The sequence below is a fragment of the Salmo salar genome, chromosome ssa13 (assembly GCF_905237065.1).
Source record: "Salmo salar chromosome ssa13, Ssal_v3.1, whole genome shotgun sequence".
In the NCBI taxonomy this organism is placed as follows: Eukaryota; Metazoa; Chordata; class Actinopteri; order Salmoniformes; family Salmonidae; genus Salmo; species Salmo salar.
This window is the reverse complement of record NC_059454.1, coordinates 54,673,415-54,817,593: the sequence shown is the minus strand read 5'-3', so window position 1 is coordinate 54,817,593 and position 144,179 is coordinate 54,673,415. Positions and strand designations below refer to the sequence as shown.

The window sequence follows — 144,179 nt, the reverse complement described above, 5'->3', positions numbered from 1 at the left end:
TAGTTTAAGAAACATTTAAAGCTAAATGTTCTCATCTGTTGCGTCAGCCACATTGCATTAAAAGAAAATATGCTAGTGGTTGTATTAAATTGGGATCTATTTCATCCCACAACTGTCCCAGAGCATGTTTGGAATATTTATTTATTGCACAGAATAGAATAGGTCGTATTTTGTATTACAGTGTGGAGAATAGTAGATTGACATAGGCTAGTGCTTTTGCTGTTCGTTAGGCCTACTCATCTTGTTTGCTGACGAAAAGTAAATGTGGACAGTTCTTCCAATATATTCAATATGCACCTCAGAATTGGTTAAGGACTGATCACATGAAGGAGAGCCATGTGAGTGAGAGGTGCTTAGGAGCGCGCACGGCCACTAGCCGCAAAAGGCATGGATTTATTTTTTGGGTGCATTACGGCCACACTATTTTAGGTATTTTCAAGTGATTGTCAAATTGTGAATGAGAGCCTGATGAAGTTTTACAACCTCCGCAATACACAAAGCAGAGCTCATGCCTTTTCAAGCGACTGTTTTCTAATCATCATTAGTCGCATCATGCAGCCTTACAATGTGTTAAACGTCAAAACATATAGCCCAACGTTTGTAGAACAACTAAAGTTACATTAATAACTAAGGCAAGCATATAGGAGTACCTGTTTCTTTGTTAGCCGCTCAACACAGAATAGCCGCATGTGCGCACACCCTCAAATCGTTTGGAGAAAATATAATTTCTATTTCATTCAGCTTTGTTCAATTGTATTCTTCATACTTAAAAATAATGCCACGTAAATCTAAGCTAATCGTGTCTGCTAAATGAACTAGTGTAGCCCACAGCCATTTGGCATAACCAGATCAGGACCTAACATAAGTTTACAATTCTTTTCTTCTGAAATAGACTACATTTTATTAATATCACGCTTCTTTAGACCGAAGGTGTAGGCTATATTACATGGATTTATTCTACTTTTTAAATTGTAGATGTTCCAAAGGTCTGCATCTGTGGCTTGTAGGCTGTATGTGGAGCCAGGAGATGCTAAGTGAGACCGACAGTTATTTGCTTGACAATCACTGGCTGACTAAATTTCGTGACCACCACAGCGCTACACCTGAGTGCAACGAAAAGTTCCACTCTTGACTTGCGATCTGATCAAAGCAACAGATATGACCATAGAAAGCTGGCTACAGATAAAATGACTGCCAGGGCTTGTTTCTGTCGCTGTCTGATGTGAGCAAAAGGCTATCAGACAGTCTAATGACAGTTTGCCAGAAAAGTGTAACAGGTGAAAGGTCAATGGGAAATGTGATTATTATCTACACTGAGCCTTTCCAATCCATCTACTGTACCTGGACAGCTCAGTATGTATAAGAGCACAGTAGTGGTTGTGGAGGTTAAACTTGTGTGTGTGGTACCTGGCGATATGGCCTAGAGGCAGGGGGTATGGGGTTTACCCCTGCAGTTTGTCTCTGTTCCCTCTTCCTGGCTCTGTTCCAACAATGGTGAGGTGCTGAGATAAGTGTCTGAGTGTTGGAAGACCCAGACTCACTTGATTCCCAGCTAGCACATTTGGTTCCTTGGAAGTTGTGGGAACGTATGTTTTTGGTTTCACATTGGCTGTGGGAACGATCTGAGAACGGAAGTGAACATTTAGCCTTTTCTGGCAACGTTCATTTTTAGGTTGCAGGGAGGTTCTGAGAATGTTTTACTCTTGTTACCTGAAAGTTTTCCTGGGAAGCTTCATTAACGCTCCGAGAACAGAAATTATAGGTTATTTGAAGGTAATGAAATAACATTCTCTAAATGTTGTGACCTTTTCATTTGATTTTTCCATTGTGTTAATGATGGCGAATTGATTGATGAGAAGAGAATCATCTAGCCCCTCTGGGTATCTCACTACACCCTCATATGCCATGTCTTGAAAAATGCAGATGGATTAAAAGTATGTTTACGTTATAATACTTCTGAAAGCCAACTTTATAGCTCAGTCCATAACTTTTTGACTTGATAGCATTCCTATAAAGCATGGATTATTGAGTCATTATTAGTTTTACACTTAAGACATGACTCTGCTGTAGAATCTGTGTGACGATCGTCGTAAGGAGGAGACCAAGATGGAGCGTGGTAAGTGCTCATGATAAATATTTATTATAACTCAAAACACTAAATCAAAACAACAACCAACGGAAACCGAACGTCACATTCTGCAGGCTTTACTGAGCTGTACAAAAACAAGATCCCACACTGAAGGAGGGAAAAAGGGCTGCCTAAGTATGATTCCCAATCAGAGACAACGATAGACAGCTGCCTCTGATTGGAAACCATACTCAGCCAAAAGAAAGAAATACAATGACATAGAATGCCCACCCCATATCACACCCTGACCTAACCAAACAGAGAAAAACGGCTCTCTCAGGTCAGGGCGTGACAATCTGTAGAGTTTGTGAATTTTGTATCTTGTATAATAAATTCGAAACATTAGTCTATACTGGATTAAGCATACATTTTTCTTAACTGTAATTTTGTTAGTTATGCTCCAACTTTCCCTCCATCTTCAGTTATTTTTAAGTCTTGGGACCAATAGTTTAGTTTATTTACTTTAGGACATTTAAACAATATTTTTAATATACAGTAACTGTTGTTGTTAATGTTCATAGTTTTACCCTTTGAAAAGAGACATGACGTTTTGCAACAGAAACAATTTACTTCAAACGGAAAACGCAAATGAGAGTTTCTATTGGACAAATTCAGATAGAGATACGGGGAGTGACCTGTTTTCTTGCGCTTGGTTCTTATATGGTAAACGGTTTCTGTAATGAATACACACCCCTGGTGTGGCCAATTAGTGGTCCCGGCCAACACACCTGAAGACACTTAACAATTCACAGAATATTGCCAAGAACTGACATAAAAGAGAACCATAAATTCTCTGAATGTTCTGAGAACATTGCTTAAGTCACAACATTTTTCTAACATTCCCAGAATGTAGCAAAAATATGACTTTAAATAGAACCACATCGAAACTTGTTCTGCAATGGTCTGTGGAAGTACTAAAATTCCCAAAGAAGAATGTTGTTTCTTAACATTCTTGAAACATTTTGAGAACATTACTTTAAATAAAACCATGAGCAAACCTGTAGGAAACGTTATGCTGAAGTACTGAAATTCCCACAGAAGAACATTCCCAATGTCAAACCAGTTGGAGGACGTTAAAACGTAACCATTTTTGAACTTTTAGGAAACATTCTGTAACAACCACACTCTGACCAAGCTCTAAGAAACATATGGTTCTCAAAGCATTATGTGCTAGCTGGGTTGTTACCAAAGAAATAGAATAACTAGAATCTGCGGAGCCCCTCAGACCGCAGCAATTTGGTTCTGGAGATCATTTTTCTATGGCTGTAACTCTATGACCTTACATTATGAGATGTATCTGTCAGGGGATAAATGCCTCTGTGGTTTGATATGATGGATGACTGTGTTGATGTGTTTGGGTGTAATGGAAGATGTGAGAGACAGGGAGTATCAGTGGATCTGAGCGTCGTCACACAGTCTGTCACCAGAGACTCTCATCAGACAACAAACACGTAATCCTCTCCTCAGACAGGGACACTGTGGTGCGGGGGTTAGCTGGCGACAGTCACCAACATCTCTGCTTCTCTCTGTGTTTGTGTTTGTTTACTCCTGTGTGCGCCCGTCCCATTGAATGAAACCCGTGGGACGAGTGGATGGGTATAGGGGCGAGGCGGTTCGTATAGGGGCTCACAGTGCGGCCCGCCAGGGTGACAAGTGAGGCAAGCTGGGACAAGACCACAAGCAGGCGACCTGGGAGTGGGACACACACTGAACACATAGGGAGTGCTTCCCCTATATTTTTCTATGTCTACCACCTCCTTAACGGTGCACTTCCACCCCACACCACACCATTGTGTCGCCAGTGTTATGTTAATGTAAGCTCTAGTGTAATTGTGATTGCATTGGTAGTGTGACACTAAAGACTTGGGTATAGCAGAATCAACAACCTCTGCATCATCAAGACAGTTTCCTTTTGAAAAGGTGTTAGCCATTGAAATGTAAATGCCAGCTGGCCTGGCATTGGCCCTAAGTCAGAGCAGGTCCGCCGGATCCATGGCCCAGTGAGACACGGACGCTGGCCTGTGTAGATGGAAACAGAAACGAGCACTAGCTATGGAAACACAATTACACTGGAGTTTACATTAACACAGTTCATGTTCATGGACGCCAAGGGAAGACAGGCTGCCCAAATATTTAATCAACAAAAAAATACAAATGATAAAATAATTTATCTTTCGTCTCTCTGTGTGTTTTTATAATTTTCCGTCAATTCGCAAGTGGCTGAATCTTACCGGAGAAATCATCCGAGCGAGGGAAACAGCACCAATCTGTCTCAGTATGTTTAGCACATGTATCTGATGCTGTCTGGACCAAAAGAGTATAACATGTTGCTGGCATAGAATTTGATTGATTGATGCCAGCAAGCATTTGGCCTCTATTGATAAAACATTTTATAAAATAATTTGGCAATCAGCGTTGAGCTGAGCTGAGACTGTGGGTTGTCCTGGTGTAGCAAAACGCCCCCCAAGGGTGGCCAGTTTGGATTTGGCTTCACACCAATGAAATCAATTTCTAAGCAAAACTTAATTGTCTGTTTCTGGTCTGCTTGTGTTGATGTCCTGCAGTAGCATTTTTCTTTCTAATCCCAGCCCCTATCTCCGCAGGAGGCCTTTTGCCTCTTGGTAGGCCGTCATTGTAAATAAGAATTTGTTCTTAATTGTCACACTTATCTTCGTCTTCTGACGATATTGCGAAATCGTCGTCGGAAAAGGTAGACCAAAACGCAGCAGGTATGTGATTGTTCATTTTGAACATTTATTCACTCCAAAACGAATACAAAACAACAAACAAGAAAACGAACGATTTACTGACAGTCTGCAAGGCACAAGGCTAACACAGAACAATCACCCACAAATAACAAACAAACACACCCTAATATATGGGACTCTCAATCAAAGGCAGATAGACAACACCTGCCTTCAACTGAGAGTCCCAACCCCAATTAACCAAACATAGAAACAGACATACTAGACTAAACATAGAATACCTGAAAACTAAACAGTGCCCAAAAACCCCGGAATACTTAAACCAAATGCCCCTTCAACAAAACACACCACCCCAAACCTATATAAAACGAATACCCTCTGCCACGTCCTGACCAGACTACAATACCAATTAACCTTATACTGGCCAGGACGTGACAGTACCCCCCCCCTTAAAGGTGCTAACCCCGGAAGCACCTTAACAAAAATAACCCCAAGCAACACCAAAAATAAAAATTCCCCCTTACTAAAGGGAGGGAAGGGAGGGTGGCTGCCGTCAACGACGGCACTGTGCTACACCCCCCCTCCCCAACCCACCTATCTCTGGAGGTGGCTCCGGCTCAGGCCGTTCCGGACAGTCTGGGCAGTCTGGCAGCTCGGGACAGTCTGGGCAGTCTGGCCGCTCGGGGCAGTCTGGCCACTCCGGCAGTTCAGGGCAGTCTGGCCACTCCGGCAGTTCAGGGCAGTCTGGCCACTCCGGCAGTTCAGGGCAGTCTGGCCACTCCGGCAGTTCAGGGCAGTCTGGCCACTCCGGCAGTTCAGGGCAGTCTGGCCACTCCGGCAGCTCCGACGACTGTTGACTGGCGGGCAGCTCCGACGACTGTTGACTGGCGGGCAGCTCCGACGACTGTTGACTGGCGGGCAGCTCCGACAACTGTTGACTGGCGTGACTGGGTTTACGCACTTGAAGGCTAGTGCGGGGAGCGGGAACAGGACGAGTCGGACTGGGTTGACGCACTTCCGGGTCCACACGAGAGACAGGAGCTGGAAACCCAGGGCTATGGAGGCGCACAGTCGGTCTTGATCTTACCTCCTGCACAACCCGTCTTGGCTGGATGGAACTAGTAGCCCTGTACAAGCGGGGTGCTGGTACAGGGCAGACTGGGCTGTGCAGGGGCCTGATGGTAGCCGTGCGTAGAGCGGGAGTTGGGTAGCCTGGTTCTCGGAGGCGTACCGGCGACCAGATGCGCTGCGCAGGCATCCTCCTACCAGGCTGGATGCCCGCTCTAGCACGGCACCTGCGAGGGGCTGGAACAACGCACACCGGACTGTGCGTGCGTATGGGTGAGATAGTGCGCTCCTCAGCGAAACATGGCGCTCTCCACCCCATACGCTCCTCCATATAACCACGGGTAGCTGGCTTCCGGCTCTTCCTAGGCCTAGCCAAACTACCCGTGTGCCCCCCCCAAAAAAAATTATTGGGGGTGCCTCTCGTGCTTCTCCCTCAGCGCGTCCATGGCCTCGTACCTCCGCCTCTCTGCCTTGGCTGCCTCAATTTCCCACTGCGGGCAGCGATAATCCCCAGCCTGGTGCCAAGGTCCGGCCCCGTCCAGCACTTCCTCCCAGGTCCACTTCTCCCGCCAGTCCAACTCGAAGTCCCTCTGTTCCTTCCTTGCTGCTCGTCCTGGAAGCGTGTGTTTCAGACATATTACGAAGTTGATGAGCTGCAAACTTTCTACTTGAAAAGCTCGGACAAAAGCAGAGGATTGATTGTTCTCAGGTCCCAACGAAACAAAACAGATCTTCAGTTGAATCTGACAATTTAACTCTGGAAGGTTAGCACAGACGTCACCCACAAATAAAACTGTAAAGGACCTCAAGGCGTTACTCTGGACACCTGTCTTCTTTTGAAGAACATATCAAGACTGTTTCAAGGACAGCTTTTTTCCATCTACGTAACATTGCAAAAATCAGAAATTTTGCCCCTTCAACAAAACACACCACCCCGAACCACATAAAACGAATACCCTCTGCCACGTCCTGACCAGACTACAATACCAATTAACCTTATACTGGCCAGGACGTGACATTAATTCACTTGCCTAGTTAAAAAAAGGTTAAATAAATAAATACAAGTAATAAGTAGCTAGCTTGCTAGGACAGCCACCTGATATTTAATAACATTGATTGGACTAAATCGTTTTTGGTATCTTTAACTATATATATTTTATCTTTAAGCATATATAGCATTGTTGATTTGATGAACGTTTAAATAGCCTTGTTGATTTGATAAATGTTTAAATGGAAATGATGCTGGAATAGCGGAAAGGGTGCTCCTGTTGTTTTTGTGCTGACTTGCGGTTGTTCTAAATCAGTAGTTGTTTGGTAAACTGTAAAAACATTAACTTTCTTGACCATGCTGCAGGAGATATAACTGTTTGTTACATGCAATATTTGCTTTGTGGACTTCAGCGGACAGATGTTGCTCTGCAGTTTTGTGATGAAACAAAAGTATGGGTAGTTGAATTTATCCTGTCACTGTGTGACTGTTGTTTTTGTTGTCACGGCCTTATTGTATATCATGGTGGCATATGAACGAATGGGTTATAGAGCAAACAATGCAATTATCACAACAAAGATTGTATTGCTTTTTTACTGGCTTAGCTTGGCTTCCACAGTGATTTTACCCACACACTGCTACTGCATTAACATAAAACACTGGCAACTCACTGGTGTGTGGGTAAATCTCAATGGAAATGCTAAGTGAAAGCGTTCTGTCACGTCCTGACCAGTATAGAGGATATTTTGTTATTGTAGTTTGGTCAGGACGTGGCAGAGGGTAGTTTATTTATGTATTACAGGGTTTTTTGGTCACTGGTCTATGTTTGTATTTCTATGTGTATATTCTAGGGTAGTTTTTCTATGTGTAGGTTGGGTGCTGGACTCTCAATTGGAGGCAGGTGTTTCTAGTTGCCTCTGATTGGGAGTCCTATAAATAGGTGTGTGTTTTGTTTGTCACTTGTGGGTAGTTGTTTGAGAGCACTGCTTTTGTTGAGCATGCGTCTCTGGTCCTGTCGTTAGTGTGTTTATTGTTTTTCCGTGGTGTTTGCATTTTATTTAATAAATATGTTGAGCACACAATCCGCTGCGCCTTGGTCCCATTCTCTCTTCCACGACAGCTGTGACACGATCTTATCTGTTCTTTCAAATTTTACATCAGTGCCTCTGGCGATATCTTGAGGTGGCCTGCCAAATACAATAGAATCTAGCTTGTGTGCTTTAGCTGACAAGCATGGTTGTGTGACAGTATTGTGTCTGTCCCTCTATTCGGCCCAACCTGGGCTTAAACCAGGGACTTTCTGCACACATCAAAGGTCAACCTCAAAGCATCATTACCTATCGCTCCACAAAAGCCACGGTCCTTGCAGAACAAGGGAAACAACTACTTCAAGGTCTCAGAGCAAGTGGCGTTACCGATTGAAAAACTACTAGTGCACACAACTAATTAGCTAGCCATTTCACACTGGTTACAGTTGTCCAGGGATGTCCTCAAGTTTGCACCATCCAAAGGTCATCTGTGTTGTGATCATAGATGTATATGTAACAGGGTTCTATTGGTGATTCCCCTTGCCACTTTGTTAAGCCAATGGGTTTTTGGTTTTGTCTTGCCTTCACCTACTCAATATGGCATCTTATTGGCTGGTTTGCGTGGCTTGCTTACGAGGGAGGATGTTTCAGTTAGAATCGTCCCAGTGAACAAGCACCAAACCAGAGGTAAGTTGTTGGTTGCAAAGCTCTGTACGTCAAAAGGGATTTTTATACTCCCAAGTGATGATTTGAATGTACAATTTAGATACATTTTTGTAAATGTTATTAGAACATCACACATAAGATGTAGAATTTTTTTGTGCATATTTGTTTTGCATTTTGTTGTAGAGAATTCCAGCTAATACTAGCTAGCAACTTACTGTGTCTGGTGGGGAGGTTCGTATATTTTGTACAGTACGTGAGTGCAGAGTTGGATGGTCAGCCGTGCAATTTTGTGCTGTTTCTATCAGGTACATTGTTGAAAATATTATATATTGTTGTATCTACGTTGCCCAGTAAACAAGCACAAAACCAGCGTGCGTGAGTGCAGAGTTGGATGGTGAGCCATGCATTGCATGACGTGCAATTTTGTACTGTTTCTATCAGAGTAAATCGCAATGACTGGTGCTATCATGACACAAGGCGAGACCCAGATGCAGACACAGGAGGCAGATGGTTGGAGTCTTACAATGTTTATTAATCCAAAAGGAGTAGGCAAGAGAATGGTCGTGGACAGGCAAAAGGTCAAAACCAGATCAGAGTCCAGGAGGTACAGAGTGGCAGACAGGCTCATGGTCAAGGCAGGCAGAATGGTCAGGCAGGCGGGTACAAAGTCCAGAAACAGGCAAGGGTAAAGACCGGGAGGACTAGAAAAAAGAGAATGCAAAAAGCACGAGAACGGGAAAACCGCTGGTTGACTTGGAAACATACAAGACGAACTGGCACAGAGAGACAGGAAACACAGGGATAAATACACTGGGGAAAATAAGCGACACCTGGAGGGGGTGGAGACAATCACAGGGACAGGTGAAACAGATGCAAAATGAGTACTGTTACATAAATAAACCCTGGATTGCGGATGCTATGTATTGGCCGTTGAGAGGCTTTGAAGCCAACGGTCGGCCAGAAGGAGCAGTCCTCCATAAGAATGAATGGAATTCTACACTATTTCAATGAAATGTATATAAGTATTTTTGTTGTTGTAGTAGGCACAGTAACATTAGTTATCTTTAAAAATTATACTTTAAGAAAAATGTTTTATATACAGTATAATAATATAATTAAAAAGTATGCATTAAGGTGTCTGTGATAGAATAAATGTGTATTTTTTTGTTGTTGCCATTAATAATGCATTTCTAGAGCTTGCAAAATAGTTTTTATAACGGTGGGGGAGTGCCAAGATGGTAATCTAGTGTATATATAAATCCTTGCTTGTGATCCATTTCCTTCCTCTAATCTTATCAGACAGTATTTGAACTAATTCCACTTTTCAGTTTCATAAATTGACCCATAACCTTCAATATGAATGGGGAAATAATGGATATACTGCACATAATAGAATATTGGAAATAAAATGGTTGTCAACAATCCCAAAGTGTTGTCATTCCATGTCTTATGTTTGGAATGGGACAGCAAGGACCATGTACAAGCGCCTTGAGAGCACAAGAGAGTGTACATGACAGTGTACATGAGCCTTTTGTTATGTGATCAGGACATCTAAAGTGGGCCATAGAAACCCGCTCAGCCCTCTGGTTTCATCAGAGGATACACAGTAGAATTAGCCTTAGTCTAAAAAAAGTGAAGTGGAGAGTAACCGTTGTAAACCCCACATAAACACACTGAAAATACAACAAAAGTAAAGTGGAAAAGTTCATTAAGTTCAGTGAAATTGGTAAGACACAACATAGTAGTTAATATAACATCTGCAACGCTAGACAGGCAATTGAGGTCATGTTTTCTCAATCCAAATACCGCTTTGGCAATGTTCTGTACCGTCCATATTCCTATGCAAATAGTCTGGAGCTATAATTGTGGGAATAGCAAGAATGGGCACTGGGACAAATTTATCAAGGATTATGTCTGTGGTAAGAGGAATATTGTACCAACAATCCCACCATTTAAGATCATGTTTCCCAGGGTAAAGCACTGCAGGCCAAAACTGGATTATGTTCTGACGTACAGTACCAGTCAAAAGTTTGGACACACCTACTCATTCTTTATTTTTACTATTTTCTACATTGTATAATAATAGTGAAGACATCAACACTATGAAATAACAGATATGGAATCATGTAGTAACCAAAAAGGTGTTAAACAAATCATAATATATTTTATATTTGAGATTTTTCAAAGTAGCCATCCTTTGCCTTGATGACAGCTTTGCACACTCTTGGCATTCTCTCAACCAATGTAGAAAATAGTACAACTTTTGACAGGTACTGGTACTGTATACTGTACACGTGTAATTAATTTAGCAATATTTTTGAGACATAAATTCCAACTGAAGACAATGTAAATATGGGTTTAATGTCAGTCTACTGAACAATCCCCCAATGAGGCCTTTGTTCTTGTAAAATACCTGTAATAAGATAATACTATCTGGGGAAAAGTCATAACAATCAACTTTCTCAAATGTCTTAAAATGTAATTCATATCTTTGATGCTCTTACTCAACTCTGATCATATTTTTGAACTGTACCAAACAAATAAAAACACAATGTCTTCTACATACTCTGTATCCCTCTTCTTCTTTCTTTGGGTGGATCCAACAGTTTGTTCCGGAACTGTATGATTGCGCTCGAGGGCATAGTGAGGTGTTCATCTCTACCCCCCATCAGCATCAGTGTTTACCAACAATACAGTCCTATTGTTGTGGAATGTGTCAGTAAACACAAGGCACACTTACTGTGTCGTTGGACGTGAGGCATCTCGTCAGATTTACTCATCTGAATGGGTGCCCCATCTTACCAAGGGCAGATAGAGATAGCATTATGCCTGCCCTGTTGTATCACTAAAGATGAACGCTTGTGTCATTTGATGAACTGTGTATGTGGTGTATTACAGTAATATAATTAAATGATTACTCAGGAATTACCTACCTACATTAAGATCATATGTAACTTCCTAAAACAACGCAATACATGTGCAGGTGGACGTTGATGCAATGGGAGATGAGAGTAGAACAACAACAACAAAAATTCAGCATAGGACACAATATGGGTAAATCACGGTCATACTGTTCAACCCTGTCTTTTGGGATACAATATTGCTCCAAAGCAACTGGAGAGAAAAAAAGTATTCATTAAATATAATGTCTGATAGAGCCTTTTCCATGTCAATGAATGTCAGCAGGTCTTTTCAAATGAAAGTAAAGAACCTGGCTGAATTGACGAGGTAGTGATGAAAATGCCTTTTCGATCAAGCCACTAGAAATGTTGGGATATGACAGTGAATCAGGAGAGAAGCGTTTGAACAGGTAGAAGTGATCCACTGTGGTCCTAGACTGAGCGTGTGGATGAGCAGAGAGACGGATGCCGTTTGCACCCCCTTTGGCCTCAGACGTGCTCCTGCTGTGAGCTAGAGACAGACCACCGGCACATACCACATGTCACACAGGACACATTAAGCCCCTCATTTACAACTATCTGGCAGCTGTTGATCTATTTGACTTGTCAGAGACATTCATTTACATATTGGGTTTTTATCTGATTATTATATTCTTTCTAATCGCTTATGTATAGCAATTGTATTTACCTGAATTAAATCGGCCTGGCAAACTTTTTTATTTTTAAATACTTAGGGAGCCTGAGCTGGTTACCGCATGCTGTATTGAGATGAAGGTGATTTTTCCACTACCGTCATGCAGAAAGCTAAAGGCAAAAGAAATCTATCTCTCCTCATAAGCAACACTGACAGAAACAGTTGAAGAGGCACAAGACCGTAAACACACGGCACACTTACTGTGATCGCTGGTCGCGTATTAATCCCCTCTTTATGACACGTCTGAAAGGAGAGGGCTGTTTCATCCAGTCAAGATAGTATTGTGTCAATAAAAACACATGAGGATGGGGTCACTGGAGCATGCCACTCGTATCAGATTTGACTGGGTAATGATGAGGCGGCTGTTGTCATGCGCCGACAGAGTGATTGGACGCCTGAGGGTTCATTAGGCTAATTAGACAAGGTGGGGTGATTACTGTATATCACAACTCCTCACAAGGAGTCTCTCTAGACAGACAGGCCGCCTCCCACAATGTACCAATGTCTGCTGTTGCTCCTAGGTCTGGGTTTCTGAGACTATGTCACAAGGCCTCTTTCATCTGAGGTGATCTCAGGCTGTTGAATGTAAATCTTTGACTCACTCTTATATCTTACATTTTGGATACTGCAGAAGTGTGGAGTTTACGTAGCACAAGTAAGAGTAAGGACACATACTGTATTGATATTTGAAACAGTTTAGTGTCAAAACCAACCATTCACACTTCTTCTCTAACAGAAGAAAGGAATGTTTTATTGTTTTATTTAACTAGGCAAGTCAGTTAAGAACAAAACCCAGACAACGCTTGTCCAATTGTGCGCCGCCCTATGAGACTCCCAATCACAGCTAGATGTGATACAGCCTGGATTAGAACCAGGGACTATAGTGACACCTCCTACACTGAGATGCAGTGCCTTAGACCGCTGCGCCACTCAGGAGCCCAAGAGGGAAGGAAGCATCAATGTAGAGAACAGAGGCAAATGATTATACCTGTGAATATCACACAGCCAAGACCACTAAGACAAGTGATCACGCTTCCATGTTAAGGGAACCCTCTTTCCCCTTCACTCACCTTCCAGACTGAGTAGTAACAGGGGAGGTGTGGAATGAGGGGGGTGAGGAGAGGAGAGATGGATTGGAGGGCGCTGAGGCCTGTAGAGAGGATCATTATCCACTACCCCCTTCTCCTCATTCCTCACATTCCTCCCTTCAATTTCTCACTCAATGTTTATCTCGTGCCTCTCCACAGATTCTTCCTTGCAAGAGATATACATGGGAATGGTTCCTCAAGCATGTTCTCTTGTCCACCTTTGCTGCCTGCTACTCAGAAGGAGAAATGGGGTGCTGGTTCCCATGGCTCTAAGCGTTGGGCTACAGATGTTGACCTCAGCATCTTACAGACCTCCTCAATGGAATCTGTTGAGGTGACATGGTGTGAGATATTGGAGGTGTGAGATTTTAATGTCACAGTCAGCAGTTTATACATTGTGACGAGATGAAAGCAAAATAGTTCAAGCAAATAAATACATGCCGTATACTGTATGTAGTCTACTTTCACATTGATTCCCAGGTTGTAGAGTTGTGGATACTCTACATTATGGCATAGAGAAGCTAAAAGAAGCTTCAAGTCGATGGTGTACTAGAAAGATTTTGAAGTCTACATTTAATAATGTGACTTGAACAGAACTCAATTTGAATTGTAAAAAGGGTGGGACAGAAACGGGACAGGTGGTAGTCTATATTTTACATGTCCAAAGGAGAAAAAAGGCCATCCGAAGTTGAAATGCCACACCCACCTCCAAACCCTTGCAGAAGAGTTCATGGTTTGAAGGTGGGTGTGGCATTTCAACTTCGGATGGCCTCTTTTCTCCTTTGGACATGTAAAATATAGACTACCACCTGTCCCGTTTCTGTCCCACCCTTTTAGATTAAAGGTTGTATTTACCAATATGAGAAATAGCACACCATTGCAAATAGCCTATTAAAGTTTTTAGGTGTGCTGTTCATATAGTTCAAAATGAAATGTATCTGTTGAATAGGTTATTATGTCTCCAAAAGCATGGCTGACTAATGGTGAGAGGCATTAGCTTATACCCTGAACCCAAGAGGGGCAAATAAAGGGAGATAGAGGTGATGAGAGGGGGCTGTAACTGTAAATGGGAGCAGAGGGCAACCTTGAGGAACAAGTTCTGTTGCATATATCTTTTTTTACCCTGGCTCTCACCTGTCTTCTCCCCCATCCTGTTCAGTGTTTAACGGTTTCTTGGCCTCGCTCATTTCACACCCTGTCTCTCAGATCATTGACTGTAATGGGAGCTTGACTTGTCTTATCTCAATCAAAGGCGCTGGCAATCAGATCTTGATCAAACTGCATGATATCATGTTTAAGTACGATCCTAAATTGTTATTTCAGAATTAATCATGTTTTGAAGTGTGACCATATACTGCATTTGCCTCTTTAAATGTGTTTTCATACAATAAATACTCCCAGAAATATAGCAGAGAATTTATTATTTTTGTTGTTCTTTATTTAAAAAAAACTGAAAAAATCTTGATGACAGGACATTTACGTACATCACATACAAAACCCACATTTGTTTTATTAAAGCCAAGAATCCCTCAAATATTTTACAGATAGTTGAGTTCATATTATAAAGACAGTATATGGAACAGCAAACAATATACATACAATCAATTAAGAGGGGAAAAAAACATTGTAAATCATCCTCTTTAGTATGAGTTCAGTGCAGTTTCATTCTCTGCTGAGGAAGACATTGTAGTGAGAGTTTGCCCAAAGGCAGAATGCCCTATGGAGTACAGTGGCTCTATCAGTTGTGCTTTACACCTCTGTGCCTTCCTGTTGGTAAAGCATTGAGTCCAAGGCTGGGTATAGCTGGCTGCTGAGCCGGGAGAGGACAGAGTCCCTGTAGCCCCCAGGGTAGAGGGGAGGGGAGGAAGGGATGGTAGGTTGCTGCGGATGAGACATATGGACCTCCCAGTGAGGCACTGTTGCGTTGGGAGAGTAGGAGCCGTATCCCTGGGACGGAGAGGCCCTTTGGGGTACCTCTATAGGCAGCCTGGGTGTGTGGAGGGTATCTGCCACTACTGTGTTTGATTCCGTCCCCACTTCAGCCATCTGAGACAGGAAGCTGTTCAGGCAGAGGGAGGGGGCTGAAGAGATGGGGGAGGGGCCGCGGTCAGAGGAGCTGGACACGTCACTCATGTTGTTGGGGTGTTTGGGGCTGGACTCTAATGACTCAGAACCTGAGGAGCCCCCGTCGCCAGGCAGGGATTCTGACTTCCTCTTCCTCTTGCGACGGAAGTTGCCATTGTCGAACCTCTTCTCACAGTTGGGGTCCAAGGTCCAATAGTTACCCTTGCCTATAAGGAGACACATAAGACATGTTTGTTGAGGATTTGCTCTCACATAGTTGGGCAAGAGTTAATATCTGTTAATATCATTTTTTAAAAGGTTATAAATGTATACGTTTCTCTTTTGTAAATCGAAAATTGTGTCGACATGGAACACCTTGAAATTAAAAGACCAATTTTTAAAACAGAGGAAATGTTCTTACCTGGATCATCCTCATCTCGGGGCACCTTCTTGAAGCAGTCATTGAGGGAGAGGTTGTGGCGAATAGAGTTCTGCCACCCGGCCTTGCTTTTGTTGTAGAAGGGGAAGTTGTCTGCTACATATTGGTAGATCTGGCTCAGGGTGAGCCGTCTGTCTTGGGCCCCATGGATCGCCATGGCAATAAGGGCAGAGTACGAGTAGGGTGGCCTGACTAGCTTCATCAGCTCTTCCTGAGAGGGCATGGAAAACCAGCTCAGGTCCCCTACACCAACCCCCGGCCCATCAGCACCCAGATAAGGCCTCTGCATGTTGTAGTGTTGGGGCACATAGGGCCCACAGGCTGGCCCCGTGGGTCCCCCTATGTAGGGAACACTGTTGAGCTCTGGGCTATTGAACCACAGGTAAGGGTTGGTAGGAGGGTTGGTGTAGTCTCCCAGGTCGTAGGCAGGAGGGGTGGCCTGCTGCAGGCTAGGCACGGCTGGAGGGCTGCAGAAGCTGTCGCTGTACAGGCTGAACTCTGGAGACTCCTGTCTCAGACTGGGGTACTGGGTCCCACATGGAGGTGGAGAGAGGCTCTGTGGCACAAACAACGTCATGCTCTCCCACAGACTGTTCCTTCGATTGGCAGCTGGTCTCTTCAGTCTGATAAATGGCTCTCGCTTTTCTTCAGTATTATCTGTTCCTCTGCTTCTAGCTGAGAGGTGAATTTGCCTTTCACTCTGTTCAAGACTATTTTGTGTCCAGTACAGGTGCATCACAACCTGCCACCTGTCTCACCTGGTCAATTTATAGTACTACAGCGACACCCACGTCTGCTCTGATTGGTTGTTTCTGAGACAGTGTCACACTTTGCATTTGAGTGAGTTTAGGCCGGTTTAGGCGTGGAGGATTCCCTTTGAATTGGAGGTGGAATTCCACCAGTACTCCACCAGCAGTTAGTCTAAGCTCTGTGAAATGTTTTGCAATTTTAATTTGACACCCACCCAGAACATGGGAAAAATGATTGTTTTACTGAGTAATGGGAAATTGGTGCTACATTTACAAATATTACAGTAATTTAAAAGCATGTATAACAATTTAGACTCTAATATAATAATAGGCAACTTATTCTTTGGGGAAATCCTATACATGGGTTAGCTAACAACGTCACAAAAAACGATGTGCACACATCAATGGGCAGAAGTCCGGGAGTTGTTGTGAGTCTGGGTGGCCAGATAGCTACCAACAATGAAAAGAAACTGCCATGTGGGGAATAGTAAGTGACTCGTTTCAGCTAGTTTCATCTTGTTCTTGATACCCAACCAGGTCTCAGAGCATTTCGTATTAGTCTGTACGTAAAGCTACGACACTAGTTTTTGTATATGTTATGTTTCGTATGGTGTGTATTAATTTGTGGATGTCCATCATCCATTTCAATTACAAATCGTATAATATGTTTTACAAATTGCAATTTGTACAATATGTTACGAATTTGCAAAATGTACAATATGTTACATGTTCTACCGGCCACTGTGGCAAGTAGATAAAAAAATCTACCAGCCACTAAGATTTTTTACCAGTCAAAATATTTTTGGAAACATGAGGATAAGGTCTCACTTTAGTAGTTAGACCAACTGTTATGCCTGTGTGCATTGTTTCTAAAAACAAATCTTTCAGCACTTCACTCACAGCGTACACAGCCCCCCAGCAGGGATTCCTATTTATTTGTGTATTACCAGATATGAAACAAAATGTAATTAAATTCTTGCATTGTAGAGCCCTGTGTGTGACCATCCGCCAACGTGGCTGGTGAATTAGACATTCTTACCCGCCAATGCCAAAATCTACCCGCATTTGGCGGGTGGCGGGTGTTAATTTTAGGCCCTGGTAACGAATGTCCAAAACGTACAATATGATACGAATTTGAAAAATGTATGATATGTTACGAATTCCAATTTGTTGTGACTAAAAGGTTAAGGTTAGGGTTAGGGGAAGGGTTAGCTAACATGCTAAGTAGTTGCAAAGTAGCTATAAAGTAGTAAGTAGTTGAAAAGTTGCTAATTAGTTAAAATGCTAAAGTTGTCCGTGATGAGATTCAAACACGCAACCTTAGGGTTATATGCCCACCCACTCACTCACTCACCCTGACCAACCACCCTCCTTTCATTTTTGCTTAAAGTAACCTTCTGTCTTATGTAACCATACCAAAAAGTAACATATCTTGCTAATTTAGGTGGCCCGGATTTAAGTTACTATGTTATGTCTAGTATATGAGACCAGGCTGTGATACCATGTCTTGTTTTGAGGTGTTTTGACTCATTTCATGTCATTGCTAATATGGCTAAAATTCACAAGCTAGCTAACCATCAAATGTAACAATGTATTTGAGAGACAAACAAGTGATCATTGTGCAAATGTATTCATGTTTTCAAGAAACATTGGAGACGAAATATAGTTTACATGTTTTCAACAATCTAAGCCAACCCTGTCTGTTTTACCACATAATTGCACATGCATCTGGTTTTGTTGCTAAACAACCAGCCTGTCTATGTTGAAATAACTGCCGTTTTTGTAGGGTTTTTAAATAATCACCGAAAATATGGTCATTGGTAAACACAGACTTAGGAGATCTTATACGTTTTGTTCTATGATATTATCTTCATCAGCTAATGTCCCTTTTTGTGAATTTTGAAGCATTTATGTATTTTTAAAAAGTACATAAAGGCTTCATAATTCAGAAAGGTCATGACTGATATTATCTCATAGAACAAAATCTCCTAAACCTGTGTTAACCTCAGACCTTATTTTCGGCGTTTATTCATTCCCCATTAATTTTCCCCATAGGGACGGCTGAACGAACCAGAGGTAACTCATTTCCAGGTTTTATGATACAAGCTGGCGATCTCTGTTGTCATGAATCTTGCCCTGGAGGCAGGACCTAGGGGTGTACAACAAATTACAGACACGTATTGACATACACCTACCTATTGACTGTTTTTACAGCCTTCTTATTCAAATAATGTAGAATTATTTTAATGTACTGCTCGAACTCCTTTTAGAAAACAAGAACGTTTTTTTATTTGTGAATTTATATGAATGAATATGACATTTCGCCATTAGCACAATTAAATGTGAAATTGTCTTTCTTTATCCTTACTATAGTTAAGGAAACCGAGCAGCACATTTTCCCATAATAAACAAAAGTCATCAAGAATATTATCAATTATAAATTCGCAGATATCTTGCCATAATCTCTTTACATGTAGACAATGCCAAAATACATTCAAAAATGTTTCTGGATGCTCATCACAAAAAGTACAGTTAATGCTAATGTATGTTCTTATGTTAGCCATGGTATATTGGCCATATACCACAAATCCCCAAGGTGCCTTATTGCTATTACAAACTGGTTACCAAAGTAATGTAGTTTTTTTTTGTCATACCCATTGTATACGGTCTGATATACCACAGCTTTCAGCCGATCAGCATTCAGAACGGAAACCACCCAGGTTATATTAACAAATTAATTCCAGTAAGTTGTAACATAAGGAATAAATACAACATCCCTTTGAAATAAAGCACATATATATCTATCATTCAACTGAGGGAGCAAGGAGAAATACATTTTTCCTGGATAGTCAACAGGAGTGTATTTCAAAAAGGTCAGGTCTGGTTACACCTCTAAACGGCATGAGAGTTCCAGATGGAATAGTATCTGTCACAGGTGTCGATGAAGGGGGACCAAAACGCAGCGGGTATAGTGCTCATCTTCTTTTATTACTTAATAAAGTGAACACTTAAACGAAAACAATAAACCGACAAACAACAGTTCTGCAAGGTACACAGACTATGCCAAAACCAACCACCCACAAAAACACAGGAAAAACAGGCTGCCTAAGTATGGCTTCCAATCAGAGACAACGAAAGACACCTGCCTCTGATTGGAAGCCATACCTGGCCACACATAGAAAAAGAAACATAGAAATGGAAAACTAGAACCAAAATCCCCTAGAACCAAAACCCCAAAACACACAAAGCAAACACCCCCTGCCACGCCCTGACCATACTACAATTACAAATGACCCCTTTACTGGTCAGGGCGTGACAGCACCCCCCCCAGTACCCCCCCCCCAAAAAACCCCCCCACAAAACCAACCCCAAACCTAAAGGGAGGGAAGGGAGGGTGGCCACCGTCAACGACGGTTCCTGTGCTACACCCCCCCTTCGCCACTCCTCCCACTACGGAGGTGGCTCTGGCTCTGGGCGTAGCTCCCGTTCCGAAGACTCTGGGCTGAGAGGTGTCGCTGGAGGCCCCGGGCTGAGAGGCGTCGCTGGAGGCTCCTGACTGGGGAGCGTCGCTGGAGGCTCTGGGCTGGGGAGCGTCGCTGGAGGCTCCGGGCTGGGGAGCGTCGCTGGAGGCTCCGGGCTGGGGAGCGTCGCTGGAGGCTCCGGGCTGGGGAGCGTCGCTGGAGGCTCCGGGCTGGGGAGCGTCGCTGGAGGCTCCTGACTGGGGAGCGTCGCTGGAGGCTCCTGACTGGGGAGCGTCGCTGGAGGCTCCGGGCTGAGGAGCATCACTGGAGGCTCCGGGCTGAGGAGCGTCACTGGATCCCTCCTGCGTGGAGCTGGGACCGGTCACCCCGGACTGGGAAGACTTACAGGAGACTGGGTGCGCAGAGCAGGCATGAGGCACACTGGGCCGTGGAGGTGCACTGGAGGTCTGGAGCTCAGGGCTGGCACACTCCGTCCTGGCTGGATGGTCCCTGTAGCCCGGCTAGGGCGGAGCGCTGGCACAGGGCGAGCTGGGCTGTGCTGGGGGATGAGGGTTGCCGTGCATAGAGCAGGCGCAGGGTAAGCTGGGCCGAGGAGACGCACTGGCGGCCAGATGCGCTGAGCAGGCACACTCCTTCCTGGCTGAGTGCCAACTCTAGCACGGCAACGCTGCGGAGCCCGTACCGACCGCACCGGACTGTGCGTGCGGATGGGCGAGATAGTGCGCATCACCCCATAATGCATCACCCCATAATTCATCGCTCGCCCCTCTGCACGCCTGCTCAGTCGTGCCCTCTCTGCCAGTACCTCCTTCCGGAATCTCGCGTCATGGTCGGCGCTCGACTCCTTTCTCGGCTCCGGTTTGCTCCACGGCTCCCTCCGAATAGCCCGGGAAGTTAGGTCAGGGTTTCCCCGTGACCTAGAAACACTAGGTCACGGGGAATGTTTTTGGGGCTGTTTTTGGGGCTGCCTCTCCACCTCCTGAATAGGAGGATACAACGCCTCGTACCCTCGTCGTTCCCTCTTCGACTCCTCCAGCTCCGCCTTCGGGCGCTGGTACCCCCCAGCCTGGCTCCATGGACCCTTGCCACTGAGGATCTCCTCCCACGTCCATGACTCCAAATACCTCTCCTGCTGCTCCTTTGTATCCTGGGTTTTCATTTACTATGTTACTTCTTTTCTATGAGACCAGGCTGCGTGGCTCCAGAGAGCTTGATGTCTATGGCTTCTTCATGCAGAATAATAAACTTTTACTTAGACAGGGACGTATGTACCGCCATGGACTTTTTTGGGGTGAGCGAGGGCTTTGATTTCAGTGATCCATGCAGGCTTTACTGCAAACATTTCTGCACAGTCATAGATAATTCAAGCCTGAATTTGGGCAAACAGAGGCATATGGCAGTTGGGTAGTTTTTGCTCTTCATTATTTGTTCCTCCCAAAGATATATCCCACCTTATCAGCTCAGAGTTGTCTCTCTCAAGTTGCCTGCAAGGACAGGTTAAGTGTTCTATGATTCATTTCCAGGAGAAAAAAATCTTGTAGGCTGCCAAGGATGGCAGTTAGTGTGATTGATGTAATCCTCTCCTCCTGTGCTGACACAGACACAACAGCATGTCTGTCTCTCCAGGAGGGTTATATTGTCTGCTATTGTATTTTACATACTGTACGCTTTAAATCTTCTTTCTAGGCAGAGGAGTCAGGTTTAACATGCATTACACTAATGTAAGGCTTGTATAAATTATAACAAACAAATCTGAGATTAGGGACATAAAGCTTTTATACACAGATTATGATACCGGTGGTGAGGCATTATGTTTTACAACAGGTTAGTGGTGCAGATGCAACATGTTTACATTTTTTTGGAACTTGTATTAATATTACACTACCAGATCAGCAGTGAGACAACCCTTTTGTCATCGTCTATGTTTCAGGCAAACAAAAGTCAATGAAAAAGATGGGCAGAATTTGGCACAGAGGTCAGTGAAGTTTTTCTAGTGTGCCGCCATCAATGACCAATGATTTGTAGAATTTCTGCCACAAGTTTCCAATAAGAAAATTCAAAGATTGTTTAAACAGTAAATACAGCTACATAAAGGAACATACAGTGTCAGAAATTAAATAATATTGCTTTCATTTAACCATGCAGGAAAGAAATACTGTTTTATTTGGAAGCCAATCAATTCCATATTATGAAAGCTCAGCAGTAGTGATTGACTGTTTACCCCACTATTTCCTTACTTGGATAATGTATGCTGGTTCTGATTCACAGCAGATCTTGCTGCTATCTAGGCTTGTAACAGGAAAATAACAGAGAGCAACGCACATGGACATTTTCAGCTTCTGTGGTCTCCGTACTCAAATAAATACATAAGTAGAGAAAAAAAACGACAAATATTGTTGAACCGGTATTGACTTTTCTTTTTGAAGTCCATCGCGTAAACAGTTGACAGTGGCGTACTCTTCATCCAAGAGTCACTTAGTGGTATTCTTTTATTAAAACCAATGCCAATCTTGACTATTGCTCCATGTTATTGTTCTCCCTCCCCCAGGTTTCTATTAAAAGGATGGATGGAGACCTGCTGGGTAGATCAGGGGACACTGGTTCTGCTGACCTGATTCACGGTTCTTAGCATCAATCAGCAGAAGTGGTTGCTGTTTGTAATGGTTGATGATGTGTGCCACCATCGGAAAGGTCTGAAACATAAAACAGGAACCCATCCATTAGCAGGGGTTCATTCAGCCGTATCATAACAGAAGCTGAAACAGACATGTCAGAAGGCTGTACATCTAATCAAATCTTCTAGTTGATTTTGGGGAAAAAAGCACTACATAACAAACTTTCAGATTACAGATGCATGGATTCAGTTCACAAAGCTCACTACGTCATCCTCAGAGTGCTTGCTAATATGATATAGAATTACACATGTTACTCTGACTGGTCATAATTAGGGCTATGAATTTATTTTTGACCATTTGACCTGATCAGGAACAACTCCTAGCCTTAGGATGAATGAGGTAGATATTGTGTACCTCTGAGGCCTTAAGACCAGTTCCCAGCAGAAACTCATTCTGTTCGCAGCGAATCTGGATATTGTAGACTTTGTCCTGGTAAAGCACCATGAGCGTATAGGGCTGGATGGACGAGCGCTTAGAACTGTCTCGTACCAGGAATGCACCATCCTAATCAGCAAATGAAACAGAAAAACACTGCTCATCATAGTGGTGTTTGTGTTGTATTCTATCACCACAGAGCACTGGTGAACTATACATTTTTATTTAAATAATATTGTCATTTTGAACATTGGACTATATATGATATTTCATTGTCCCCTTCAAAAACCATTGTCACGATGAATCTGTAAGTACAGTGCATGAACGAGAGTTATTACAGTCAACCAGGTGTGTGAGTAATATTGGCAGCAGAAGACGCCTCACCTTATTGACCCGTCTGAGACAGCCCTCCGCTTGGCCCCGTGTCACCTGGCCAACGTACCACTGAGGGTTCATGTCCTACACATTCACACAGGAACACAATCACACATCAATAATATGGGATTTGTGACCTGTTACTAATTTCTGTAATAGGATTCAGACAAAAACCATGTCACAACAACAATTGCTACGTTTGCAATGTTTCCAAATGTTTCAATAGAAGTGAGTTGTCGTCTTTTACGAACCTATCAAGAATATTTTTTCCATCTTCGTAACATTGCCTAAATCAGAAACTTTTTGTCCAAAAATGTGCAGAAAAGCTAATCCATGCTTTTGTCACTTCTAGGTTAGACTACTGCAATTCTCCACTCTCCGGCTGCCCGGATAAAGCACTAAATCAACTTCAGTTAGTACTAGACTCGGCAGCTAGAATCCTGACTAGAACCCAAAAATGTGATCACATATTACTCCAGTGCTAGCGTCTCTACACCGGCTTCCTGTTAAGGCTAGGGCTGATTTCAAGGTTTTACTGCTAACCTACAAAGCATGATCTATCTCTCCGATTTGGTCCTGCCGTACATACCTATACGTATGCTACGGTCACAAGACCCAGGCCTCCTTATTGTCTCTAGCATTTCTAAGCAAACAGCTGGAGGCAGGGTTTTCTCCTACAGAGCTACATTTTTATGGAATGGTCTGCATATCCATGTGAGAGACGCAGACTCAGTCTCGACCTTAAAGTCTTTACTGAAGACTCATTTCTTCAATAGGTCAGTAGGTCCTATGATTGAGTGTAGTCTGGCGAAGTTGAACGGCAAGGTACTGGAGCGACAAACTGCCCTTGCTGTCTCTGCCTGCCCAGGTTCCCTCTCTCAACTGGGATTCTCTGCCTCTGACCCTATTACGAGGGCTGAGTCACTGGCTTACTAGTGCTCTTCCATGCTGTCCCTAGGAGGGGTGCGTTACTTGAGTGGGTTGAGTCAGACATTATCTTCCTGTCTGGTTTTGCTCCCCGTCGGGCTTGTGCGTCGGAGGAGATCTTCGTGGGCTATACTCAGCCTTGTCTCAGGGTAGTAAGTTGGTAGTCTGTTGATATCCCTCTAGTGGTGTAGGGGTTATGCTGTTGCAAAGTGGGTGGGGTTATATCCTGCCTGGTTGGCCCTGTGCGACGGAATTGTCGGGCGGAGCCACAGTGTCCCACTTGACATTTCCCACATGTTATGTTACAGCCTTATTCTAAAATGGATTAAATAAATAAAAATCCTCATCAATCTACACACAAAATCCCATAATGACAAAGCGAAAAGAAAAAACATAAGTATTCAGACCCTTTAATATGACACTAGAAATTGAGCTCAGGTGCATTCTGTTTGCATTGATCATCCTTCAGATGATTCTACAACTTGACTGGAGTCCACCTGTGGTAAATTAAATTGATTGGACATGATTTGGAAAGGCACACACTTGTCTATATAAGGTCCCACAGTTGACAGTGCATGTCAGAGCAAAAACCAAGCCATGAGGTAGAAGGAATTGTCTGTAGAGCTCCGAGATAGGATTGTGTCGAGGCACAGATCTGGGGAAAGGTACCAAAACATGTCTTGCAGCATTGAAGGTCCCCAAAAACACAGTGGCCTCCATCATTCTTAAATGGAAGAAGTTTGGAACCACCAAGACTCTTCCTAGAGCTGGCCGCCAGGCCAAAAACTGAGCAATCGGGGGAGAAGGGCTTTGGTCAGGGAAGTGACCAAGAATCCAATGGTCCCTCTGACAGAGCTCCAGAGTAGAAGGACAATCATCTCTGCAGCACTCCACCAATCAGGCCTTTATGGTAGAGTGGCCAGACGGAAGCCACTCCTCAGTAAAAGGCACAAGACAGCCCACTTTGAGTTTGCCAAAAGGCATCTAAATGACTCTCAGACCATGAGAAACAAGATTCTCTGGTCTAATGAAAACAGGGATGAACTCTTTGGCCTGAATGCCAAACGTCACGTCTGGAGGAAACCTGGCACCATCCCTACAGTGAAGCATAGTGGTGGCAGCATCATACTGTGGGGATGTTTTTCAGCCGCAGGGACTGGGAGACTAGTCCGGATCGAGGGAAAGATGAAGGGAGCAGAGTACAGAGAGATCCTCCTGCTCCAGAGCGCTCAGGATCTCAGACTGGGTTGAAGGTTCACCTTCCAACAGGACAACGACCCTAAGCACACAGCCAAGACAACGCAGGAGTGGCTTCGGGACAAGTCTCTGAATGTCCTTGAGTGTCCCAGCCAGAGCCCAGACTTGAACCTAATTGAACATCTCTGGAGAGACCTGAAAATAGCTGTGCAGCGATGCTCCCCATCCAACTTTCCAGAGCTTGAGAAGATCTGCAGTGAAGAATGGGAGAAACTCCCCAAATACAGGTGTGCCAAGCTTGTAGCATCATACCCAAGAAGACACAAGGCTGTAATCACTGCCAAAGGTGCTTCCACAAAGTAACGAGTAAAGGGTCTAAATACTTATGTGTTATTTCTTTCTTATTTTTCTTCTAAATTTGCAAACATTTCAAAAAATATGTTTTGCTTTGTCATTATGGGGTATTCTGTATAGATTGATGAGGGGAAAAAACGATTTAATCCATTTTAGAATAAGCCTGTCACGTAATAAATGAATGCACTGTATCCGGTGTAATTCTCCTGTCTTACCTGTTGTCCTGTGTGAATTTAAGTAATCTCCCTCTAATTCTCTCGCTGTCCCTCCCCTCCCGGAGGACCTGAGCTCTAGGACCATGCCTCAGGACTACCTGGCCTGATGACTCCTGGCTGTCCCCAGTCCACCTGGTCGTGCTACTGCTCCAGTTTCAACAGTTCTGCCTGCGGCTATGTTCACCGGACGTGCTACCTTGTCCCAGACCTGCTGTTTTCAAAATCTCTCTCTCTCTCTACCGCACCTGCTGTCTCAACCTCTGAATGCTCGGCTATGAAAAGCTGACTAACATTTAGTCCTGAGGTACTGACCTGTTGCACCCTCTACAACCCTGCTGGTCATCTATGAACATTTGAACATCTTGAAGAACAATCTGGCCTTAATGGCCACGTACTCTTATAATCTCCACCCGACACAGCCAGAAGAGGACTGGCCACCCCTCAGAGCCTGGTTCCTCTCTAGGTTTCTTCCTAGGTTCCTGCCTTTCTAGGGAGTTTTTCCTTGCCACCGTGCTTCTACATCTGCATTGCTTGCTGTTTGGGGTTTTAGGCTGGGTTTCTGTACAGCGTTTTGTGACATCTGCTGATGTAAGAAGGGCTTTATAAATACATTTGATTGAATGATTGATTAAATGCTCAAAATTACCATTATTTGCACATACAGTACTGTATGAGGGCCTACTGAAATATTTGATTGATTCATTAGGAGCTGACTGTCTCACATAGAGTCAAAGGGCTCTGCTCGTAGACACTGCAGCAATTGAGACTAGGGGCTGCAGCCAGAATCTACAGTACTCCCTTAGAAGTTATTCCATGTGTAACTCTGTGTTGTTGTTTGTGTCACACTGCTTTGCTTTATCTTGGCCAGGACGCAGTTGTAAATGAGAACTTGTTCTCAACTAGCCTACCTGGTTAAATAAAGGTGAAATAAAATAAATTAAAAAATAAATAAAGAAGAACAATACAATGTCGCCACCTACTGAGCTATGCAAGTCATTGCATCACTAGAGCAGGTCCAACGTAAGTACGTTCATATTCGAGAATCTGTCTGTCTGTCGGGCTGTCTGTATGGTAGGTCACCTGTTCATCCTCTAGGTCTGCCGGTGGAGGCATGGAAGCTTGCACAGGTGACGGCACGGGCATAATCTTGCTCCTGTGTGAGAAAGCTTAGAAAGGAAAAAGGAGAATCCAATCAGATATCAATCGAGAAGTTGTGAGTCATAGTTGTAAGTTGTGAGTCACACAGTTCCATTTACCAGAGTAGAGTGGGGACTGAAGTGAAAATACAGAACTCACATGCCTGCAGTCTTGAAGCAGTTGTAGCGATATTAGGTGGCAAGCTGGAGAGAGATGGAACAAGAGTTTACAGATTACCATTCAAATGTTAACCTTTGAATTCCATCACCTCTGCAAAGTTATGTCCTCCATATAAGCCATTTTCATTCCTAACTTTGACATGACAAAACAACTGATCTTACCAGTCTGAATGTAAGGGTGGTGTAGGGAGCCCTGGTCTAGGAAATGTGTTGGAGTTGAAGGATTTGGCCATAGACACTAGAAGAGATACATATAATCATTATGAGAATGAAAGACATACTGCATAGTCCTTCAGGGTAAAACAGGATGAAGATGAAGTATAATGTAAAGTTCCCTTATACAAGAAGAAAAAGCTTTTAGAAAATGGCTTACCTTCCTTTCGTACCTGTTGATGACATAAGAGAGAAACATGGTATGAGGTGGAACTACAGCCTTTTCTCAAGCCCCGTTTATATCTGGTGCTAACATGAGTTCTTTGTTTTGACCTTGTCCACATTCTGATTGTGCCCACTTTTTCCAGATACGTGTCTACACATGGTATTAAATATGTAATTTATCCGTTCACTATGTCCGCATTGTGACCAGATTTCCTGGTTATTATTTGAAGGGATATATAATATTTTTTTATTTAAAGACACATGCCACCTGTCAATGATTTTAGAGGGCGGGATAATGATGATTTAAATGTTTTCACTATCCAGATCCATCTACACTTGCAAGATATCCAGACACAATGAGTGGTCAGGAAGATCTGATCACAATCAGATCACAATGCGTCTTTTATTTTCTCACTACACCTGGCAAAAAATGTGGGCACAATCATAATGTGGACAAGATCAGGACAAAGGACGCATGTTAGAACCAGGAATAAGTAGAGGTTTAGTGAAGCTAAATACACAGTTTCAAAATCCTTATTAGCACCCTGCATCCCACTGCTGGATTGCTTCTGAAGCTAAGCAGGGTTGGTCCAGGTTGGTCCCTGGATGAACCAGATGCTGCACCCTTTCCTCTGGTCTTAAAAAAAAACCAAAAACAATGCCCCAGGGAAGTGATTGGGGACATTGCCCTGTGTAGAGTGCCGTCTTTCAGATGGGACTTTTAACGGGTGTCCTGACACTCTGTGGTCCCTAAAGATCCCATGGCATTTATCGTAAGAGTAGGGGTGTTAACCCTGGTGTCCTGGCTAAATTCCCAATCTGGCCCTCGTACCATCACGGTCACCTAATCATCACCAGCTTACAATTGGCTCATTCATCCCCTCTCCTCTCCCCTGTAACTATTCCCCAGGTCGTTGCTGTAAATGACAATGTGTTCTCAGTCAACTTACCTGGTAAAATAAAGGTAAAATAAAAATAAAAAACTTCCACCGTTGTGGTGATCCAGTGAAATAGCCTTACCTCATTTCTTGCACCAGGCACATATCTGCAACAGAAATGGAAATTACAGATGAATGAGTTGTTATATTCACTTGCATATTTCTAATTAGGGTTAAACTGAGTAAGCGAGCACAAAGATTTAGCCAAATATGTGCAACAGCCAACAAATCAAATGAAACACAGATGGAAAACTGGAAGGGTAATACTAAAATGATACACATATCGTGATGCAGAGAGCTTCTCCTTTGCACCACAAGCAAAGGTCCTACAAAGGAGTGATCTGTGGCAGTGATTCACCCCAGCTCAAATAGCTCCCGCTAACTAAACAACCACAGTTCCACTCCTCCACCCCATGTATTCCTGATGGAGTGTGCTGTACTTCCCTAACCACTGAACCACAGTGTGTTTATTTAAGGATCAGCTGATATGTAGTGTATATAACATAATGTGTCTGGAGCTGTGCTGTATGGAGCATGAAGGGAAGCTCGATGCAGTGCAGACCTGCTGTTGCCCACCGACGAGCTGCTCCTGATGACTCTAGCTGACAGAGGGAGGGGAGGTTTGGGCATCCTGGGAGGGTCCGGACTCCTCTCTTCTGTCTGAGGCCTGGAAATAGATGGGACGTGAAGTCAGAGGTTCCCATACTGGTCAGAGTAGTGAACATTTCAGTTGTAGCTTGTTTCGTTTCTTGAGAAAGGTACAGTTATAGAACTGACTGTATGTACAACAAATGTGGCACAAATGCACATGTGCAGTCACAATTCAAACATGGAAGGCGGTGCATTGTCAATGACATGAAATAGAATTGAGAGAAGTCATATGAAGGAAAGCAATACACAAAAAAAAGAGACTTCTTTACCTCCATAAATGTGGAGCAGGCTGTGTGTGTGAGGAAAAACAAACATGTCATATACTTCATTGTGAAATCTACCTATATCAAACTATTATTAAAGATTCTGGGATGGCCTTTAAACACTCACATGTAGACATGCTTCTAGCTAAAATGTATACAGTTATAAAAAAAGCTAAATATAACAGTTATAAAAAAAGCTAAATATAACTACAGCAAGCACATAAAAGATATATGTGTATATTTGTCTTCACTTGACATTGAGCGATGATGTAGGGATGAGAAGAAAGTTGTTTGGACACAATATAGGACAAATTAGAACATAATCAAATGTAATTCTCACCCTATCTGTTGTGTTCAACTTCCTTGCTGTGTGGACAAACAGAGCAGGTGTAAGAACAGACAACTGCTGTAGTAAACTTTTGCTTGCTAGGTTAAGATTGGTGTGAGAGTACCTGGTATTGGAGATTCATTAAGGTTTGTTCGATCCAGTTTGGTGGGCTTTATTCTGCGGTCAACCAGTGGAGCAGGGGGAGCACTTGAGAAAGGAGCGGGCACTTTAAAAGACAATATGAAAAGACAAGGTAAAAATCAATACAAGTGACTAAAAAGTGTTAAATGCTATATTTATAGTGAGATACTAACATTCCAGAGTGTACACTTACTCTTACCAGGGAGTCTGCCAGGGCGCTGGGGAGATTGCTCCCTTCTGGGTGGGGGAGGCTCCTCTAGCTGCAGAAACAAGGAGTTTAACGTGATGATGAAGGACTGAGTGAAAGGAGAGAGAGTGGAGGAGTGAAAGAGGGGTGCAGTCAGAGGGGACATACTCACACTAGGGCGACTGGCGGAGGGGAGTGGAGGACCAGGCCCAGGGCGTTGAGGTGGTGGAGGTGGTTGCCTTATAGTACCCCGCACCGCAGTACAGCTATCTAAACACAGAGACAGATACAGACAGATACACAGACAGACAGATACACAGACAGACAGACAGACAGACAGACGGACGGATGGACGGACGGACGGAAACATTCACACACAAATTGTAATCAATGTGGGACAATACAAAGTGGCAACATATGTCCTTTGTGAGAGCAGTTTTGCATGGCAGTCTTATACTGATGTCTCCATACCAATGTAGTCATCTTCAGCCATGCGCTTGGCAGCACAGAGTTTATGGGGAATCTCATCAGGCGGCTCAGACGGAGGTGGCTCATAGTCGTTGTCACTATCCTGTGTCGGTGACTCATAATCGCCCACACTGCCGTCATCATCATCAGCATCTGGGCTTTCATAGTCATCATCACTCACCTCATCCTGGGAGTGACAGACAACCAAGTTAAATACTGATGAAAAGATAAATAATCCAGAGAGGAACAAGACTTGAGATTAATTCAACAGGGAGGAATGGAATGCAGTAAAGTAACATAGCCAAATACAGACTTACAAATTCATCAGGTCCCCAGGGCTGAACCTCTTGTGATGTATCTGCAGTAGGTAGCAGAAGAATGGTAAAATTTTCCATTTATCATGGTCCAATTGCTTCTATGTCAATCATAATAACTTGATCTAGGGTAAGGTCTATGCTTTCAAATTCTAAATAATACATACCTGGTTCATGATATTTTGGTGCTGCAGATCTGGAGAAAATACAGAGGAGAGCAAGATTGTGCTTGGATATTGCTTTGAATTAAACTACTAAAGTTTAATAGCTAAGAATTGCAAGAAGTGCACACCTTTTAGTAAAGAATGGCCTTTTTTCTTCTTTCCTGTTGATTTCACAGCATATTTTGGAGATAAGTCTGTAAAAAGAGCAGACAACATTGTGGCAGTCAATACTTTGCCTTACCCAAAAGTGGAGTACTTTTTCAGGGTGCTTAGTCTACCTAGGTGCCTATGCTGGTTTTCCGTGTGAGCATGTAAAAATGGTTTGATGTAATTGTTGAAATGTTCAGTTTAACAAAATTCAAGAGAAATTTATGAAATACTCACGGTGAATGGACTTTGGGGAATTTCTGAATGTCATTTTCACTCATGTTCTACAAAATGATAGATTAAGTATTTCCATCAAGTGATATATTACATGACAGTCCAAAGATTAATTATTTTGTCTTCCAGTCCAACTAGGAACACGTGGGAAAAGGGACACACATTTGCTTCATATCTCTTACCAAGAACCTTTGCCCATTTATGTTACATTTCACGATGACTTTGTCACATCCACTTAACTCCAACTGTAAAAAAAAAAGAAAAAAAGGAATTAATATGGACACTGTGAAACAGCTTTGAATATGATGTTGTATGACAGAGAATTAAGGAAAGCTTTTACAGGTTGTGAACTGTCAACAAAAGGTGCAAAATTAACCTGAAAATGACTTACCCTCCTCATGTAGTCTGACAATTGGTGTGGATTCCAGCCCATGACCTCTGACTTGGATGGCACTCTGTCAAAACTCATTCTTTCCCCTCTGTCTTCTGAATATAAATGAAGTATTTACCAACTCCTTTGAAAGACAGCTGGCTGGGAAACCTCCTCTGTTACGGGGCAGTCATATCCATAGCCATGTTTGACTTTGAGGCCTGTCAGAAAATGGCTCCTTGTATCTTGCTGCGACACCCTTGGCAATGCTCTGTCTGGCGCTGTGCGGAGGAAGTGTGCAGCCTGAACAGTGTTCAGAGAAATAAAATGGGAAGATATCACTCTTTCATAACACAGAAAAGAGGCAGAACAACACCCACCACAAGTGCTATCTGAGGGCAAAAGTAGAAAAAAATCTATTCTGTGAAATCGTGTCAGGTGTGATGTCAAGTGGCTGGTAGGTGATGAAATCCATTCACCAAGAGTTATGTATGATCTGAAGTCCAGACAACAGCAACATATACATTTAAATGTCAATATCTTAAAAGCTAGTCTGTTCTCTGAGAGCTCTGAGAAAAGAAAGAAAGCAAACTTCCTCTTGCGTTTCCTGTTGATGATGACAGTAGTGGTGGCAACAGCAAGGGGAAGTACAGCCCCTTGTAAGAAAAATACCAGATAACATAGCTAGGAGCATAACCTACACACTATGCCTAATGACACTCACTAAACCCCCTCCATCCCCCTTCGACCCCCCCCACACACACAATTCACATAAATGGCTGCTATTACTACAATGATTTGAGACTTCAGCAAGGTCATTAACTTGTAAACAAAGTTGAAAAATATATGGCAAATAGAAATCCAATATGGATGGTGTTAAGAGGTAGATGGGAAGGGTTTGAATGGAGCTGAAGGGTGTGACTAATAACAACAAGATAACAAATGTAAAATGTATATAGATTCAGAGTTTTGTGAAATAGCACAGATAAAAATATGTGGCAAGTGGAAATCAAACTGAATGGACATCAGAAATAGATGGGAAAGGTGGAGGTTAGAGGAAGGCAAGGACTAAAGACAAACAAAATAAAACTATTGAAAAATAGATTGTGTCCGTAAAATGTATATACTATGTGTAAGCCTTTATTAGTTTACTCCAACTAGGGGAGGGGTGGTAGGGTTTGCGGGAAATAATAAAGGAAAATAAAAAAAAAAAATACGTTCATATATATATATATACATGTATGTGTATTTGTATGTATGTATATGTACATACAAATACATGTATGTGTATGTATATGGAAACCCATGCTTTCCACCTGGCTACCCCTACCCCCACGCAGCAACTTGCCAAAGGCCCCCCCCCGCTTCTCCTTCACCCAAATCCAGATAGCTGATGTTCTGAAAGAGCTGTAAAATCTGGACCCCTACAAATTAGCTGGGCTAGACAATCTGGACCCTCTCTTTCTAAAATTATCCACTGCAATTGTTGCAACCCCTATTACTAGCCTGTTCAACCTCTCTTTCGTATCGTCTGAGATTCCTAAAGATTGGAAAGCTGCTGCGGTCATCCCCCTCTTCAAAGGTGGAGACACTCTAAACCCAAACTGTTACAGATATATATCCATCCTGCCCTGCCTGTCTAAAGTCTTCGAAAGCCAAGTAACTGTTGGGGCTAGGGGGCAGTATTTTCACAGCCGGATAAAAAACGTACCCAATTTAAACTGGTTACTACTCTTGCCCAGAAAGGAAAATATGCATATAATTAGTAGATTTGGATAGAAAACACTCTAAAGTTTCTAAAACAGTTTGAATGGTGTCTGTGAGTATAACAGAACTCATATGGCAGGCAAAAACCTGAGAAGATTCCAGGCAGGAAGTGGCCTGTCTGACAATTTCTTGTCCTTCTGTTGCATCTCTATCGAAATTACAGCATCTGTGCTGTTATGTGACACTTTCTAAGGCTTCCATTGGCTCTCTAAAGCCCTCAGAAAATGGAATGACGCGTCTCCTGTCTCTGGGCAAAGTACAGCAGCAGGGTTTGTAAGTGGCCTGCCTGGGGACAGTGACACTGGAGATGCGCGTTCACGAGACTTTGCCATTTCTTTCTTTCTCTCTTTGAATGAATACAACGTTGTCCGGTTGGAATATTATCGCTATTTTACGAGAAGAATAGCATAAAAATTGATTTTAAACAGCGTTTGAAATGCTTCTAAGTACGGTAATGGAATATTTTGTAATTTTTTGTCACAAAATGCGCTCGTGCGTTACCCTTCGGATAGTGACCTGAACGCACGAACAAAACGGAGGTATTTGGATATAACTATGGATTATTTGGAACCAAAACAACATTTGTTGTTGAAGTAGAAGTCCTGGGATTGCATTCTGACGAAGAACAGCAAAGGTAATCCAATTTTTCTAATAGTAATTCTGAGTTTAGGTTGTCCCAAACTTGGTGGGTGTCAAATTAGCTAGCCGTGATGGCTGAGCTATGTACTCAGAATATTGCAAAATGTGCTTTCGCCGAAAAGCTATTTTAAAATCTGACATATCGTTTGCATAAAGGAGTGCTGTATCTATAATTCTTAAAATAATTGCTATGTATTTTGTCAACGTTTATCATGAGTAATTTAGTAGATTCACCGGAAGTTTTCGGTGGGTATGCTAGTTCTGAACATCACATGCTAATGTAAAAAGCTGGTTTTTGATATAAATATGAACTTGATTGAACAAAACATGCATGTATTGTATAACATAATGTCCTAGGAGTGTCATCTGATGAAGATCATCAAAGGTTAGTGCTGCATTTAGCTGTGTTTTTGGTTTTTGTGACATATATACTTGCTTTGAAAATGGCTGTGTGATTATTTTTGCCTGGGTACTCTCCTGACATAATCTAATGTTTTGCTTTCGCTGTAAAGCCTTTTTGAAATCGGACAACGTGGTTGGATTAACGAGAGTCTTATCTTTCAAATGGTGTAAAATAGTCATATGTTTGAGAAATTGAAGTTATAGCATTTTTTAGGTATTTGTATTTCGCGCCACGTGATTCCACTGGCTGTTGAATAGGGTGGGACGCTAACGTCCCACTGGCCCAGAGAGGTTAACAAACAGATCACCAACCATTTAGAATCCCATCGTACCTTCTCCGCTATACAATCTGGTTTCCGAGCTGGTCATGGGTGCACCTCAGCCACGCTCAAGGTTCTAAACAATATCATAACCACCATCGATAAAAGACAGTACTGTGCAGCCGTCTTCATCACCTGGCCAAAGCTTTCGACTCTGTCAATCACCGCATTCTTATCGGCAGACTCAATAGCCTTGGTTTCTCAAATGACTGCCTCGCCTGGTTCACCAACTACTTCTCAGATAGAGTTCAGTGTGTCAAATCGGAGGGCCTGTTGTCCTAGAATCGGCTTCCTATTTCACAACAAAGCCTCCTTCACTCATGCTGCCAAACAACTCTGTGTTGTTGTTTTTGTTGCACTGCTTTGCTTTATCTTGGCCAGGTAGCAGTTGTAAATGACAACTTGTTCACAACTGGCCTACCTGCTTAAATAAAGGTGAAAAAAATGAAAAAATAAAAGATGAAGCCCCTAAATAACGTCTGGTGGAACCAATTACCTTCAGAAGTCACATAATTAGTTAAATACAGTCCACCTGTGAGCGATCTAAGTGTCACATGATCTGTCACATGATTTCATTATATATACACCTGTTCTGAAAGGCCCCAGTCTGCAACACCACTAAGCAAGGGGCACCACCAAGCAAGCGCCACCATGAAGACCAAGAAGCTCTCCAAGCAGGTCAGGGATAAAGTTGTGGAGAAGTACAGATCAGGGTTGGGTTATAAAAAAATATTAGAAACTTTTGAACATCCCACAGAGCACCATTAAATCCATTATTAAAAAATTGAAAGAATATAGCACCACAACAAACCTGCCATGAAAGGGCCACCCACCAAAACTCACATACCAGGCAAGGAGGGCATTAATCAGAGAGGCACAAAGAGACCAAAGATAACCCTGAAGGAGTTGCAAAGCTCCACAGTGGAGATTGGACTATCTGTCCATAGGACCACTTTAAGCCGTACACTCCACAGAGCTGGGCCAGAAAGAGTAGCCAGAAAAAAGCCATTGCTTAAAAACAAAATAAGCAAACACATTTGGTGTTCGCCAAAAGGCATGTGGGAGACTCCCCAAACATATGGAAGAAGGTACTCTGGTCAGATGAGACAAAAACTTTGCTTTTTGTCCATCAAGGAAAACGCTATGTCTGGTGCAAACCCAACACCTCTCCTCACCCCGAGAATACCATCCCCACAGTGAAGCATTGTGGTGTCAGCATCATGCTGTGGGGATGTTTTTCATCGGCAGGGACTGGGAATTTGGTCAGAATTGAAGGAATGATATATGGTGCTAAATACATGGAAATTCTTGAGGGAAACCTGTTTCAGTCTTCCAGAGATTTGAGACTGGGACCGAGGTTCACCTCCCAGCAGGACAATGACCATAAGCATACTGCTAAAGCAACACTCGAGTGGTTTAAGGGAAAACATTTAAATGTCTTGGAATGGCCTAGTCAAAGCCCAGAACTCAATCCAATTGAGAATCTGTGGTATGACTTAAAGATTGCTGTACACCAGCGGAACCCATCCAACTTGAAGGAGCTGGAGCAGTTTTGCCTTGACGAATGGGCAAAAATCCCAGTGGCTAGATGTGCCAAGCTTATAGAGACATACCCCAAGAGACTTGCAGCTGTAATTGCTGCAAAAGGTGGCTCTACAAAGTATTGACTTTGGGGGGGTGAATAGTTATGCACGCTCAAGTTTTCAGTTTTTTTGTCTTATTTCTTGTTTGTTTCACAATAAAAAAAAAAATTGCATATTCAAAGTGGTAGGCATGTTGTGTAAATGAAATGATACAAACCCCCCCAAAATATATTTCAATTCCAGGTTGTAAGGCAACAAAATAGGAAAAATGCCAAGGTGAATGAATACTTTTGCAAGCCACTGTATATATTTACCCAATAATATATGGGGGATTGGAAATGATGCAAAAAAATTACATTGATGGAGGCTACAATCTATCCACAATATTAAAGCTGATCTACCTCCTAAAAAAAAGAAGAAAAAAAGGTGTAAACAAGGTTCAAGACCAAGGCCAGTCACACAGGCCTTTCGCACGCTCCTCGGCGGAGGCCATTATTACGTAGCTAGCTAATCACACAGGTAAGGTTCTTTGATGTAATAGAAGCACCAGAATCTATGTATCGTGTCTGCCGCCATCACAAGCAGTCACTCACGAGCCTGATAACGAGAAAACACATAGCTAATGTGCTTATACTTGTAGCTATTTGTTTAGCTAGCTACTTGCTTGTTTGTCATTGCATAGTTAGCTAATGGTTGCGCTATCGAACCTGCTAGCAAGCTAGTAGCTATTTGTGCTATCATTCTTTTTTCAGAGGGGTGGGGGGGGAGGTTAGAGGTACAAAAACAATCAAAGAAATACATACAAAGATAACCCCAACCCATTCCCCACCTCAGTCACCATCCACCCGACCACATCCTCCCTCCCCACCTGGAAACCACGTTTTCCAACCCGTCTTCCACCATTCGACTAGCACCATTAATTCTCGCTGTCGATAATTCTAAAGTTATAACTTGTAATTGTAACTGTATCCACTGGTTAAATGGGAGAGAGTGGGTTGGTTGCCATCTTAAGAGACAAAAACATTTTCCCCAGAAGTGCTGCCTACCAGCCGTAATCTTCTCTGATTGATTGAGAGATTGAAGGGGCTATCAACGTTAAGTAACATAATAGATGCAAAGCATTGAATATTTACATTCATGCAAATCAAAAGTAATTTTGTAACTTTGCCGCAGAAGCATTTAACTGCAGTGCACTCCCACATCCTATGAAGGAATATGCCTACCTGATTTAGGGGACACCGTAAAACTTTTCCTTGGTGTTAAATACAGTCTGGGAACAAACTTGAAATGTTGATGGTTTGGATTACGGGATGCCAAGTTCATATTTTTCCATATTCGGTTCCAGTTAAAGGGTTGTTCGGATTCAATTAGGACTATGGACAATACTTTTTTAATATAAGCTTTCCAAAATGTGTTTATTCATATTATAGAGATCAGTCCTTTCGGGAGTCCGGATAATTTATTTTTAAATCCCATCATTGGATGATTGGGTAGTTGGGTTTCCCAAGGGACTCCATAGCCAGCATAGCTGTCCAAAATTGTAAATATAGAAAAAAAGAGTTGCCTGGTAATGTGTATGTATCTTTCAAATCTTGGAATGTTATAAAAGCGTTACTGTCCATGATATCGGTAAGGGTATGGACGATTGGGGTGATGCAAAAGGCCGGCCTCCAGATCGCAAGGCATTATTGTGAAATATTGGAGTAGGGGCATGCAATTTTGATTCCCAGTTACATTGTTTTTCAATGTTTCTCCAAATAGAGATTGTGTGAGCAATAATAGGACCAAAGCATAGTTTACATTGTTTAAGGGATATATCAGTGAAGACCACCTCCTCCAGGGCAATTGGAGACACCATATTTCTCTCTGTACTCAGCCAGGGGCAGAATAATCATGTCTAAACCAATTTAGGATGGGGCGAAATGCCAGTGCCTGGAGATGCAACTTAAAGTTTTGTACGGATAGCCTTCCTACGTCTTTCCCTCTTTGTAAATTTGATAATTTTATCCTGGATCGTTTACCTTGCCATATACAGTAAAAGCTCTTATTTGTGGATTAAAAAAATATTATAACTATAGCTACAACTAGGATTGCACGTCATGTGCAATCCTAGTTGTAGCTATAGTTATAATATTTGGGCTTGCGTTTGTGGACGCCGGCAAGACAGTTCCAAAGAACATCTCCAATGTCATATAAAAAATTTAGCAGACAGTTGAAAACAAATTGAACGTTTTCACAATTTGTTTCCAATGGTGGGTGGTGGGGGGGCACTTATCTTGAGCTGCACACCCACCTTTGAATTTTTTAGGGGGGCATCTTCAATAACACCTTTTGCAATATGTAAATGTTAACTTTGAAGAAGATCATTGTGTGAGTGTTTAATCTATGAAGAATCAAGAATCACATCCAAAAAATGAGACTGATATTTCAGGCTACTGTAGCTGTCAAATGCTCACATGCCTCCACTGACACCAACCCATAAACAGGTTGTAAGCAATATGCTTGCATGTTAGTGCAGTAGCAATAGCATGCATGCTGCTTGCTGTCTTGACAGCAGTTGTTTCAATACCACAGTTTCCACTTCCTGGTGACTGATGTGGCAAAGTAGGAGTTTGTGAACTATATTTACAGGTCAAAGGAGAAAATGAGTAGGTGACTGTTTAGATCATGAAGATCTTTAAATCTCCTGGAAAAAAGTAGTCATGCTTTTATGCAATACAACTAACAAAACAATAGGCCTAACGGGTAAAGCAAAGTTCACTATTTCTTTTAACCCCTTTTCCATCCATTTTTTGCTTTCACAGTTGTCATCTTGCTGGCCCTGCATTTGCACAACACTTTTATCAGAACCCAATTCTTCCACACAGTGGATAACACATGGTGCACTTCTTCAACTATGTTCGCTGTGCTGTGGCCACTACTCTGGCACTAGGGGCTGCCAACGAGAGAACAGAACCCACCTCATATCTGCAGGGTTGGGATGTAACTGATAGGGTTGGGGTGCAGGGTTGGGGTGTTACGTTAAAGGCAAAAATATTGTAATCAAATTACAGATACTTAAAAAAATATATATGATAACTTGTTGATTACTTTAAAATTCAGATGTTTGCAAAAAAAAATACATTATGGTACCTTACTGTTTTCACAATGACATTCAATTCAGCACTGAAGAAAGGCGCAAGTTTAAGTTTGTTCCACCTGAGCGAATCTGACCACAAGTGAGAGACCACTATGATGACACCCTAAATGTGTTTGATGGATCATTTTTGTCTTCTCCTAACGCAGAAGGGGAAAGTAATCAAAAAACAACTGAAAGTAATCCAGAAATTACATTATTGATTACAAGGTAACTAGTAACTGTAACCAATTACATTTCGAAAGTATCCTACTCAAACCTGCATATGTTTTCTCAGGTATTCTCACTCACTGATTCTAAAACCATGTTTTTTGGGCCACTTTCTCTCCACTCAATACTTTTGAGGTGAGGTTTGTTATATGGCTTGTGTTGAGAGTGTTCTTGTTTTCTCAGAACTAATCTACCCTCTGGCTTGTCACTGGGTCTGGGACCAGCAAGGCATCGTCAGTCAAACCTCTGCCTCCTACCCATCACAGGTGTGAACCAGTCACATACCATACTCAAATTCAGGATTTAGGTATGTATTATAAGCAGAGAGAGTAACTCTTATTGACCTATATTTCTGTCCAGGACTATGCAGACTATATCAGTGTGATCTTACTGGGTTATGCAGCTGCAGCCATCTCACTGCGGGCTATAGGATCACGGACTTGATGCTGGAGTCCCAATTTCAAAGGCCATCGGAAAGTATTCAGACCCCCTTGACAGCCTTATCCTAAAGTGTTTTAAATAGTTTTCCTCTCATCAATCTACAAATCAATCAACACACAATACCACATAATGACAAAGCAAAAACAGGTTTCGATTATTTTCTCACATTTATTAAAAATAAAATACAGAAAAATTCCATTTACATAAGTATTCAGACCCTTTACGCAGTACTTTGTTGAAGCCCCTTTGGCAGCAATTACAGAAATACCGTCGCCCACGGGAGGAGATCGAGGAAGCGAAGGCTGAGAGGCGGCGTTATGAAGCCATGAACGCGCTGGCGAGGAAGCCGGAGAGGCACCCCCAATAAAAATTTTTGGGGGGGCATAGGGGTAGTTTGGCTTGGCCTAGGAAGAGCCATAAGCCAGCTACCCGTGAGAGTATGGAGGAGCGTATGAGGGGGAGAGCGCCGTGTTTCGCTGAGGTGTGCACTATCTCGCCCATATGCACGCACAGTCCGGTGCGCGCCATTCCAGCCCCTCGCAGATGCCGTGCTAGAGTGGGCATCCAGCCTGGTAGGAGGGTGCCTGCGCAGCGCGTCTGGTCGCCGGTACACCTCCTAGGACCAGGCTACCCTACGCCTGCTCTACGTACGGCAACCATCAGGCCCCTGCATAGCCCAGTTCGCCCTATACCAGCACCCCGCTTGTACAGGGCTGCTAGTTCCATCCAGCTAGGACGGGTTGTGCAGGCGGTGAGGTCTAGGCCACCTGTGCGCCTCCATGGCCCAGTCTTTCCGGTTCCTGCCTCTCGTGCTATCCCGGAAGTGAATACCTCCAGTCTGGCACGACCAGTACCAGCAACCTGGACCAAGCTTCTCAGTAGTCAGCCTAGTCCTGTTCAGCCTGTTCCCACTCCTCGCACTAGCCCTGGGGTGCGTGTCTCCAGGCTGGCACGTCCAGTACCAGTACCACGCATCAGGCTTCCAGTGCGTCAGCCCAGCCTCAAGAGCCCGGCACCAGCGTGCAGTCCAGAGTATCCGGCACCAGTGTGCAGTCCAGAGTATCCGGCACCCGTGTGCAGTCCAGAGTATCTGGCACCAGTGTGCAGTCCAGAGTTCCCGGCACCAGTGTGCAGTCTAGAGTATCTGGCAACAGTGTCTAGTCCGGAACCAAGAGAGACTGCCTGCGACCCGGAACCGAGGGAGACTGCCTGCGACCCCGAACCGAGGGAGTCTGCCTGTGACCCGGAACCGAGGGTGTCTGCCTGCGACCCGGAACCGAGGGAGTCTGCTTGTGACCCGGAACCGAGAGAGCCTACCTGTGACCCAGAACCGAGGGGGTCTGCCTGCGACCCGGAACCGAGGGGGTCGGCCTGCGACCCGGGACTAAGGGAATCTGCCTGTGACCCAGAACCGGGTGAGTCTACCTACGATCCGAAAATAAAAAGGATTAACTGTGTATGGAATGAGTCTGCCTTCAGTGTGGAACGGAAGAGGTCTGCCTACGATCCGGAACAAGGGGAGTCTGCCTACGGCCCGAAACGGAGCAAGTCTGTCTGCAGTCTGGAGGGCAGTAGGCCTGAGCCGGAGCTCCAAAGGTGGGTTGGGGAGGGGGGGGGTGTAGCACAGGTGCCGTCGTTGACGGCAGCCACCCTCCCTTCTCTCCCTTTAGTTAAGGGGGATTTTTCTGTTTGTTTTGGGGTATTTACTGGGTTATGTGTAAGGTGCATCCGGGGTTTGCACCTTTGGGGGGGGGGTACTGTCACGTCCTGTCCAGTATAGAGGATTATTTGTATTATTTGGTCAGGGCGTGGCAGAGGTATGTTTGTTTTGTATGGTGGGTAGTTGTATGTTAGCACTGCTTTTGTTTAGCCTGCTACACTGTTCCTGTCGTGAGTTTTGTTTATTGTTTTTCCTCTTGTTCACATTTAAATTAAATGATGATGAGCACGCAATCCGCTGCATATTGGTCCACTTTTTCCGACAGCGATTTCAACATATCTTCTGACGAAGAGGTTTGTGACACTGGGTGTGTTGATACACCATCCGAAGTGTAATAACTTCACCATGCTTAAAGGGATATTCAATGTCTGCTTTTTTTTTTACTTCAACCCATGTACCAATAGGTTCCCTTCTTTGTGAGGCATTTTAAAATCTCGATGATCTTTGTGGTTGAATATGTATTTGAAATTCACTGCTCGAGTGAGGAACCTTACAGATAATTGTATGTCTGGGGTACAGAGATGAGGTAGTCATTCAAAAATCATGTTAAACACTATTATTGCACACAGAGTGAGTCCATGCAACTTATTATATGACTTGTTAAGTGTTTACTCCAGAACTTATTTAGGCTTGTCATAACTAAGGCGTGGAATACTTATTGACTAAAGACATTTCAGCTTTTTTAAATGTATTAATTTGTAAAACTTTCTAAAAACATCATTCCACTTTGACATTATGGGGTATTTTGTGTAGGTCAGTGACCAAACAAATCTATATTTAATCCATTTAAAATTCTGGCTGTAACACAACAAAATGTGGAAAAAGTCAAGGGATGTGAATACTTACAGTATACTACAATCAACAAAAACACTACATTAATTACTATGTTATATACTACTACTACAGTATTTATATTTTTACATGTAAATAGTTCACAAAATAACTACATTGAAAACTATAGTATTTATACCATGGTATACTATATTATTTTTTCATGTGGGCACTTTACACATTTATTTGGACAAGGGCCGTCTCATTTCAAGCAAGCGCATTTCCATCCACGGTCACTTTCCTCGCCGACTCTCCTCAGTTAACTTTTACCTTTTTCAATAGGAGGAAAGAGAGGACGGTGGAGAGAGGATGCAGGAGGTGAGCAAATCTATTTGATAAAAGGCCCTTATGTCTCCCTTGGGTATGACTGTTCATAGATGGTGCTGGGAGGATGCCTTCAAATACTGGGCTTCTTGGGCGTGGTGATGGGCACCCCTGTGTGTTGGATACAGATGAGAGCCAGCTGCTGGGGCTGGGCACTATAAACCTGCTGCATGCTGCTTCAAGCGGAGGACTCTACAGACTATTGATCCAACGCATTGACAAATACTACTATGATCTCATCAGCATGTTCTCTTGGGCCCTTGCTGCCATGGTAACACACTTTGGGGCTTGAAGTTGTCTGTCTGTCTGTTGTGATAGCACATTATCAACGGGTCTTACAATGACCAGTGCATTATCAATAACTAAGCATTTATTTTTACGCTGACTTCAGAGTCCTGTCCTTCCGTGGTGTTTACAGGTGGCAGTGTGTGCAGAAATCTCCAGTACATGCCTGGTGTGGCAGTCATGTGTGGGGCCACTGGTTCACTCCTCTTTCTCGGCTTTTGCCGTTCCTCTGTGCTGTGAAGGTGGATGACCTCCTAGTAGAAAAACTATCTCCCGTCCCCAAAACCGACATGAATCACGTGTCTCACTTCCTTTTTATATAAGGATACTTCATTTAAGGGGCCTGGGGCTTTTTGCTTGCTGGTTTATTCTCTGATCATGGGTGCTCATTGAGTAAATAGCCAGGTGAGGAATAAAATAGAACACCCTCAGTCTAATTATAACAAGTGCGCTGAGAGTCGGGAAGCAAGTTCAAGGAGTGAGTGTTTTAATCAATAAAGGAACACAAAACACAAACAATGCACCGACATGAAAACAGAGTCAATAACACCTGAGGAAATAACCAAGGGGAGTGACACATATAGGGAAGTTAATCAAGGAGGTGATGGAGTCCAGGTGAGTGTCATTTACATTTACATTTTAGTCATTTAGCAGACGCTCTTATCCAGAGCGACTTACAGTAGTGATTGCATACATTTCATTTAATTACATGCATTTTTTTATTTTTTATTTTTTTTTATTTTTTTGTCATGCGGCCCAGGTGCGCGATACGATGGTGACAGGTGTGCAGGATAATCAGCAGCCTGATGACCTAGAGGCCGGAGAGGGAGTATAGTGACACTAATAGAATACTACAGACAGCAAAGTTTTCTTTGTGGTCAAATACATTTCTTTAGGTAATTTTGTCTTTGTTTGAGGAACCAAACCCTGAGAATCCTATCATGTCAGCGATTTCATCATTCTCCTCGAAGAGATCCTCCTCTGCTTTAAGAATCTTTTCTTTCTGCTTCTCCTTTTTGTAAGCTTTTGCTTTCTCCTCCTGGGAAAAGAAGTAGCAGGGATACATCAAATCAAATTGTATTTGTCACATGCGCCGAATACAACAGGTGTAGACCTTAGCAAAATGCTTGCTTACAAGCCCTTAACCAACAATGCAGATTTAAGAAAAATAAGTGTTAAAGTATTTACTCAAATAAACGGAAGTAAAAAATAAATAAAATCTGAAAATAAAAAGAAGAAAATTTAAAAATAACAAATAATTAAAGAGCAACAATAAAATAACAGTAACGAGACGATATACAGGCGGTACCGGTACAGAGTCACTGTGTGGGGGCACAGGTTAGTTGAGGTAATTGAGGTAATATGTACATGTAGGTAGAGGTAAAGTGATAATGAACAGAGAGTAGCAGCAGCGTAAAAATGGGAGGGGGGGGGGTCAATGGAAATAGTCCGGGTAGACATTTGATTAGCTGTTCAGGAGTCCTATGGCTTGCGGGTAGAAGGTGTTAAGAAGCCATTTGGACCTAGACTTGGCGCTCCGGTACCATGCGGTAGCAGAGAGAACAGTCTATGACAAGGCAGGTGGAGTCTTTGACAATTCTTAGGGCCTTCCTCTGACACCGCCTGGTATAAAGGTCCTGGATGGCAGGAAGCTTGGCCCCAGTGATGTACTGGGCCGTACGCACTATCCTCTGTGGTGCCTTGCAGGCGGAGGCCGAGCAGTTGCCATACCAGGCGGTGATGCAACCAGTCAGGATTCTCTCGATGGTGCAGCTGTATAACTTTTTGAGGATCTGAGGACCCATGCCAAATGTTTTCAGTCTCCTGATGGGGAATAGACATTGTCGTTCCCTCTTCATGAATGTCTTGGTGTGTTTGGACCATGAACTTGAAGCTCTCAACCTGCTCCACTACAGCCCCGTTGATGAGAATGGGGGCGAGCTCCTTTTCCTGTAGTCCATGATCATCTCCTTTGTCTTGATCACATTGAGGGAGAGGTTGTTGTCCTGGCACCACACTGCCAGGTCTCTGACCTCCTCCACTGCCAGGTCTCATCATTGTCAGTGATCAGGCCTACCACTGTTGTGTCATTGGCAAACTTAATGATGGTGTTGGAGTCGTGCCTGGCCATGCAGTCATGGGTGAACAGGGAGTACAGGAGGGGACTGTACACACGCCCCTGAGGGCCCTCCTTGTTGAAGATCAGCATTTCACCTGAAATGCATATGGTAATTTTTTTTGCTGGATCTTTGTAGAATTTTGACCCATTTTGAGTCATACAAAATCATGTGTTATCTACTCCGACAATTAATCCACAGATAAAAGGGGAAACCTAGTTCGTTTTTCGTTTTCTTTGATTAATCTCTCCTCGTTCCTCGTCCTTCTTCTTCTTCTGTGGATTTTATATGGCGGTTGGCAACCAACTTTAAGGTGCATTATCGCCACAATCTCACAGGTTTAAAATAACATTTCAAGAAGAGAAATTGCAGAAATAAATGGGGTTTATGACTGTGTGGATGTCGTAAATAGTGACGACCCAAATAGAACAATGAGCCGGAAGCATCCGGTTGGCATTCCTACACACAACCAAATATGGTCGATGAAAGGAAGCCCAGTGGCCGGAGGTAGGAGAAGATGGAGCGAGATGGATTTTGGCCGATGTTCTGATAATTTTCTCATCGATTCAACATTTTCATCTCAATACAGTTGTCTGTTTCCAAAACTAGAATCTGTTACAAACAGTGGACTAAGTTTTGTGGAATTTCCCCTTTACCAAAGTTTTAATAATGGTGTTGTTTAGAAGGAGTGCCAGGGCAAATTAAGTTAATGCACATGAGCACTTCACAGAAAAGGCGTTCCCTAATGGGAATATGCAAATACATGCTAGAATGCACCAACAGGATCTCGCTAGCTCTAGCTTGGCTCTGCCCATCTCCTTGCTTGTTCTGCCACTATGATTCATTTACTCCCATTAGAAACGACAGGTTGTGCTCTATCTTTGGTTAGTTATAGAAATCTTTGACCAATTGGACTGGAGTGTGCACCTCGTTCATCTTTCAATCACCTATGTAGGATCTTACAAACCAAGGAGCAGATGGGAGAGGCGGGACTTGCAGCACTTTAGGCATCTAAAATACATAGAACCAAGTTCTATTTTAGGGCCTGTCAATGCAGACGCCCTTTGTCGCATGCAAGCAGTTTGGATTAAATGATTGAATAACATGTATGCACATTTCATTTGCAATGCTGGCACATGCAACCCAGCAGGTTAAGTCAGCATGTTAGACATACCAGCAATTACATTTATTCCCTGACCTGAACTAATAGACATTACATCCATTTGGACTGACACAGAGTAAGCTTATTCTAGCCCCATCACTGACCTCTTCTCAAAGCTCTTTCATGCACTCTTCAAAATCATTCTCCTTCTGCTTCTCCTCAATCTTCTTATTGTTAGCTTCAAATAGTTTCTTCACCCGGTCCAATGAGGAGCGCTCTATGCGCATGGACATTCCCAGATTCCTCCAGTCTGTGAGGAGTAAGAAGATGAGAGGAGAGAATACAAATTATTACCAAATTAGCCATCTACTCAGCCCTTCTAATGTGCACTAAATAAAAATATAAACCCAACATGTAAAGTGTTGGTCCCATGTTTCATGAGCTGAAATAAAATACCCCGTGAAATGTTCCATACGCACAAAAAGCTTATTTCTCTCAAATGTTGAGCACAAATTTGTTTACATTGCATTTATTTCACCCTAAAACCTTATATATAAGCAGAAAAGCCTTATTCTGTGGGGTTTATCAGCGGTTGGCATCCAATGTTAAGGTGCATTACCGCCACCTAAATCATACCTGCCAGCCCCATTCGTCTTAAAAAATAAAAACGGTTGGAAACTACTGTATAACTAATGATGTTCTTCTTAATAAACTTTTATACTCAATTCCTCTATCCCCTTCTCTCATACCACCTCTCTCTCTCTCTCTCTCTCTCCCTCCCTCTCATATTGTCCACGCTGTATTAACACAAAAGTTTGAAATTCCTGGCAATAACCACACTTTGAGGTGTTCAGCCGGCTGTGTCCTAGAGAAAATGGGCTCCACTTTCCTGTCCCTTCCTGCCATCCTCCCCTCTCCAACTTTCCTTTGTATTTGGTAGAGATGCCTACCCTTATTATGCCTGCATCACCACTGTCCATATGAGGCTCTTAGCCTTTGCCTTACTCATGGGCACCTCAATGTCCACCTCCCCACCGTTAAGGGACTGCATTGCCAGAACAGCTGCCTCATTTCCCTCCACCCCCACATGAGCTTGGACTCAAGAAAATCTAGCCTGTATACCCATCTGTCATAGCCAGCCATGGGTGAGGAGTATCTCATATAACAGGTCTGATATATAACAGGTTTAAAAAAAAATGTATTTAACCTTTATTTAGCTAGGCAAGTCAGTTAAGAACAAATTCTTATTTACAATGACAGCCTACTGGGGAACAGTGGGTTAATTGCCTTGTTCAGGGGCAGAACGACAGATTTTTACCTTGTCAGCTCAGGGATTCGATGCAGCAACCTTTCAGTTACTGGCCCAACGCTCAAACCACTAGGCCACCTGCATCCCCTATACCTACACTGCTTGGCTTGACTTCCTCCACCCACTGCAATGCCAACAGTACAGCTATCGACTCTGCTGTGTAAACAGCGAAGTGATCTGTAATGCCACCCCACTTTCCTGTACAACAAAGGCTAACCCAGTCCAACGTGCCCTTGGTTCTTTCGATTAATCTGTATATATCGGCATAAAATCCTGATATACAGTATACAGCCATCTTTTAAATAACTTGAATAGATCAACCCTCACCTCGTCTTTCCTTAATCTCTCCAACATTTGTAGATCAACTACTGGAGTAGGGAGTAGCCATGGTGGACTCACAGGGATAGGTAACGTGGGGTTACACTCCCTGTCATACAGTCCCATCTGCCTCACCTCGGTATTACGCACCCATCCAAAGCTTGTATTCTGACCACGTTCATGTTCCCAACATGCCTGTAACAAACACCCCTTTCATGGGGTGAGACATGCCATGCCCCTGTAAGTTAACCCAATAGTTAACTGCCAGCAGTTGTCAGCTGTTGTCTTGTAATATGTACTGGCATCTTCCCCCATCTCCAGCTGTAGAGCTAACACGGGATAGGTCAGAAAGGCCCCACTACAGTTCTTGCTCCTGTCTGACATTTTTACATTTACATTTTAGTCATTTAGCAGACGCTCTTATCCAGAGCGACTTACAGTAGTGAATGCATACATTTCAGTTCATTTCATACTTTTTTTCCCCCCCGTACTGGCCCCCCGTGGGAATAACCCACAACCCTGGCGTTGCAAACACCATGCGTTGCAAACACCATGCTCTACCGACTGAGCTACAGGGAAGGCATCATGACATCAACCCTTTCCAGTGATGTCCTGGCTGCCAAACCATACGCTATAGTTCCATAGTCTATTACAGATAGGATCAAAGCAACATACAGTTGAAGTCGGAAGTTTACATACACTTAGGTTGGAGTCATTAAAACTCGTTTTTCAACCACTCCACAAATTTCTTGTAAACAAACTATAGTTTTGGCAAGTCGGTTAAGACATCTACTTTGTGCATGACACAAGTCATTTTTCCAACAATTGTTTACAGACAGATTATTTCATTTATAATTCACTGTATCACAATTCCAGTGGGTCAGAAGTTTACATACACTAAGTTGACTGTGCCTTCAAACAGCTTGGAACATTCCAGAGAATGATGTTATGGCTTTAGAAGCTTCAGATAGGCTAATTTACATAATTGGAGGTGTACCTGTGGATGCATTTTTAGGCCTACCTTCAAACTCAGTGCCTCTTTGCTTGACATCATTGGCAAATCAAAAGAAATCAGCCAAGACCTCAGAAGAAAAAAAATCTGGTTCGTCCTTGGGAGCAATTTCCAAACGCCTTAAGGTACCACGTTCATCTGTACAAACAATAGTACGCAAGTATAAACACCATGGGACCATGCAGACGTCAAACCGTCTCCTAGAGATGAACGTACTTTGGTGCGAAAAGTGCAAATCAATCCCAGAACAACAGCAAAGGACCTTGTGAAGATGCTGGAGGAAACAGGTACAAAAGTATCTATATCCACAGTAAAACGAGTCTAATATCGACATAACCTGAAAGGCCGCTCGGCAAGGAAGAAGCCACTTCTCCAAAACCGCCATAAAAAAACAGACTACGGTTTGCAACTGCACGTGGGGACAAAGATCATACTTTTTGGAGAAATGTCCTCTGGTCTGGTGAAACAAAAATAGAACTGTTTGGCCATAATGACCATTGTTATGTTTGGAGGAAAAAGGGGAGGCATGCAAGCCGAAGAACACCATCCCAATCATGAAGCACGGGGGTAGCAGCATCATGTTGTGGGGTTGCTTTGCTGCAGGAGGGACTGGTAAACGTCACAAAATAGATGGCATCATGAGGCAGGAAAATTATGCGGATATATTGAAGCAACATCTCAAGATATCAGTCAGGAAGTTAAAGCTTGGTCGCAAATGGGTCTTCCAAATGAACAATGACCTCAAGCATACTTCCAAAGTTGTGGCAAAATGGCTTAAGGACAACAAAGTCAAGGTACTGGAGTGGCCATGACCTCAAGCCATGACCTCAATCCTATACAGAATTTGTGGGCAGAACTGAAAAAGGATGTGCGAGCAAGGAGGCCTACAACCTGACTCCGTTACATCAGCTCTGTCAGGAGGAATGGGCCAAAATTCACCCAACTTATTGTGGGAAGCTTATGGAAGGCTACCCGAAACATTTGACCTAACGTAAACAATTTAAAGGCAATGCTACCAAATACTAATTGAGTGTATGTAAACTTCTGATCCACTGGGAATGTGATGAAATAAATAAAAGCTGAAATAAATCATTCTCTCTACTATTATTCTGACATTTCACATTCTTAAAATAAAGTGGTGATCCTAACTGACCTAAAACAGGGAGTTTTTTTACTAGGATTAAATGTCAGGAATTGTGAAAAACTGAGTTTAAATGTATTTGGCTAAGGTATATGTAAACTTCCGACTTCAACTGTACATGGTCCTCAGTGAGGAACGCACAGCCCCGTACTCCCTGTCAAACAGCGCATCACATTTATAACTTTTTCCCATTTTCCCATCAGTCACTCCATGTTTTCTGCCGAGGCCAGCTTAGTATCAATGTACACCCCAAGGAACTTGAAGAACCCCACCACCCCAATGTCTCCCATACTCAGGATGGCGTCGACAGAGAGGGCTGCCACGCTTCTAGTCCTTAGGAAACTTTGCATTATGTATTATTTCTTACATTGTTAGCACAGATCTTAAGTGTTATTACATACAGCCTGGAATAACTATTAGATATCAGAGCGACGTCAACTTACCAGCATTAGGACTCGGAATACGACATTCCCGAAGCTGATCCTTTGTCCGAACTTCACAGGGCATTTGAGCTGATTCCAGAGGCTGAGCCAAAACAACGCTGCCAAAGAAGAGGTAGACGGAGCGGTCTTCTGGTCAGACTTCGGAGGCGCGCACACCACCCACCGCTTCCGAGTATATTACTCACTAATGTCCAGTCTCTAGATAACAAGGTAGATGAAATTAGTGCAAGTGTTGCTTTCCAGAGAGACATCAGGGATTGTAACATACTCTGTTTCACGGAAACATGGCTCTCTCGGGATATGCTGTCGGAGTCGATACAGCCATCTGGATTCTTTGTACGTCGCGCCGACAGGAATAAACATCTCTTCGGGAAGAGGGGGGGGGTGTATGTTTCATGATTAATGACTCGTGGTGTAATTGTAACAACATACAGGAACTCAAGTCCTTTTGTTCACCTGACCTAGAATTTCTCACAATCAAATGCTGACCGTATATTCTCCCAAGATAATTCCCCTGGGTTATTGTCACAGCCGTGTATATGCCCCCTGAAGCTGATACCACGATGGCACTCAAGCAACTTCACTGGACTTTATGAAAACTGGAAACCATATATCCTGAGGCTGCATTTATTGTAGCTGGGGATTTTAGCAAAGCAAATTTGAGAACAAGGCTACCTGAATTCTATCAGCATATTGACTGTAGTACTCGTGCTGGAAAATCTCTGGATCACTGCTACTCTAACTTCCGCGATGCATACAAGGCCCCTTTTGGCAAATCTGACCATGACTCAATTTTGCTCCTCCCTTCCTATAGGCAGAAACTCAAACTGGATGTACCCGTGTTAATAACTATTCAACACTGGTCTGACCAATCTGAATGCATGATTCAAGATTGTTTTGATCACGCGGACTGGGACATGTTCTGGGTAGCCTCAGAGAATAATATCGACGTATTCGCTGATTCGGTGAGTGAGTTTATAAGGAAGTGGATAGGAGATGTTGTACCCACTGTGACTATTAAAACCTACCCTAACAAGAAACTATGGATAGATGGCGGCATTCGCGCAAAACTGAAAGCGCGAACCACCGCATTTAACCATGGAAAAGTGACTGAGATTATGGCCGAATACAAACAGTGTAGTTATTCCCTCCACAAGGCAATCAAACAAGCAAAATGTCAGTATAGAGACAAAGTGGAGTCGCAATTCAACGGCTCAGACACGAGATGTATGTGGCAGAGTCTACAGACAATCACGGACTACAAAAAGAAAACCAGCCACGTTATGGACACCGACGTCTTGCTTCCAGACAAACTAAACACCTTCTTCACCCGCTTTGAGGATAATACAGTGCCACCGATGTGGCCGCTACCAAGGACTGTAGGCTCTCCTTCTCTGTAGCTGACGTGAGTAAGACATTTAAACGTGTTAACCCTCGCAAGGTTGCCGGCCCAGACGGCATCCCTAGCCACGTCCTCAGAGCATACGCAGATCAGCTGGCTGGGGTGTTTACGGACATATTCAAACTCTCCCTATTCCAGTCTACTGTCCCCACATGCTTCAAGATGGCCACCATTGTTTCTGTACCCAAGAAGGCAATGGTAGCTGAACTAAACGACTATCGCCCCGTAGCACTTACTTCTGTCATCATGAAGTGCTTTGAGAGGCTAGTCAAGGATCATATCACCTCCACCTTACCTGTCACACTAGACCCACTTCAATTTGCTTACCGCCCCAATAGGTCCACAGATGATGCAATCGTCATAAGACTGCACACTGCCCTATCCCATCTAGACAAGAGGAATACCTATGTTAGAATGCTGTTCATTGACTATAGCTCAGCATTCAATACCATAGTACCCTCCAAGCTCATCATTAAGCTAGAGGCCCTGGCTCTCAACCCCGCCCTGTGCAATTGGGTCCTGGACTTCCTGACGGGCCACCCCCAGGTGGTGAAGGTAGGAAACAACATCTCCACTTCACTGATCCTCAACACTGGGATCCCACAAGGGTGCGTGCTCAGCCTCCTCCTGTACTCCCTGTTCACCCATGACTGTGTGGCCATGCACGCCTCCAACTCAATCATCAAATTTGCAGATGACACAACAGTAGTAGGCTTGAATACCAACAACGACGAGACAGCCTACAGGGAGGAGGTGAGGGCACTCGGAGTTTGGTGTCAGCAAAACAACCTCTCACTCAATGTCAACAAAGGAAAGGAGATGATCGTGGACTTCAGGAAACAGCAGAGGGTGCACTCCCCTATCCACATCGACGGGACAGCAGTGGAGAATGTGGAAAGTTAAGATCCTCTGGGTACACATCACAAACAAACTGAAATGGTCCACCCACACAGATAGTGTGATGAAGAAGGTGCAACAGAGCCTCTTCAACTTCAGGAGGCTGAAGAAATTTGGCTTGTCACCTAAAATCCTCACAAACTTTTACAAATGCACAATTGAGAGCATCTTGTCGGGCTTTATCACCGCCTGGTATGGCAACTGCACCGCCTACAAACGCAAGGCTCTCCAGAGGGTAGTGCGGTCTGCATAGCTCATCACTGGGGGAAAACTACCCAAATTCCAGGACACCTACAGCACCCGATGTCACAAGAAGGCCAAAAATATAATCAAGGACAACAACCACCCGAGCCACTGCCTATTCACCCAGCTACCATCCAGAAGGTGAGGTCAGTACAGGTGCATCAAAGCTGGGACCGAGAGACTGAAAAACAGCCATCACTAACACAGAGAGGCTGCTGCCTACATAAAGACTTGAAATCATTGGCCACTTTAATAAATGGATCACTAGTCACTTTAATAATGCCACTTAATAATGTTTACATATCTTGCATTACTCATCTCATATGTATATACTGTATTTTATACAATCTACTGCATCTTGCCTATGCTGCTCTGTCATTGCTCATCCATATATTTAAATGTATATATTCTTATTCCATTCCTTTACTTAGATTTGTGTGTATTAGGTAGTTGTTGTGGAATTGTTAGATTACATGTTAGATATTGCTGCATTGTCGGAACTATAAGCATAAGCATTCCGCTACACTCGCAATAACATCTGCTAACCATGTGTATGTGACCAATAACATTTGATTTAAATTGATACAACCGCAGGCTTATCGCATCTCCTACCTTCCAATCCTCCTGTTAAAGAACACAGAGTTTTCGCTACAGAGAACCTGACTTCCCACTTTAATGACAACCACTCCACCTCATCAATTGCTTCCTGTACCTTCCTGACTATGTATGGTACATTTCTTTCCCTATTCCACAAGGCCCCATCATCTGCAAATAAACACCGCCCAATGTCCAGCTGAGAGAACACATCATTGATCATGATTAAGAACAAAAGAGGACTAATCACACGCCCCTGCGTTGTACCGTTATCCACCAATTAGCTGTCTGATAGAGATTTCCCCACCCTCATCCTTCCCAGGTGAGGTTAAACCAACCTTGCCTATTGCCCTCTTCACCTCCAGTTCACCTAGTAAAAGGTGCACTCAACGCATTATTTCCTGTCCAGCACATCAGGTTGCTCCCCTTTCATTCTCTCTCTCCCCCTCTGCCAATCCTCTAGCAGATTAGCCAAGCTACGCACTTGGACAAATGCTTTTGCCATTATCTCTGCCTCCTCTTCTTGTTACTGCCATATCCTCCACACTCATCAACACTGGATAATCCCACATTCAAAAGAGTATCTCATGATAAACTGTAGACCACACTATCTACCTAGAGAGTTTATCTGTATTTTTTGAAACTGTTTAAATACCACCACAGACTGAGGCTGGCACTAAGATAGCATTGAAGGAGCTGTATTCAGCCATAAGCAAACAAGAAAACGCTCACCCAGAGGTGGTGCTCCTAGTGGCCGGGGACTTTAATGCAGGGAAACTTAAATCAGTTTTATCAAATTTCTATCAGCATGTTAAATGTGCAACCAGAAGGAAAAAAACTCACAGAGACGCATACAAAGCTCTCCCTCGCCCTCCATTTGGCAAATCTGACCATAATTATATCCTCCTGATTCCTGCTTACAAGCAAAAATGAAAGAAGGAAGCACCAGTGAATAGATCAATAAAAAAGTGGTCAGATGAAGCAGATGCTAAACTACAGGACTGTTTTGCTAGCACAGACTGGAATATGTTCCGAGATTCCTCCGATGGCATTGAGGACTACACCAAATCAGGCATTGGCTTCATCAATAAGTGCATCGATGACGTTGTATTCCACAGTGACTGTTCGTACATACCAACCAGAAGCCATGGATTACAGGCAACATCCGCACTGAGCTAAAGGCTAGAGCTGCCGTTTTCAAGGATTGGGACTCTAACCCGGAAGCTTATAAGAAATTCCGCTATGCCCTCCTATGAACCATCAAACAGGCAAAGCGTCAATACAGGACTAGGATCGAATCGTACTACACCGGCTCTGACGCTCGTCGGATGTGGCAGGGCTTGCAAACCATTACAGACTACAAAGGGAAGCACAGCCGAGAGCTGCCCAGTGACACGAGCCTACCAGACGAGCTAAACTACTTCTATGCTCGCTTCAAGACAAATAAAACTGAAACATGCATGAGAACACCAGCTGTTCCGGAAGACTGTGTTATCACACTCTCCGCAGCCGATGTGAGTAAGACCTTTCAAAAGGTCAACATTCACAAGGCCGAAGGGCCAGACAGATTACCAGGACGTGTATTGAGAGCATGCGCTGACCAACTGGAAGTCTCTTCACTGACATTTTCAACCTCTCCCTGTCTGAGTCTGTAATAGCAACACATTTTAAGCAGACCACCATTCTTGTGGCCAAGAATACTAAGGTAACCTGCCTAAATGACTACCAACCCGTAGCACTCATGTCTGTAGCCATGAAGTGCTTTGAAAGGCTGGTCATGGCTCACATCAACACCATTATCCCAGAAACTCTAGACCCACTCCAATTTGCATACCGCACCAACAGATCCACAGATGATGCAGTCCCTATTGCACTCCACACTAGCCTTTCCCACCTGGACAAAAGGAACACCTATGTGAGAATGCTATTCATTGACTACAGCTCAGCGTTCAACACCATAGTGCCCTCAAATCTCATCAATTAGCTAAGGACCCTGGGACTAAACACCTCCCTCTGCAACTGGATCCTGGACTTTCTGATGGTCCGCCCCCAGGTGGTAAGGGTAGGTAACAACACATCCGCCACGCTGATCCTCAACACAGGGCCCCTCACGGGTGCATGCTCAGTCCCCTCCTGTACTCCCTGTTCACTCATGACTGCACGGCCAGGCACGACTCCAACACCATCATTAAGTTTGCCAATGACACAACAGTGGTAGGCCTGATCACCGACAACGACGAGACAGCCTATAGGGAGGAGGTCAGAGTCCTGGCCGTGTGGTGCCAGGATAACAACCTCTCCCTCAACGTGATGAAGACAAAGGAGATGGTTGTGGACTACATGAAAAAGAGGACCGAGCACGCCCCCATTCTCATCGACGGGACTGCAGTGGAGCAGATTGAGAGCTTTACATTTCTTGGTGTCCACATCACCAACAAACTAACATGGTCCAAGCACACCAAGCCAGTCGTGAGGAGGGCATGACAAGACCTATTTCCTCTCAGGAGACTGAAAAGATTTGGCATGCTTTTCCAGTCCTTGGAACGTCCCACGCTAAACCCTATACCCCTACCTTAACCATTTCACATTTAAACTTCAATGGGGTAGGGACGTAAATTGTAGTTTTAATGGCGAGTTCCCTGTTGTTATTGGGAAAATAAATAGCCTATTCCCCCTGTTCATACCAAGTAGTAGATTTATCATATAATACATTTTCAAAACCAAATCTGACTGCTTAATTTAAATTTTCGCCTTGAGTCATTTAATTTGATGGAACAACTGATTGTATTGCATTAAGATAAACAATCACATTGTTATCTGTTGTACATCAGGTAAGACTAAAGAAATTACTTTAACCATACTGAGATGCTGAACCAAAGAGCCATTGACCAACCCTTAAAATAGCACCGAACAGGGACAAGCATGTTACTCAGTCAATATACAGTAAACTACACATGATAGAATGACCAAAAAAACATACAGAGCTTGGCTCCATAATTGCACCTTGATTTGTGTGTAATCTAGTCCAAACCATAGGCAATTTAGCAAACATTCGAACTGAACGCACCCAAGATGGGGCTGGTGCACACCCCTGCGGCCCCGCCCTGATGGCGCTTGGCGTTAATTTAAAACCTGTCCTTTCAGCAATGACGAATTTACTGCGTGGCTGCAGACAAACTCAACATGTCATCACCGTCGAAATTGCATTTCAAGGTCCATTTATGGAGCCGAGGTCTGTATGTTTTTTTTGTCATTCTATCATGTCGTTTAAAACTGACTCGACATTTAAGATGATTAGCCCATTTTCATTATGTGCATGACCAAAAGTCCCCTCTCGATGAAGTGGCCTACCACTATTAAATTGTTTTTGTTTAATCTGCCACTAATTACCACCAAAATGATCACATAATTGATTATGACAAATTGCATAGGTCTACCATGGTCTATGGTTTAGAACGCAATTAGTTGAATCAAGTGTTTTAGCTATAGGGCTGAGGGAAAAGTGACACCGATCAGGCCCATAAGGGCTGGAGTTGCCCATTCCTGCTGTATATTGACATAGTAACATTTTGCTCCCTGTGTGCTGCTGTTTTAGGGGTTGGTCAATGCCTCTTTGGTCTGGCATCCCAGAGCTGCCCCCTGGCTTCAGGTCCAGAGCAACAACTCATTCATGCAGCCCTGAACCTTGGCTTCTTCCAGGCTGTAGCGCTGTGTATGACAGTCTGGTCAGGTAAGGAGGAGGAAGAGCCCTCTAATTGAGATACCAGAGTTTCTTTGTTGATTCAGCACAACAGCCAAAAATCAAAACATATCCAGAGAAGCAGGTTTAGGTCAAAAAAGATGTCCATATGTCTGGATTACTTTTAGACTAGCCAGCAGATCTGACTCGCTTGCTTACAGCTGCACTAGGGTCTGACAGCATTCCTGTGTAGTTTAGGAATGTAAAGGTGTTATACTCTGAATCGTCCTATTAGCCTAACTGTTACACAGAGAAGATTGAAAGAATGCTAACATTAGCAGTCATACAATCTTCTATGTGTTTTCAATTTGATAATGGGACAACGCCACAGATAAACAAAGAGGCAGATATTTCACTGGATGTATATTATGTGAAGCATCTGGTTGGCATTTCAACTCACTGATGAGAGGAAGCCCGGTGGGAGAAGATGGAGTGAGATGGATTTTGGCCAAACATTCTGCAAATGTTCATATCAATGAAACAAAGATGTAACAAAGCCTTTAAAAAAAAAAATGTTTTACGTTTGCCGAAGTTGATAAAAAATGGTTGTTTAGGAGTGCAAGGGCGAATTGAGTTATTGCACACATGCACTTCGGAGCAGGAGTTCCCTAATGGCAATATGCAAATAAATGCTAGAACACGCCAATAGGATCTACCTAGTTTGGCTCTGCCCACCTCTTTGCTTGTTCTGCCCACTGATTAATTTGCTCCCATTGGAAACGACAGGCTCTGGTCAATCTTAGGTAAGTTATACAAATCTTTGACAAAGCATTTCTCATCCCTGGATTGAGGTACATTTTCTGAGGCATATCTCACATTGGCTCTGCAGTGTCTTAATCTACATAGGAATGCTGTCTGACCCACGTGCAGCTGGCTACTTTTACTGCTGTCTACTTTTACACAGGCAGAAAATGAATAGCGGTGCATTAACCAATGTTAACTTTTATGCCTTTCCCTAAACCTTACCTTCACCTTACTGAAACTATACCTAACCCTTTGTTTTCCTTAACCTAATGTTAAAGGTTGACTCAGCTAAATGAAGTTGCCATGAGCAGCACCGGAGATATTGAGATGCAAGACACACAGTATCTGTGCATGGGTTTGCTTCACTCTGAGTGTGGTAGTTACAAAACACTGGGGGAGTTTAGCCTCACGCTTCAACGCTCTTAGTTGTTTTGGAAATTGACCCACTATGCTGTTTACTTTTTGCACCTACGTCATATTGCTGAGTCTACCTTTAACCATAACCTTAATTAATTTCGACCCCTATGCCGAATATTAAATATTTGTTCAGCCGGTCAAATATCCATTTCTCTACTTTTATCTTTATCACATTTTTTTAATCACCATTTACTGTCCATTTTTTAGCAATTCAGCCCCAGCCATGCCTACCTCACCCATGAATGGTGAAAGGAGACCTGCCCCTGCTATGCAAAAGCCTTGCAGGTACTGTTCATGACTAGCACCTGCCTTGGACTTAGTGCACACGTAGCAAAATGTTTTGCAAATGAAAATATCAGGTTCTTATTGGATAAGTTCACGGAGTCTCTGGTTGCTTTTCCCATCAGGTCATCCATCCTTGAGCGATGTATCCTAAGCATGTCTACTGCCAGTGTTGCTGTTGGAACAGAGGACATGGATGGTATCAGGTCAGCATGAAAAATGTATGTGCTCACTACTGCAAGTCGCTCTGGAAAAGCGCGTCTGCTTAATGACTAAAATGTAGATAATAAAACATTGTTAACTTAAAAAGCACAATTAAGCACACTCATCTGAAGGGCCTCAGTACCTCAATTGGTGGAATTGAACCATTTACCATTCTACATTACCCTTCCTCTTTTGAAATGTAGTGCATGTTCTCTATTTCCATGCACAATATTATAAGGGGGAAATCATGAAGGCTTGTTTTTCCTAGGTCCCAGGCAGGGATGCAGTGGGCCCTACGAAACCTGGATCCAGCTCACACAGAAGGCATGAATCGGTCCTGAAATGACGGCAGAAACAGATTCAGTACGGCAAGAACACGTCTGGCTACCAGAATTACCTGGAGCAGGTTCCCAAGTATGAGAACTGATGATTCTACAATACATTTTTATTGTAACTAGGTTCTGAAAGGTAACTGATGGCCTGTGAAGAGCCCACAAAAATACATTTATTGAACTGTTTATTGGATGAGACCTACAGTGTATTCAGACTCCTTGGGTTTCTTTTTTTTAATTTATTTTTTTACATTTTGTTACCTTACAGCCTTATTCTAAAGTCTATTCAATTATTTTTTCCCCCCTCATCTACACACAATACCCAATAATGACAAAGCAAAAACAGGTTTTTAGACATTTTTACAAATGTGTTAAACATAAGTATTCAGACCCTTTGTTATGAGACTCGAATTTGAGCTCAGGTGCATCCTGTTTCCATTGATCATCATTGAGATATTTCTACAACTTGATTGGAGTTGACCTGTGGTAAATGTAATTGATTGGACATGATTTGGAAAAGCACACCCCTGCCTATATAAGGTCCCACAGTTGACCGTGCATGTCAGAGCAAACCATGAGGTAGAAGGAATTGTCTGTAGAGCGCTGAGATAGGATTGTGTCGAGGCACAGATCTGGGGAAGGGTACTAACAAATTTCTGTTGCATTGACGGTCCCCAAGAACAGTGGCCTTCATCATTCTTAAATAGAAGTTTGGAACTTTTCCTAGTGCTGGCTGCCAGGCCAAACTAAGCAATCGGGGGAGAAGGGCCTTGGTCAGGGAGGTGACCAAGAATCCGATGGTCACTCTGACAGAGAGCCAGAGTTCCTCTGGGGAGATGGGATAACCTTCCTGCAGCACTCCACCAATCAGGCCTTTATTTTACAGTGGCCAGATGGAAGGCACATGATGGCCCGCTTGGAGTTTTCTAAAAAGCACCTAAAGACTCTCAGACCATGAGAAACAAGGTTCTCTGGTCTGATGATACCAAGATTAAACTATTTGGCCTGAATGCCAAATGTCACGTCTGGAGGAAACCTGGCACCATCCCTATGGGGGTTGCAGCATCATGCTGTGGGGATGTTTTTTAGCAGCAGGGACTGGGAGACTAGTCAGGATCGAGTCAAAGACGAATGGCACAAATTACAGAGATCCTTGACTATATCCTGCTCAGGACCTCAGACTGGGGCAAAGTTGACATTCCAACAGGACAACAACTCTAAGCATACAGTCAAGACAATGCAGGAATGGCTTCAGGACAAGTCTCATTGTCCTTGAGTGGCCTAGCCAGAGCCCGGACTTGAACCCGATCGATCATTTCTTGAGAGACCTGAAAATAGCTGTGCAGCGATGCTCCCCATCCAACCTGACAGAGATTGAGAGGATCTGCAGAGGAAAATGGGAGAAACTCCCCAAATACAGATGTGCCAAGCTTGTAGCATCATACCCAAGAGTACTCTAGGATGTAGTCACTGCATAGGTGCTTCAACAAAATACTGAGTAAAGGGTCTGAATACTTATGTAAATGTAATATTTCAAGTTATATTTTGCTCAGATTTCTAAACCTGTTTTTGCTTTGTCATTATGGGGTATTGTGTGTAGATTGAGGGGGGGGAAACTCTTTAATCCATTTTAGAATAAGGCTGTAACAAAATGTTGAAAGTCGAGGGGTCTGAGTACTTTCCGAATGCACTGCTACTTCCAAACACAAATGATGGCTTTACCTTTAAGTCTCCGTGATGAATGGGTGGAATATTTATTTTTGCTTGTCTTCCCTCTTTCTGATACAAGGCGTCTGAGAATCCCTGGGCTGCACCCATCCACTCCAAACAAATATAGAAAATACAGCCGCCGATCCTGGGACATGCAGGTTCGTGTTTGGCGGAGAGCTCTGTATGGGTGGGACCCTCCATCTGAATCGCAGAGAGAAGCCGAAGGACAGGACCCTGTTGACCAACTGTAGGTATTGGTGATTTTACATTTGTAATGGTATTTCCTTGTCTTAAGTTGACCTCATTGTTGCTTGACGATATGCAGGCAGGGGTTGCTTGAGCAGATGAATTGCAAGCTATATGAAGACAGTGGAGTTAAAAAGGGGGCCAAAGGGAGAGGGCTACCTTCAGATTCAAAAGCCCCCTTCTCCCCTAACCTGCTGGAATGTCATTCAACAGTCCCTGGATGCTTCCCCATGGATCCCAGGTCTGAGTGTTACTGTTCCTATATTAGCAGACATTGTCTTGTTTGGAGACATCCATTCACTGTGGTTTGCCTCTTTAGGTGGATGTGTCTGGTCCTCAGGTCTCATCCTCCAAGCCAGGCTTGGTGTACTCCTTTAGCAGTTGCCTAACAGCTGAAGAGAATGTGTTGGGGTGGCTGAGATTTCTCCTGGAAACTGATCACGATCAACAAGTGCCCATGCAGAGAGACTGGCTACCGTGGAAACCATACTGATCATGGCTGTCAGTCACAGCGGTATAGACTTGCAGGGGTGCACTGGGTGCTGACTGAAAGATATGATTGCTGTAAAATACTGACCACACACTTGTCAGTTTTGGGACACATTTTACACATTATTGTTTTGTATCAAACACACGTTTAAGCAGTATCTGCTTCACTAATGGTGTACCTAGATGTTTATTTGGATCCAGTATTATTCTTCACTTTTTTTACTTTATTTTCTTGTCCCAATTACATTCATTTGTTTTAGGTTTTCTTCATGGCCCGAAATTAATAAAGATTGGACTTTTTCAGCACACAATTCTCAGGAGATTTATCCAATGTTAATTTGAAATGTGGGCAATGTCCGTGAAGTTGGCTTTCCTGGCATAATGGGTCTCCGGGATTGGTGGGATAGCGCTGAGGTCTTAACGTTTTGCGCTTTCATTTGGCCCGTCCAACATGCAACGCTAACTGCAGTATTCAAAGCATCCACAAGATAACGGTATACGCTATTTCTTGTACTTGCCTCACAAATAAGTCGTACGGTAGGATGACATATAGGTAATATGAAAAGTGACATATTCCAGTGTTAAGGCGTGACTTTAAAATGGTCCCCGAGCCTAGCAATTTGTCAAGTAAACAACTGATCCGAATATGAGTAGCGAACTACAAGTACCACACTTTATAGCCATCTAATAACCTTACGTCGGTTCAGTCAAAGTTGTGCCATTTTCAACAATGAACGAAATCTTGCGATTTGACATCCTTAAAAAAATAAAATAAATTGTCGGCACTTTTAAAAGTCTAAGCTATTGCACGTCAGCTACTTCAATCTTTTGTTTGAATGATCATCGAATGCGCCCACTGCTTGGGCGCCCCCTATTTATACATTCAAATCGCTCACAGGTTTGATCGTTTTAATTGATTTGAAAAGGACAACTGAATTGTACGCTGTGCTATTTTGCCTAAGACTGATATGTCTCGTATATTTCAATGGCACGTTGATTATGACGTTAATTTTATGTTCCAGATATTGTAATCAACGACGGTTCTGGTACATGTTATGCTTTTTAATAGGTCAATAATATCGGAGACACAGACACTAACCTGGCTGCAAGTCGCGTGCTGCACAGGCTCCAAATTGGTTTATCCTTCACGAGCAGCATTTAACCCTTGTAAGGCCTGATGTCCGGTGGTGTTGGTCGAGGTAAGAACGACATTTTAATCAAGTAGCCGTTACAAAGAAAAGTTATTGATTAGCCGTTTTATTTATCTGAAATGTCTCACTGCATTATAAAATGTATGGCCGTGTTTTGCAAGCACGCGTCCTAGACACGGCACAGCGGTCCAAGGCTGTAGCAATAATAGCTAGCGAGCCTCGACAGCTAGTGATCTAATCGAGTAGGGGGTAATAAGTCATTTGTTTATTACAGACTAACAAGCTATGTTTTTGTGTGGATGTGTCCGCAAGTCTGCATAATCGGTTAAATGGACGTACGCTAAGCTAGCTAGCTTGCTAACCATACAAATTACGATTTGCGTTAGCTAACCGAGCTAGTTAGCATCATATTGTCAGTGCGGCTTGCTATTGCTAACGTTAGTCATCTTGACTGAGCTAGCTAAGTGAAGGCTTCATATTCTGTGACGGGGTTTAGACCGACCTTCAAAAATATGATATACTAATTGTGAATGAATAGCTCGCTACCACACATTGCTCATTTGAAAGGTTTGTAATGGACAGCAAGGATACCATCATTTGATATAAACGAGTTATGTAGACAGCATTCAGGCTTTCCAAATGTCCTTATCAAAATGGTAGCTACCAAACGTTAGCTAGCGAAGAAGCTTTTTCTCAATCTGTTCCGTTGCAAATATTGTTATTGAGTGAAGAGCATGCCAGTTCTTGATAGATCATGACATGCTTGGTACTTTGCCAGATTGGACCTCAGTATGCACCCTTTTCAAATTCACATATCAATAATTAAGGTTACTTGTTGAGGTGTTCGTTTTTCGTTACATTTTCTGGTTGTCAGACATGTGCCTCGTGATCTTGAGTAGGTATTCAATAAACCCCCGAGTGGCATCAGGAAGGCCATCTCTGTAAAACAGGCCCCTTGACCCTTGAGTCGTCGTACTTGCTTTCCCCAGGCACCTGTCACCATTAGTTCTGCACTCAGTGATGGAGTGTCTGAACACCTCAGTGAGCACGTTTGGCCAGTGGTTGAGCATCTAAAGACGTTAAAGTTATGTCAGGTCTGGAAAAGACCCCATTTTGACATTAGGCTTAAGTTGTCTACTCTGTAAGATACAGAGAAAGTGATGGGTTACCAAAAGTCAATATGGCAAACTGTATAGAGCATGAAAATGTGATTACAAAGGTCCTAAAACATGAACAGCTTTCCCATTTGAGCAGTATCACCTCTATTTGAAAACCCCTGCACTGTCATTTCCTTTTGGTAACACTGGTCTGTCCTGCTGTCGGACTTTACTTCAGGTGAGCTGACTACAGTGATGACCATGTCCCAGTGAGACTGGGCAGGGCAACCTGGCCCAGAGGAGGAGTGGAGGTGCCAGAGAAGCTCTGCCAGTCACAATTAGACGGAAGAACAGATAGAGGGACACGCCCCTTCCCCTTAACACTGCCCACCACCTCGCAACCATGCATGGTTTCACTGATCGAGCATCTGCAGAAACTTAGTCTGGACGGCAACGCTCACCAAAGGGCCCTCAACGTGGTACGTTTTTTTTTATTTAACCTTTATTTAACTAGGCAAGTCTGAAACATAAATAAGAGCACCAGCTGTTCCGGAAGACTGTGTGATCACTCTCTCTGCAGCCGATGTGAGTAAGACCTTTAAACAGGTCAAAATTCACAAGGCCGCGGGGCCAGATGGATTACCAGGACATATACTGAGAGCATGCGCTGTCCACCTGGCAAGTGGCAACAGATCCACAGATGATGCAATCTCTATTGCACTCCACACTGCCCTTTCCCACCTGGACAAAAGGAACACCTATGTGAGAATGCTATTCATTGCCTACAGCTCAGTGTTCAACACCATAGTGCCCTCAAATCTCATCAATAAGCTAAGGACCCTGGGACTAAACACCTCCCTCTGCAACTGGATCCTGGACTTTCTTACGGTCCGTCCCCAGGTGGTAAGGGTAGGTAACAACACATCCGCCACGCTGATCCTCAACACAGGGGCCCTTCAGTGGTGCGTGCTCAGTCCCTTCCTGTACTCCCTGTCCATTCATGACTGCATGGCCGGGCACGACTCCAACACCATCATTAAGTTTGCCAATGACACAAGTGGTAGGCCTGATCAGACAACGACGAGACAGCCTATAGGGAGGAGGTCAGAGACCTGGTCGTGTGGTGCCAGGACGACAACCTCTCCCTCAACGTGATCAAGACAAAGGAGATAATTGTGGACTACATGAAAAAGAGGACCGAGCACGACCCCTTTCTCATCGACGGGGCTGTAGTGGAGCAGGTTGAGAGCTTTCAAGTTCGTTGGTGTCCACATTACCAACAAACTAACATGGTTGAAGCACACCAATACAGTCGTGAAGAAGGCACAACAAAACCTATTCCCCCTCAGGAGACTGAAAAGGTTTGGCATGGGTCCTCAGATCCTCAAAAGGTTCTTCAGCTGCACCATCGAGAGCATCCTGACTGGTTGTGTCATTGCCTGGTATGGCAACTGCTCGGCCTCCGACCACAAGGCACTACAGTGTGTACTGTGTACGGCCCAATATATCACTGCGGCCAAGCTTCTTGCCATCCAGGACCTCTATGCCAGGTGGTGTCAGAGGAAGGCCCTAAAAATTGTCAGACTCCAGCCACCCTAGTCATAGACTGTTCTCTCTGCTACTGCACGGCAAGCGGTACCTGTACGCCAAGTCTAGGTCCAAGAAGTTTCTAAACAGCTCTTACCCCCAAGCAATAAGACTCCTGAACATCTAATCAAATGGCTACCCAGACTATTTTTATTCCCCCCCCTTACACCGCTCCTACTTTCTTATCATGTATGCATAGTCACTTTAATAGCTCTACCTACATGTTACCGCGACTAACTGGTGCCCCCGCAAATTGACTCTGTACCAGTACCCCCCAGTATATGGTCTTGCATTGTTATTTTACTGCTGCTCTTTAATTACTTGTTATGTTTTTTTCGTTTATGTATGTATTTTTAAACTGCATTGTTGGTTAGGGGCTCCAAAGTATGCATTTCACTGCTAGGTCTACACTTGTTGTATTCGGCGCATATGACTAATAAAAAGTCAAGAACAAATTCTTATTTTACAATAATGGCCACACCCTCCCCTAACCTGCACGACGCTAGGCAAATTGTGCGGCGCCCTATGGGACTCCCGATCACAGCCGGTTGTGATACAGCCCTGGATTGAAACCAGGGTCTGTAGTAATGCCTCTAGCACTGAGTGCCTTAGGCAACCTAAGGCCTTAGACCGTTGCACCACTCGGGAGCCCACTTATGTGTCAGCCTATGACTCTGCTTGCATGTCCTTGTCTTGATTGTAACAGTGGTCAGCTTCATGACCATTTATGTCTCTTGCTGTCAATTGAGCCGTTCTGAATTTTTTTTCCCTGTCCTTTTGCTCCTCAATGAACATGTCTGTATTCCAGTTTCTGCTGGACCCCAACAACCTAGGAATTTGCTGGCCTACAGATGGATTGATGCCTGGTGAGTATGTTCAAGTGAAACCACATAGCCTGTTATTCAGCAAAGACTTGCATTAGGCATTGTAACTTTGGCTTTGCACTGTTGCAAAGTTGATAAGAGCACAGACTAATGGAGGTGAATTCCAAATGACAGAAAGGAAATGTTTGTATAGGTTGTTAACATCTCTTGGGGAGGTGGGACGCTAGCGTCATAGTTCATAATTCAAAGTTCTCAAACATACGACTATTTTACACCATTTTAAAGATGCACGTCTCCTTAATGTAACCACATTGTCCGATTTCAAAAAGGCTTTACGGCGAAAGCATAAAGTTAGATTATGTTAGGACAGTTCCAACACAAGAAAAACCACACATCCATTTTCCTAGCAAGGACAGGCGTCACGAAAACCAGCTAAAATTATGCACTAACCTTTGACGTTCTTCATCAGATGACACTCCTAGGACATCATGTTACACAATACATGCATTTTTTGTTCGATCAAGTTGATATTTACATCCAAAAACAGCATTTTACATTGGCGCGTGATGTTCAGAAAATATTTTGCCTCCAATACTACCAGTGAATCAGCACAACAATTTACAAAAATACATCATAAACGTTGATAAAATATTAAACTGTTATTCAAAGAATTATAGATGAACATCTCCTTTATGCAACCGCTGTGACAGATTTAAAAAAAGCTTCACGGGGAAGTACTGCGCTCAGAAAAAGACATCAAGCAATACAGATACCCGCCATTTTGGAGTCATCTAAAATCATAAATAGCATTAGAAATACTAACTTACCTTTGATCTTCATCAGAAGGCACTTCCAGAAATCCCAGGTCCACAATAAATGTTGTTTTGTTTGATAAAGTTCATCATTTATATCCAAATACCTCCTTGTTGTTTGCACGTTCAGTAAGCTACTCCAAGTGTAGGAAGCGCGGCCAAAATGTCACGACGAAAAGTCTAAAAAAGTTATATTTACGTTCGTTCAAACATGTCAAACGTTGTATAGCATCAATCTTTAGGGCCTTTTTAACTTAGAACTTCAATAATATTCCAACTGGACGATTTCAATGTCTTGAAAAACGTTTTGGAACACAGCTACCACTCATGTGAACACGCGCCAATGAACTCATGTGCTTTCCTGAGTCAACAACTTCCAACTTCCTATGTTGGCTCTCTGTTCACCATAGACGCCTCAAACAACTTTCTAAAGACTGTTGACATCTAGTGGAAGCCTTAGGAAGTGCAAAATGAACCGTAAGTCACTGTGTGTTGGATAGGCAATCACTTGAAAAAACTACAGCCTCAGATCCTCCACTTCCTGGTTGTATTTCTTCTCAGGTTTTTGCCTGCCATATGAGTTCTGTTATACTCAGACATCATTCAAGCAGTTTTAGAAACTTCAGAGTGTTTTCTATCCAAATCTACTAATAATATGCATATTCTAGTTCCTGGGATAGAGTAGTAGGCTGTTTAATTTGGATACGTTTTTCGTCCGGCCGTGAAAATACTGCCCCTTACCCAAGCGAGGTTAAACAGGAAACCACATTACGTGATCTATTGTGCGCATGTATCTTCTCAGGCTGATCATGCAAAGGGAGTCTTAAGGTAGACTCAGCAATACAGTGCGTTCTGAAAGTATTCCGACCCCTTCACTTTTTCCACATTTTATGTTACAGCCTTATTCTTAAATTGTTCTTTTACCCTCATCAATATACATACAATACCCCATAATGACAAAGCAAAACTGTTTTTACATTAATTTTTTTCCCCCCAAATGTATTTAAACTGAAATCAGATTTTCTTAAGTATTCAGACACTTTACTCTGTACTTCGTTGAAGAACCTTTGGCAGCGATTACATCCTCGAGTCTTCTTGGGTATGACGCTACAAGCTTGGCACACCTATATTTGGGAAGTTTCTCCCATTCTTCTCTGCAGCTCCTCAAGCTTTGTCAGGTTGGATGGGGAGCGTCGCTGCACAGCTATTTTCAGATCTCTCCAGAGATGGTGGATTGTGTCCAAGTCTGGGCTCTGGCTGGGCCACTCAAGGATATTCAGAGACTTGTCCCGAAGACACTCCTGCATTGTCTTGGCTGTGTGCTTAGCGTCGTTGTCCTGTTGGAAGGTGAACCTTCGCTGCAGTCTGAGGTCCTGAGTGTTGTGGAGCAGGTTTAGATCAAGGATCTCTCAGTACTTTGCTCCGTTCATCTTTGCGTAGTCCCTGAGTAGTCTCAAGTCCCTAACGCTGAAAAACATCCCCACAGCATGATGCTGCCACCCATGATTCACTGGGTGGCAGGTTTCCTCCAGATGTGACGCTTGGTATTCAGGCCAAAGAGTTTCATCAGATCAGAGAATCTTGTTTCTTATAGGCTGAGAGTCCTTTAGGTGCCTTTGGCAAACTCCATGTGGGCTGTCGTGCTTTTTACTGAGGAGTGGCTTCTGTCTGGCCACCCTAACATAAAGGCCTGATTGGTGGAGTGCTGTAGAGATGGTTGTCCTTCTAGAAGGTTCTCCCATCTCCAGAGGAACTCTGAAGCTCCGTCAGAGTGACCATTGGGTTCTTGGTCACCTTCCTGACCAAGGCCCTTCTCGATTGCTCAGTTTGGCCGGTCGACCAGCTCTAGGAAGAGTCTTGGTGGTTACGGACATCTTCCATTTAATAATGATGGAGGCCACTGTTTTCTTGGGGACCTTCAATGCTGCAGAAATGTTTTTGTACCCATCCCCAGATCTGTGCCTTGACACAATCCTGTCTCGGAGCACTACAGACAATTCCTTCGACCTCATGGCTTGGTTTTTACTCTGACATGCTGTTAGACCTTATATAGACTGGTGTTTGTCTTTCCAAATCCTGTCCAATCAATGTAATTTACCACAGGTTGTAGAAAGATGTCAATGATGATGATCAATGGAAACAGGATGCACCTGAGCTCAATTTCGAGTCTCACAGCAAAGGGTCTTAATACTTGTGTAAATGAGGTATTTCTGTTATTAAAAAAACATTTAAGAATTTTAAAAAACCTGTTTTTGCTTTGTAGTTATGTGGTGTTTGAGGAAAAAAATGTATTTCATTTTAGAGTTAGGCTATAAGGTTACAATGTGGAAAAGGGAAAGGGGTCTGAATACTTTCAGAATGCACTGTGTACAGCAGTACATATAAACTCAGCAAAAAAGAAACATCCACTCACTGTGAACTGCGTTTTATTTTCAGCAAACTTAACAAGTGTAAATATTTCTATGAACATAAGATTCAACAACTGAGACAAACTGAACAAGTTCCACAGACATGTGACTAACAGAAATGGAATAATGTGTCCCTGAACAAAGTGGGGGTCAAAATCAAAAGTCACAGTCAGTATCTGGTGTGGCCACCAGCTGCATTAAGTATTGCAGTGCATCTCCTCCTCATGGACTGCACCAGATTTGCCAGTTCTTGCTGTGAGATGTTACCCCACTCTTCCACCAAGGCACCTGCAAGTTCCCGGACATTTCTGGGGGGAATGGCCCTAGCCCTCACCCTCTGATCCAACAGGTCCCAGACGTGCTCAATGGGTTTGAGATCCGGGCTCTTCGCTGGCCATGGCAGAACACTGACATTCCTGTCTTGCAGTAAATCACGCACAGAAAGAGCAGTATGGCTGGGGACATTGTCATGCTAGAGGGTCATGTCAGGATGAGCCTGCAGGAAGGGTACCACATGAGGGAGGAGGATGTCTTCCCTGTAACGCACAGCGTTGAGATTGCCTGCAATGACAACAAGCTCAGTCCGATGATGCTGTGACACACCGCCCCAGACCATGACAGACCCTTCACCTCCAAATTGATCCCGCTCCAGAGTACAGGCCTCGGTGTAATGCTCATTCCTTTGACTATAAATGTGAATCCGACCATCACCCCCCTGGTGAGACAAAACTGCGACTCGTCACTTGAAGAGCACTTTTTGCCAGTCCTGTCTGGTCCAGCGACGGTGGGTTTGCGCCCATAGGCGACGTTGTTGTTGGTGATGTCTAGTGAGGACCTGCCTTACAACAGGCCTACAAGCCCTCAGTCCAGCCTCTCAGCCTATTGCGGACAGTCTAAGCACTGATGGAGGGATTGTGCGTTCCCAGTGTAACTCGGGCAGTTGTTGCCATCCTGTACCTGTCCCACAGGTTTGATGTTCGGATGTACCGATCTTGTGCAGGTTTTGTTACACGTGGTCTGCCACTGCGAGGACGATCGGCTGTCCGTCCGGTCTCCCTGTAGCACAGTCTTAGGCGTCTCACAGTACGGACATTGCAATGTATTTCCCTGGCCACATCTGCAGTCCTCATGCCTCCTTGCAGCATGCTTAAGGCACGTTCACGCAGATGAGCAGGGACCCTGGGCATCTTTCTTTTGGTGTTTTTCAGAGTCAGTAGAAAGGCCTCTTTAGTGACCTCAGTTTTCATAACTGTGACCGTAATTTGCTACGCCTGTAAGCTGTTAGTGTCTTAACGACCGTTCCACAGGTGCATGTTCATTAATTATGGTTCAAGCATGGGAAACAGTGTTTTAAACCCTTTACAATGAAGATCTGTGAAGTTATTTGGATTTTTACGAATTCTTTCAAAGACAGGGTCCTGAAAAAGGGACGTTTCTTTTTTTGCTGAGTTCATTAGAGTAAGCTTAGGGTTGGGCGGTATACCGTTTTTTGCTATATACAGATATTGATGCACGGACTGGTTTGGGTTTTTACTTTAACTTCTGTACCGGTATTTGAATGTTTGGTTTGTTAAATGTGATACGCAATGTGTAGCGTCCATTTTTATAGTTTACTTTGCTACTTGAGTCATCTCTGTCGCTTTCCACACAGACCTAGCCACACCCCTTGTCACTCAAGGACCGCATTTGATGTTCCTCAATCAAGAGACACTTGCCTTCAGTCTGCATGGTCAATGCAGCATATGCAACACAGTTGATAACAACGATGCAGTTGTCACTTTGCTTCTTAATGTAAATCTACTAGCATTTTTTTTATTACACTATTAGCTTGTGTTTCTTACATCTGCAAACAGCTGGTTTGTCTTTTTCTTAGCAATTTGTTCCTAAATCTTGTTAGCCGCTAATGCTAATTGCTAGCTAGCTAATAAATGTACTGAGTAAGAGCAAGCGTAATTAGCTATGCAGCCTGATAATACCAGTGATTGTGTAGACGTAATAGCATGTTTGTGCAAGTGTCTTCTAAAATTAGAGGTAAACGCAAAGCAAGAATATGTTATCTACATGAAGTAGTTAAGAGAGAACATTCAATGTAGCCAAAGATTATAGGGTCGCCTAGGAAACACCTATCAACACTTTTGGTTCCTACCCTGTCACAATAACTCCTCTCTGGCATTTTCATTCGTTGTCATGTCAAACACTGTATTTAAAAGTGCCCACTATTATATTCTAACTATATAATTAGAATAGACATTCTATTTCCCATGATTCCAACAGTTAACTGAAGTGTTTTGCTCTAAATCGCAAGTCAAATTGCAACATTTGGTTAAAATAAGGCCCAGATTACTTGCCCATATCGTGCAGCCCTACGTGGCATTGTGGAAATTCTCAAATGCAGAAATTGAAAATGATGACTTTTGGTGTTGAATTGTTTTATACTGAACAATCAGAATGGAGAAAGACCCATTGAAATCACTTAGAATGTGTATGTTGCCACCCTAGGGTCACGCACTACTCATAAAGAAAATGTAGAACTTTTATTATTCAAAAACATAAAATGCTGTCGTACCGTAATTTACAAAAAAAATACTGTGATATAATATTTTGGCCATATCGCCCAGCCCTAAGTAAGCTATGTCAAGAATCCCATATATAAATAAATATGGGGTGTGTTTTTTTTTTTTCTTTTTTAAATTTGATTTGTTTCACCTTTTATTTAACCAGGTAGGCCAGTTAAGAACAAGTTCTCATTTATAGTCACTCCGTAGAAATATTACAATGAGCAACAACGTTTATATGTCGAATACATTATTTAAATACACAGTTCAAAACCCCGTGGTAAAATGGATAGAATTGCAGGAAATTAGCTTCAGGACCGCTGTCGTGGTCAAGAGCAAGCTGCAACTACATTGTATCAGGAATTAATTGCTTTTCTTCGATTTCTCACATTATTGAATTAAATAAACCTCAACAGTAGTTTCTAATGTTAGAGCTGGGTGACATGGACAATTCAGTACATTTATTATGATATGGATTTATCACAATAAATAGAATAAGTCTAATGTGCACCATAGTTACGTTTGTATACTTGCATCTACTACTACTACTTTGAATGTAGTAGTTATCAAATGTCCCATTAGGAATTGCCCAAATTAGCAGACTCTTTTCAAACTTCACATTTTCTCTAGTATTGTAAAATGTATTTGATGTGGTTGGTCGGTTTGGTTGATGTTGACATTTTTGGTTAATTATTCCAGCTCTAATTTATGGTGTCTTTCTTTCTCCTTCTCCCTAATAGAGAGTGGTTATTGGCAGCTCTGCCCTCCCTCCAAGCCTGGCCTGCAGGGTGTGCTGAGCTCCAGCTTCCCCCCCCTGCCCTGTCCCTCTGGTTCCCCCCAAAACTCATCTGGCAGAGGGGGAAGCCCTGCACCGGCCCCTGGTCCCAAGCACCTCAGTGACAGACCTGTCTTTTCCAGGTGCACCCCCTCCCCCCCCCGCCACCCCCCAAACGCCACTGTCGTTCACTGTCCGTGCCAGAGGACCTTTCACGCTGCCGTTACACCTGGCGGCCCAGTGCTTCGAGGGTCTGGACACCTGTGAATCGTCAATGCCACAGTGGAGGGGTAGCCGGGGGGCCTTGTCCGCTTCGTGCTCCTAGCTCATCTCTAAACTCTTCACTACACTCTTCTTCAAGCCCCACATTCTTTAGCATTGCTCTCTCCCCTGACTCCCCACTGCCCTGGAATTTCCCATGGGACCCCAGTGACACTGCTGGAGGAGGCGCCTGCTGCTGTTTCTTCCACTCCCCATCATCATGCTCCTCTCCGTCCCCGCTCCACCCTCCCCTTCCTCCACAGCGACGCTTCTCTCTGTCACCTGTCCTTATCAGAGAGGCTGCCGTCCAGTTCCTGCCCCCGCCTCCAGTTCCACCCCATTGTGCAGCACCCCCTCCGGCTGTGCCTGCTTTGCCCTCCTCTGCCTGCAGCACCCCGTCCTCTCTTCGCCGGGCCATCCCCCCTCAGCTCCCTCGCTGCCACTCACAGCCCTGTGACCTGCTCCTTCTCAAACCGGGACTGAAGCGACGCCGTGACCCAGACAGACCATTTGCCCGGCCAGTACTGGATTTCACCAAGATGACTCAGGTAAACAAAAAATCATTAAGGGTCAGGAAATGAATAGAAATGGTTGCTGTATGTAGGTTGGTAGTGGAACATGCCATCTGCTAGCCAGAGGAAAGTTGTTAATTTGAAGGTTAAAGTGATAGTTCACCCAAATTACAAAATGGAATACTGGTTTCCTTACCCTGTAAGCAGTCTATGGACACGGTATGACAGCAATGCATGGGATTTGTGCCACAAGGCCTAGAACGTTAGCATTCGGTAAAACAAAACCAAAGCATGGATTCCTGTCATACATTGTCCGTAGACTGCATACCGGGTAAGGAAACCAATATGTCATTTGGGTGAACTATCCCTTTAAAGGTAGACTCAGCAAAATGATGTTGCCACGAGCAGCACCGCAGATATTGAGATAAGCAAGATGCATGACTTTGCTCTCATACAGTCACACACAGTATGTGCGCATGGGTAGCCAGGGCACCAAAACAGCAGAGAAGTTGAGCGTTGCACTAAAACCCCCTCAGTTGTTGTGGAAATTGACCCACTATGCTGTTTACTTTACACCTATGTCATATTGCTGAGTTGACCTTTAACCTTCATTAAATTAGACCCTTATGCCTATTCTTAAATGTTTGTTCAGCCGGTCAAATATCCACTTCCCTACTGTTGCGGAAATTGACCCACTGCTGTTTACTTTCTGCATCTACTAGATGTGTGCCAACATGAACGTTCTCCTAGTCGTATCCGTAAATTGACAGTTGATAGTCGGATCGGATGATGGCATATTAAAACAAGTGTTTTAATATGCTAAGTATATGTTGGCAAAATACTTCCTGCATGTTCTCACTGCAAAAGTGTGTGTGTGTGTGTCTGTGTGTCCTCTATTTGCAGCAGGTAGCCAAGTTTGCTGTCATTCAGTCAGAATGCGCATCAGTGTTTAATATTTTTTTCAAGTGATGCACCGATATGACATTTTTGGCCGGTACCGATATCCAATATTTTCTTGCCAAGAAAACCGATACTGATTATTTAAAATTTTTGCGGCATTTTAAGCATTCTAGTACAGTTAAATAGTTAAAACACACATGGACGCAGCGGTCTAAGGCACTGCATCTCAGATCTCAGCGTCACTACAGTCCCTGGTTCAAATCCAGGCTGTATCACATCCGGCCGTAATTGGGAGTCCCATAGGGCGGCGCACAATTGGCCCAGCATCGTTCGGGCTGTCATTGTAAATAAGAATTTGTTCTTAACTGACTAGTTAAAGGTTACACACACACCACACTGACCAAAAAGTTATTTTGTTGGCATTTACGTATGTCCCCATTACCAGTAAAACATAATCAAAACCTATTTCTTTCACTTACTTGCTGTGCTGTTTCGTTGTTCAGTCGTTTCATTCTCAACCAGGATTTCTATGGAACGCTGTTTGGGTCTTTGCGTGTCAAAAAGATACATGTCAAATAACACTATTGACAGGTCAAATAACAAGACATAATCTGTTGCAGTTGCTATAGTTAGCTAGCTAACTATATAGCTAGGTGTCATCTAAAATAACCCTAATTTACAAGACAGTTCTTATTTGATTAATGGTGGTCGGACCCATCTATGTGAAGCTAGCCACAATAAGGATTAGCCACAATAGTGGACTTTGCGGTTAGCCTTAAATAAAATTATGGCATAATTCTCCTATTTGTTCATTTGCATCACTGTCAATTACATACTTTTATTTTGAAGGCAAACCGCAAATTCCACTCTTGTGCCTAATCCTTATTGTGGCTAGCTTCACAACACATAACCCGGTTCGGTCGAGCCTCACTAGACAGATGAAGCTAGACGGTTGCTCATAACGTTAGCTTTGGGCAACAGGGTTAAGTAGCTGGCTAACTATTTTCATGAACTGAAGTTCAGTTTCAATAGTGGCAACCTAGCTAATACTTACCGTAATTTCCGGACTATAAGCTGCTACTTTTTTCCCACGCTTTGATCCTCGCGGCTTAAACAATGACACGGCTAATATATGGATTTTTCCTGCTTTAAAAAAAAACATTCCGTGACGTGCTCAGTTTTTTTGCCGGCATGAAGCTTTCATTAGACCAATGAAATTGCCGAACGGGTTAAGGTCAAACAACTTTTTTGTTTACTGTTTAGATTAAATCGAGCGCTCTCAAACTTCCCATCATTCTGATTACGTTAGTCATTTTGTCACCCTTATCATGGCAAAGACACGGAGAAATGCATATGATGCAGCTTTCAAGTTGAAGGCGATTGATCTGGCTGTTGGAAAAGGAAATAAAGTTGCTGCACGGGAGCTTGGTCTGGAGCAATGACTTTCTTGGTAGGCTACTGTTTACTGCAAATTTTTTGTTAAGCTGTGTTTCGTTAAAGCCTATTTATTTTTGTTAGAAGCCGTGTTTTGTTAAAGCCTGTGTGAAGTTCATTTGTTTCAATGTACCGGTAGGCACCTGCGGCTTATAGACATGTGCGGCTTATTTATGTTCAAAATGATATAAATTATATATTTTTTTAAATTCAGTGGGTGCGGCTTATATTCAGGTGCGCTCAATAGTCCGGAAATTACGGTACTCACAAGGATTCCTAAATCATTGCTAAGAATAATGAAAATGCCTGCAGTTTCTACTGGTCATTGTTTTCGGGCTGGTTGTATTGGTGCTAGCTAGCTATCAAGCTAAAGCTCGCTACCCCAGAAGTTGTGGTTGAACAAATTATGCTTTATTACCAACGCGGTATTGTAAATGCATCATTCGTGGCCGGTGTTTGCTTGTTTGCAGACTTTTTTGTACAGCTTTTGACAGTGCTACTGTACATTTTTATTCTTTTCTTTTTTTTTTTTACAAGCAAAGACCCAAACGGCGTTCCATAGTATGTATGTGGTGAAGCTAATAGTAGTGACACTATTACTCTGTAACTCCGGTAGGGCAACATCTACAAAAATACCGCACTTGGTAGTGTGTACCGGTGCTCGACCAGTTGGTGAAAGCCAACATCACCCACGACAGAGACCACCGGTGGATTGTCAAGGGCAATGAATTCCATTATCTTGGCTTTAATGGATTTCGCCTTTGCGTTGTCTCGCTGAAATGTTCTAACTCTTTTAAATGGCTGCTCGATCCACACAGCAGACATTGTGTGGACTAGGTTAGGAATGCTGTGTTGCACATGTAGCGTAAAATTTTACGTGGCATTATTACTTCATGTACCTACGTTATATGTAGCTTTGACATCGGTTTTTAACATCAGCATGAAACTAGTCATCGGGCCGATACCGATGTTGGCATTTTTGGCTAATATCAGTCGATTCCGATAGGTTCACAGATATATCGTGCATCTCAGATTTTTTTTTTCTTTTCTTCTTCTCCATACCCTTGCCTCGCTTGTTAGATATTATGCACATTGATAGTTTGATAGAAACGTCCTCACCATGCAATTTATCATAGTAGCAGGCAGCAGCAATCTAAATGATCAGACAGAAGGAATAATTGATCAGGTGAAATTATGAAGCGAGTGGACGGCTACAACTTCACTATCCAATCGGAGCATACGGCCCACCCTTCTCTTTGCAAACTAGCCAGTTGAGTTATTTAGAACACGTAAAACCTCGCACATGACTGACTGACATGAGAAAGATGCATGCTGGCACCCGGAAATGTCATTTTGTTCCCCCCCCCGATCATGGATAATTACAAAAAAATACTCTGATCAAAATCGTATCCAGAAAATGTCCCATATGCGTTACGATACAAGCATTTCACTACACTCGCAATAACATCTGCTAACCATGTGTATGTGACCAATAACATTTGATTTGATACACGTTTTGTCCGACTACTCGCCCACACCCCAAGCATCGACGTCATATCGCTGAGCCTACCTTTAAGGCTCAGAAAGCATCCTTGTTAAGCTTGTCAAACCACACAGTCTAACTGTACTGTAAGAAACATTCCCATTTGTCAGTGAGATGGACCATTTATTTTTATAACATCAATAGACATGCAGAGGCAACTTTCACCCATAACTCCATTCTTAGAATACAGACCATATCTGTGTATTATTGTTCTTGTTACCAATCGTCCCAGGCCACAGATGTCTCTTCTGTTCCCATGCCCCAGGCGCAACCCCTGAGTGTGGTTAATTGGCAGGGTGCCAATGGCTCTCCCTGTAGGCAATGCCAGGCAAATGTTATACTGTACACCAAGACTCACTCTTGAATGGATTTGCATATAATTTGCATGCAGCTGCAGAAAGTCTGGTGTCCCTTTTCAGTGCACTCACCCAGTCACTGCCTCACATTAAAAAAAAACATGGTACACTACAGTTGCAGGTTAATTTTGCCCGACTCATTTACATGTAGTATATGTACAACTGTTGTGTTCTGGTTAGGTTTAGAATATTCTTTCAACAGCCACAGTCATTGGAAGAGCTTAAAAGAAGAGTTTTTGAGTCGGGCATACGAGACTAGGCTTACACCTACAGTATTCGTTAGTCCAGCCCGCTATATTCAAGTTGACAATACTATCCCAGTTAATTTTCAGGGAGATGTGGCATCATATTACCCTTGTTTCTATTGTTTGTAACATTTTAAAAGAAAATCCTGAACTTGCTAAACTACTGCACCCATGTTGCAAGAATCACAAAGATTTTATATGATGCTACATTTTTCCACTTCCTGAACAGTTATATCAACTTGGTTTCATTTCATTTAGGGTTGTTCCATAAGAATTCAATTACTTTCTGACTGCACCCCTTTAGATTTGAATGAAACCTTCCATTCAAGTTTGCTCATGGTAGAAGTGGTCAGAAAGTGACTTTTTGGACCTGAATGCCAAAACATTTAGGAGATGGAGGTGCTCAAAGTTGACCTGTTTTGCATAGCCCGTCCTACCATGAGATGTCATCCATTTTTTTTCATCACTGAAAAATATTTACATTGCTGCATCTCAACTGATGACGGTAAAATGGGCATTCTCTTGAATACCTGGTGGGTGTCATTTAATTCATGCAAACAGATTTCATCGAATGGACCTATCCCGTCAGACAACTGCAATTTAGCTGGTACACTTTTGACATTTTATTTAATTTTTACTATTTTCAATTACTATGCAAACATGTATGTGGGACAATTTGAGGAAGAGCTCCTTTACAAAACATACACACCCCCTACTTTCTGAAGGCCTCCTATGGAAGAAATACATAGATGTCTTTGTGCTATGGGAAGGAAGTAAGCAGGAACTAAATGAAGTACAAACTACTAAACGAGAGCTCGGAATACGTCAAATTCACCATGCAGACTGATGAGAGAAAAGTATACTACTAGTACTTATGGAAGAGTGATGCATTACACACAGACTTATACACAAAGCCCACAGACTGCAATACCCTGCTATGTGTGGATAGTATGCATCCCCTTCCCCTCATGAATGGTCTACCATATAGCCAGTTATGTAGGGTTAAACGAATCTGTGGCCACCAGACAGATTTTGACAGCAATGCAAACCAAGAGGGGAATTGCTTAACTCAACCAAAGAAGAAAAACGGCGCTACAGTGTTTTGCACCAAGTGTTCGGAGAAATTGAAAGCAATCCTGAAAAAGCACTGGCATATTCTGCAATCAGACAGAAATATTGCACACCTGTTCAAGGAACCCTGACTCGGTGGTCTATAAGTGCGTTTGCAATATTGGCGATAGCTTGCTGAGATCTGACCTGTACCCTGAGCCCACCAGACACTCTTGACACCCATTCCAAATGGGAACCACAAATGTCTCATGCGTGCAGTGCAATAGCACTATTAAAAACATCCAGGTCGAAAAATCCCTGTTAGGGGTGTCGTGTCTTTGGGGTACCATTAAACTGAAGACATGTTTATCAATTAACTCCCTGTAATTATTATCACGCGATTAAACTGATTAATCGTTTAATTGTAATTAACTAGGAGATAGGGGCACCAAGGAAAATATTCAGATTACAAAGTTATAATTTTCCTAATATAACTTTCCTATATTATAACATTATATATTCTATTATAGTATAGGCCGATTATCTTCTGGTTTAAATGGTGTATTTTACCTCGCGTCCAGTCTCATTCCAAACGTTGTAAATTGTATCTGCACGAACCCAGCCTTTACTAAGAGTCATCCATACATCAATTGTCTTAAAATCATTTATTTACTAAACTAAGTAATTCACAGAAAGTATACAAACAGTAATTATCATCACAAAGAATTGGTAGAGTAATGTGCCCTAGTGGGCTAACAGGCCTGGCGGCCTGTTGAACAATGGGTCATAAACGGTCAGCTGAGGAGACACACAGAGTTCATTAATATTAACAATTGACATGCTAATCAATTGCACATGAACGCTCACTCATTTGGGAACAATTGCAATCAATATATATTTACGCTCAGTGTGTCGTCGGGATCCTTGTTGGAGCGTCGTTCTGTTGGAGAGTTCTCTCTCTCTCTCGATGTTTCGTTGGTCTTCGCGTTCAATGATATAATTTCTAGCTGCAGACTATTAATTAATATCAAAGACTTGTTCTTATTCTGTCGATATCGATAGTCTAAAAGTTAACCACGTGGTATGGTTCACTTTCAGTAGATGGATTGGATGGTCAAACCTATTGGCCAACTCACAATGGAGTGGAGGCCTGGTCTGAAGAAAGTAGATCAGGGTATAGTTTTATAGTGAACATGTCACATGACGCCTGGTCCTGTCTGTGTCCCAGGGGGCGTGCCGATGACTGAGTTAAGCTTGGTACAGAAATACAATTCTATCACATTAACATCAGTACATAGCATCTCAATGTATTACAAATAGCTTTATCCTTATTAATACATTCTATACAACCATGTGGATGCAAGTCTCAAGGCTGAGGCTATTATATAAACCATTTTATGGTAATATGGCTATATTGTTTCTTCTGAGTATCACAAAATTGTACCAAGCGGACCAGTTCGTAGCTGGATTCTTCACCAATCTTCTATACCTTCTCCAGAACACAAATGTCATTCGGTTCCCCAATTCTGTGAGTTGGAAGAATTTCCTGTGTCTCTCTATGGGACCCCTCTGTGTCTCAACTGGTCCATGTGGTTGTAAGATTCTCCTTTGGAATTTTACAACCCTCTCACACAGGGCCTGGGTGGGGGGAGGTAGGTTGGGGGATGGGGGGAGGGGGTCAACTGTCCTCCCTGTACTCAAAGAGGGCAACGTCATGACAGGGGTATCATCTCATGCAAGACCAAGGGAGTATCTCTCTCATCACCTGTTCATGTGGGAAAGCCTACGTAGGACAACAGAAAGGACAATTTCAACAACACATAGCTGAACACCACAGCTCAATCAGGTGTTTGAACATTGACTATCCAGTAGCAGCTCACTTTGTTGAAGCTAACCATCCAACCTCCTCCCTCAAATACACAGGCGTTGGGAGCATGTTACTCTACCAAGGAGAGGAGGTAACATTGAGATCCTACTACTACAAAGGGAGGCTTACTGGATATCCTGTCTAAAAACATTGACCCCTAGTGGTCTGAATATTGACTTTGATCTCAGGCCCTTGTGAACAATTCTCTCTTATGAACAAGTCTTCTAAATGGATATATTATTTCTACAGCTTATCAGCGTACACCCAATATGTTCCCCCTGTTGATGATGCTTATTATGAATTATAGTATAACCAAAAGATTACATGTAACAAAAGTTATGAAATGGGGAAACAATTAAATATACTGAATTGGTGAAATTGAATTAAACAATGTATGTTGATGCTAATATTATGTACAATATTTAATTGTTTTCATATGATAACAATAGCCTAATATATTCAATATGCTATAAACAGTTTTTTTTTAAGTTTCCCTTAGTTCATTCTAATGAACTTAATAATTATGACACAATTGTCATTGGTTGCACTAATTGCACTGTTTATCTACATAACCTGGTTCAAGCATTTATGACATTATCCTGAAGGCACAGTGATGCCGAAACATTGGTGATTTACCTAATAAATTACTGGGCGTTTATTTTATATATAGTGTGCAACTCTCTTTATGTTTATACCTTATAGTTTATTTTCCGTTTAGTCAGCACCTCTACATAAAATAATTTTCTCTGTGTGCGCCAGCTCGTGTCTTTTATTCAAAGTTTCAATTACTACCAAAAAGATGGTCACCAGTCCATCCATCATTGAATGTCAACATGAATTAAAATCTATATTCTATTTCTATGATTTCAATAGGTTTCCAATGGAAGATCGACAGTTTAATTTAAAACAATGGATATTCCCACTCAAGTCAACGTTATCTGATGTGTGGACCTTCAACCATCTTTGTGGTAGCGTTTGAAAGTTGAAATTACAACTTTATTCATGTTTTAGTTCATTTATCTGCCAAAACGTTAGCTACAGATTGTAACACCAGATATTGTGATTTAACCCCCAAAAATGGGTATCCATTATACTGGGAGTTACAGGTTAGGTACTGTTTGGTGTAGCACAGAGAATTTTCGACCAACCTTGGCGATACTGTCTTTATCCTTGATTTGTGGAAACAGGAGTTTCATAAAATGTCATTGTCTAGTCGCAGGGTGTCCTTGGAAAATTGAGTTAAGCAAACTATTAAAATATATTTTTTGCTCCATGAAGAAATCCAACAATGTGTACGACGCCATCTTGTATATTTCAAGTTTTCTCTCATTTGATTGATGGGTTTTTTGGTAATTTATGTAAAGAAATGATCACATAGTTTGACAGCACTGTTTGTATGCTTTCAAATGATAACAAACTCAAACGTTTATCTTTTTCAGTCAGGAAGACATGGATGCGTCATGGTAGGGTGGAGTATGCAAAATGGGTAAACTTTGAGCACCTCTATCTCCTGAATGTTTTGACATTCAGGTCCAAAAAGTCACTTTCTGACCACTTCTACCATGGGCAAACATGTATGGAAGGTTTCGTTAAAATCAAAAAGGGGTGCAGTCAGAATGATTGAAATCATATGGAACAACCCTTTACCTATTTCTGTATCATGAATAGAGAACATGTGATTTGAATGTAGACCGCTCTTGTCTTTTCTAGAGGGATGATACATGTGTAAACAAGGCCTTGTTCTCTCTCTCAAATGTGTCTCCTATTTGTGTCTTTTCAGACTCGCAGTACAGACCCCTTGAGTGGTATGGAGCGTGGGAGGCTGGCTTGTGGAGGGGACGTTTGCATGGGCTTTGAGCCTTTTTTGGGGGACTTCAGAGGGTCGTGTTCACCAGAGGGGCTGGGAAGGACAAGCATTGGTCCTCTAAGCGAGAGTGACGAGGAGGGGGAGGAGGGGGAGGAAGACCCTGATCGAGAGGAGTGTCAGCCGAGTATCTTTGAGAGGGATTGTACAGAACTAGATTTGAGCCTAATTGAAGAAAATTAAAATGTTTTTAATTGGAGACTGTTTTCCCCTTTACCGCCAGCATTCAACACTCCACTCCCAGCCCTGCTATACTTCATCGGCAGGGCTCTCAGGAACATGACTTCTCTCTCATGGGAAGAGCTGGGGTATATATAATCTCATTAACAATGGTCATGATTTGACTACTACCAATAATAACAATTAATTCAGGTAGCCATGGATGCTGTCCTTCCATCAGAGTACATTCCAGAACCAGTTGCTGAAACATTGTGAATAATCTGAATGCTGGAGATGCCAGCTATTCCCATAGTGTCTGTTGGATGTTTTCTTAATGCGCCCTCAGACTGATGGAATTTTGGAAGACTAACAAGCTTCTGGTCACTTGCTTTCTTTTACATGACTTTTCTTTTAATTGTGTTTTTTTTGGTGCAGTAGTAAGAATAGACTTGAATGATGATGGTGGTGAATTGAATATCTGTGTTTTGTTCAGTTTGATGCAAAAGGGCAGTATGTCATTGCAGTTTTATTTCTGCCGTCCTGTTATTTTCTGTTAAACAATCCATATGATTCAGCATAAGCCTTAAGACACCATCTTTTTTTCTGTAAACAAAAATACAACTATGAAAAGGAAATGAATTGTGTAGCTGTTGCTATTAGTCCTTTTAATTGTTTCTTTTCTGCTGTTTAAAAAAAAATATTATCTATATGACTCATCTTCTGAAAATAGAGATGTATAGACATTGATAATGAATGCACTGTTTGACAAGTTAACCTAAAAATGGAAGCAACCACTGTATTCTGAGGGCACATTGTAATATTGTATTATACAGCGTTCATTTGTTGAAAACAAGTTGTGTAAAGATGGTAGCTGGGAGACCTGGGGCAGGCCATTGCTGTCTTTTAGACATTTATTTTTATTGTATGTGTTAAAAAAAAAAGATGGCAATTTCAAACTCAGTTTGTGAATAAATAAAGTTTATTGGAAATTATTTTACAAGGAAAGGAAAGTGTCCAGTGAGCTTTTTTTGAAAAGATTATTGAAATGTGTGTGTGTGTGTGTAGTGCATACATGCTTGAAATCAAGCATGCATGTCAGGTATCTGTCCACATCCACCATGAATGGGTAGCCCCCAACCTTCACTGACCACAATTAGTGGCAGTGAGTGATGGCCCATCATGCCATGACATCAAGATATCCTCAAGTAGCACAGTAAGAGTCCACTCTTGTCCTGTCTGTGACTGCCCTCCACTACATTCACTGGAACTGTAGCGATTAAATTGGGCAATACATGGAAACGGGAAGTAGCAGCCTGCCTGTGGTTGAGAATACATTGTGATCTTTGCCATCTTGGGAAAAAAATGAATATCTCAAATGTGGTCCCTGAGCAATCGGGCGGATGGTCAGTGTGCGACCTGCCAGATGCAATACCCCCTGTGCTACGTGAAGGCGCCACACTCAACTAACAGTTGTTTATATAGGATTTTCTTCATTCTGTGACTCGTCCGTCACCTGACTCCTCTAAACAAACTGTTTGGATTCATGACGAGCCGATCAGTGGGAAGACAACTCATTTTGACCCCACAGCACCAAGAATAGAACCTGCACTATTTGGTAATGAATGAACCTTAGCTAGCTACCAATTAGTGATCTGATCCAACAGCTACAATAATGTTACTGCTCCGTAACGTTAGTCGTCGTATTATTCTCTTGAAACAAAAAAAAACATTTCGCCGCTTGAACTTGTGTTGATGTATGGCTGTAATTTATCTGCGCTAGTTAGTTATCATTAGCTTACTAGCTAGCTGATAGCTTTCTAAAACAGGCCTGTATTCGCGAACACTCACGTTTGCCTGGTGTTCGGTAAGCTAACTAGCCATGTTAGCCACTCGACTTTCTTGGTTACTGACTTTGAATTGTTAGGCTAGCGAACTACTTTTTAGTTTGCTGACGATGGCTAGTTAGGCTGCTAACAGTTATCGAACTAGCTAACACCATTTAGCCAGCTACAGTACATAATTAACGTTAAAGTTTGTATATTGCTTACTGCTTAGCTATTTAGCTAACGTTAGCTACTTATAAACTGAAGCTTCAAAGTGTTTCACGTATTAGCTAGCTAGCTAACGTTAGCTAAGAAGCCAGAATAGTGTGAAAGTTAATATGGAAAAGAGTTGGGTAGTTGCCCCTAATTGTCTGTGTTGGCTCTTGCCAGCAGTCATGCTAGCTTGGGAGGTTAACTAAAATAGTTAGTTAGCAAAAAAAAACCTAAGTAGAGATAAGTAAACAACTTTATTAGCCATAGCTACGACTAGTCGCGTGGATAGCAACTTTATGAATTAGTAGCTAAGCCTGTCACGTAACTAATTTATCTAAATATTGAAACGCTGTTCATTTTATTCAGCTTACAGGTTTTCATCGGTACACATTGTTCCCCAGGAAGTGTTTTTACTATTTGTCTTGTGTGCCTCACAGCTAAGCCTTTGGTCTGTTTGTGCTTTGGCTGGGGTGAAAAACGCTGATGGCTCTCATGGATAAGCACAAAGTCAAGCGCCAGAGGCTGGACCGCATTTGTGAAGGTCAGTACATACTTTTCCCCCATATCACATTAGGGACTGACAATCCACGTGTACAAGCTTCTGTAGCTAACTAACATAGTTAAGGATTCTTGAACATTTAATATTTTTTATCCAATGTAGAATGGCCTTATGATGGACCATAGACATAGATAGGTGATGGACAGCATGAAGTTGTGCTTGACTTCATTATGGCAGACAATGGGGCACCTCTGCCCAGGCGTTACTGACATGCCAGATCTTACAACGCCTGGATAGCTATTTTACATATCAGCAAACCACATATGTTATAGAAATCTGTAAATTGATGAAACAGTTGATGAAGTGGCACGCAACCATTGGTTAATGCATGCAGCATCTGAGCAAGGGAATGTGACCAGTGTTATACTCTGTCCAATGTGTGAAGGGAAGGGTTCTCCAATGATTGATTGAATAACCGCTCTAATTCCATAAACAGTAAAAGAGCGAGGATGCCTGCCTGTGGTCCTTCATGTTGCCTTTGTCAAGTCATCACTGGCTGTTTAGGTTACATACATTGATAAAACAGGAGTGCATTTGGAAAGTATTCAGACCCATTCTCTTCTTCCACATTTTGTTATATTACAGCCTTATTCTAGTTTGAGAAAAAAACAATCTACACACACAATACCCCATAATGACAAAACAAAAACATTTTGTTTGAAATTTTAGCAAATTTTATTTAAAATAAAAAAACATACCTTACTTACATAATTATTCAGACCCTTTGCTATGAGACTTGAAATTGAGCTCAGGGGTGTCCTGTTTCCATTGATCATCCTTGAGATGTTTCTACAACTTGATTGAAGTCCACCTGTGGTAAATTCAATTGACATGATTTGGAAAGGCACACCTGTCTTTTATATGGTCCCACAGTTGACGATGCATGTCAGAGCAAAAAAAACAAGCCATGAGGTTGAAGTAATTGTCCGTAGAGCTCCGAGACAGGATTGTGTCGAGGCACAGATTTGGGGAAGAGTACCAAAACATTTCTGCAGCATTGAAGGTCCCCAAGTGCACAGTGGGCTCCATCAATCAGCTGCTGGGTTTTCTGTTATTTACAGAGGTTTGGAACTCTTTCTTATTGATCTATTAACTAAAACTCCATCCCCAGGCTGAAATTTCAGGTGGTCTTTTCAAACTGCTCTTACACTTAAAGGGCATTATCATAATTTTCACAATTCAACAGTATTATTCCAACCTCAGATCTATTTACATATATCCACACTATCTACTACAGAAAATTCAGTTTTGAAAGCACTGTGCCTTATTCAAGGGTTTACATGTGGTTAGGCTATGTTTTATTGTAATTTTTTCTTCAATAGCTTTTGGCATATTATGCATTTTATTATTAATCTAGTTTACTGCATATCAAGTAGCAGTCTAGCTGCTCTTAGCAACGTGGGTATATTTACATACACTAGCGTTGCTTTCTATTGTATTGGGTTGCACAAAAACAGTCTCCGGGAAGCCAATTCCATTTCAACTTACTGTGCCAGTGGGCAGGAAGGTTGGTCATTATGGGAATTTGAGACAAAATATCTAAAGGATCGTATTATTAAACAGACTTTCCAAACGTGGATCTGTTGTAGACCCACTTTCCCTCTCTGCTTACCTCAGTGTCAAAATAAGTCCCCCACAAGTTATTCCTTTTTTGTCCACAAATGGCGCACATGCAGGACTACCTAACCTAGCGTCTCAATGCTAATAAGCTTTGTTTTGGTTGGTTAAGGCTGAATTGTTCCTCCCTCTGATTGGAGCAGGGGGCAGGCAGAAGGAGGAGGGTGTTTGCCTGGGATTGTGCCAAGCGAAAGCATTCTGACAGTAGCTGTAAGTGGAGAAGGAGAGGAAGAAAGGCTGGTCAACTGCAGCATGCAAGGTTAGGAGGATGAATGTCTTGTTTTTCTGGAACGAGAGAGGGGAAGCAGGGGTAGATGGATAGGACAGAGTACAAATCTGCTATTTGGTTTAGCATTTTTGTCCTTGGGGTCTCTTCTGGTATTGTGTGAGAGAGAGCGAGTGCTCTGGAGCTTGTGTGGCAGGGGGCTGGGTGGGGTCCTGCAGCATTATCAGCCACCCCTCCCTGCGAGCTCACTTACACCCACAGTGGCAGGCGGAGGGGGAGAATGAATGAACGCTGAATGAATGGCATTGTGTGCATTGCCCTGCTGCCGGTCAGACCAGGCTTTCCACACACACGCACACATGGTCATGCACGCACTGCCAGGCGTCTGTCTCCAAGACCATATGGTGTATGTGTGTTGCCCGCTCTGCTCTCTATTTGTTGTGCACCTTTTTTGTTGTAGTTGTCGTTTTTAGGTTAATTTCTAATTATGCCTTTGTTTTTTTTGTCTAGATAGAAATGGGTTATTTTTGTAGATTTGGTGAGTGCTCTGCTTTTGTTGTGTGTTTATATTCTGCTCCAATCGCCTGTGAAGATTTGTCAGACTAGCGCCTTATTACTGCCATGTTTCATTTTCTGGATCAGATTAGAATGAGCCAAAAAAGCAATTTCTTTCTCCATGAGTTGTCCTTGAGCAGGAATGATGGAATTTGTTGGCAAACAGAACAGTAATCTGTACTTGGAGCCTTCATATTAAGGAAAGGAAGCAATTGACAGTCACAAGTGTCGTGGTCTGTGTGCACGCAGTGCTGTTGCTTTGAGTATTGCATTCTCGTCTCTTTAAGCATCAATAATGTCTAGGCTACTCTTTGATTTTCCTTAGCTCTGCAAAAAAACTGTAGCTCCACATAAGGCCCTTTGTGTGCCTGTTAATTCCATTCTAACTTGTGTTTAGTTTCATGATTTAGAAAGACACTGGTAATTGCTATTTTTTTTTGCTTGTCAGAGTTTTCTGCTGTCTCTACTTGGCACTCTGGCCTTAACGTTTTAGAATTGCGCTATTGGAATGGATTGGCATTCTACTGCCCTTCAAGGATTAGCAGAGTTAAATTGCTGCATCACTTTAGGGGATTTCTCAACTGTTAATGAATTATCTTCCAGCTATCTCTTTGGGATGGGCATGGTTATTCGAATATCCAAACTGAAATTAGTATTTGATTACTCGGAGACTAGTCATTTTTGAAGACAATAAAAAATAAGGCCTATTTTAACAATGAAAAGGCTTAGTTAAAATTAAATGCAATTATCTGTGATGTTGCTATATAGCCTACAAGGATAGACCATGACATAAAAAATGTACAACAGTTTGAGTGCGCCCCATAAAAAAGACGCACCGGTAGCCTACACACATTTCACACGTGTAGCTTGTTGTTGTTATTGTCGGTCAATCAAAGCAGCGCTGCAGTGAAATGCACCATATGAGAAAGTGAAATTGGGTGTTTCTAAATGGAAATACAATTACATAATTATTTTTGGCTAAATTAGGAGTAGCTACAATGATTGATTAACAAACAGCCTGTTGCTTCATATGAATGGAGTTGTTGGAGTCAAGTGCAGGCAGCACAGCAACAACTGTAGCTAGCTAGCTTCTTTACAAATATTTGATGAAGTCAAGACGGGCACTACCAGATGGTATAAATAACCTACAGTGAGGGAAAAAGTATTTGATCCCCTGCTGATTTTGTACGTTTGCCCACCGACAAAGAAATGATCAGTCGATCATTTTAATGGTAGGTTTATTTGAACAGTGAGAGACAGAATAACAACAAAAAAATCCAGAAAAACACATGTCAAAAATGTTATACATTTATTTGCATTTTAATGAGGGAAATAAGTATTTGACCCCCTCTCAATCAGAAAGATTTCTCGCTCCCAGGTGTCTTTTATACAGGTAACAAGCTGAGATTAGAGCACACTCTTAAAGGGAGTGCTCCTAATCTCAGTTTGTTACCTGTATAAAAGCCACATGTCCACAGAAGCAATCAAATCAATCAGATTCCAAACTCTCCACCATGGCCAAGTCCAAAGAGCTCTCCAAGGATGTCAAGGACAAGATTGTAGACCTACACAAGGCTGGAATGGGCTACAAGACCATCGCCAAGCAGCTTGGTGAGAAGGTGACAACAGTTGGTGCGATTATTCGCAAATGGAAGAAACACAAAAACTGTCAATCTCCCTCGGCCTGGGGCTCCATGCAAGATCTCACCTCGTGGAGTTGCAATGATCATGAGAACGGTGAGGAATCGGCCCAGAACTACACAGGAGGATCTTGTCAATGATCTCAAGGCAGCAGGGACCATAGTCACCAAGAAAACAATTAGTAACACACTACGCCGTGAAGGACTGAAGTCCCCCTGCTCAAGAAAGCACATATACATGCCCGTCTGAAGTTTGCCAATGAACATCTGAATGATTCAGAGGACAACTTGGTGGAAGGGTTGTGGTCAGATGAGACCAAAATGGAGCTCTTTGGCATCAACTCAACTCGCCGTGTTTGGAGGAGGAGGAATGCTGCCTATGACCCCAAGAACACCATCCCCACCGTCAAACATGGAGGTGGAAACATTATGCTTTGGGGGTGTTTTTCTGCTAAGAGGACAGGACAACTTCACCGCATCAAAGGGACGATGGACGGGGCCATGTACCGTCAAATCTTGGGTGAGAACCTCCTTCCCTCAGCCAGGGCATTGAAAATGGGTCGTGGATGGGTATTCCAGCATGACAATGACCCAAATCACACGGCCAAGGCAACAAAAGAGTATCTCAAGAAGAAGCACATTAAGGTCCTGGAGTGGCCTAGCCAGTCTCCAGACCTTAATCCCATAGAAAATCTGTGGAGGGAGCTGAAGGTTCGAGTTGCCAAACGTCAGCCTCGAAACCTTAATGACTTGGAGAAGATCTGCAAAGAGGAGTGGGACAAAATCCCTCCTGAGATGTGTGCAAACCTGGTGGCCAACTACAAGAAACGTCTGACCTCTGTGATTGCCAACAAGGGTTTTGCCACCAAGCACTAAGTCATGTTTCGCAGAGGGGTCAAATACTTATTTCCCTCATTAAAATGCAAATCAATGTACAACATTTTTGACATGCGTTTTTCTGGATTTTTTAGTTGTTATTCTGTCTCTCACTGTTCAAATAAACCTACCATTAAAATTATAGACTGATCATTTCTTTGTCAGTGGGCAAACGTACAAAATCAGCAGGGGATAAAATACTTTTTTCCCTCGCTGTATGGCAACCACAAGTTTGACTAGCACAAATTGGTTTGGCTACTCGCTTGCACTCTCTCTGCCATACAACCTCACCGGCCCCTGCCACTCCAGTCGTGCTAGCAAGTCTCCATTGAAGTCACCAAAAAATACATGCTTTATTACGTGTTTCGACTATCCAGATATCTTAAATATCATGACATCTCCTAATGTAAAAAGGGTTTTAATAAATGTGATTATTATTCGAATAGTGAAATCATTTCAAATGCCCATCCCTATTATCTATCTTTGCTCATTTAGGTGTATATCGTATGTACGTTTTATTTATGAGATGTTTGTGGCGATAGGGCTGGCAGACAGGCTGTGTATTGTTGCAGAAGGGCAGGGGTTTCTGCCTCCAGACATAGACATTTAGGTCATGATCACTCAACAAGCCTGTGCCCCCAACCGCACCCTTCTGCTAATCTGCTAGAGGAGTCTCCCCTGATGAGGGAGGGTCTGGTGGGGGTTGGAGGACTGCCTTATCTGTATTTGAGAATGAAGCCGACAGCTTTGTGTATTGTGTACTCTGAAATGGCAATTATTTTGTATATATAGTTCATTCGCAAAGAATTCAGACCCCTTGACTTTTTCCACATTTTACATTGCAGCCTTATTCTAAAATGGATTACATTTGTGTCCCAACCCCCCCCACACACACACACACTACCCCATAATGAAAAAGCAAAAACAGGTTTTTAGAAATAAAAGAAACTTTTAATATCACAATTACATAAGTATTCAGACCCTTTACTCAGTACTTTGTTGAAGCACCTTTGTCTGTGATTACAGCCTTGAGTCTTCTTGGGTATGATGCTACAAGCTTGGCACATCTGTATTTGTGGAGTTTCTCCCATTATTCTCTACAGATCCTCTCAAGCTCTGTCAGGTTGGATGGGGAGCGTCGCTGCACAGCTATTTTCAGGTCTCAAGATATGTTGGATTGGGTTCAAATCCGGGATCTTGCTGGGCCACTCCAGGACATTCAGATACTTGTCCCGAAGCCACTCCTGCGTTGTCTTGGCTGTGTGCTTAAGGTCGTTATCCTGTTGGAAGGTGGACCAATGCCCCAGTCTGAGGTCCTGAGCGCTCTGGAGCAGGTTTTCATCAAGGATCTCTCTGTACTTTGCTCTCTTAATCTTTCCCTCGACCCTGATTAGTCTCCCAGTCCCTGCCGCTGAAAAACTTCCCCACAGCATGGTGCTGCCACCACCACCATGCTTCACCGTAGAGATGGTGCCTGGTTTCCTCCAGACGTGATGCTTTGCATTCAGGCCAAAGACTTCAATCTTGGTTTCATCAGACCAGAGAATCTTGTATCTAATGGTTTGTGAGTCCTTTAGGTGCCTTTTGGAAAACTCCAAGCGGGCTGTCATGTGCCTTTTACTGAGGAGTGGCTTCCGTCTGGCCACGTCTGGCCACCATAAAGGCCTGATTGGTGGAGCGCTGCAGAGATGGTCGTCTTTCTGGAAGATTCTCCCACTCTCCCCTTAAAACCTGTTAGGGACAGATGTTCCGCTAGCGGAACGCCTCACCAATATCCAATGGTATAGAGTGGCGCGAATTGCAAAAACTTCAATTTTTCAAACATATGACTATTTTACACCATTTTAAAGACAAGACTCTCCTTTATCTAACCACATTGTCCGATTTCAAAAAGGCTTTACAACGAAAGCAAAACATTAGATTATGTCAGGAGAGTACCCAGCCAGAAATAATCACACACCCATTTTTCAAGCTAGCCTATATGTCACAAAAACCAAAACCACAGCTAAATGCAGCACTAACCTTTTATGATCTTCATCAGATGACACTCCTAGGACATTATGTTATACAATACATGCATGTTTTGTTCAATCAAGTTCATATTAATATCAAAAACCAGCTTTTTACATTAGCATGTTTTGTTCAGAACTAGCATACCCACCGAAAACTTCCGGTGAATTTACTAAATTACTCACGATAAACGTTGACAAAAAACATAATTATTTTAAGAATTATAGATACAGAACTCCTTTATGCAATCGCGGTGTCCGATTTTTAAAATAGCTTTTCGGTGAAAGCACATTTTGCAATATTCTGAGTAGATAGCCCGGCCATCATGGCTAGCTATTTTGACACCCACCAAGTTTGGCACTCACCAAACTCAGATTTACTATAAGAAAAATTGGATTACCTTTGCTGTTCTTCGGCAGAATGCACTCCCAGGACTTCTACTTCAACACCCAATGTTGTTTTGGTTCCAAATAATCCATAGTTATATCCAAATAGCTCCGTTTTGTTCGTGCGTTCAAATCACTATCCGAAGGGTGACGCGCCGGCGCGTTTCGTGTCAAAACATTCAAAATATTCCATTACCGTACTTCGAAGCATGTCAAACGCTATTTAAAATCAAATTTTATGCGATTTTTCTCGTAAAATAGCGATAATATTCCAACCGGGAGATGTTGTATCCGTTCAAACACTGAAAGAAGAAAATGGAGTCGTCACATGCATGCGCACGCCTGTGCCATTGTTCTCAGAAGTACCACTCTCCAAAACCCCTACTGTTTTTCGCCCAGAGACTGCAGAGATCTCATTCCACGTTCTGGCGCCTTCTGAGAGCCAATGAAAGCCTTAGAAAATGTCACATTACAGCAGAGATCCTGTATTTTTGATAAAGAGGCTACAGAAGGCCAAGAAATGGTCAGACAGGGCACTTCCCATATAGAATCTTCTCAGGTTTTGGCCTGCCATATGAGTTCTGTTATACTCACAGACACCATTCAAACAGTTTAAGAAACTTTAGGGTGTTTTCTATCCAAATCTACTAATTATATGCATATTCTAGTTTCTGGGCAGGAGTAATAACCATATTAAATCGGGTACGTTTTTTATCCGGCCGTGAAAATACTGCCCCCTATCCCAAACAGGTTAACACTAAGTGATTTTAAATGTAAAACAAATTGAAACATTAAAAAAAAAAAATAGTAACCTGGGTAGATTTTGGGCAGTAATAACTATCTCGGCCACTCAGGAACAGTCAATGTCTTCTTGGCAAGCAACTCCAGTGTAGATTGGACCTTGTGTTTTAGGTTATTGTTATGTGAATTCATCTCCCAATGTCTGGAAAGCAGACCGAAACAGGTTTTCCTCTAGGTTTTTGCCTGTGCTTAACTCCATTCAGTTTTTTTTTATCCTGTGAAAAACTCCCCAGTCCTTAACGATTACAAGCATTGCCATAACATGATTCAGCCACCACTATGCTTGAAAATATGTACAGTGGTACTCAGTAATGTTTGGATTTGCTCCAAACATAACTTTTTGACCTGAATACAAAGTGTTAATAGCTTTGACACATTTTTATTTTTTTATTTTTTGCAGTATTACTACTTTATTGCCTTGTTGCAAACAGGATGCATGTTAAGGAATATTTTTATTCTGTACATGCTTTTTTGTTTTTACTCTGTCAATTAGGTTAGTATTGTGGAGTAACTACAATGTTGTTGATCCATCCTCAGTTTTCTCCTATCACAGCCTTTAAACTCGAACTGTTTTAAATTCACCATGGCCTCGTGAAATCACTGAGCGGTTTCATTCCTCCCCGGCAACTGAGTTAGCAAGGACGCCTGTGTCTTTGTAGTGACTGGGTGCACTACAAAGTGTAATTGTTAACTTCACCATGCTCAAAGGAATATTCAATATCAGTTTTTTTGTATTACCCATCTACCAATAGCTGCCATTATTTGCGAGGCATTGGAAAACATGCCTGGTCTTTGTGGTTGAAATTCACTGCTTGACTGCGGGACAGTGATTCCATGCAACTTATGTGTTAAGCAACATTTTGCTCCTGAACTTAATTAGGCTTGCCATAACAAATACCTTTTAACTCATTTCAGCTTTTCATTTTGTATTTATTTGTAAAAATGTCGAGCAACATAATTCCACTTTGACATTATGGGGTAGTGTGTGTGCGGGTGTAGGCAAACGTTTAGGGGTGTGAATACTTTCTGAAGGCACTGTATGGTATGTTTGGGCCATTTTATTGTGTTCTCAATAAACCCAAAAAATGTTAAGCCATCATTGGGCATTATGTAGCAATTATTTATTGAAATACTGCCATTTTGAAACCTGTCCTTTTTGGCACCATGGATTTAGTTGGTGGGAATTTTGGAATACTGCTGCCCGAGAGTGTAATAGGTTAAATTTGCAATGGCACTATAACTTTGAGAGACATCCTGGCTTTTTGTAGATGTGTTTTTGTCATCATAAAGGGATTTTGCAAAAATGTGTTCCCTCTGTCCATGCTGGACATAATGCGTTCATATGGGATTTTACTTAGTGACGTGTACAGGGTGGGTTTCCTGTCGCGTTTCTTAAGTGACACAGTATATCATCATATTGTATATCACTGTAATCCCTAGACTTCAGTGAACACTTAAATCATGTTTTTCGAGTGTAAAATCTAACTTTGTATTTAATACATCACTTTGAAAGTGAAAATTATAATTATTTTACAGCAATTTCTGATTGGTTTTCATTTACGATCATAAAGAACAAAACAAATGATGTATGTTTTTGGTGGTTTTATTGAATGTGTTCCCCAGTCAATCTTAAACATGCAGATGTTGAGGAAACTGTGGAAATTAACAGTTTGGCCCATGTGATCATGTAGATGGTCTATCTGATTGACACTATAGAAAGGAGACATGGGGGGATCCCATTTGACATTGCCGGTGTTGTATTTATCTAGGCATTCGCCCCCCTATTCTGAATGGGCCGATGCACCCGCGGCCCCTGGTGGCTCTGTTGGATGGGCGTGACTGCACCGTGGAGATGCCTGTCCTGAAGGACGTGGCCACAGTGGCCTTCTGTGATGCCCAGTCCACCCAGGAGATCCACGAGAAGGTAACCAACTATCTCTCCTATACACCTCAAAGTATCTATCTGCATTTCTTTAAAGTTGGGAAATGGATGCTCCGTGAACCTGTCTGTTTTTGTGGTGGGGGCTATTTCCAACTCAATGGAGCTAGGGAAAGTATTTGCTCTTTTAGTGCAATGGTAGAATAAGGATATGTCTGAACTTGTACATTCTCTCCCTGGTGCTTCAGGTGCTGAATGAGGCAGTGGGCGCCCTGATGTACCACACCATCAGCCTTTCGCGGGACGACCTGGACAAGTTCAAGGGCCTGCGGATCATTGTGCGAATCGGCAGTGGCTTTGACAACGTAGACATCAAGGCTGCGGCTGAACTAGGTTGGCTACTGGATCAATACTTTGCTTCACCTCCCCATCTCTTTTTCTCCTACCTACTACACCCATCCATCCATTCACCTCAGTATGTATCATAACTAACCGCTGTCTCCTTTGTGCTCTGTCCCCCTCAGGTATAGCTGTGTGTAATGTGCCTGCGACATCAGTGGAAGAGACGGCGGACACGTCCATGTGTCTGATCCTGAACCTGTACCGCCGCGTCACCTGGATGCACCAGGCTATGAGAGAGGGCACCAGGGCTTCCAGCGTGGAGCAGATCAGGGAGGTGGCCAGTGGAGCTGCCCGCATCCGGGGAGAGACGCTGGGCATCATCGGCCTGGGTGAGGAGGGAAATTGATCTTGTCTTAGCGAAGGATCTCTGCAAGTGCAGTCATCATAGGACACACATGTTAATTCAAGTTTTCTGATGTGTTTCGAAGTTGGTGTCTTTTAATTTTTTATTATTTATCATCATTATTATTATTGGTGTCCTCTCAGATCATTTTAATGTATATTTAAAGTAAACCATTTTTAGTTTTCTGAGAAGTAGTGAGAGGTTCCTCTGACCGCTACGCCATCCTCCAGTCTGAGTGTATCTTGTGGCGCAGGGCGAGTGGGCCAAGCTGTAGCGCTGCGGGCCAAGGCTTTTGGCTTCAGTGTGATGTTCTACGACCCCTACCTGCCAGACGGAGTGGAGCGCTCTCTGGGCCTGCAGAGAATGGCCACCCTGCAGGACCTGCTCATCCACTCTGACTGTGTGTCACTGCACTGCAGCCTCAACGAGCACAACCATCACCTCATCAACGATTTCACCATTAAACAGGTATAAGACACACGCCCACTACTGTTGCAAGGTATACCGACGCTTCTGTACTTTTTTTTCTTCGATACTCTTAACATGGAAAAACGGTTCGTAACTAGAATTTGTTACTTTCGGTAGTTCTGTCAATTGCGGAACTATCAGTCCAGCCGACCCCTTATTATAGCGTGCACCGTTCCTGCTCCACTTCCACCTTGATCACACCGATAGAATCGTTGTCACATCTGGATATGTGTGCAACAAAAGTTCAACATTCACCTTCTGCTACCATTTCTGTCAAGCCGCCTACGCATACAGTTTGACGCATACGCTCGATAAATCCAACATATGCACCACACAGAACACACTGCAACTGCCTCTGCAACGCAATGCTGCAAAGCGAACGCAGATTTCCATTGGAAATGAATGTACATCTGGTGTACCAAAATGCAGTGAGGCTGTCGGTGTGATTGAGGCGTTAGTCATTGCTAGCCTGCACTGGGAGTCTGGGCTGCATCATGTTAGCTCCCCCTCATGCGGCCTCTTGTTTCTCCCAAAGATGATCAGCGAACAGACTGCCTCGTGAATGCCGTCAGAACTGGTTAAAGAGACGGCGCACATTTTTTGAAAATAAACTACTTCTATGCAAATGTTGATCAGTACAATAAAATAAGTCCCAAATGGAAGGGAAACAGATTGTCATCTGTAGCCCCATGAAATCAGGCAAAACAAACTCGACTCAATGCATGCTCACCTATTGAGAATGCATTTACCTGTATTATGGCTAGGCCTAGGCTACGTCTTGATTTACCCAGTTTATCAATAGAGATTTACCATTCAAGTAAATGATTACCATTATGTATTTGGAATAGTAAGAACAAAGTCTAATTGATTTATGCATACTTGGCTGTCTCTACTGTGGTATCAAGTATTGTGATACTAAACCTGGTATTGAAATCAAAGTAAAAATTCTGGTATTGTGACAACCCCAACACACACGTGTACACAATTTCTGCCACCCGCAACACCCTCATTACCAATGTGTTATTTCTGTCTGCATGGCTTGCTGACTGATCTGTCGTATGTGCAGATGCGTCAGGGAGCATTTTTGGTTAACACGGCTCGCGGGGGCCTGGTGGATGAGAGGGCCCTGGCCCAGGCACTGAAAGAGGGCAGGATACGGGGTGCTGCCTTGGACGTACACGAGACAGAGCCCTTCAGGTCAGCTTCCTCCCAGCCCACAGGCACTTATAGCCTCATCCTGCTTATAGCCCAGTCATGTAAAACGTGTAAACAATAACTGGTTTGACGGTTGTGATTCACCATTTTAACATTGTTTTTTTATGAACACCCCCTTGCGCACACACTTTAATCTGTCTCACCGGTCTGTTTATCTATCCTTCTCCAGCTTCTCTCAGGGCCCATTGAAGGATGCCCCCAATCTGGTTTGCACTCCTCACGCATCCTGGTACAGTGAGCAGGCGTCACTCGAGGCGCGGGAGGAGGCAGCTAGGGAAGTGCGCCGGGCCATCACAGGTATTTAGTTATGCAAGCCTCAGTGTATAACAGCATATTTTTAGGCATTAGGCACGTACACTAGGGTACAATGATACATTTCCATTTCTGTGCAGAGTGAACAACAGTCGGTCCACGTGAGACTTGTCACAGTAGCCCTAACCACTAAGTGATATAGTTTATGTATTACAGCCCACAAGTTGTTTTGTAGTCCATCCCAAAAAACCTTATCAAGAGTTGTCACTAAGTAGACTTTGATCAGTTTGACTGTTGTGGTGTTTTTTTCCAACAGGCCGCATCCCTGACAGTCTGAAGAACTGTGTGAACAAGGAGTATCTGATGGCAACGCCCCAGTGGCCTGGCATGGACCCTGGGGCTGTGCACTCGGAACACAACGGAGTTACTGATTACAGGTACGACCATGCTTTGTGGAGACTGTTAACCTCTATGGGCTAGGTGGGACGCAGGCGTCCCCCCCCGTGGTGCACTGCATCAACAGCAGGTGCATTTCAAGAGCGGCAAATTTGAATCCAAATAAATGTCAAAATTCAAATTTTTCAAACATACAACTATTTTACACCCTTTGAAAGATAAACATCTCCTTGATCTAACCACGTTTTACGATTTCAAAAAGGTTTTACGGCGAAAGCATAAATTTAGAGTATGTTAGGACAGTACATTTACAAGAGTTGTGTGTAATGTTTTGTCAATTCAAAGACAGGGTCACTAAAACCATAAAACCAGCTAAAATGATGCACTAACCTTTTACAATCTCCATCAGATGACACTCCTAGGACATTATGTTAGACAATGCATGCATTTTTAGTTCTATCAAGTTCATATTTATATCCAAAAACAGCGTTTTACTATGGCATTGATGTCGAGGAAATCGTTTCCCTCCAATAACCGGCAGTCAAGTCAGCATCACAAATTAAATAATTAAAATTAGAAAACATTTGTAAAATATTATATTGTCATTTAAAGAATTATAGATTTACATCTCTTGAACGCAATCAACTTGCCAGATTTAAAAATAACCTTACTGGGAAATCACACTTTGCAATAATCTGAGCACTGCGCCCAGAAAAATACGCGTTGCGATACAGACTAGTCGTCATGTTGGGGAGATCTAAAATCGAAAATACTATGTAAATAATCCATTACCTTTGATTCTCTTCATCAGATGTCACTTCCAGGTATCACAGGTCCATAACGAATGTAGTTTTGTTCAAAAAAGCTAATCATTTAGTCCAAAAATCTCCGTCTTGTTAGCACATGATCTAAGCCCGCCGGACTTCACTTCATGAACGAGGGGAAAAAATATATTTACGTTCGTTCAAACATGTCAAACGTTGTATAGCATAAATCATTAGGGCCTTTTTAACCAGAACATGAATAATATTCAAGGTGGACGAATGCATACTCTTTTATAACGTATTGGAACGAGGGTACCCAACATGAACTCGCGCGCCAGGTGTCTAATGGGCCATCATCGTTCCATGGCTCTTGTTCGGTCAGATCTCCCTCCAGAAGACTCAAAACACTTTGTAAAGGCTGGTGACATCTAGTGGAAGCAATAGGAAGTGCCAAAATATTCCTCAGCCCCTGTGTTTTTCAATGGCATAGGTTTAAAGGTAATACAACACATCAGGTATCCACTTCCTGTCAGAAAATGTCTCAGGGTTTTGCCTGCCAAATGAGTTCTGTTATACTCACAGACACCATTCAAACAGTTTTAGAAACTTTAGAGTGTTTTCTATCCATATATAATAAGTATATGCATATTCTAGTTACTGGGTAGGATTAGTAACCAGATTAAATCGGGTACATTTTTTTTATCCAGCCGTGCAAATACTGCCCCCTAGCCCTAACAGGTTAAGAGGGACAGTAAGCACCTGTAGGTAATAAATGAGTGACAGTAAAGACAACTCCAGGTTTTGATGACATCTGGCTTGTGATATATGACCCTAGAAAGATAATTCCATATAATGCTATTCTAATTCTTCTGTCTCAACTCTTCATTTGTCAACAGGTTCTCTACTGGTCTAGTGGGAGTGGCAGCAGGAGGCCTGACGGGGGCAGGCGCTGCAGTGGAGGGAATTGTTGCAGGGAACCTGGCTATGGCACATGGGATTGCCCCCGTGTCCCGACCTCCCCACACACCGTCGCCGGGGCAACCCTCTAAAGCAGAAACAGACAGAGACATGCCAACGGACCAGTAGCCAGCTGTCCCCATTTCCCCTCTGGTCCACAACATTCCGTCATCACTCTTCATGTTCATGCAAGCAGATACACTAGTATTGAGGTCCATTCTGAACCAGCTTTGGTCCCATCCAACAGAACAGAATCCTTCACGAGAGACCAGTCTGCATAGACTCCCTACACTCGTCCTCTTTTCTCTCATCCAGAAAGCAATAAGTGGATTACTCAAGGATTTTTTCCAGTTTGCTTTTAAGCCCCTCTGTGTCTGACTTTCCTGTGGCTCAGTGTTTTTGTAAATTACTCCTTTACGGAGAGAAACCTGTTTTTCCTGTATTTCTTTTGTTTTTTATATCAATTGCTGTTTGACATGCTATAAAGTGAAGCATGAGTCTGGAATGGTATAGAAGATGAATAACATTTTTTCCACTACTATTTGTTCACAAACCTTACAAAGGATTTTATATTATTGGCCTCAATACATTTCTAGTTATCACAATAAAAGTGTGGCTCTGACTTTTTATGAGCTTTTTGATGTGAATTGAATAATATCGCAAGATATGCCTCTGCTGATAAGGAAAATACATACAGTATACAATGTTTGTCAAGACCACCACCTACACTTATTTTCTCTGTTGGTCTTGGAATATTTTCATGATTAAATGTATAGATCTTCTGCACATCCTTGTGGTTGACAAGACTAGAGGGACGGTGGTTTTCTTACCTTTCTATTTTCCTTTATATGTTACCTTTAGATATGAATACAACATGAAAGCTATATCTTTGCCAAGTACTCAAATTATCTATCCTCCTTCACAGCACTCTAGTATCAACATTGCCCCTCAGTGTCTGCTGTTATTGATGCTATAATTTTGGGTGTTCATCTTGTGTAGTTACTACGGCAGGCATTGAAACTAATTTGACCTGTATGGATTCCATAGTGGCTATCAATCTCAAATGGAATGGAGTAATGAGGCTTCATGACTAGGATGATGGCATCCTAGCAAAATGTGTCCACACCCATAGTAATATTTGTAAGGGGGCAGGAGCCCAGTTGATGTTGGGTTCAGTTCAATGTCCTGACCACATCAGGAACACTTCTGTTTGTTTTCTGCTCTGGGTGAACCTAGTGCTCACTGCTGTGTTTGTGGGTGTGCCAGGCACGCATCTATGGCTTGGTCACAGGGTTGTTCACAACCATATTCAGAACATTTGACGTCCGGAGGACAGCGGTTCATTACTACTACATGAATTCGAGAAGTGGTTCGATGGCTTAATTTCATAATGGTCTTAATCTGAATTAATGCTTGGTACTTTGGCTGGCTTCCGGGTTAAGCGGGCATTGTGTCAAGAAGCAGTGTACCTGTGGACATAGACCAGGGAATCCGTGGCAGGGATATCCAATCTGTTTACTGACGATCAAGGCAAGTATAAGAAAAGATGAAGTGGAAAATCGAGAGTATAATTTTGGGTGTGTACTTAGCATTGCAGTCCGATGTGGGTAATGAAGTCCCTTATTGTTTAAGGTCAGCAATTCCGATATGCTAGTGGCAAAGCCATAACCCCCCCCCACACACACACACAAAAAGTAGTCTGGGTACCACTCTGTTTAGCTATCATTCCACTCCTTGTTATGCTAAACCGAATAATCTTTGGCATATGTCACGAAGTGGAATGATAGCTAAACAGACTGGTACCTAGGCTACCCACGCAGGCCTACAGTCATAGAACATCTAGGGAGTTTATACATGATATCACACTGGCACAGCTTCAGAGTTGAGTAACTGTGTTACTGGAGAAGGGGACCTTCAGCCAAAGGTGGACAGCCTCCCATAATGCCTACTTGTAATCGGGGTAATTTACAAATGGGAAAGCAGTGGAACGGAATTCTTCCATCATGATCTATAGAATTTCATTTCAACCCCTACTCGTAATTACACACTGGCCAGGTATAGGGAAATGCCTGTTATACCTCATTAACAGATATTGAATGTAGCTTACTCTCTGTTATTCCTCTTAACAGATACTGCTGAGATCTATTACCAATTTTAAATATGTAAAATCACTGTTGGCCCATCTGTTAGTAAATTGCATGATTTACTCAGTTTCAGCAGATTTCTCTGATTAACTAAAAGAAAATAAATCCTCCCTGATGCGTCTTGACCTCCATGCTTGTAGTTTTGAAGTTGTCTTGTATGTTTCTCTTTATGGGTATTAATTAATTAGTAATTAGAATCCCCCCCAAAATTAAGAAATGAGATTAAAGCGAGTAACAATGGAGCTACAACAGAATTAATAGTTGTCCTTGCCTATTTCATCAACCAAGTTTTATCAGTATTGAGATGACTTGTTTTATTGACATTGCAACAGAGAATATGAACAGTAAAGGGGAATCAAGCATTGTTGCTAAAGTGGACTTCTTGCTGACACCCATATCATTTTTTTATTTATATGCAGAGGTAGTACATAGAGCTACACAGCTGTGATGAATGCCTTATCCTGGACCTAACGTTAACTTCCCTCCCAAGTTATTTCCCACACTCCCTAACTGGGTGCTCCACTCTGCTCCTTTTTAGCTAAGTTAAATATAGCTTAGATCTGTATTCTGAAGACTTCATCTTGACAGCCCTAGTAACAGCATGATTAGAGCGTTAGTGTCTCTCTGGGTTCGTTCAAGCATATGTTTTACGTAAACTGATCATTTTAATTATCTGGAAAACAGAGCAAATTGAAATTAGCTGAGGGGGGTGGGATGTATGGGAGAGAGATCAAATCTTTAGAAATGGAATCCATGTGGTTCAAATTTGATGTGATTGATTCCTGGATAATTTACAACATACAGAAATGTAATGTGCATTAGGCTATTCTATTTCATGTTTAGATTTCTCAATCAGACTGCAAAATGAGAGCAACCCAATACATTTGTAATTAGGATTTATTCTGAACTTTTTAAATAGAAACAATCATTGTGTAAGCTTCTACAATAAAGTATTTTAATAAAAAGTAATGTTCCTCTGAAATGTTTCAGGCATGGTAATGCATTTTTGTCCGTTAGATTGTATTATTTTCATTGTTGGTCTCAGAATATTAATTCACAATGGTCAAAGCTTCCCATGCAATAATTAAAACTGGTGTGTGTGTGCATTTTAGCATTTGAAAAGCTGTCACATTTATAATTTACAGTAAGCCTGTCAAACAGAGCCATCCTGCACAGTGTACCTGCGGATTTCAAAAAGCCAAACTTGCGTGCTCAAATAGTGTGTGATTGCGGCCCGCAATTTTGGGCTTAACTGCATGTGGCATTCCTCCATCTGCAGGAAAACAGGACTGCCCGACAGGCGGTGGCGAAGGACACTACCTGTCGCTCCAGCAGGCGGGAGGCTGGGGAGACTGTTTGCTAACTAGCTAGCTTGCTAGTTAGCGACTCTGTGTGCTAGTTAGCTAACTAGCACATGGTGTCACCCTGTCTCCCACCTGCTGTGTAATGGAGACTTGATATTCTGGATTTCCCCTGACTGTCTGTGTGATTAAAATGTGGGTCAAAAGGGTAATAAAAGTATTAGAGTTTTTCGTTAGGCTATGCCATCATTATACATCTCTATCAAAGCTGTGAGGAAGTGATGTAATAAATAAAACAGACACCCTCGCCGTAACGTTAACAGAACTGTGGGAAAGCAGTGCTCGGCCGGCGGGGGCGAAGGACTATGGCCTTTTATCAATTAGATGTGCTCACCTCCTGCGTCCTGTCCTCCGTCCTCTCTCGCCTCCTTTTGAAAAAGGTCAGAGATGTTCGTTCTCCACTCGCGGCCATTAAGCCAATGAAGTTTACAGTGTGGTAGTGTCGGGGTAGGTTCCTTGTCCCTTGTCAATCATTGGCTTATTGGTGAAATCAGCAGTCAGACAATATCTTCTTTAAGTAAATCAATCAAACCTTTATTAATGCAATTGCAGACAGAAGTTAACAATGGAAACACAGCATGTATGTCTCAGTAAGTTCTGCAACCAACCAAAGGGCACAGCTGATTATATACATGTGATCACTCCCTGGTGGTGCGATCACCTACGTCGAAGCATATGTGCAGCAATAAGCTGAGGTTACCTTAAGGTAACCTAGTACAGTAGCTTCGTTGAATTCATTAGCATTGTCCAATGTCACGCAAGACAGTGGTTACTTCTCTTTATATAGTTTCGTTCTGACTCACACCCAGCCTGCAAGCACACTCTTGCGACAGCTAGGGCTTAACCGCAAAAACTAATATAGATTGCACAAGCTAAGTATAGTGGCAGAGTTCAGACACATAGCAACAGTACAATAGTGCGACAAGAATATGAATCTTAAGGTCCCCTTAATCAATAATGGGGAGGGTCTTTGGGACCCTACCCCCTACAGTAGATTTAAAACTCTTCAGCAGTGGGATACACATGAGTAACCTCGATGAAAGGTTGATCGAGGAGGGGAGGACACTTCCGTTTGCCTACTAACGAATTGACACATTCCTCGACCACTAGACCACTTATTGGTTTCCAGGTCACAGATGAGGGAGGACAGAGGAGAAAGGAAAGAGTGCGGTCTTTCTCGTTCAAAATATATTTTATATTTGAGATTCTTCTAAGTAGCCACCCTTTGCCTTGACAGCTTTGCATACTCTTGGCATTCTCTCAACCGGCTTCACCTGGAATGCTTTTCCAACAGCCTTCAAGGACTTCCCACATATGCTGAGCTCTTGTTGGCTGCTTTTCCTTCACTCTGTGGTCCAACTCATCTCAAACCATCTCAATTGGGTTGAGGTCGGGTGATTGTGGAGGCCAGGCCATCTGATGCAGCACTCCATCACTCTCCTTTTTGGTCACATAGTCCTTACACAGCCTGGAGGTGTGTTGGGTCATTGTCCTGTTGAAAAACAAATGATAGTGGGACTAAGTGCAAACCAGATGGGATGGCGTATCGCTTCAGAATGCTGTGGTAGCCAATGCATGTTAAGTGTGCCTTGAATTCTAAATAAATCACAGAGTGTCACCAGCAAAGCACCATCACACCTCCTCCTCCATACTTCATGTTCGGAACCACACATGCGGAGAGCATCCATTCACCTACTCTGCGTCTCACAAAGAACCAAATACGGTTATCTTCAGTATACCATCCCTACCTTCTCACAACACAACTGATTGGCTCAAACGCATTAAGAAGGAAAGAAATTCCACAAATGTACTTTTAACAAGGCACACCTGTTAATTAAAATGCATTCCAGGTGACCACATCATGAAGCATGTTGAGAGAATGCCAAAACTGTGCAAAGCTGTCATCAAGGCAAAGGGTGGCTACTTTGAAGAATCTCAGCTATAAATTATATTTTGATTCTGACTGTTACTTTTGATTTTTACCCCCCCTTTGTTCAGGGACACATTATTCCATTTCTGTTAGACACATGTCTGTGGAACTGGTTCAGTTTAAACACAGTTGACAGTGAGAGGATGTTTATTTTTGGCTGAGTTTACATGTTGAATAGGGTGGGGCTCAAGCTGCATCCTTGTCTCACCCATGGTCCTGTGGAAAGAAAGAATTCTGTGTGGTTCTTTTGAACACCACAGGCCTTTTTCGGGTTGGAGGGTTTGTATTTTGTCCTGTAGTTCATCGTTGGTTGAGCCTTCTTGGGTGCGTGACATCACTCCAAGCCCTTACCAAACACAAAACAATGCCTGGTGGAGAATCTCTCTCCCCTCTGAACTAAAACCAGTAGTAACTTCAAAGGCACATCTTATATTCCCGCACCCCAATAACATTGTTGCTGAGGAGGACTTGTTAGCTAGCTACAGGGTTAGAGTCACCTTAGCAGTTGTTTTATCAAACAGCTCAGCTAGCCTCACTAGCTAGCTAATGAGATTAACAAACAGATTAACAAACGGCTCAGCCACAAAGCGGTAGGCCACACAAGCTCACAGAACAGGACCGCCAAGTGCTGAAGCGCATAGCGCGTAAATATCATCTGTCCTCAATTGCAACACTTACTATCGAGTTCCAACTGCCTCTGGAAGCAACGTCAGCAAAATAACTGTTTTTGTCGGGAGCTTCATGAAATGGGTTTTCATGGACGAGCAACAGCACACAAGCCTGAAATCACCATGCGCAATGCCAAACGTCGGCTGGCTTGGTGTAAAACGCACCGCCCTTGGACTCTGGAGCAGTGGAAGCGTGCTCTCTGGAATGATGAATCACGCTTCACCATCTAGCAGTCCGATGGTGGAATCTGGGTTTGGCGGATAACAGAGGAATGCTACCTGAACAAATGCAGCGCTAACTGTAAAGTTTGGTGAAGGAATACTGGTCTGGGTCTGTTTTTCCATGGTTTGGGCTAGACAATGACATTCTAGACGATTCTGTTCTTCCATAATCTAAAGTGAGTACTATTTACTGTAAACTTTATAAATACTTTATAAATGTTGAGTGACCAGTGTAATTTCATGACATTAGCAGACATTCCTGCAGCGGCGTGTATTCATGAAGGCATCTCGTTCTTTCGTTGTCCTCCGGGGGCTAGCTATCGATTTCCTAAATTAGCCTTTACTGGATATAGGGATTTGGACTTGTGGTTTTACTTAATTCTTTGTACTGGCCGTGATTATAACGGCGATTCCGATCCAACCATTAAATTCATACATTGTGCCCCTGGTCTGAGAGGATGGAAGTTCAACATGTAGCTAGATGTAGAAGGCTCATGTTAACTAGCTGACCTGGCGCATCGTTGTCCATGAAAGAAAGTTTGGCTATTGATCAAGCATTTTAGCCAGGTAGCCTAGGACAACAAAAACTAAAATTCAGTACTGTATGATAGAGTCATAGACCATTTAGGCAACATGAAAAAGGATGGCGTTGACATTTCTCTACAAGTAGGGTGAGTCAACATGCTTTTTTCTACTTGCAAACACACAGACACGCACACACACAGAGAGAGAGAGAGAGAGAGAGAGAGAGAGAGAGAGAAAAATCAGTACCATTAACAGCCACCAGTGCTTAATTTGTAAATCGGGAGGTGCCGGAACAAACAGTGAGCAAGAGAGCGGGGTGACCTGGGGAGTTCTGAGGTACTGGAATGCATACAAAAAAAACTCCTATAATAAAGCGTTGCATTCACATCATCGCATTTGCATAGTGGCATAGAGCAGTAGAGTAGAGGCAACATGTACAGTACATACCCCAACCAGAAGCCATAGATTACAGGCAGCATCTGCACTGAGCTAAAGGCTAGAGCTGCCGCTTTCAAGGAGTGGGACTCTAACCCGGAAGCTTGTAAGAAATTCTGCTATGCCCTCAGACAAACCATCAAACAGGCAAAGCATCAATACAGGACTAAGATCGAGTCGTACTACACCGGCTCTGATGCTCGTCAGATGTGGCAGGGCTTGCAAACCATTACAGACTACAAAGGGAAGCACAGCCGAGAGACGCCCAGTGACACGAGCCTACCAGACGAACTAAACTACTTCTATGCTCGCTTCAAGGCAAATAACATATGCATGAGAGCACCAGCTGTACCGGAAGACTGTGTGATCACGCTCTCCGCAGCCGATGTAAGACCTTTAGACAGGTCAACATTCACAAGGCCGCAGGGTCAGATGGATTACCAGGACGTGTACTGCGAGCATGCGCTGACCAACTAGCAAGTGTCTTCACTGACATTTTCAATCTCTCCCTGTCCGAGTCTGTAATTCCAACATGTTTTAAGCAGACCACCATAGTGCCTTTGCCCAAGAACACTAAGGTAACCCGCCTAAATGACTACCGACCCGTAGCACTCACGTCTGTAACCATGATGTGCTTTGAAAGGCTGGTCATGGCTCACATCAACACCATCATTCCAGAAACCCTAGACCCACTCCAATTTGCATACCGCTCCAACAGATCCACAGATGATGCAATCTCTATTGCACTCCACACTGCCCTTTCCCACCTGGTCAAAGGAACACCTATGTGAGAATGCTGTTCATTGACTACAGCTCAGCGATCAACACCATAGTGCCCTCAAATCTCATCAATAAGCTAAGGACCCTGGGACTAAACACCTCCCTCTGCAACTGGATCCTGGACTTCCTGACGGCCGCCCCCAGGTGGTCAGGGTAGGTAACAACACATCCACCTCTCTGATCCTCAACACAGGGGCCCCTCAGATGTGCGTGCTCAGCCCCCTCCTGTACTCCTTGTTCACTCATGACTACACGGCCAGGCACGACTCCAACACCATCATTAAATTTGCCGATGACACAACAGTGGTAGGCCTGATCACCGACAACAACGAGACAGCCTATAGGGAGGAAGTCAGAGACTGGCCGTGTGGTGCCAGGACAACAACCTCTCCCTCAACGTGATCAAGACAAAGGAGATGATTGTGGACAACAGGAAAAAGAGGAATGAGCTCGCCCCCATTCTCATCGACGGGGCTGCAGTGGAACAGGTTGAGAGCTTCAAGTTCCTTGGTGTCCACATCACCAACAAACTAACATGGTCCACGCACACCAACACAGTCGTGAAGAGGGCACGACAAAACCTATTCCCCCTCGGGAGACTGAAAAGGTTTGGTATGGGTCTTCAGATCCTTAAAAGGTTCTACAGCTGCACCATTGAGAGCATCCTGACTGGGTGCATCACTGCCTGGTATGGCAACTGCTCGGCCTCCGACCGCAAGGCACTACAAAGGGTACTACGAACGGCCCAGTACATCACTGGGGCCAAGCTTCCTAACATCCAGGACCTCTATACCGGGTGGTGTCAGAGGAAGGCCCTAAAAATTGTCAAAGACTAGCCACCCTAGTCATAGACTGTTCTCTCTGCTACCGCACGGCAAGCGGTACCGGAGTGGCAAGTCTAAGTCCAAGTGGCTTCTAAACAGCTTCTACCCTCAAGTCATAAGACTCTTGAACATCTAGTCATATGGCTACCCAGACTAATTGCATTGATGCCCCCCCACCACTGCCTGTGCATAGTCACTTTAATAACCCTACCTACATGTTCATACTACCACAACTAACCGGTGCCCCCGCACATTGACTCTGTACACGCACTCCCCTGTATATATTGTTATTTTTTACTGCTGCTCTTCAATTACTTTTATCTCTTATTCTTATCTGAGCTTTTGGTTAGGGGCTTGTAAGTAAGCATTTCACTGTAAGCTCCACACCTGTTGTATTCGGCGCATGTGACTGATAAAATTTGATTTGACTTACAGAAGTTGCACACATTTTTACATTTGTAGTACCATAATGTCCAGGAAAATGTTGGCCTTTTATAAACGCATTTCATGCAATTCTCTGTCATTTTACATGACTGGATACTTTGGCTGAATCTTTGTTCATACCACAAAAATGATCGAAATGGCAGGCTACTTTGACACTGACAAACCGAGATCAATGAAAACTACCCTGTCTTGAATCAATCAATAGCCTCGGCCTAGGTGTGTGAATACACATATTGAAGGAGATTATAGTCCTAATAATGCTTACCACTTTCACTCACCCAATGATGTGCCAAAAGCCTCTCTCTCTCTTTTGTAAAACAATATAAGGCGTCGAACTGACATCACGTTCATGTCACGTGACACATATACGTCATGTAGACGTAGTATTCACGTCGTGTAATGTGGCATTGACACGTCACGTGTCAGTTTGCTTGTAAGTTTATTATGAACAATCTCACCATGAACGCCTTACAAACGTCTACATGTACATGATTTTGTAAAAAAAGACATTTCATTGCCAGAGTAATCTAATCAATTTCATTTGTCGATTTTGCTAAAATAGGCCTATCACTTCAATACAAAAATTATTAGGCTAGTTGATATCGCAACCAGCCACCATTACTGTGTAGATATGCCTATTTCTCACATCAATACAGACACAAGGGCTTCTTTGTTGGAGGTAGCCCTATTCAGAAATAAGAGATAGTCTAGGTCTCTAGTGGCGCATTCAAAACAACTGGGAACTCGGCAATCTCTGACTTCCAACTTCAGTGCATTCAAGACAACTGGGAACTCGGGGAAAAAACAAGCTCAGACTGGGAAAAATAGTTTTGAACGGTCATTCAACTTGGAATTCCGATTCAGAAACTCTGCCATCTTTCTCTGACCTGAATATCACTGATGTCATGATTTGACCCCGTTTTCTCCCCAGAGTTCCTAGTTTACTGGTTTAACAGACACATTCACTGTCACCATGCAATCCGTAGGCTATACATTTCTGGGGAGATGTCTTATGGTTAAAAGCAGGGCTCGAATTGAGGCGGTATGTGAGGATATAGGCCTTGTTATAGAGACGGATAAAAAGCATATGCTACCCCTTGTTTGCGTAGCCTTAGAAAAAACAATGGTCCAGATTATATAAAGTGATCTAGGCTATAACAATGATTAACTCCACGATTATTTCTGCATAGTTTTCTAGCCTATCAAAGGTCTTGCTCAGTGTCAATTTACTTTCACAGATTTCCACTCACATGGCAATCAGAGCCTGAAATACTGAATTCTGGTGGGTGGAATAGAGAGGAGATGGGTGCTGTGTGAGTGGGAGGTTCTGCCTGTCACTTGTTCTCAACAGGCAATCAGTCTCGGAAGGGGGACTCAAAGAGTTAGACAGCGAAGTCCAGGCACTGCTTCTCTGAGTGTTTGCAATGCTAGTATTTTGAGTTAATCTGTGTATCTCACATTATGTGCCCAGTATGATAGAGCAAGAACATTTCTTAGCAGGTAATGACAACATGACAACAACAGTAGCTGTAGATGATGTAAGGAAAAGTTGGAGGGTGGTTGGTAATGGAGGACATAAGGTGGATCCATTTCTGGGTGTTAGGCAGAACCCCTAGATCCTGGAGAACAGGAGCTGTGTAAAGGGAACAGGGTAGGAGACAGATAAGTAAACAAGCAAACACACAGGTTATGTAAAAATACAGTTAGTGAATGATTTAATTTAACTGTTTGATTAGACATGCAATAATGTTAATGGCGAACAGAAAAGAAAGGACACCTGTCTGTAATGTTTTATGTCAGTGAGGTGGATGAGGAAGGTAAGGGATGGTCCCTGGAAAAGATGAGAGAGGTGAGTTAGAAAGATGAGAGAGGTGAGTTAGTGATAGAAACTCTGGGGTGGTGTCACAACCACTGGAGTCATACACCTTAACAGTACCTACCTGGCAGCGGAGGTTACTTAATGTGACCCAGTACTTAGCCTTGAGATTGACTATTTGGAGCAACTCCCGGGCCAGTGTTGGTACTGCTGACAGCATGGCAATGCCGCCCATCGCGAGGAGGCAAATGCAAATAGTTATCATCTGAGATTTTTATAATCACCTTTATGGATGGTGACCCCAGCTAGGAGCAACAGAGCAGCAAGGATTTTCAGGTCTCGCCTCCTTTCATCCTTCCTCCAAACCAAGTTATTCGCCCGGATGTCTGTCCCCTCCTTGATTCTCCTCCGGTTGCTCTCCTTCTGTTTCTCCTGCGCCTTGTCCATACAAAAATAGCAATAGACAAACAACTAGATGTCAATCACAAATTTTAAATACTACAGTATATCCAATAATTGTATATGCAATTGCAATGTTTACCTCAGTCAACAGTTGCAGCTCCCGTCCATACAGCAGGCAATAGGGTGACTACTCCGGAAGCTGCTGTTGTGTGCAAAGAGAATGACCTTCATGTTGTCCTCCCACCATACCTGGAACCCATCAAGGGACTTGCCCATGGTAGTTTTGAAGGTGTGGTTGGTTTGTACATCCAAACCTGGAGGAGGGGGTGGAAGGGGTATCTATTGACAATGGAAGATACTGAAATGTCTGATTATGTAACATGGAAAAACTAAAACTAACTGTAAAAAAAAACAAAACAAACCATTGGTGACAGAATATAACCTATAACATCCGTACCTTGTTCCAGGGTTCACGACCTCAGTCACTTAAGATGACCTTAGGAGAACCGTGGGTGTTGAAGATGTCCAACATCGCCTTGGAGGTGGCCTCGCCTGTGTTGTCCTTGATGGGTATCACACAAAAGAAAATCTATTTTTGGTTCCAAGCACCCTTTTTAAATGGGTTACAGAAGGGAGTTAAGCACGTTCTCTTCCTTTACAGACCTTAATGTGTATTGCCTCCATCCACAGACACCGGCTGTTGCCATTCCTGGATTTCGTGAAGGGTCCAAATGAGGTCCACCTCTAACATATAAAGTGTTAGAGAGAAGATGACTTAATTCTTACCCGTATCTGTGTCATTCAGTATGCAGATTTTCATATTTGTAAGGATAATGACACACAACCTATAATATTGAACTCTGCAGTGGTAAAATAAAGCAACCATTACAAAATAACTTATCAGGGCAAAATTTGAACTGTGACACTTACCGATCTTGTGCCATGTTGAAACAACTGATGGGCTTTAACTCTTGCGCCACAGTCTTCACCCTCTCAAACTTCTGTCAGGCTAGACTGGTACTGACCTTTAAGCGCAAGGTGATAAATTGAAACATTGTGTTCTCTCTGATACGACATTCATTGAGATCATAATCATTTCTGATATAATAGAATGTGATCAACAAAAAAAAGGTTATTTCACTTGCCCAGCTGTCCACATCCTTGACAATCCCATGCCAAAAGAAGTGTATGTTGATTTCGGCAATCATGCGTTTCACTCCGAAATGGCCAACATGCATCTCGGTCAGCATGGCCTCCTTCTCCTCAGTGAAAATCACCCTCCTGTGTGGCTGGCCATCATTCCCCCATAGGTACATATGATTGCCTAGCAAGTTTGAAGACAAGAGTTGTTGAAATACTCAAGTAATTTTGCACGACTGTCTTTCTCTGCCCCCCCCCCCCCATCTCTCTTTGTCTTTCACTCTCTTCCCAGACACCTAGTTAAGGGCAGATGGAATGACCATAACTGCTTAGACCTATCCATTTCATTGATCAGGGTTAACTTATAGCTAGATACTTCAATATAACAGACATATAACTCAATGTACAGTTGAAGTCGAAAGTTTACATACAGTTAGGTTGGAGTCATTAAAACTCAATTTTCAACCACTACACACATTTCTTGTTAACAAACTATAGTTTTGGCAAGTTGGTTAGGACATCTACTTTGTGCATGACACAAGTCATTTTTCCAACAATTGTTTACATACAGATTATTTCACTTATAATTCACTGTATCACAATTCCAGTGGGTCAGACGTTTACATACACTAAGTTGACTGTGCCTTTAAACAGCTTGGAAAATTCCAGGAAATGATGTCTTGGCTTTAGAAGCTTCTGATAGGCTAATTGACATCATTTGAGTCAATTGGAGGTGTACCTGTGGATGTATTTCAAGGCCTACCTACAAACTCAGTGCCTCTTTGCTTGACATCATGGGAAAATCAAAAGAAATCAGCCAAGACCTCAGAAATTTTTTTGTAGACTTCCACAAACGAGTCCTATATCGATATAACCTGAAAGGCTGCTCAGCAAGGAAGAAGCCACTGCTCCAAAACCGCCATAAAAAAGCCAGACTACGGTTTGCAACTGCACATGGGGACAAAGATCGTACTTTGTGGAGAAATGTCCTCTGGTCTGACGAAACAAAAATCGAACTGTTTGGCCATAATGACCATCGTTATGTTTGGAGGAAAAAGGGGGAGGCTTGCAAGCAGTAGAACACCTTCCCAACCGTGAAGCACAGGGGTGGCAGCATCATGTTGTGGGGGTGCATTGCTGCAGGAAGGACTAGTGCACTTCACAAAATAGATGGCATCATGAGGTAGGAAAATGATATGGATATATTGAAGCAACATCTCAAGACATCAGTCAGGAAGTTAAAGCTTGGTCGCAAATGGGTCTTCCAAATGGACAATGACCCCAAGCATACTTCCAAAGTTGTGGCAAAACGGCTTCAGGACAACAAAGTCAAGGTATTGGAGTGGCCATCACAAAGCCCTGACCTCAATTCTACAGAAAATTTGGGCAGAACTGAAAAAGCGTGTGCAAGCAAGGAGGCTACAAACCTGACTCAGTTACACCAGCTCTGTCAGGAGGAATGGGCCAAAATTCACCCAACTTATTGTGGGAAGCTTGTGGAAGGCTACCCGAAATGTTTGACCCAAGTTAGACAATTTAAAGGCAATGCTACCAAATACTATTCGAGTGTATGTAAACTTCTGACCCACTGGGAATGTGATGAAAGAAATAAAAGCTGAAAAATCATTCTTTCTACTATTATTCTGACATTTCATAGTCTTAAAATAAAGTGGCAATCCTAACTGACCTAAGTCAGGGCATTTTTACTAGGATTAAATGTCAGGAATTGTGAAAAACAGAGTTTAAATGTATTTGGCCAAGGTGGATGTAAACTTCCAACTTTATAACTATTACTAGCAACTTCTAGATGACCAACTACCTAGATAAAATATGGTTGTTGAAAAATGGTTGTTAATAGCTAAATCCTTCCAGTTATGTAATAGAAGTTAACTGCTTAACGTTACCCTGAATTGTGCATTTCTGCCCCCTATGAATGTGGCGCCTCTTGTCGAGATCAGTGGTGCCTTCATAGTACTTCACACCGAGGTAAAGATAGTTGGATATTCAACGTATATTCGCGCTTTCAAACCTCAATAGCGTTCGAACCACTTGAGCCACATACTCCAAATAAGTGTCATGATGTTGGAGAAATTGCACACAACATTACACAGGTCTTATTTTCATGATTTGGACATTAATTTGCTTTCCAAAGCTAATAAACATGTGGAAATGTGAGCAGCATTTTGTATTCCTTTTTGAATTAGTTAGGGAGCGTAAACAAAGTACATACTTGTTTTACATTCAAATTCCAATAGCTCCTTAGTCATGTAACCAACCTATTGACTTCAAACAAGGTTCAGAATGTCCACTGAGTGGGCCTACACATTGCACACCCTTTAGTTTGTCCATTTTCATTTCACACGTTTTTTCATGAATTTATCTACATACAACATTTCAATAGCTCCTTGGTCATGTGACCTAGTGACTTCAAACAAGGTTCAGAATGTCCACTCAGTGGGTCTACACATTGTACACCCTTTAGTTTGTCCATTTTCATCTCACAAGATTTTACATGAGTTTTTCAAATGGTAAAATAGCAATAGCTCATTGGTCATGTGACCTAATGACTTCAAACAAGGTTTAGAATGTCCACTGACTACCCTTCTATATTGCACACCCTTTGGTTTGTCCATTTTCATCTCACGTGATTTTACATGAATTTGTCTACATTTAAAATGTCAATAGCTCCTTAGTCATGTGGCCTGCTGACTTTAAACAAGGTTCAGAATGTCCACTCAGTGGGCCTACACATCTTACACCCTTTAGTTTGTCCATTTTCATCTAACATGATTTTACATGCATTGTTCTACATTTAAAATGTCAATAGCTCCTTGGTCATGTGACCTACTGACTTTAAACAAGTTTCAGAATGTCCACTCAGTGGGCCTACACATTGCACACCCTTTAGTTTGTCCATTTTCATCTCACATGATTTTACATGCATTGTTCTACATTTGATATTTCAATACCTCCTTGGTCATGTGACCTACTGACCACTTCATATCGCACACTCTGATGTTTGTCTACTTACATCTCATGCTATTAGACAAAAATCTGTAAGATTTGCAGGCCTTCATTTTACATGGGTGTTAAAACATTTTTTGAAGTTAACAAATGTTCCAGCCTCGCAATAACTATCTTTCACATGGACACTGAAAAGATCCGCAAATGGCTGTATGTGGTATGGATCAAGGACAGGAGAGGTGTTCGAACAGAGGTGCTTAACCTCTCTAGGGTAGGGGGCAGTATTTGCACGGCCGGATAAAAAACATACCCGATTTAATCTGGTTATTACTACTGCCCAGAAACTAGAATATGCATATAATTGTTTGATTTGGATAGAAAACACCCTAACGTTTCTAAAACTGTTTGAATGGTGTCTGTGAGTATAACAGAACTCATATGGCAGGCAAAAACCTGAGAAGATTCCTTACAGGAAGTGCCCTCTCTGACCATTTCTTGGCCTTCTACACTCTCTTTATTGAAAACTTAGGATCTCTGCTGTAACGTGACACTTCCTACGGCTCCCATAGGCTCTCAAAAGGCGGCAGAACATTGAATGATGACTTTGCAGGCCATGGCTGAAAAACAGTAGCGCATTTGGTAAGTGGTCGATCAGAGAACAATGAGACTGGCGCGCACGTGCGCCAGAGAGTCCATTTTAGATTTTTAGTCTTTGAACAAAAACAGGGTTTCCCGGTCGGAATATTACCGCTTTTTTACGAGAAAAATCGCATAAAAATTGATTTTAAACAGTGTTTGCCATGCTTCTAAGTACGGTAATGGAATATTTAGAATTTTTTTGTCACGATACGCGCCGGCGCGTCACCCTTCGTTACCCTTCGGATAGTGTCTTGAACGCACGAACAAAACAGAGGATATTTGAACATAACTATGAATTATTTTGAACCAAACCAACATTTGTTATTGAAGTAGAAGTCCTGGGAGTGCATTCTGACGAAGAACAGCAAAGGTAATCACATTTTTCTTATAGTAAATCTGAGTTTGGTGAGTGCCAAACTTGGTGGGTGTCAAAATAGCTAGCCCGTGATGGCGAGCTATCTACTCAGAATATTGCAAAATGTGCTTTTGCCGAAAAGCTATTTTAAAATCGGACATAGCGATTGCATAAAGGAGTTCTGTATCTATAATTCTTAAAATAATTGTTATGTTTTTTGTGAACGTTTATCATGAGTAATTTAGTAAATTCACCGGAAGTTTGTAAAAAGCTGTTTTTTGATATAAATATGAACTTGATTGAACAAAACATGCATGTATTGTATAACGTAATGTCCTAGGAGTGTCATCTGATGAAGATCATCAAAGGTTAGTGCTGCATTTAGCTGTGGTTTGGGTTTATGTGACATTATATGCTAGCTTGAAAAATGGGTGTCTGATTATTTCTGGCTGGGTACTCTGCTGACATAATCTAATGTTTTGCTTTCGTTGTAAAGCCTTTTTGAAATCGGACAGTGTGGTTAGATTAACGAGAGTCTTGTCTTTAAAATGGTGTAAAATAGTCATATGTTTGAGAAATTGAAGTAATAGCATTTCTAAGGTATTTGAATATTGCGCCACGGGATTCCACTGGCTGTTACGTAGGTGGCCCTAGAGAGGTTAAAGGAAGGCGCACAGGTAGGTCTCATGAAAAACAATGTTTCATATGCTCTTTTTAATCACAGTAATAGGCAGTGATTTGTCAGTCAGCGTGAGCTTGATAATGTGAAAGAATCCTTTTCATGGCATCACTTTCATATACTACACATTAAGACAAATCCTTCTACATTGAGTATTAGAACACAGTTTACATAACCTCTCTGGGGTAGCTGCGGGACACACTATTCAACAGCCAGTGAAATAGCAGGGTGCCAAATTCAAAACAACAAAAATCTCAACATTCAAATTTCTCAAACATACAACTATTATATCCCATTTTAACTTCTCTAGGGCCAGTGGGACGATTTCGTCCCACCTACGTAACAGCCAGTGGAATCCCGTGGCGCGTTATTCAAATACCTTAGAAATGCTATTACTTCAATTTCTCAAACATATGACTATTTTACACCATTTTAAAGACAAGACTCTCGTTAATCTAACCACACTGTCCGATTTCAAAAAGGCTTTACAATGAAAGCAAAACATTAGATTATGTCAGCACAGTACCCAGCCAGAAATAATCAGACACCCATTTTTCAAGCTAGCATATAATGATTTTAAAATAGCTTTTCGGTGAAAGCACATTTTGCAATATTCTAAGTAGATAGCACGCCATCACAGGCTAGCTATTTAGACACCCACCAAGTTTAGCCCTCACCAAAGTCAGATTTACTATAAGAAAAATGTTATTACCTTTGCTGTTCTTCGTCAGAATGCACTCCCAGGACTTCTACTTCAATAACAAATGTTGGTTTGGTTCAAAATGATCCATAGTTATATCCAAATAGCGGCGTTTTGTTCGTGCGTTCAAGACACTATCCGAAAGGGTAAAGAAGGGTGACGCACCCGACGCGTTTCATGACAAAAAAAATCTAAATATTCCATTACCGTACTTCGAAGCATGTCAACCGCTGTTTAAAATCAATTTTTATGCCATTTTTCTCGTAAAAAAGCGATAATATTCCGACCGGGAATCTGTGTTTTAGTACAAAGAGAGAGAAAATAAAAACATGGGATCCCCTCGTGCACGCGCCTCAGTCTCATAGTACTCTGACCGACCACTATCCAAACGCGCTAATGTTTTTCAGCCAGGGGCTGCCTCGACATCATTCAGCTTTGTGCATAGAGGAGTTCTGTATCTATAATTCTTAAAATAATTGTTATGCTTTTTGTGAACGTTTATCGTGAGTAATTTAGTAAATTGTTAGCAAATTCCCCGGAAGTTTGCGGGGGGTATGCTAGTTCGGAACGTCACATGCTAATGTAAAAAGCTGTTTTTTGATATAAATATGAACTTGATTGAACAAAACATGCATGTATTGTATAACATAATGTCCTAGGTGTGTCATCTGATGAAGATCATCAAAGGTTAGTGCTGCATTTAGCTGTCTTCTGGGTTTTTGTGACATTATATGCTAGCTTGAAAAATGGGTGTCTGATTATTTCTGGCTTGGTACTCTGCTGACTTAATCTAATGTTTTGCTTTCGCTGTAAAGCCTTTTTGAAATCGGACAGTGGTTAGATAAAGGAGAGTCTTGTCTTTAAAATGCTGTGAAATAGTCATATGTTTGAAAAATTGAAGTTTTTGTATTTGAGGAATTTGTAATTCGCGCCACGCCTATCATTGGATATTGGAGCAGGTGTTCCGCTAGCGGAACGTCTAGATGTAAGAGGTTAATGAAAGAATTATAGATGCACTTCTCCTTAATGCAACCGCTGTGTCAGATTTCAAAACAGCTTTATGGCGAAAGCACATTGTTCAATATTCTGAGTACAGAGCTCAGCCATCAAAGCAAGCTATACAGTTACCCGCCAAGTTCTGGAGTCAACGCAACTCAGAAATAGTATTATAAATCTTCACTTACCTTTGCTAATCTTTGTCGGAATGCACTCCCAGGACTCCCACTTCCACAAGAAATGTTCGTTTTGTTCGATAAACTCCATACTTATGTCCAAATACCTCCTTTTGTTCGCGCGTTCAGATCACTATCCAAAGGCAAAATGCGCGAGCGCAAAACCAGAGACGAAAAACCAGAGACGAAAAAAAAGTTACATTACCGTTTGTAGAAACATGTCAAACGATGTTTACAATCAATCCTTAGGGTCTTTTTAACATGAATATTCGATAATATTCCAACCAGACAATAGCGTATTCATTACACAGGAAAAAGAAGGAACTGCACGCCTGCGTGCCCGCACAGTAATCAACTCCTTGGTCTCAGGCAGTCCACTGGTTGAGACAGCTCTTATTCTCTCCCCAGTAACAGTGGAAGCATGAAACAAGGTTCTAAAGACTTTGACAGCTAGTGGAAGCCTTAGGAAGTGCAAAATGACCCCACAGACACTTTGGCTAGGGAATCACTTGAAAAACTACAAGCCTCAGATTTCACTCTTCCTGGTTGGATTTTTCTCAGGTTTTTGCCTGCCATATGAGTTCTGTTATACTCACAGACATCATTCAAACAGTTTTAGAAACGTCAGAGTGTTTTCTATCCAAATCTACTAATAATATGCATATCCTGCCTTCTGAGCCTGAGTAGCAGGCAGTTTACTATGGGCACGCCTTTAATCGGACGTCAAAATACTGCCCCCTATCCTAGAGAAGATAACCTGATAATGACTTGATATTTGAGTGCATTCACAACAAGCCACCTGCAGGCAACTTACAAAATGCAATAGTGCATTTGAGGGTTCGTTTTTCTGATGAAAATAGTTATTTGAGGCATGGCCTACCATTTCTAACTGGAAAAAAATATTCCTATGTCTTTTGTGAGTAAAATCCTTTTTGTGAAGAGGTATGAGGGTTGTGATATGAGTCATTTAATAGTAAAATCATTTAAGGGATCAATACATTTCTATATTGCTTCCCCAGTATCTGCATGAACCATCAGGCCAAGTGTTTTTGGTTGACCCTGCTGGATAGAAAGAGCAGGAGGAATCGGGAACACGCTGCATTCACATTCAGGTCTTAGTTATTCTATTGTACTGGATCTAATGCATATTAGCATTTTACATACATTCATAAGTGTAATAATTTTTTATGACATACTCTGAAAAACTCTCTTGGCTGCTGGCTCTGTCACTTTCAGACATGCGCAGAGCAGACTGAAAGGGGAAGAGTAGCTCTTGACTTGAACCACAGAGGTTGTTCTCTGTAAAGAGAGAGTAATCCAAAAGGCACAGACACACCCCTTGACTTTCAATTGGCACCGTTGAAATGTATGTATTCTCTCCTGATTGGCTCTGTGGTGCACAGTCTGGCAGTCTAACTAAAGTGCCAGAGGTATGAGGAGAGACATCCTCCTTTGTATTTATGGGCTCAAATATTTCCTAACACTTTGGATTCTATGCTTGGACAGTTAGAAGACAATGCATCAATGCAAAACATTTTTTTTACTAATTACTGTCCATGAGTAACCTCAACCTTGTGGGTCTGTGGGTGTTTGGGCCAATAAAGTGCCAACTCAATTCTACCACTGACTAGTCTCTCATGCCCCTATGAACGGGGACACAGGGCAATAATTTTAAATCTAAACCAGCCCTTTTTTACTGGAGTACACTAACCCCTAATTGGGGCTATTTTCTTGACACACAGTAGCAGTTTACCAGATAAGAAGTCAAGAAGATTAAAAAGTAGATTGTTGTAAGGGTGTATTACGTCCTCTGCTGGCCCCATTGTCATATCCATTCTGGATTCTGAGTGGTAAAATCATAGCTGGAAAATGCCTCTATGTATGTGTAAACATTTTCCGCCAAGACAGAACTGCCAAAGGGGGTGGAGTTGCAAACTACTGCAGAGACAGCCTGCAGAGTTCTGTCATGCTGTCCAGGTCTGTGCCCAAACAGTTCGAGCTTCTACTTTTAAAAATCCACCTTTCCAGAAACAAATCTCTCACTGTTGCCGCTTGTTACAGACCCCCCTCAGCCCCCAGATGCGCCCTGGACACCATATGTGAATTAATTGCCCCCCATCAATCTTCAGAGTTTGTACTGTTAGGTGACCTAAACTGGGATATGCTTAACACCCCAGCCATCCTACAATCTAAGCTAGATGCCCTCAATCTCACCCAAATGATCATGGAACCTACCAGGTACAACCCAAAATCTGTAAACTCGGGCACCCTCATAGATATCATCCTGACCAACCTGTCCTCTAAATACACCTCTGCTGTCTTCAACCAGGATCTCAGCGATCACTGCCTCATTGCCTGCGTCAGTAATGGGTCCGCGGTCAAACGACCACCCTTCATCACAGTCAAACGCTCCCTAAAACACTTCTGCGAGCAGGCCTTTCTAATCGACTTGGCCGGGTATCCTGGAAAGATATTGACCCTATCCCGTCAGTAGAGGATGCCTGGTTGCTCTTTAAAAGTGCTTTCCTCACCATCTTAAATAAGCACACCCCATTCATAAAATGTAGAACCAGGAACAGATATAGGCCTTGGTTCACTCCAGACCTGACTGCCCTTGACCAGCACAAAAACATCCTGTGGCGTACTGCATTAGCATCGAATAGCCCCCGTTATATGCAACTTTTCAGGGAAGTTAGGAACCAATATACACAGGCAGTTAGGAAAGCAAAGGCTAGCTTTTTCAAACAGAAATTTGCATCCTGTAGCACAAACTCCAGAAAGTTCTGGGACACTGTAAAATCCATGAAGAATAAGAGCACCTCCTCCCAGCTGCCCACTGCACTGAGACTAGGAAACACTGTCACCACTGATAAATCCACGATTATCGAGGATTTCAATAAGCATTTTTCTAAGGCTGGTCTTGCTTTCCACCTGGCTACCCCTACCCCAGTCAAAAGCTCTGCACCCCCCACAGCAACTTGCCCAAGCCTCCACCATTTCTCCTTCACCCAAATCCAGATAGCTGATATTCTGAAAGAGCTGCAAAATCTGGACCCCTACAAATCAGCTGGGCTGGACCCTCTCTTTCTAAAATTATCTGCCGCAATTGTTGCAACCCCTATTACTAGCCTGTTCAACCACTCTTTCATATCGTCTGAGATCCCCAAAGATTGGAAAGCTGCCGCGGTCATCCCTCTCTTCAAAGGGGGAGAAACTCTAGGCCCAAACTGTTACAGACCTATATCTATCATACCTTGCCTTTCTAAGGTCTTCGAAAGCCAAGTTAACAAACAGATCACCGATCATTTCGAACCCCACCGTGCCTTTTCCGCTATGCAATCTGGATCCGAGCTAGACTGTAAACTCTCCTTCCAGACTCATATTAAGCATCTCCAATCCAAAATTAAATCTAGAATCGGCTACCAATTTCACAACAAAGCATCCTTCACTCATGCTGCCTTTCATATCCTCGTAAAACTGGCTATCCTACCGATCCTTGACTTCGGCGATGTCATTTACAAAATATCCTCCAACACTTTACTCGGCAAATTGGATGCAGTCTATCACAGTGCCATCCGTTTTGTCACCAAAGCCCCATATACTACCCACCACTGCGACCTGTATGCTCTCGTTGGCTGGCCCTCGCTTCATATTCGTCGCCAAACCCACTGGCTCCAGGTCATCTATAAGTCCTTGCTAGGTAAAGCCCAACCTTATCTCAGCTCACTGGTCACCATAGCAGCACCCACCCGTAGCACGCGCTCCAGCAGGTATATTTCACTGGTCATCCCCAAAGCCAATTCCTTCTTTGGTCGCCTTTCCTTCCAGTTCTCTGCTGCCAATGACTGAACGAATTGCAAAAATCACTGAAGCTGGAGACTCATATCTATCAGAGCAGCTTACAGAACATTGCAACTGTACATAGCCCATCTGCAAATAGCCCATCCAACTACCTCATCCCCATATTGTTATTTATTTTATTTATATTTTGTATTTTTTTTTCTCCTTTGCACCCCAGTATCTCTACTTGCACATTCTTCTTCTGCACATCTATCACTCCAGTGTTTATTTGCGAAATTGTAATTATTTCGCCACTACGGCCTATTTATTGCCTTACCTCCCTAATCTTACTTCATTTGCACACACTGTATATATACTTTTCTATTGTGTTATTGACTGTACGTTTGTTTATTCCATGTGTAACTCTGTGTTGTTGTTTGTGTCACACTGCTTTGCTTTATCTTGGCCAGAACTTGTTCTCAACTGGCTTACCTGGTTGAATAAAGGTCAAATAAAAAAAATACTGTATGTACGAATGTCTTATGTCCGTCCGACATGTAGTGTTGATACATGGAATATTCCCGAACTGCATATATCATACATTTCTATTGCAAATAGAAGTATTATGTTCAACAACTGACATTTTCAGATATTATTTTGACAAACACACTGGTGCTTTCAATTCATTCTCTTTTGTCATAGATTTGGTGGGCACTGTCATCTGTGATCTTTGTGATATGACTTTCTTTAAGCATGTACTGATGAAACTGTCACTTAATATTTTTTTCTTAAAGTCTACAAACGCTCTACATTCATTCACTCTGTGATAGGGTTGGATTCTATATGCTACTTTTATTATTGTCCTGTAAATGGTTCAGTGCCTATAATTTAGGCTGTGTGTAGAATGGGGCATAAATGAAATTACCTCTACTACTGAATTACTGCTAGATTATAGTGATAAGGAAAACAGCATACAAATTTGCCTTGTGTATTCATTTGCCTATAAATAATCAGAATTCCATTATGTTTATATAAAAAATGAGAATACTTCAAAATGAGAAGATCCTGCCATGGAAAAGACGAGTGGGTGGACATAAAGTGGAAAGGAGGGGAAATAACTCACATCATGAAGCAGGACACCTTCAGCTGCGGGGTCTTTGTAATGCAGGTTTGATAGTTAGTTTTTCAATATTGAATGGTTAGCTGTTATGTGACAATTAGGTCAAAACTCTATTTTATTTTTTGGTGAAGATGGCCAAGGAAGTTGCACAGGACTTCCCCAACATCCCCTCCCAAATTGATATAGAACCTTCACAAGAACACATGGAGCAACTGCGAAAAGAAATGACTGAGGATATACTAAAAATGTCTGGTATGTAATGACATTTAATTCAAAGTAAATGTAAATTCTTTATTTTTATGTAGTTGTGTGGGACAGCCATATGATCAGTTCATGCCTATGATTTCAGAGTTCAACAAAGCCAACAACTGCTTCATGTGTGCCACTGATAAAGAACCTGGATGTGGCCCAAAGACTGACTGGGTTAGTAACTTTATTTAACATGTTTATAATCTTTTGACAACAGTGACGGCATGTAAGACAATTTATGATTACATTTTACATTTACATTTAAGTCATTTAGCAGACGCTCTTATCCAGAGCGACTTACACCTTATAATATCCAGTGGAACAACCACTTTACAATAGTGCATCTAAATCTTTTAAGGGTGGGGGGGGTTAGAAGGATTACTTTATCCTATCCCAGGTATTCCTTAAAGAGGTGGGGTTTCAGGTGTCTCCGGAAGGTGGATATAACACAATGGATGGCTAATTCGTCATTCGTCATACTGCATTGATATTTGATATTATTTATAACGTGTTACGCTTTGTTTAATTTTAGATTGAATGTTTTGCATGCCAACGGTGGTTCCATGTGCTGTGCCTAGGAATGAAGACAAAATAGTTAAACAGAGTAAAGAACACAAACTGGAAATGCAGTCTTTGTTGTTGAAAATGTATGCTATACCCCATCCACACTAAAGAGGCTCTGAAATTTACATCAACCAGGAATAAAGAGAAAGTTAACACTGTGAAATGTTTCATACTTATTTGAAGTTAAGTGTCTGTTGACATGTTGGAAAAGATTAAAGGTCTACAATTTCTGTTTAATTTGTCAATATAACATTTTTATTCATTGATTTACTGGCCACCATTACTGTGGTTACATGTTCAGTATATGTATTGACCAGCAAACCCACTGCAGCCTACCTCACTAGCTCACTCTCCATCCCTGCTTTGGACAATTAATAGCATGACTCTCGTACTTCGCCCTTTTCCTTTATGGTTGATATTAGCTACGGAAGGAGATATTATCTGTGTCTCTCCAATTGTGTACCGCTGTTAAATACTGTGGAAAAATAAAAAACAGGGAAAATAAGAACTTAGAACTACCAATTATTATAGATAAATATTAAAGAAAAGGGTAAACACAACACTGGACAAACTAAAGGGTGTGCAATATATACTGCTCAAAAAAATAAAGGGAACACTTAAACAACACAATGTAACTCCAAGTCAATCACACTTCTGTGAAATCAAACTGTACACTTGGGAAGCAACACTGATTGACAATACATTTCACATGCTGTTGTGCAAATGGAATAGACAACAGGTGGAAATTATAGGCAATTAGCAAGACACCCCCAATAAAGGAGTGGTTTTGCAGGTGGTAACCACAGACCACTTGACAGTTCCTATGCTTCCTGGCTGATGTTTTGGTCACATTTTGAATGCTGGCGGTGCTTTCACTCTAGTGGTAGCATGAGACGGAGTCTACAACCCACACAAGTGGCTCAGGTAGTGCAGCTCATCCAGGATGGCACATCAATGCGAGCTGTGGCAAGAAGGTTTGCTGTGTCTGTCAGCGAAGTGTCCAGAGCATGGAGGCGCTACCAGGAGACAGGCCACTACATCAGGAGACGTGGAGGAGGCCGTAGGAGGGCAACAACCCAGCAGCAGGACCGCTACCTCCGCCTTTGTGCAAGGAGGAGCAGGAGGAGCACTGCCAGAGCCCTGCAAAATTACCTCCAGCAGGCCACAAATGTGCATGTGTCTGCTAAAACGGTCAGAAACAGACTCCATGAGGGTGGTATGAGGGCCCGACGTCCACAGGTGGGGGTTGTGCTTACAGCCCAACACCGTGCAGGACGTTTGGCATTTGCCAGAGAACACCAAGATTGGCAAATTCGCCACTGGCGCCCTGTGCTCTTCACAGATGAAAGCAGGTTCACACTGAGCACATGTGACAGACGTGACAGTCTGGAGACGCCGTGGAGAACGTTCTGCTGCCTGCAACATCCTCCAGCATGACCGGTTTGGCAGTGGGTCAGTCATGGTGTGGGGTGGCATTTCTTTGGGGGGCCGCACAGCCCTCCATGTGCTCGCCAGAGGTAGCCTGACTGCCATTAGGTACCGAGATGAGATCCTCAGACCCCTTGTGAGACCATATGCTGGTGCGGTTGGCCATGGGTTCCTCCTAATGCAAGACAATGCTAGACCTCATGTGGCTGGAGTGTGTCAGCAGTTCCTGCAAGAGGAAGGCATTGATGCTATGGACTGGCCCGCCCATTCCCCAGACCTGAATCCAATTGAGCACATCTGGGACATCATGTCTCGCTCCATCCACCAACGCCACGTTGCACCACAGACTGTCTAGGAGTTGGCGGATGCTTTAGTCCAGGTCTGGGAGGAGATCCCTCAGGAGACCATCCGTCACCTCATCAGGAGCATGCCCAGGCGTTGTATGGAGGTCATACAGGCACGTGGAGGCCACACACACTACTGAGCCTCATTTTGACATGTTTTAAGGACATTACATCAAAGTTGGATCAGCCTGTAGTGTGGTTTTCCACTTTAATTTTGAGTGTGACTCCAAATCCAGACCTCCATGGGTTGATAAATTGGATTTCCATTGATTATTTTTGTGTGATTTTGTTGTCAGCACATTCAACTATGTAAAGAAAAAAGTATTTAATAAGATTATTTCATTCATTCAGATCTAGGATGTGTTATTTTAGTGTTCCCTTTATTTTTTTGAGCAGTGTATAAGGGTAGTCAGTGAACATTCTGAACCTTGTTTGAAGTCATTAGGTCACATGACCAAGGAGCGATTGATATTTTAAATGTAGAAAAATTCATGTAAGATCATGTGAGATGAAAATGGACAAACTACATGGTGTGCAATACAGACGTTCTGAAACTTGTTTAAAGTCAGTAGGTCACATGATCAAGGAGCCATTCAAATTTTACATTTTGAAAAATTCATATAACAACGTGTGAGATGAAAATTGACAAATTAAAGGGTGTGCAATGTGTAGGCCCACTGAGTGGACATTCTGAACCTTGTTTGAAGTCACTATGTCACATGACCAAGGAGCTATTGAAATTCAAAATTTTGAAAAATGTATGTAAAAACGTGTGAGATGAAAATGGACAAACTAAAGGGTGTGCAATAGAGAAGGGTAGTCAGTGGACATTCTGAACCTTGTTTGAAGTCACTAGGTCACATGACCAATGAGCTATTGAAATTCAAATATGTAACTAAATAATTTAAAATAGTGCGAGATGTAAATCGACAAAAAAAAGTGTGTGCAATGTGTGTCTATGTCATCGGGTTAGCTATAACCAGTTTTGAAAGTTTTAGGAGTAATGGTTAATGAGCTATTGAAATGTGAAAAATTTGATTTGTCACTATGTTGACGGTCCCTAACTGCTGTTGGTGGACTTAAGGAAAACTACAGGCGAATATCCGTTGAATATCCAACTTGAAACTGTCTTTACCTCGGTCATAAGTTTGTTTGTCTTGAACTATGCCTCCGTCCAAATTGCACATGCTCCAGGCACTTCGTCGGTAGTTGCACCCCCTCACGCCGAGTCTGACTCGCTAGTAGGCCTAGTAGCTAGTGGAGGTACCGGTGGTGATGCTGAACTGGCTGGATAAGCAGCGCTGCTAGCTAAGGGGGACATCGCCATCAGGAGCAGTTTTCTTCTCACTCCTCTCAACCTGCACTGACAGTTCTCTGGCTTGTTTCGGGTTCGATTCACCATATTTTAATACAAATGTGTCTTTTAAAGTGCATGAATTTGTGTCTAAAGTAATGAGCACTACATCATTCATATCATATTGAAATATTAAGTAATATACATACACTACAAACCTGTGATCATACATAAGTCACCAACAAGCATGGTAAAGTAAAACATGTCTAAAAAATAACCATGACACAAATACACAATCTAGTGGGCTAAATGTGGGACATTCAGAATCAGTGAGGGTCAGCGGTTCCAATCAACACCACAGCCTGTGTTTGTCTGGTCAGCAGAGCTAGTCCTCTTATGAGAGTCTTACTTTCAATACTATAAATGATGCATATTCATTCTCAATTTACACAGCATGTTTCACATTGTGGACTTTATATCTGTGGAGAAGAAGGAGACCGAAGTTGTGCCTTCATCATGGGTCCAGGATGGCATGAGCTACTGGCCCCCTTATACATCCACAGGACGCTGCACAAGGGCAGTGAAACGTCAAGAAGCACCTGACGAAACATGGGATTTGTTTGATGTGAACATCAGGTTCGCTAGAGGTGAGATAATGTTATATTTGCAGTCAACTATTTATAACTGACATCAACCTCCTGAGACAACAATATGTATCTGCAATCCAAACACAATACATTTATATTCCCTTACAGACACATGAAGATGTTCGCCATAAGCTTCCTTTTACTGGCTGTGGTCTAATCTGATCTTCAGACTGAGGAGGAGGATGACCGCCATGCATATATGAAGAGAAAAGGAAGGTATAACAACTATAACAAATATGATTTAAAAAATATATTTCTCAGTGGATGGCCTAAATATCCAACATATGTTTACTTTACTGGTCATTCTTATGAGTTCAATAAGCTTATATTTTTAACATCAGGGGCACAAATAAGCAAATATTCAGTGCCACTGAAAGTGAGGATGAGGAGCCAATGGAAAAGTTTTCACGCAAGGGCCAGTCCAACACCTCTAAGGGTTTGCCACCTGCACCAGTTATCAGACCTCCAGAGCACAGAAGAGAGATACCTGGAAATTCTGATAGGCCAACAAGGCTTGAGCAAAACATTCAACGGCAGCAGCAGCCAGTGTGTGATCGTAAGTGTTACATGTAAGGTACACCAACATCAAAGTTGCCCACCCCTGATCTAATGTGATTGAGTTGATTATGTTGTTTATATTTATCTTTATTATCCTTTATAACTTCAACTACTGAAAGAATGTGAGGGATAAAACACAACTGTGTTCTGTTTTGTATTTGTGCAGCAATTCTTCGTGAGATCTTAACCTCCATAGAAATGATTAAGCAAAAGCAAAAGCTGATTTTGCCGCAGCTGCAAAAGCTCCAGGTGAACAGATCAACCCTGGATGAGGTTCCAGATTTGACAGACCTTTGACTTCCAATGTCCTTGCTGGAAGACTTGAGGAGAGTGGAGGGCCAACATTCAGATCAAGACTTAAAAAAGAACCTGGTATGACAAGATATCATTACATGTATTGCTGAAAAGTAATCAACCAAGCCACGATCTGACCCAGAGTACCATTCCAGCTTTCTTCAAATTAGTATTATATTCATTATATATGCATTTTTGTTTTTCAGACCATGTATTTGAGACTGTCTGGAGGGATGACCACCAAGGAGAATGTGTGGAGAATCCTTTCAAAACTCCTTACAAATGTCCTGGCCATGAAAATGAATTGGAGAGGGGCCAATGGGAAATAGGCTTTTGAACCTCTTGCCTTAAAAAGTGTTGTTATCGGTAAGTTTTCTTTCAAGGCCACTTCATGGGGCAGAGAGGCATGAAGTGATTAATTAAATAAAACAGGCCAGCGTGTCAGTTGATTGTCAGCTGGGAAGTTCATTATTACAACACAGTTTAAGGCAGGAAGAATATAATGAACTGGAAATATTTTACAAAAAGCCATTGATAAAACAATTTTGTAGGCATAGGGGAGTTGCATAAACTATGAGTCATTTCTTGAAGTATTTCAATAGTGTTCTATTTTCTCTCTTCCTGATATTTTCAAAGGTCCTGTGCGGCGCAGCCATTCTGAAGTTCCTGATGTGGAGATAGAAAAATACGTAAAACGATGGATGCAGCTAGCCCCCGACAGAGATGGAGGGAGAGAAAGGAGAGAGCGAGTGAGAAGTGACCAGACCTTGGAGGAGTGATGGAGAAAACCGAATGCCTAGCAGAGCTTAAATAGAACGAAAGCTTAAATATACAAAATAAAACTACTTTTCATTGTTCCTGTGAGCAAAACATTTTTTAACATTGAAATTTAAATCTTTAAAGGTCTTTCCTTTTTAAGTAGTATTTTAGTATTTTGATACTTTGTTGAAGGCAATTAATCAGCATTAAAAACTTGTGATGGGTATAATTTATATGTATAAAATGTATAATAGTCATATTTAAAATGACTAAATCTGGTAATTTTGTATACATTTATTTTAAATTTGCATGGTAAAATGCCGGCAAAGTCGGCTGAATAGACGGAATAGACAGAAACGGTCCGATGTACTTGAGCCGATTCTGGGCAGTCATTCATTTTGATTCCGGGACGATTCTGGAACCCGATTCCGGGCTGATTCAATCAGTTCCGGGCCCCCGGAAGAGGGCCGCTTCTAGGCCGATTCATCATTGCTAGCTGGATAGGAACCTCTTCACTAGCTGACCACCACTGCCAATACCTGCTTAAAGATCAGTTACTTACCTCGCCGGTCCGCGTGTGGGATACCATATTCACCATATGAATGGTGTGATTGGTAAGATTTTTCCACCTTTTAAGGGGGTGATTGGTGGCTAATCGGGTGCCTATATGTACAAATAAGAGATCAAGTCTGAAATCAACCAATCGTCAGTCAATTGTGTCAGTGCAGTACATGTTGCAGTACATGACCCTTCTCTAAAGGTCTGTTGTCTATTTGTTTATTGATAAATAGCATTGTATTTGAATGGGGGGGGGGGTCTCCAGTGCCCCTGTGACAACAATTTTGGACCCCCTTGTGGCCCCCCTAAATGTGGAGTATGAAATCACTTTTAGATAACAAATTTTTGCTATTGTTCTTTTTTACATCGGTTATTAGACAGTGGCAACGCGGAACACTAATTTAACCCAAACATTTTCTAGAGGGACGGCTTTAGGCGGAACACAACAGTATCGTACCACATGCATCTGCAAGTTTGCCTGCAATGCAGTGAAGAAAACGATATGACAACAATAACGTCTAATGTAACTGGCCCCTCTAACAGTACAACTGGCCCCAGCTTGGCCCCCACAGTGAAATGGTCTAGAACCGCCACTGTTTGGCATCCCTCCAGGCCTGAGAACAAACACTTTCTTTACATTAAAAACCAAAGGCTGTCAGATTTCCAGTCATTCCAATTAATTTAATATCACTTGATCTTCAAGAATAGGACTTGGAAATTTGGAAATATAGATTAGCCAAATTGTTTTACCTGAGCATAACACATAAACTAAGGACTTACTAGCCTACTCTGTTGTTTATGCTGCTCTCATGGAATGGCATGCTTGAGTGCTAGCTTCGGGGCAGGGGCATTAGCCACTATAGCCACTTGGTAGCAGCTAGCTAGCAGCAATGATCCGATGCAAAGGTCCAGAGCTTACGGCAAGGTTCCGGTGGAGTAGTGGATTCTAGCCGTGTTGGGGTAGAGTGCGGGAGGCATCGCTGTGTAGCCGAGTGATCACTGAGTAGGCCGGGAGGTGGGCCTGGCTCAGAGCTAGCTTTGGGGCTGGGTCACTCGATGGTAGCTAGCTAGCTGTGATGATCAGGAGTAATGGTCCAGGGTTTACGGCAGGAATCCGGCATTGTAGTGGAGAAAACAGTCCGATACTGGCAGGCTGGCAAGTATTATCCAGGCTAAAAAACATCTGGTGTCTGTGCAGAAGGTAAAGGCTGCTAGCAGTGGCTGACAATGACTAAATAGCTAGTAGCTAATTAGCTGGTTAGCTTCTGATGGCTAGCTTCTGATGGAGGTTCTTGCTATAAGGTTTAAAGAAATTGCGGATCCGTATCACATTGGGTGAGGCGGGTTACCGGAAGGTATATTTAATTTACAAATGGAAAAGAGATTGAAAATAAATTGAAATATATACAAAAAAAGACGAAAAATACAAAAAGTACACGACAGAATGACAAACCTCGTCTGCACTGCTACGCCATCTTGGTTGAATGTGAGATTCTACAATAAAACAGTGGAAAAACAAATACATTTTCACTAAATGTCAATAAGGTGGTCACCAAAATACATAAGAAATCATTTAAAAACATGAATGTGGCTATGTCTAAAATTCCCAATACTTTACATTATGATATTTAGCGACCACAGGAGGTTGGTGGCACCTTAGTTGTGGAGAGCGGGCTCATAGTAATGGCTGGAAAGGAATGAAAGGAATGGTGTCGAACTCATCAAACACATGGTCTCCATGTGTTTGATACCAAACAAGTCTCTTCTTATTATTGGTGTCCTTTAGTTATGGTTTCTTTGCAGTAATTCAACCATGTAAGCCTGATTCACACAGTCTCCTCTGAACAGTTGATGTTGAGATGTGTCTGTTACTTGAACTCTGCGAAGCATTTATTTGGACTGCAATTTCTGAGACTGGTAACTCTAATGAACTTATCCTCTGCAGCAGAGGTAGCTCTGGGTCTTCCTTTCCTGTGGCGGTTCTCATGAGAGACAGTTTCATCATAGCGCTTGATGGTTTTTGCGATTGCACTTGAAGAAACTTTCAAAGTCCTTGACATTTTCCGGATGGACTGACCTTCATGTCTTAAAGTAATGATGGACTGTCGTTTCTCTTTGCTTATTTGACCTGTTCTTGCCATAATATGGACTAGGCATTTTACCAAGCAGGGCTATCTTCTGTATACCACCCCTACCTTGTCACAACACAACTGATTGGCTCAAATGCATTAAGAAGGAAAGACATTTCCCAAATTAACTTTTAACAAGGCACACCTGTTAATTGAAATGCATTCCAGGTGACTACCTCATGAAGTTTGTTGAGACAATGCCAAGAGCGTGCAAAGCTGTTATCAAGGCAAAGGGTGGCTACTTTGAAGAATCTCAGATATAAAATATATTTTGATTCGTTTTTTTGGTTACTACATGATTCCATATGTGTTATTTCATAGTTTTGATGTCTTCACTTTTATTTTACAATGTAGAAAATAGAAAAACCCTGGAATGAGTAGGTGTGTCTAAACTTTGGACTGGTACTTTATATAAGTTTAAGTAAAAAATCTACATGTGTAGAAATAATTGACAAAATAAATGTCTCCAAACTGTTTTAAATATGCATAAGCCCAATGTGAATGAAGTATACTTTTTGTTGATCTTGTTTGCTTAAATATATATTGATTGAAGTGAATTAATAAAAAAGAAAGTGTTTTTAGTTTTTACCCTTTATTTGCTTCTTGAAATTACAGTTGCAAACACTCAGCCCTTAGAAAAGTATTGGTGATGGGAGAATTTGTAGTTCTCTTCTTGAACAGCAGAGGGCCCAATTGAATCATAAAAGTTACGTGGGTGATACAATGACTGAACACACTAGACACGTGCCTTTTTGTTTGTAGACAGTAATTTCAATATTCTTCTTTTAGACTTAAAATGTTGTACCCAGCACCTAGACTATCTACTTTGTCATGAGTTTTAATAGTGTCATTTCTTGCCAATAACCCCATACCATTAACATAACATCGGAGTGAATTATTATTAAGGTATTTCAACAGGCATTTTTTATTTCTGGAAGAAGCATGGACATTTGTAATGAAATACATGCATATTCATTCTGTACAGTTATCATTTGTTTATCAGTGTTGGGTATCGTCAAGTATATTGTACTTATTCACAACTGGACAGTCCACAAACGTAAATATCAACTTGATATCTTCTTAAATGGATGTTTTCTTAACATTACTGATGCTATGTTCCTTCAAAGTCTTCATATTTCATAATGATCATGACTGGTAAAGGATTTGATTTGATTTCAAAGAAAGATGCTTGCTGGGTGGAAGAATGTCTTCAGCCTCCTGTTGTGCCTTCTTCACCATGATGTCTGTGTGGTTGGACCATTTCAGCTCCTCTCTATAGGCTGTCTTGTTGTTGTTGGCAATCAGGCCTACTACTGTCATGTCATCAGCAAACTTGATGATGGAGTTGGAACTGTGTGAGGCACCCAGTTGTGGGTATACAGGGAGTACAGAAGGGAACCGAGGACTCACCCTTGTGGGGCCCCGTGTTGATGATCAGTGTGGAGGAGGTAATGTTGCCTACCTTCACCACCTGGAGACGGCCCGTCGGGAAGTCCAGGACACAGTTGCATAGGGAGGAGTTCAGTCCTAAGGCCGTGAGCTTGGAGGGCACTGTGGTATTGAAGGCCGAGCTCTAGTCAATGAACAGCATCCTCACATATACATTCTTTTTGTCCAGGTGGGTGAGGGCAGTGGTGGAAAAAGTACCCAATTGCCATACTTGAGTAAAAGTAAAGATACCTTAACAGAAAATGACTCAAGTAAAAGTGAAAGTCACCCAGTAATATACTACTTGAGGAAAAGTCTAAAAGTATTTGGGTTTTAAATATACTTAAGTATCAAAAGTAAATGCAATTGCTAAAATATACTTAAGTATCAAAAGTAAAAGTACAAATAATTTATATTTCCTTATACAAAGCAAACCAGACGGCATAATTTTCTTGTATTTAATTTATTTTTACGGATAGCCAGGGGCACGCTCCAACACTCAGACATAAGTTACAAATGAAGCATGTGTTTAGTAAGTCTGCCAGATCAGAGGCAGTAGGGATGTTCTCTTGATAAGTGTGTGAAATAGGCAATTTTCCTGTCCTGGAATAAGCATTCAAAATGTAACAAGTACTTTTGGTTGTCAGGAAAAATGTATGAGTAAATAGTTCATTATTTTCTTTAGGAATGTAATGAAGTAAAAGTAAAAGTAGTCAAAAATATAAATAGTAAAATAAAGTACAGATACCCCCCAAAACGACTTAAGTAGTACTTTCTAGTATTTTTACTTAAGTACTTTACACCACTGGATGATGGCAGTGTTCAGTGGAATGGTGATTGCATCGTCTGTGGATCTGTCGGGGTGGTAGGCAAATTGGAGAGGGTTGAGTGTGATGGGGAGGGGAGGGAGGAGGTGATGTGATCTTTGACTATATAGCCACTCGAAGCGCTTCATGATGACGGAAATGGAAATGAGTGTTACAGGTCGGTAGTCATTCCGTTCAGTTACTTCCCTTTCCCATTGATGCATTGCACTTTGAATGAATCTCTCTGCTACTGAGTTGGGGTTCGTCTCAGTCGTCCACAGAGCTGGAAAAAGATCAATTGTTGCAGTTGACAGGCTATATATTATAGCTGCAAATGGTTACTACACAAATGGGTAAAGAGGGCCAAGGAGTTTAACACTTTTTTTTGCCGCTGTAACGCTCAGAAATAGATGGTAGTGCTGCTGATCAGTTTATCCTACCCCACCCGATTCCTCCACCTTTTATCCATCAGTCCCCCACCCTGACCTTTCAGATCCATGGCGTGAGAGCCCAACAGGGTATGGCGTTCCCATTTACTGTAGATTGCTGTGATGATAATTGGCCCTGCAGGCCCTGTCATGCCCTGTCATTTTTAGACAATCACCAAACATGACCACAATAAACTGAGCTATATCAAAGCTACAACGTTGTGGGTCAGTTTAATTCAGATTCTGCATCAAATGTATTGAGCAGCTAATAGCCATGCTGAAGCCCAGGGCTGCCTTTAAAGGTTAAAGGGCTGACGTTTATTTAATACTTCATTGCGTTGATTTATAGAGTGACACATGGTTGCCATGTCTCATCCTGTAGCATCAATTCATTGGGAATGATTACCTACGTTTATAATGTCACATAACAAGCACTCGCCACAGGGTATTACAACTTTAGAAGTGACGCTGATAGAACATGTACATTTCATCAAGTCATATTACATTGTCTAATAGACAGATACGATTTGCCACACAAGGCTACGTTGCTGTGCATAGAATAAAGGGTTTAGGACATTTGGCCCTTATGTTTAGCGGGAACATTACTTCAGTGGATGTTTTAATGGTAGAGACACAGACCATTATCACATGCTGGATCACCCACAGTCATTCTTTATCTCCTGATACTTTTAAAACCAATTTGATTCCAAGGAATAGTTGGAGCTCTTTACTGTGATGCACATTCAAACAAAAAAATGGCGAAATAACACTCTGAAATTATGAAAATTATGATAAATTATGATAGAGCTTTTAGAAAAAAATGCCTGGAGTTTTTGGCCCACAGCATGACATCATAATCAGATCTGATTATTTTGAACAATAACCAGTCATCTTTTATTTGCATTTGCAATGGGTGGGGTCTAATCCTGAATGCTGATTGGTTGAAACTGCATTCCAGACGGTGTCTATTCCTCAAGTTACCACAGGTTAAATCTATTATGTAAAAATGTACTCTGTTCCATCTGACTGTGCAAATCCACTGTCTCATCAGCCCAACCATTTATTTATAAACTTGATCTCCACTATAAAAAGCATCTAGAGATTATCTAACATTTCTTTCAGATTAAGATTTAGTTTTCAACTGCAGAGATTTGCATTAACCTTGCTGTCTGTCTCTCCGACATTTGCAACATTGTTTCAATATTCAAATTCGATCTCCAGCTGTCGCATAGTAATGAACATGTCGGGAGTCGGGATGAGACAGACAAGGAGGCAGCCTTTCTCAGCCAGTCGAAATCATGAATCAGCATAATTTTTATGGATATATACAAAGAAATGTCAATTGAAAAAAGGTAAAACGAAACGAAATGCAGCTAGTTTGAAGTCTTTCCAGCTTCAGTTTGAAGTTATTGTGTTAGCTGTGTTGTTGACTAGCTCCTCTGAACAATAGTGTCCTAATGAGAGAGCACATTTTCTATGCAAGGCAAAATCGTGCCTCATTAGCTCATTGTTATGGATGTATCCAAATAAATGTCACTAGAAACAGCTTAAACAAATGCAAATGCAGCTACTGTTGTTAGGCCCTCGACGACTAACAACACCCATGTCAACATATCCTCTAAACACCGGCTTCTCTGGTATTATCACTTAAATGTGTCCTCCTACTTTGAAAAGGGGTGTCAAACAAATTTTGCCCCGGGGGCCTCATTCAGTCTTCAACGAGATCCAGCAACCCGGAGTCGCCTCTTCACTGTTGAAGCTGCCAGTTAAGGACTTGTGAGGCGTCTGTTTCTCAAACTAGACATTTTAATATACTTGTCCTCTTGCTCAGTTGTGCACCGGGGCCTCCCACTCCTCTTTCTATTCTGGTTAGAGCCAGTTTGTGCTGTTCTGTGAAGGGAGTAGTACACAGTGTCGTACGAGATCTTCAGTTTCTTGGCAATTTTTCGCATGGAATAGCCTTCCTTTCTCAGAACCAGAATAGACTTAAGAGTTTCAGAAGAAAGGTATTTGTTTCTGGCCATTTTGAGCCTGTAATCGAACCCACAAATGCTGATGCTCCAGATACTCAACTAGTCTAAAGAAGGCCAGTTTTATTGCTTCTTTAATCAGAACAACAGTTTCAGCTGTGCTAACATAATTGCAGTTTTTTTTTCTAATGATAAATTATTCTTTAAAATGATAAACTTGAGATTAGCTAACACAACGTGCCATTGGAACACAGGAGTGATGATTGCTGATAATGGGCCTCTGTACGCCTATGTAGATATTCCATTTTAAAAAAATCAGCCGTTTCCAGCTACAATAGTCATTTACACCATTAACAATGTCTACACTGTATTTCTGATCAATTTGATGTTATTTTAATAGACAAAAAATGTGCTTTTCTTTCAAAAACAAGGGCATTTCTAAGTGACCCCAAACTTTTGAACGGTAATGTATATACAGTGCATTCGGAATGTATTCAGACCCCTTCTTTTTTCGCACATTTTGTTACATTACAAGCCTTATTCTTAAAAGGATGAAATCATTTTTTACCCTGAGGTTGAAGGAATTGTATGTAGAGCTGTGAGACAGGATTGTGTCGAGGCACAGATCTGGGGAAGGGTACCAAACATGTCTGCAGCTTAAAAAAAACTGTTTTTGCTTTGCTATTATGGGGAATTGAAGAGGACATTGAAGAGGAAAAAAACAATTTAATCAATTTTAGAATAAAGTTGTAACGTAACAAAATGTGGAAAAAGTCAAGGGGTCTGAATACTTTCCGAATGCTGGTCGAGATAATCCTATCAGCCAATCAGGGCACTGTGTATAAATATATTTACATTTGTATCAACACGCCCACACAATCAGACTGGGCGTTTCAATGGCAAAAGAAGGCTCTGGGAAACAAATGATACAAAATATATTTTGGAGTCATTTTCATGAAATAAACCCACACAGTGATTTATTAGACATACAGTGATTATTTAAATATACAATTAAAAAGACTGAACGGGGGCTTTAATATTTCAGTATTGGGTGCATATACATGATTATTCGACTGAACATATAACATAACACTGTTCTGTTCTGTTTTGCCTTTTACCATGCTCTCAATTCTGATCTCCCCCTACTGAGAGATGAGAGAGAAACCTGTAATTGCAGCAGTTTATCTATGGGGAATTTGTGATAATTGATGCTTTTGAAATCAGCTATTATTAGCAATAACATATTAGGTTCTCATCATAGTTCTTGTGTGTTTTTTATTCTTACTTTGATTTTGTATTCTATGTTCTATTATTATCTATTTTATTATTATTATTATTATTATTATCACTGCATTGTTGGAAAGAGCTCTCAAGGTAAGAATTTCCCTGTACTGTTTTACACCTGTCGTATCCTGTGCACGTGGCGAATAATCTTAGAAATGTGAAACTAGGTTTTTCTTCAGGCTTATTCATGCCCAAAATTACACCGCAATCATGCTGTTATGGTACAACTTTCAGTTACCTGTGTTCCACTATCAAGAAAGTGAGTGATGGATGGATTCATATGCTTTACTCATAAAATGAGGAACCAGCAGTGGTGGAACAAATAAGACATCATACTGTAATCATACTGCATTATAGTCAAATGATCATGCAACACCATATCCCATTTAGAGGGAGATAAAATGCCTTTCTCCACAGGCTCTGGGCACTTTAGCAGCATTACCAATTTAATTAACGGTACTTTCTAAATATCTTCTCTGCGTGATTAATTTCTTTTTTCCCCCTTTTCATTATTTTAATGGTCTCGTTTTAAGCATAAGACATTGTGCATTGTGAGAGTATATCTGGTGCCATCATATAATTTCATGCCTTCCTGCTAATTTTAGATGGCAGCACGATTTTCTGGTGGGGGGAGAGAAATTGAAATGTTTGTTCATAAGGGGTCAGAGCAATCCAGTGATGTTACGGTGTTGCCCAGTTTTTTGGACCATGAAGTTAGACAAATGTGGAAACACCTCATTGAGATGTCCTGTGTCAGCTTGTTTCTGCTCTTGGTTAATTGGAGGAATAGTTACACGTAAACCCAACTCTGTTGTAGTTTCTGAGAAGAGAGACTGGGGATTCTGGACACATTTTGAACCTACCCTTCAATGTACCTTCACTAGTCACAAAAGGAAGACAATGGGGACTCCTTAGAAACAATAATAACGTTAAGAAGAGATAACAATATTAATAAGTATGTAGTAAGATACACGCATCAATATCATTGTATCTACTTTGTTGTGTCAAGCTGGATTCCTGTCACATGAGACCATAGCCACATGACACAACAAACAGTCAAGAACCCAAGCAAATAGGTCAGGACAGCCTCACAAATGCATTGCAATATGCTCATTTTCAAGGTATCCCTATTGGAAACCAAATATAGATCTGTTCAAAGTAACATTATAGTGAACAACACATTAGACAATAATAATTAGACAATAACACAGCTGCTCTCACCATTCAAATTTGATCACCCAAAAGAAGCAGGGAATCTTTAAACACAGTGTGTGTTTGTGGAGATGGGGGATGAGTCATCAGCGGGGCTGTCATGATTCATCTGATCCTTCCATCCGATTTGTTCCACCTCAACCCTTCCAACTGTTCTGTCTTGTTTCCTTCTTTTCACAACGGCTGTCATCGTCCCAGAGTCACACAAACACTTACAGGCACACACTCACGTTCATCCCTGCCTGATGACCATAGCTATCACTGACGGAGGCCAAGTGGATATTAATAATATTAGTACTATTATTATTCCATTCAGTGACAGTACACATGAGCGTGACTTACGCTTTGTATGAGGTGACCGTGCATTGGTTCAGAGGCTGCTGAACACACCACAGGACCAGATAACACTTTCAGACATAATTAGGTGGATTAAAATGTGCAATCCGGACCTTAGACTCCTGAGGCCTTAATATGAGTACGGTTGCAGGATTCTTCCATGGCCTTGCTGCTCCCAGCTTTCTGCCAGCAGTGACCCTCTGACCCTGTGTTAGACACAGCAGAGCTCAGATCACAGGACCTCTATTCTGTAGCCTAGGCCTGGCTCGTAATCGAATTAGTGTATCTGAATGGTTCCAGAGAGGAAGAGACGAGGAACGGCTAGCACAAAGGACCTCTGGTGGCTGCTGTCATACTGGAGCCCCGCTCGCCGCTCCTCTGTCTCCTCACATCAGTCACGTGCTGCAGCCGAACGCCTAACGACCAGGACGCGCCACATCGCACATTGCCCCTCTGCTATCCCCTCCAAAGAGGAGCCTCCGCCTGACCAGAATAGAAACCATGTTTGGAGATATGAAGGGGTGAGGGTGGCAGTGGGGGGATGGGGATCGTAGGATATATAAGCAGATAGGGTTTATTCTAAAAGCATTACTCCACCCTTGGCCTGTATACTCCAGTCATCAGTAACAGTGACCTCTCTTCTGTCACCTCTGGCAGTCAAGCTGTCCTCCAGACCCACTGCACTTCATGAGTACTCTCCCCTGGGCCCTTCTCTCTCTCTCTCTGCTCATGGTGTCGTTGGAATATACATCAGCTTGTTTATTTTCCCTCTCCGCATCTCACAATGTGTGTATGTTTTGTGCAGTTTGTTGTCACAGAGGCTTGTACACCTAGCGTGCAAGTAACAAAACATTGCCCACTTTTCCATACTGAAAGTTTATCTTCTGAGAATAATAGCTGCATTGTCTGTCACAGTGGAGAGAGGATTTACATGATAATGATAAGAGCAGAAATATTAGCTGCATTCAATCATTCCTGCATTTTGCAACATTAATGAGTTTCTACTACTGTCCCTGGCTCCCTGCAATCATAGACATGTAACAATAAGCTTCAACAATATCTTGCATGTTGTAAATACTGTAATGTGAGTGTGATTGAATGGAGCCCAATGTCATCACATTGGACCAATTGTCTGATGCAAAAATATAAAACTAATTGAAAATAGTGTCTAGACGAGTGCAGTTCCATAACATGTAATGCGCGTGAACGTTGTGTAATTCATTTGAAACCTAACATCGTCAGAAGAGCCGTCATCAACTAACGCCAGCTTTAGCTCCTCTGCCCACTTGCACAGCTGTAGTGTTTTGAGTTGAGTAACCTTTACTGTTTCCATGGAAACTGGGAGTCCAAGGCCCTGAATATCAGACATAAGGACACATGAGCATCTACAGAGAGGCAATTCATCTCAGCATTTCAAGTAAACGTAATGGTCAACGATCCATATGTTGTTTCAACGAAAAGGCTCAATCAAGAAGCACTTCAAGCACTATTGACAATCCAAAGAAAAATGTTTGGCCTCCAAATGGATAAGGGAGGATATTGGATATACGGAAAACAACTGAACTCCAACTGTTTCAGGTGGAGATGAGTAATACGCTCAACTCGAACCCATTGTATCACCCCTATAAAAGTACACCAATAAACCTGTAGGGGGAGCTGTCACTGTATTAGTTCCCTCGAAAAAAGATTCCAGCTCGGAAAAAGGCCAGGAGTGCGTCCCCACCTTGAGGGGCTACAAAAATCCTCAGCCTCCAGTATAACGCAACTGTAATAGTTTCCTCCTTAAACATACATGTGTAAATGTATTTTTAGCACTGTCTCTGTGCACTGTGTGCCTGTTAGAAATTGTACGTAAAGGAAGTTTGCTGACCTAAATGTTGTCTTAATAACTCATTAATAGTAATGATATTTTGGGATTATTGAGCAGCTACCAATTAAAACAGCCTGGGCTGCATTATGTGGTTGATATTACAGCATCTTGCACCATCCCTGGACATGTTACATTTCCTTTAGGACAAACTCCTTCAGAGTGATATTTAGCCACTGAATTCCCATGAATAAAAAGTGGAAATCCTAAGGTAACTAGTGACACTGGTGAATCAATGTACATTGCTAGTTGAATAAGAGGTGAAAGATTTTATTCATTTTCTTAGGTTTTAATAATGAATTTCATCCTCCAGATATCATTATCAAGCGCTACTGAAATGTATTCTTAGGCAATCGGTAGGATGGCTGGACGTGATATTTTCAATCACTTTACAAATGACTGTGTCCCTGGGACATAAGGTTTCATTTAAAGTTTTAATGATGTTACACTCAGTAAATCAATGGTTCCCACATGGGGTTCAGTAAGGTTGCGCAACCAGGAGACTGGCTACATCTGTGCATCAGCTGCTTTCAGAGATGTGGTAGTGAACATGCAAAATACAATTTAAGAAAATACACTGAGTGTACACAACAATAATTTCCACAGTTGTGTCAAGTTAGCTGGATGTACTTTGGGTGGTGGACCATTCCATTCATGATACACAAGGGAAACTCTTGAACATGAAAAATCCAGCAGTATTGCAGTTCTTGACACAAACCAGTGTGAA

At 42.4% G+C, this 144,179-nt stretch overlaps 3 protein-coding genes, 2 long non-coding RNA genes and 3 pseudogenes across 10 annotated transcripts; 5 read left to right on the top strand and 3 right to left on the bottom strand.

Annotated features, from left to right (window-relative positions):
• Positions 1-14,669: 14,669 nt before the first annotated feature.
• LOC106567483 (forkhead box protein I1-ema) lies at positions 14,670-16,497 on the bottom strand. The gene is made up of 2 exons (XM_014136756.2): positions 15,751-16,497; positions 14,670-15,556 (listed from the first exon to the last, which is right to left on the bottom strand). The coding sequence occupies exons 1-2, from the start codon at positions 16,343-16,345 to the stop codon at positions 15,015-15,017; spliced, it is 1,137 nt and encodes a 378-aa protein (XP_013992231.1). The 5' UTR covers positions 16,346-16,497; the 3' UTR covers positions 14,670-15,014.
• Positions 16,498-21,757: 5,260 nt separating this feature from the next.
• Positions 21,758-32,603, bottom strand: lcp2 (lymphocyte cytosolic protein 2). Of its 2 annotated transcripts, none has more exons than XM_014136492.2 (21): positions 32,038-32,603; positions 31,829-31,891; positions 31,650-31,696; positions 31,394-31,459; positions 31,269-31,297; positions 31,105-31,145; positions 30,791-30,974; positions 30,492-30,589; positions 30,326-30,392; positions 30,116-30,217; positions 30,004-30,029; positions 29,670-29,689; positions 29,312-29,416; positions 28,832-28,856; positions 27,807-27,819; positions 27,596-27,671; positions 27,414-27,457; positions 27,198-27,283; positions 23,434-23,508; positions 23,029-23,178; positions 21,758-22,692 (listed from the first exon to the last, which is right to left on the bottom strand). In XM_014136492.2, the coding sequence occupies exons 1-21, from the start codon at positions 32,113-32,115 to the stop codon at positions 22,555-22,557; spliced, it is 1,533 nt and encodes a 510-aa protein (XP_013991967.1). In that variant the 5' UTR covers positions 32,116-32,603; the 3' UTR covers positions 21,758-22,554. The 2 variants fall into 2 exon arrangements, with proteins under 2 accessions (XP_013991967.1, NP_001133704.1); NM_001140232.1 differs by having other exon boundaries at positions 30,332-30,392; positions 32,038-32,552.
• An 11,654-nt stretch (positions 32,604-44,257) lies between these two features.
• On the bottom strand, positions 44,258-52,107 carry LOC106567428 (uncharacterized). The gene is made up of 3 exons (XR_001320067.2): positions 51,117-52,107; positions 47,058-47,203; positions 44,258-44,713 (listed from the first exon to the last, which is right to left on the bottom strand). It is a non-coding gene; the product is annotated as an uncharacterized lncRNA (long non-coding RNA).
• A 5,744-nt stretch (positions 52,108-57,851) lies between these two features.
• On the top strand, positions 57,852-62,696 carry LOC123726160 (histone RNA hairpin-binding protein-like; annotated as a pseudogene).
• Positions 62,697-65,070: 2,374 nt separating this feature from the next.
• On the top strand, positions 65,071-84,820 carry LOC106567427 (protein FAM53C-like; annotated as a pseudogene). The gene is made up of 4 exons (XR_006758473.1): positions 65,071-65,142; positions 67,059-67,116; positions 73,590-74,433; positions 83,573-84,820. The product of XR_006758473.1 is annotated as a protein FAM53C-like (transcript).
• A 469-nt stretch (positions 84,821-85,289) lies between these two features.
• Positions 85,290-104,323, top strand: ctbp2 (C-terminal binding protein 2). Of its 4 annotated transcripts, none has more exons than XM_014136496.2 (11): positions 85,290-85,430; positions 86,289-86,392; positions 88,171-88,286; positions 96,291-96,445; positions 96,649-96,793; positions 96,925-97,131; positions 97,399-97,613; positions 98,680-98,810; positions 98,998-99,125; positions 99,397-99,517; positions 101,137-104,323. In XM_014136496.2, the coding sequence occupies exons 3-11, from the start codon at positions 88,280-88,282 to the stop codon at positions 101,324-101,326; spliced, it is 1,299 nt and encodes a 432-aa protein (XP_013991971.1). In that variant the 5' UTR covers positions 85,290-85,430; positions 86,289-86,392; positions 88,171-88,279; the 3' UTR covers positions 101,327-104,323. The 4 variants fall into 4 exon arrangements, with proteins under 4 accessions (XP_013991971.1, XP_013991972.1, NP_001167388.1 ...); XM_014136497.2 differs by having other exon boundaries at positions 85,304-85,430; positions 88,140-88,286; NM_001173917.1 differs by lacking the exon at positions 88,171-88,286 and having other exon boundaries at positions 85,389-85,430; positions 101,137-101,983.
• A 21,138-nt stretch (positions 104,324-125,461) lies between these two features.
• On the top strand, positions 125,462-126,148 carry LOC106567482 (uncharacterized). The gene is made up of 3 exons (XR_001320082.2): positions 125,462-125,549; positions 125,647-125,720; positions 126,079-126,148. It is a non-coding gene; the product is annotated as an uncharacterized lncRNA (long non-coding RNA).
• A 3,482-nt stretch (positions 126,149-129,630) lies between these two features.
• Positions 129,631-131,532, top strand: LOC106567468 (uncharacterized; annotated as a pseudogene).
• Positions 131,533-144,179: the final 12,647 nt, after the last annotated feature.

What these genes read in the sequence shown, in the direction of transcription:
- LOC106567483 (XM_014136756.2), bottom strand. Translation starts at nt 16,345, where the DNA reads ATGACGTTGTTTGTGCCACAGAGCCTCTCTCCACCTCCATGTGGGACC. An exon ending in CCGAGATGAGGATGATCCAG is followed by an intron (nt 15,557 to 15,750) that starts GTAAGAACATTT and finishes GTCTCCTTATAG; the next exon opens with GCAAGGGTAACTATTGGACC.
- lcp2 (XM_014136492.2), bottom strand. Translation starts at nt 32,115, where the DNA reads ATGAGTTTTGACAGAGTGCCATCCAAGTCAGAGGTCATGGGCTGGAAT. An exon ending in TTCCCCAAAGTCCATTCACC is followed by an intron (nt 31,460 to 31,649) that starts GTGAGTATTTCA and finishes CTCTTTTTACAG; the next exon opens with ACTTATCTCCAAAATATGCT. An exon ending in AGGCCATTCTTTACTAAAAG is followed by an intron (nt 31,298 to 31,393) that starts GTGTGCACTTCT and finishes TATTTTCTCCAG; the next exon opens with ATCTGCAGCACCAAAATATC.
- ctbp2 (XM_014136495.2), top strand. Translation starts at nt 86,335, where the DNA reads ATGGCTCTCATGGATAAGCACAAAGTCAAGCGCCAGAGGCTGGACCGC. An exon ending in ACGATTTCACCATTAAACAG is followed by an intron (nt 97,614 to 98,679) that starts GTATAAGACACA and finishes TCGTATGTGCAG; the next exon opens with ATGCGTCAGGGAGCATTTTT. An exon ending in CACGAGACAGAGCCCTTCAG is followed by an intron (nt 98,811 to 98,997) that starts GTCAGCTTCCTC and finishes ATCCTTCTCCAG; the next exon opens with CTTCTCTCAGGGCCCATTGA.